Source organism: Perna viridis, chromosome 7 (assembly GCF_037379345.1).
Source record: "Perna viridis isolate PV_CMFRI_1.1 ecotype Kerala chromosome 7, ASM3737934v1, whole genome shotgun sequence".
NCBI lineage: Eukaryota > Metazoa > Mollusca > Bivalvia > Mytilida > Mytilidae > Perna > Perna viridis.
In genome coordinates this window covers 447,490-554,424 of record NC_142451.1, presented here as the reverse complement: position 1 = coordinate 554,424, position 106,935 = coordinate 447,490, and the positions used below count along the sequence as shown (strand labels likewise).

Here is a 106,935-nt window from a genome sequence, read left to right as displayed (position 1 = left end):
AGGTTGAGAGTATGATAAAATAGTTAATGCTGCTAGAGTTTTTGAGAAAGTTGTTGATTACACACATTTATTTAATTCATTATCCTGGAAGTGTCTCACTGTCTATAGTTTTCCAGTACCAAATGTGAAAAAAAATGTAGCAGATTTTCGAAAGTAGACAGAAATAAACATCATAAGGGAAGTTATTAAAAAATGTGATATATCACAGATATTTTCTGCCAACGTATGTTTCTAAATTAAACAATATAAGTTGTCTACCTCGTGTGTTTTTAAATGATGCAGTTTAATGATTTGTTAACTAGTGTACACATCACTCTTACCCTACCGGTAGACCTGGTCCATACTCCCAGTTTTTAGTGGAGTCAAAGTTACTAATTTATTTTTGTTGCTTTATTCGTATTATTTTGGTAATTTTATGTTCTTTGTTGTATGTGTCTGTTTCCATGTCTGGGTTTTGTCCCCGGATAACATTCATTTGATTTCCACTAGAATCTTACTTCCCTTGATTACTCTTGGATTTCCACTAGAACCTTGCTTCCCTTGATTACTCTTTGATTTCCACTAGAAACTTTGTTCCCTTGCTCTATCACAACAACATGACAAATATTTTACACTATATTGATTTGTTACTAAGTGACATTTTGTAGAGCTAGGCAACGACCAACTGTATATAATTCTTTACCTACCATTCAGAAAAGCCATCCATTCTTATCATAGCCTGTGGTTCTGAATAATAGTTAACGATAACATGTGATGTGTAAAAATAATCATAATCTTGTCTACAACTACAATTCAAAACATCCAAAAGAAGATAATAATACACCTACAATTAAAAATGCCTTCAAAACAAGATAATTCTACACCTACCATTCAAAATGCCCAAAACCAGACCTATGACCACTACACCAACCATCGTTGACTCTGTTAACTACCTTTCTGATTTTCCTTACGTGATTGATAAGAAGGCGTTTATCTCAGGTCATTATAACGCAGTAATTCTGACCTAGTGTGTATAGAATACGAAAGTGCACAATTTTGGCCTACGTCAAGAAGATTGTCACATTTAGTACAAAAATACCAAGATGTCTTTTTCGTAATAAAAAATTGAGGTTGGTTGTTGAGGTTATATAAAACTATTGTCAGGCTCTTCAACTCTTAAATATAGATTTGTATGATATGATTAAGATAGATATTATCTCACTTCAATGTTCTACAGCTGACCTCAAATAAAATGAACCATTAAATCAATGCAACAATAAGTTATCATCGAAATCAATCAAACGGCATATGATCACTTATATCAATCAATTGACAAGTGACCATTTGAATAAATCAAACAATAAGTATTTATTGTAACCAATCAATCGATAATCTTTATTGTAACCAATCAATCGATAATCTACTTCAATATCACAGAAAAATTCCGTTTGTTATTTTCTTTACCGAATGGTAGAAGTATGGAGCTATAAAATATAGTTTTATAGTGGAAGTATCCTAAAGAATGCAAGAGATGTTCTTCTAATGATTCACGTGATTAATGCTACTCGATTAAATTATATGTCTTTAATTACAGTGAATTGTGCAAAGATGTGAGTATTAGGGAAAGTACACCAATATCCTGAAATTGCAGTAACTGAAAATGGACAAACTGTGAGAAAGTACATACATACATAAATACATACATAAAGTAGAACATGAAAAAAAGTTATGCTTCTTTTCCCCTCAGTTCTAATGACTGTTTCAAAAAGGAGCTGATAAATTTTACATGTTCCTTAGAGGAGAGATTAAGTAGATTAGATACAGTCATGTTTTCAAATTTCCAATTCAAATCTTTCAGAAGTTTATGTCTTAAGTTTTCATATAAATTACCGTGTATAAGGAAGTGTTCTTCAGTTTCAATTGCAATGCGTACATAGTTGGTTTTCCCAAGGAATTTTTAAAACACCTCCCCTCTCTATTTTAAGATTGTGGTCGCTTAATCGTAATTTTGTAAAGCATTTTCGTATGTAGAAGTCATGAAAAATGAAACAAAATTCTTTATCAAGGCTTAATTATATATTTTTATATAGTGAAAGTTGCTATTTTCATCATAGCTTTTTTAATATATTTTCTATAAGTAATCTATATTTCTCTTCTACAGATCTTTTTATATGGATCTTTACCAGATTGACGTCTTTACGGTTTTTACAGTTTTCAATCTCTTGCAAGATATTATGTTCTTTAAATACGTTTTTTTATATATGTATACCAGAAATAAGTTTCCGAAAAGTCCAGGAATTTTGTCAATAGAAAGGCTTCTTTTAGAAGAGGATTGTTTCAGCGTGGAGTCTTGCCAAATATACAAGAGACTGAGACAGAATAAAATGTTCAATTGGTAGACAACCTAGTTCGGCTCTTGCCGCAATATTTGATACAGACTTTTTTATGCCTAATATAATTTTACAAAAATTTAAATGAACTTTTTCAAATGGGGTTTTATCAATAAATGAAAATAAGTCGACAGGATTTCCATTCTTATTTTTCCTCTATCGATGGCCCTATGTAGGGCTAAGTACCATCCATAAATAAAACGTCTGAATTGTAAGTTAGGGTAGGGCGTACAAGTTTATCAAAGAGATTTTACAATAATTCTATTGGGAAGTTTCCAAGACTAGTTGTTTTAGCTTTTATAGAGAATAAAACTTTTCTTTCATCTCTCGCTAGATCTTCTAGACTGTGAAGTAAATTCCCATTATCCTTTAACAGGGACCCTAAAAATTTATATTCAGTTACATTCTGTAATGTTTTGCCTTTATAACTAATAAAGGACTACAATTTCTTTATGCTGTTATGTTGGATGACCATACTTTTGTTTTCTCTATATTAAGTGTGAGTTTCCATTATCAAAGAAAAGACTAAGTATATTCATACTTTGTTGAAGACCTTCTTTGCTCTCTGATGTTATTATAAGGTCATATGCAAATAACAGGGACCGACATTATAGTCCATTAGTTTGGGAGGTACAGAACTATCGCCTGATGCCACAATTTCTAAATTGTTTATAAAAATATTAAAAAGAGTGGGAAAGTTACTGAATCCCCTTGTTTTACTCCTCTAAACGTTTCAAAGAAAGGAGAGTGACAATCACCATGCTTCAATGCTGTTTCTGTTTTAGTATATTGATTTTGAATAACTGAATAACTTAGATCCAATACCTAATTTTGCTAGTTTATATAATAAGCCATCATAAGTCTACAAAACAGACATACAATTTTTTTTATTTTTATGAATATATTTATTTTTAATTGACTTCATAATGAATAGGTTGTCAGAGGTTCTATGATTTTCTCTGAAACCAAATTGTGTTTTAGAATATTTATCCTTCATCAGAAATTTTTAGTCTCTCATTTAGAATTGAACTAAATATCTTTGAAATGCAACTCATAAGTAATATCCCTCTATAGTTTAAGGGATCATATTTCCTTCCAGATTATGAATTAGAATTAAATGGGATTTATTCCAATCTAGTGGGTAAAAACCAGTTTTCAATATTAGATTAAATATTTTTGCGATATAAGTCATAGTGGCACTATTAATATGTCTAATTATTTCATTTATGATGCCATCAGGCCCAAATGTTTTTCTTTTTTTTAATTTGTTCAAGACTTGTTTAATCTCTTTGATGGAAATTGGTCCATCAGTATCTGCATTATAAGGAAGACTTTGAATCATTTCTTTTAATTTATCATTAATTTCATTTTCAAATTCTATATTTTCATCTGAACACTTCCCTTGATCTTGAATATGTTTAGTCAGATTATTTATATCACTAAGCAACTCCTCAATACCATCATGGTGATCTTCCTCTTTGTCTTCAATAGATCTGAAGACTTTCCAAAACTCTGCAGGATTGTTCTCAATAGAATTTAATAATTTTTCTAAAATTTTTGTTTTATACATTTGATTTTTTTGTTTTTTTTTTGTTTTTTGTTTTCTATATTTTTACACTTTTTCGAAAAGATTTTAGATGAAAAAATTTTATCTATTAAAGATTGCTATTAAAAGGAGCATTCCTTATCTGGCTGCATATCCAATTAATTTTTTTCTTTTGTTCATATATAGAATAATCAGACCATTTTTGTTTTGTTAACTTCTTTATTGGTTTTAACTTATTATTTTTGTACTTTTTTGCAAGACTGATCTGCTATGTCACAAAATATTCCATTTCCAAAAGAAAAACATTTTTTTTGTTTCTATTCCTGCTGATACAGGTGCAAATAATATTGTTGTTTTTCTTTACGTAAATCTTATATTGAATTTCTACCAAAATAATTACGATTTCACCTACATTTTAACTGACTAAATTTTCAGAAGAGATTGATGTCAACAAACACATACTCGTCGCTTTATAAGCTAAGCCTAGTACTGGCTTCCCAAATTTCGCAAATCACCTCATAAATATATATTTATTTCCTCTTCAAGTCGTTGCTCAACAACCAGACTTTTGTTTAACTTACTAGTGCGATCAATAGCATAAAAAATCTTATTAAAAATCAATGGAACAAAGCTTATGAAAATAATGGAGTTAACTATTTTTGAAGTGTTAAAAACTCGCTTGATAATCAAATGGTTGTTGATAAATCGGGATGTGAATGTATTTGTTACATGTATTGTTACAAATCACAATTTATGGCCAGAATAAATAAAGACCCTTCCAAACAACTTTTGGTAGAAAAAAAATTTATAAAACCTTCAGATATTAGGACGAGAATTTGGCTCTTAACAACAACGATGACTTCAATATTTATACTAAAGATATATATATATTCTGCAGAACTCTCTTTGAATAAAGCAAATATTTATAATAAAAAAATGTCCGTTTCTTGATCTTAGTATTCATATCACTAATCTTAATACCAAAATTTACGATAAAAGGGATGATTTTTCATCCTTATAGTGTGTTCATATCACAATTGGTTCAATTTGCTAGTATTTGTAACAATGTTTCGGATTTTAACGAATGAAATCTTTCTAAAACAAAAGAATTTACTACATCAAAGTTTTGCATGTGAGAATCTCGTGAAAATATTCAAAATTTGTTTCAACCAATACAAGGAACGCATTCTCAAATACAGATATACACGTGTACTTGTAAACTACTGACAAATACTCCAAACCTATTATATTTTATTCTTCACAAAGCAGGGAAAGCTCAATACTCATCCAATAAGTTGACTAAACCGGTGAAAAGTTTAAATCGTAAGAGATATAATAGTTATGACATTGTTGTCAAATCGTTGCAGATAGCATTTTTGGGGTATTAACATTGGTTCGCTCATATGGTCTTTACATAGAAACTAACACACAATATTTAAAAGAATCGTTATTGCATGACTTATAATGTACCTTGGTTTTCAACCCCGCATGAGAATTGGGATGGCTATTACATACGCAGAGGACATTTTTGTAGGTTTAAACTGGTCTAGAGCTGGCATGTTAGTATTCGTGAAACAAATTATCAGTTTCTATATTTGTGTTTAAACAAGGGAATCAGACCTTTCGGAACAGATTTTTAGGATTGTTTAATTGTCAAATATTTTCTTCACTCAGTGACTAATTGTACAAGGGGCAGGGTTGTGATCATGTCAAAGTATTTCAACCCCGCCGCATTATTTTGGTCTCAAGTCAGGAATTTCTAGCCTGTGTACGTTTTGTTTCGTTTTCACTTTCAGTTTACTTTTATGTTGCAGGATTATATAAGGGTAACTATTTCGCTGTACCAGTGTATAATGTTGTTTTGTGGCCAGCTGCAGCCTGTCCAGTGGTGTGAGGGTTTCCTCGTCGTTCATTGAAGATCCACGGATGGTCTTGAGCTGAAATTTTCATCCCGATGAGGTTGTTGTCTCTTTGGCGTATTCACCATATCCATTATCCTTACATTTTGTCAGTGTTTTTTTTTCTGTTCACTTTAAAGTTGTTGGGTGTAGATGTGGCATTATGTTTTATAGACTTTGATTCCTTTAGTTTGACCTGTATTGCTTTCTTGGTTTCTGAACACTGTTGTTTCTCCGCTTTCAATTTTTGTCACTGGTTTTCTACCATTGTATTTTCATTTGTGATTGCCTTTAACATCGTGCAATAAGTAAAGAAGGGTGTCTTTGGGTATCTTTACTAATGTGACTCCATGGACTACTCTAGGTACACTTAAGTACCAGTCCATATAAAATTCAGACAGTGCCAATATTTTAGTGATTCATGGTGAAGAAAAAAACACCAAACAATGCTTTTTCAATCTACATATGCTATATTTTTTATGAAAAAGTTGTCTCTTCAATATTCAGATCTGTACTTTTGAGAAAATCATACATTTATCTCCCACTAAAATCAACAAAATGAAACCAAATCAAGAACGATAACTCTTGCATAGTGCTAATTTCATGTACAGTCTATAAATTTGATCTCAAAAACGCAACACCCAAATGAAAAACTAAGACTGTTCATGTGATCAGTAACTAATTATGAATGAGAAATAAAAGTGAAATCGGTGGGGTTTTTTTTCACCTTCTGTGTGATTTTTTTATAAAGACAGCTACCTAAATAGATTCTAGATGACATTAGTCCATTATCATGCTGACTATGAACTTTTCAGGTTTTTGTTTAAACCATTTGCTGTTTTTCTTTCAATACCTAAAGTATATTTCGTATCTCGACTATCCACAGAAAATTTATTTTTTTTTTGTATTTGCTCAAAACTAATGTGTAATGTTTTATAAGCACAATTATTTTGGGACGACTAATTCATATAGTAGGAAGGTCCCTTTGACAAGATTATACACATTCTATGATAATCTGTAACATAGATTAATTGGATCATTAATTTAGAATTTAAAAGAAGTTTTATTTAAACAGTAAAGCACGGTTATATCCTACTTTATAGTAAAGGACGTTGACTAAATGAGTATAATTGACTAATTTACATTGTACTATATCCATTGTTACTGATTGCTCTCAGATTGTCACGTTTGTGTCTTCGGTGATTAATCAGATCAAAGTTTATTGTGCTATAATGTTTCTAACAGTCTAATGCCTGTAATCTGATCCATGGTAAACTACGGTAAACTTTAACAATAGAAACCGCACAAAAAAGCTATCAAACCGATCAGTAAAATAGCTGTAAAATTAAGGACCAATTTAGATGATGATGTTTCTTTAAGAAATGAAATCCTATCTTCTATCAGTATTTCTGTAGTCTGGTGTTTTTCGTTCGATCCAAAAAATAAAGATATAATACGACTACAAGAAGTCTTATTGGTATGTGTTGAAGCTGGTAAAATATCATCCTTCTCCGTCTCGTTTTCTGAAAAAAAATATTTTCTTTCACTTATATCATGTTTTTACTCAAAAGTTCAGTTTTACAAACAACATGAACATGGAAATACTTACACAATCATTTCATTCTTAATTTACATAGACAAAATACATGTAAAACCAATTAGTGTCTTAGTTTAATGACTGAAACACTCTCTAAACTCACAAAAGATAAAATATTGGTTTAAAAGTATTTTCTTTACCGAATTTTATCTTTAAAATTTATATTAGTGATTACCTTCGTCTCTTGTCGGTTCATATCGCGTCCACCAGGTCATCCCCTTCAACTAAAGATTTAGAAAGTAAATACATCTACTTAAGAACAAATACTATAATACCTACAAGTTAAAGGATACATATGTAAAGTACGCCGCATAAATAATAAATACTTATAAAACAATGATCAACATATCAAAGTTCAAATGGTTGAACAGAACAGCAAATGAAGAAGATAATCTTAGAATGTCCGATTTCACAAAGTTATCTTATATCAAAGCTAATTCCTTGAATTTGACAAATTGCCGTTTAAAATCTATTTAATATATGGCACTCTGTATATATTTGGCTATTGAAGGAAATACGTAGAATTAAGAAAACAAGAGGCACCCAGGAGCTTGAATCGCACACTTGGTTAAAAATTAACTTTGAAAGGCAATAAATTTAACAAGGAGTTGTCTCAAGAAGACGTTGGTAGGACTCATCATAAGGATCATTTCAGCAATTGAAAGTACCTTTCTGTCTATCATAGTTTTCAAGATATTGCCTGAAAATTGTTAAATAACCGTCATTTGCCACCTTTCAAAGGCAGTAGATCTTACAAGGAGTCGTCTGACAACTTTGATTCCTGAAGACTTTTGTAGGTCTAATAATAAGGATCATTTTAGCAACTAAAAGAATTTGGCTAAACCTAACGGTTTTGGAGATATATGGGAAAAACTACTGTCTCACCCCAATGTTCTATTTTTAGTATCGGCGGCCATGCTGTTCCACGAATAAAAAATCCCCACCACATCAGTTCTATGCAGGAAACTCCAAGAAATATTCATACCAAGTTTGGTTTCCATTGGTCAAGTAGTGTCAGAAGAGAAGAGTTTTGACAAATTGTTAACGACGACGACGATGACGGACGTCCAGTGATGGCAATTGCTCACATAGCTACCGGCCAGGTGAGCTAAAAAGAATAAGTTTTGTCTCTCTCACCTCCTCTTCAGTTTTCTTTGTAGTAAATAAACTAATTATCATAATTGACAAGCCAGTAATCAGTAGCAACAGTGGGATAAAGTACATATAATGGAGCGTATACAGTAATGCTGGTCTCGTCTCAGGTTCGCCGCAGCCCGGAGCTGGGTATACAAATTCTAATACGAGTCTTGTAACTCCGATCACATGACCTATCAACAGGCCCCAGAAAGCTCCCTGTACAATAGATTTTATAATAAACATATGCTTTGTTTTACAGAATGAGAAAAAATATGTATAGAAATTTAAAGTGTTAAAGGGTCATTTTGAACCGGAAATTCCTCCAATGTATATTATGAAATCTCGGTCTGTTTCCCAACATAAGACTTTTTAAAGTCGTTCATAACAGACAAGAAGCTTTGTATTCATTTTATTTTTCTTACTTGATTAACTAGTACTGTTTTGTTGCTACAAAACAATTCAAAAGAAAGACACAAATGTATATGGTTACGTAAAAACTCGAAAGGCATGGTACCAAAGGCGAAGCGAAGACTAATAGATAACGGCAAACATCAAACATTATGTCATGTCTGTTACTTGTAAATTGCAAATATCATTAACTTTCTGAAAATACGGTATTTAAGTAGCAGTCTTTATAAAAATCAGACAGGGAGTGCTTCATGCATGTCAAAAATCCACTTAAAATAAGACAGGGGGTGATTCATGCATGTCAAAAACCCACCTAAAACAGACAGAAGGTGATTCATGCATGTCAAAAACCTACCTAAAATCAGACAGAGGGTGATTCATGCTTGTCAAAAACCCACCTAAAATCAGACAGGAGGTGATTCATGCATGTCAAAAATCCACCTAAAATCAGACAGGAGTTGATTCATGCATGTCAAAAATCCACCTAAAATCAGACAGGAGTTGATTCATGCATGTCAACAATCCACCGAATTCATTTTTTATTATTTCTTGTTCACAAACAGTTACTGATAATATAACGAGTCTTAGTTTTAATTTGATGGTTGTGCTTTTGAGAAAAAAATCTATATAGATTGTACATGAAATTGGCACCCTGCAAGAGTTATTGTTCTTGATTTTGTTCGATTTGGTTGATTTTAGTGGGAGATAAAGGCATGATTTTCTAAAGAGTACAGAACTGAATACAGAAAGGGCAATTGTTACTTAAAAGTATAGTATATCTAGACCAAAAGAGCAACTTTTTTTCGGTGGCTTTTTTTCTACACCATGAAACACCTCTACATTAGGCCGTGACTGAATTTTATATGTACTGGTACTTAAATTGTAGTAACTACGAGGCGCCAAATGGGACTCTTGTGGTTTTGTACTCAAAATTCAATTTTTTACAGACAAAAGTGAATTTTGTTCAACAAAAATTAATTCTGATTAACAAAATTTAGAACAAACTACAAATTTTCAATTTTGTGTCACAAAAGTCAATAATTCTGTGTCACAAATTTCAATTTTGTGTCACTAAATTGACTTTTGTGAGACAAAATTGAATTTTGAAGTTTAAAAAATTTTTGCTTCGCAAATGCAATATTTTTATTTATATTTAAGCAGCAACCAAACTCAATATTTCTATTTGAAAATCTGTCTAGTTTATTAATGGGGGAGTTTTTTTAATAAATGATAAACTTAAACAATTTTTTCACAAAATTCCAACCCCATACCCCTTTCCTCTCTCAAAATGGTCAATAATTTTATAGCTCTTCGCAATACTGTACACTTTTTTTATCCCTTGGACATCTCTAGCAATATCCATTTCAGTTTTGACCTGTCAGATCAATCTGTACAGATACCGGAAATATTACAGGAATATTTTACACATATCATGTGACGTAAACAAAATGCAGACGACAGCTGCAAATTCCAAACAAGAAAATGATTGCCTTTCCTATCTAAGAAAAGCTATGCTTCGATTTTGATAATACTGTGATATGCAGTAAAATTCTATATGATTCAGCAAAAATTAAAAATAAATAAAATTGCATTTTAGCGTGAGTAAATTGATAATGTCTTGAAATATTTGTAAATTTAGCCGAAAGAAATATTTGACGATAAACTAAATAGGTTTGAATTCTTTGGTGCCTGCTCAATTGTCTTGCTAATAATTTAGGTAAACAACTGACACTTTATGTATTTAATTGCTTTAGGTAGTTTCCATTGTTTAAAGATAAATGAATTAAAACAGTATCAGACATAAAAAGATACAGTAAGTTTGAGTAAACGTAATCATACACAACCAAACATTTCCTACACTACGGCTTATGAATATTCATCTTTGGAAATTAAATGAAATTAAGAGATTTCATAGGTAAATAAAGACAGGTCCGACAGCACTTGATACTGGGTTTTTAAGGGAGCTCAACCCAGCCCTGATATCACTGTGTACGTTTAGGACAATAAAGAGTAAAAACTTGATATCTTTATTTACCAGGTACGTGAACAATTTAAATTCGATACCTTATTTCTAACTTTTATAATTATAATTTTAGAAGTAAAGTTTTAGTTGAAGTTTCATTTAAAGCAACTAAGTAAATAATTAAATTCTTATTTATCAAAATAAATAAACGAAAAAAGTATATTAATCTAATAAATAAAAGTATAAATAGTATTAAGCTTAAATTATTAACAAAATATATTTTGATCACTGTGTACGTTTAGGACAATAAAGAGTAAAAACTTGATATCTTTATTTACCAGGCCAGTCTCGAAAGCATGCAGTGTCCGCTGGGCTACGGACACAAAACCAAACTACATGCACGCCAGTCATAGCAATATCACAAAATTGATTTTTGTGACACAAAATTGATTTTGATTACAAAAAGATCAAGTCTCATTCGGCGCCCCGTAGTAAAATAACTTAACATAAAATTGTCAGATTGTCTTAAGAAATTTACCGTGTGCTAAATGATGAAATACTTAAATTGGATAATTGATTCGAAAACAACGCATGCTAATTTTTTTTTAGTTTGAATGTACGCTTATTCAACATTTTAAAAATTTTTTGCTTTAGATATTTGCTACATTTTGAAACGTCCCAATTTTGTCATTACGTACACTTTCTACTAGTCCACGTAAACAAAATCAAGATGTTTTATACTAGAACAATACTCTTTATCTTTTAAATCTTCATATATCATTATCTCCGCTCAAAACATTGAGATTGATATCATTATCATCCAACAACAACAAAAAAGTGTTGATGTACGTCTGAAAAATATGTTAATGACATGTGAATTTCTTTCGTGACATAAATCAGACACAAGTCGCTAATGTGTTGAATGCGTACATAGTTTTTGAATTTGATTCAATGAAAATGCACTTCCTTCAAAAATTGAGCTCCTTTTTGGTCATAGGTGATCGTTGTAATCGTAAAATGTTTGTCTGAGCAATTTGTCACTTCAGCTCAAACGAGTGACAATAGTGCTTATACGCTGAATAAATGACTCTACAGGGTTCTGATAAATGTGATTGACTTCAAAATCACCCCTTGCAAACCCCAACAAAAAGGCAAGTGTCACAATGGTCACTTTCAATATACATCTACAAAAAGTACCAAAGTCCGGTGATGGTTGGTTTTAATGGAAATAAAAATAAGTTTCACTCTGTTGGGTAATAGCTGTAGAGTTTTTAAACTTTATTCATTATATAGATCGCAGTCATTTATCCAATGGACCCTCTTTAAAAACTAATACAATTCACACTGTGAAATAAATTCGACAATTTCACTCTCGGACACGAATTTTAATTCGCCGATTACAAATTTTAAAATTTATGTTGAAAGTAGCAATAAATTATGGAGAAAAACAATATAATAATTAATTGGTTATCGTGAATAATAACATGAAATATCCGTAAATGTTTTAAAACATATTGAAAAATAAATTCAGATCCGACCTGGAAATGATGACTGCGCCTATAAAAAAAAACACATGGAAACAAAGGCCCTCCTGAAGTATATGAAAACCATACTTTTTCGTCCAGTGTGGTGCGTTTTTCAACAAACGGTCGGCAAGATGTTTGTACTTACCTATTTTTCATTAATTAATTTTCTTGTCCTATACCTATACATATGTTTTCATGTTTTTCATTGCGGTCCTAAATAAATGAAAAACACATGACAAGCACGTTTTTTAATTGTTTCAAACCATATATGAAACATATATATTCCGATTGTCCTGTATATTAATCTATCACATCAATATTCGCTGTCTTAACGGAATTATTAAAGATAAAAGATACATTGTACGTACCGTCTCAGTTGTCCCCTTCCAAAACATGGAGGTTAGAAATAAGATCCCTAACGGTGACCCCAAATATCCTTCTACTACCACCATATATGAAAAAAGTTTTCCTCCCTGTGATGACTTAACAAGTGGTATCCATAGTATACTGACTGTACACATACACAGAATGAACAACCTGTAAGGCGATATTTTACTATGTAAAGGTGGTGATTATTTTGGTTAATGACAATATTTACTGTGGTAGAACTGATTTGGTGCTCGTCGATGAACATTTTGTAGTTAGAATAAGGTAATTAGTTTTGCAACCCTAATGTAACGTAATTTTTGCATCCGCAATCCAACAAACAATTCAACTTGTAATATGAAAAATGTACTGTTGTTTTAAATGTTCTATATGATTTTCAAGATTTTTTACAACGAAAATACAGAGGTGCAAGAATAAACGCAAGGAAGAAGTCCTTCTGAACAAACTTTAACCATTAATTGTACTTGGTGAGAAAAAGGACCTAATTTCATATTCATAGTAAGTATTTTAAAAAATTGCCCTAAACAAACACTCCCTCTTATTGAGAAATTAAAAGAAAACAAATGAAATAAGATATAAAAATAATAATAATAAAAAAAAATATTTCAATTTTAAATAATTTTAGTACAAATAAAACTGCTCCAATTATTACTTTTGACGATATTGACACGTGGGTTAATACTACTATACCTGCCGACGATGAGTAGTTCCTTTTGTGTTGCATTCTTTCGTACCCTTTTCCAAATATCCAGCGTAAATATAGCACTAGAACTGTTAAATATAGAAGTCAGGGAGCTCATAATGGCTGATAACATGGCAGCTATCATAAAACCCCGAATTCCTAGGATTATAAAGAAATTTGAGATACTTTGAAAAAACTATATACAAGTCATACGTTTGAGTTCAGAATTTAATTTCGTTTTCTCAGCTAGCTCGGGTTGCAGATTTGTAAAAAATTAATAATACATTTACCGTATCTCGTAAGCACTTATAACATTTGTTACTACAGTTTTTTTGTAAAATTTGAAAGGAATGAAATAGGCAAAATTCACTTACCCACTGGCATCAACTCCATCACCAACTTAGGATAGGCAATGTTAGAACAGCCAACCGGGTTTTTACAAACTTTATAACACTCCTGTGGATCAACACATGCTATTTCATCTTAAATAAAAAACAATATCCTAAAATGTTTTCTACAGAAACACCATCATTTACAATAATTTGTTCAGAAATAAACGGAAGGAGACAATGTCATTAGGACAACAACCATGGTATGAAACTTTATGACTGAACACGAAGTCAACGTCTACCCATATATACAGTACAGATATTCACAGTTGGCATCACACGAAAAACTGTTTTATATCCCTTGTCGAACCTTTTGAAAATTGTTCGAAATTGAAACTTGAAACAGTCAAATAGTTAACAAATTACGTGGAGTAAATAAATATGAAACAGCTATGAATAACGTACGGTGTCGGCATTAGTCAATTCTCCTAACGAAAAGCGGTACCCAAGAGACAATGAAAAAAAAAAACAAAATCAATAATAATTAAATCGACGATATTTTCTCATATAATCGACATATTGGTGTGTTTTTACCTGGATAAAGAATTCTACTGATCATTCCTGGAAACATCAGCAAAAACAGTGGTAACAACTTCAGAAATCCAGCGACCAGAGACCCACCTTTAGCATGGGACCAACTCCTTGCTGCCAGTGACCTTTGGACTATTACCTTTGGACAAGAAGTCATTCATTTAAATGTCAACTAGTCTAAACTCTTTTAGTTAACACTTTAAGTATTAGTCCGCATCAATTCATACACATACTAAGGTGATTCATAGCGTAGAAAAACCCACGGAACAAACAATGCTTTTATGGTCAACATATGCTAAGTTCTTATGTGACAATAGTCCTTTCTGTATTTAGATATGTACCTTTGAAAAAAAAACACAATTAAACCTTGCACTAAAATCAATCAAATCCAACCAAATCAAAAACAATAACTCTTACAAAGTGCTAATTTCACGCGCAATCTATAGAAATTTTATCTCAAAAGCGCAACAACCAAATGAAGAACTATGATTGGTTATGTGGTTCGCAACTGATATAAGCAATTCCGTTGGTGATTGGTATGCATGAATCACCCCCTGTCTGATTTGTTTTAAAGACTCTATTTAACCCTTAAATTCAAGATATAAAAAAACACGCCTTCACGGCAAAGGGGTTTTCCATCAAAATGAAGCTTATATTGTGCTGATATGTTTCTCACTCAACGTTTACGATTGATTTCTGTCATGTAAGCATGGGTGTATTTTATTTTAACGTATTAAATAGCCTTCGGGCAAATTGCATCTAAATACGACAATTGTATTATACCTTTTATATGTAATGGAATTTTTAAAAAGTAATATTATTGAGAAGCAATATTATGAGTCATTTTACCTGATCACAACACCAATACCACAAACATCCTAGTGATGACTGTAAAACTAGACCTGGCCAGGGATTTTCTGATCCCGAGGCATCTAGAAAGATGTGAAATGCATCTTTCCGTGGCATCCCACACGTAGTGTTTCCCTGCAAGATTGAAGGCTTTGCGTCCATGTATTTTTCTATCATGGCATTGTATCCTCCTATTTTGTTAAAACCTGAACAAGAAATTACTTGTGGCAAAACAACGATATACTAAAATGACAGCATTTATTAAAATCACATACATGTATGTATATTTTAATGTCGTTGTAATAGGGTTAAAGCATATGCACCTTCTCTTAAAGCATACACAAAACCTGTTTCTACATTTTAATAATTAATTTTAAGACCTTCATCAAAAAGCACGATTATTCTCGACTTGCGGACCAACATTTTGTCAACATTTATCTCCCTTTGGAGCAAGTGTCTGTTCGGAACAAGTAAGATTTTCCTTCCGATATCGACGATACTTTAGCAAATCTCGAAAGTCAAAAGGAAATTTCTCGTTCTACTGACCCTGCCATAAATTTTCTTTACCCGGGATACAAATGAAAATCATCCTTATGTATCCTACCAACAAAATGAAACACACTGTACATTTTAGGAACATCATTGTGTTTGTCTGCTGGGGATTCCATTTTCATTCGAGTTACCTCTTTTTTCTGCACTCGAATCCGAACATCGATTAGAGAGACTTCGAAATTACACCTGCTCTTACGGGAGGTAACTCTGCAAAAACAGGATAAAATATGGCTGCATCCCGAGCTCCGCAAGTAGGGAATACAATTGAACAAATAAGTTTAAAGACCTTTACCTAAATGCACGATTATGTAAGATATTTGTGTAACAATGATTCAATTATTTATTTACATTTATTCACTTCATTTCCATATACGTAGTTTCGTACGTGGTATACATCATTTTGATTTGTTAAGTAAGATAATACAGACCTGTTCGCACTAAACTCCCGCATTTATGTTCAAATTGATTTAATAATGAAAGAGTGTAAAAATCTGACAGAGAAACATTGATTATCATGACCGTTACTAATTGTCTTGGTTCTCATGACATTTATCGTCCCTATCGTTATTATAGAAGTCTGTCTGATCTTACTGGTTCTCATGACATTTATCGTCACTATTCTCATTATAGAAGTCTGACAGATCTTACTGATTCTCATGACATTTATCGTCACTATTCTTATTAGATAAATCTGACTGATCTTATTGGTTCTCATGACATTTATCGTCACTATTCTCATTAGAGAAGTCTGATTGATCTTACTGTTTCTCATGACATTTATCGTCACTATTCTCATTATTGAAGTCTGACTGATCTTTCTGGTTCTCATGACATTTATCGTCACTCTTGTCATTATAGAAGTCTGACTGATCTTACTTGTTCTCATGACATTTATCGTCACTATTCTCATTAGAGAAGTCGGACTGGTCTTATCTTATAATAAAATGTAGTTTTCGGTTGCTGCTGGAATATAAATATTTTTTTCTCTTGAATCTATAACAAACATTCTTAGCCGACATCAAATCATAAGCCCACTTGGAATAAAAAAGGTCGGTGCCTTTGTTAATGAAAAACTATAAAAGCGTGAGTTTTTTAATCAATATTACATGTTACATCTGCTTCGGTCATCATCAAAGTTTGAGTAAACTTACTGATTGCCATGACTGCTGAGTTAACTTAATGATTGCTATGACAGTGACCGCCCCTTTGGTCATTATCAAAGTCTGAGTAAACTTACTGATTGCCATGACAGTGACTGCCCCTTCGGTCATTATCAAAGTCTGAGTTAACTTACTGATTGCCATGACTGCTGAGTTAAGTTAATGATTGCAACGACAGTGACCGCCCCTTCGGTCATTATCAAAGTCTGAACTAACACTGATTGCCATGACAGTGACCGCCCATTCGGTCATTATCAAAGTCTGATTTAACTTACTGATTGCCATGACTGCTGAGTTAAGTTAATGATTGCTACGACAGTGACCGCCCCTTCGGTCAAAATCAAAGTCTGAACTAACACTGATTACCATGACAGTGACCGCCCCTTCGGTCATTATCAAAGTATGAGTTAACTTACTGATTGCCATGACAGTAACCGACCCAATAGTCATTATAGAAGTCTGCAACGTATCTGTATACATCACTGCCGTTAGTCCGCCTGGAAATAGAGATTATAAAGGTTAAATAATTGCAGGTCAAGTTCCTTTTTGTTTATATTCATTGTTGAGTAAAATATAGGATTCCTGAGATACCATAAGTTTCTATGACAACAATCACTATATTTTGGCAATGTGAAGTGAGATTTTTGTTTGTAGAAATGGAGGTTATCTCAACAGTTTTCCTTTGATAGACATTATGCTACTCGTTGTATAAATGTTTAGCTCACTGTACACTCAATCCTTTTCATTGACGTATTACTTATTCTGACGTTCCTCACCCAAAATAACTTTGCCAATTTTAAAGATGTAATTATAAATAGGCGATATATATAAAAAGAAGAATCAAATCATCAAAGCATCAGATTTACCTAGAGCTGTGTAAAGACCAGTTATAAACAGCAACACAGCAATGGAAATGTACATATCCCATCCTAAAGCCATTTGAATAAACAGCGATCCAGCAAATATACTGACCTGCAAATAATTGCAGTACTTTGAAATTCAGTGTTCTAGCAATTGTTATAAAATTTTGTTGGATGAGTATAGCTAGTAGTTTAAAATGTATGATTATTTAGTCTTACTAAAGTAAAACTATTGTCGAGTTGTATGCAGTTACGTGTGTTTATGATAAAAGTTTAAATGAGAATGCATTTACTAAGTAAAACAAAAAAATAAGTGCAAGAAATGCAACACTTGCACTTACAGCCTTGTTAGGTCATACAGTATCAAAGACAGTACACTTAAAGCCAGCCTTGTTAGGTCATAAAGTATCAAAGACAGTACACTTACAGCCAGCCTAGTTAGGTCATAAAGTATCAGAGACAGTACACTTACAGCCAGCCTAGTTAGGTTATAAGGTATCAGATACAGTACACTTACAGCCAGCCTTGTTAGGTCATAAAGTATCAGAGACAGTACACTTACAGCCAGCCTTGTTAGGTCATAAAGTATCAGAGACAGTACACTTACAGCAAGCCTTGTTAGGTCATAAAGTATCAGAGACAGTACACTTGCAGTAAGCTTTCTTAGAACGAAGATAGCACACTTACAACAAGCCTTGTTAGGACATATGGCATCTGAGACAGGACAATTACAGCAAGCCTTGTTATGGCCATGTGGCACCAGTGACAGAACACATACAGCACGCTTTCTTAGAACGAAGATAGCACACTTACAGCAATACTTGTTAGGACATATGGCATCAGAGACAGTACACTTACAGCAAGGCTTGTTATAGCCATATGACACCAGTGACAGACCACTTACAGCAAGCTTTCTTAGAACGAAGATAGCACACTTACATTATAGCAAGCCTTGTTAGGACATATGACATCAGAGACAGTACACTTACAGAAAAGGCTCGTTAGAACATATTGCATCAGAGACGGAACACAAACAGCAATCTTTGCGAAGATGTAGACAGTACAAAAACAGAAATCCTTGTTAGGACATGTTGGATCAGAGACGGAACACAAACTGCAAGCTGTGTTAAGCCGAAGACAGTATACTTACAGCCAGCCAGATTAGGACATATGGCATCAGAGACAGAACACAAACAAGATTTATTAAGATGAAGACAGAGTACTTACAGTAAAGCTTGCTGTTAGTGCAAGGCTTGCTGTAAGTACTCTGTCTTCATTTTAATAAATCTTGTTGTTTGTGTTCTATAAATGCCTAAAACATGAGTTTTACTGTGTTGATATGCTGTGAATGAGAATTCTATTTGATACTGAGACAAATTTTCTAGGGGTAGTGGTAATATTTTTAACATTTTTAAAAAAATTCTTTCATGAAAACTAATTTTTCGAGGTTTATATGTAGAAAATTAAATTATATATTGAGTGATACCAAATTTGAGATGTTTTAGTTGAGCAATAACTTGAAGAGTCGAATTTATGTGACTTTTGACCGAAAAATCGAAAATCCCATTTTTCGCATTTTTTGATGAATTCTGACTACGAAAATTCATCAAAAGAACCCCAGAAGTATAAATTGTGATAATACTAAACAGAAAATACCAAATAAGCCATTTTTTACTGAAGCATTAATACTCTAGAGGTGGTGACATTGAAAAATATGTCAATTTAAGCAATTTTTCGGCGGGTTGGGTATATTTTTTTCCTTTTACCGCAAAACACTCAGTGTTACCTCAACTTTCTTGGTATTATTTTGAAGCTGAAACATTGGGCTACATGATGAAGTATACATATATCCGTTTACTTCGTTTTGTCGAAAGAAGAAGTACTTAGAATAAAAAAACCTTAAAAAGTTGATTTTTGCCTCAACGAGGTATTAAAAGTAGCAAAAATACAAAAATGCTTCAGTTTATGTTTTGGTGACAAAAGATTCGTAAATGGGAGGTATAAAGGTACCTAAAAATCACTATTTTGGTTGATGAGTGGGGGAGCACGGTGGGTTATCTCAGCCCACGTATTATGGTATTGACAGAACACTTACAGCGAGCCTTATTAGGACATATGGCATCAGAGACAGAACACTTACAGCAGAGCCTTTTTGGTGCATAAAATCAGAGACAGTATATTTACAGCAAGTCTGGTCATTCACATTTAGTTTTGTTAGGACATATTGTGTCAGAGAAAGTACACTTACAGCAAGCTTTGTTATGTCATGACAAAGACATATACTAACAGCAAGCCTTGTCAGGACATATTATATCAAAGTCAGTACACTAACACTTGTGTCAGAGACAGTACACTCACAGCAAGTTTTGTTAGGACATATTGTATTAGAGACAGTACACTTACGGATATATTGTATCAGAGACAGTACACTTACAGTAAGTTTCATCGGGACATATTGTATTAGAGACAGTAAACTTACGGACATATTGTATTAGAGACAGTAAACTTACGGACATATTGTATTGGAGACAGTATACTTATAGCAAGCTTTGTAAGGACGTAAAGTATCCGAGACAGTACACTTGCACAGCAAGTTTTGTTATGACATAAAGTATCAGAGAAAGTACACTTACAGCAAGTTTTGTTAGGACATAAAGTATCAGAGACAGTATACTTAAATACGTTCTAATTCTACTTCCTCCATGTCTTTTCTGCATGTATTCTGGAAGGGTGTAAACCTGCAACCAAATTCAGATACACCAAACAGGTAATTATACTGAAACTATAAATACTCTCAGCATACAATTAAAGCTCATTAAATGCTACCCGCCACATCCCTATGACATACATAAACATACATACTCTATGGAATTTATATTTCATCCGAAAGTTTTGGTATAAACCTAAAGCTTATTCAAATCAGAAACGTCAAATACGACGCAAAAAGCATCATGTTTTCCATAATCAAAAGGGGAACCTCAGGATACAACGAAAACCTCAAAAGTTTATTTATTTTAAAATGCAAGATGGCAAAACATAAAAATTCATTCCTTAAATAATTCCTAATTAAACCGGTCTATATATAAGACTATTTGACCTGAACTATCATAGACTGGCAGTTTCAGATGTAGTTTACTCGAGAATTCACGTGGATGAATGGAGAAAATCATAAATCACTTTTTAAAACCTTGAATTGAACAAAATGCGGCCCATATAAATTTACGATTTTAATCTGAATGTATGATACAACTGTATGTGGCTGTAAATTTCAAAATAATCTATTTTAATCAAGTACTTATCGTAGTATCATTTTTTCCAAAATATGTCATGTTTCTCTCGTCGTTTTATTCAGATTTAATTTACAAAAAACAAAGCTAGTATTTTATTGAATTGTGGCAGCTCAGTGCATGCGAAATCATGTTTTATGGAACACTTAAAAGAGAAATGGACCATATACCAGGTCGATATCTCTTTTAAGTGCTCCATAAAACATGATATTGCATGCATCAACTGACATAGAGTTGTTTTATAACATTTCTTTGGCCCCGTGCAGGTCCGGGTGTTAAAAGAATAGGCCTGCAGCAGCGCTAAGCTTGTCGTATAAGGCGACTAAATAGTGCTCAGAAACCTAGCCGGGGGCTAGGCGCTCTGCCCACAGAGCAACTGGGATGTGTGCCCCAGGTGGTGGAATGGGGTACCCCTGGCGTGTTACATGCTGGGGTTGTCAGGCTATAATACGGAAAACCTGACCGCAAACCATAGTGGTGCACCGTGTTGGGAAAGATGCCACGTTCCTCGCACGTTAAAGAACCCTGCTGTGGTATTCGATAGGAGTAGGAACCTTTGCGCTCCGCCACAGGAGGCTAAATTGCCCTACCTTACCCATCCCCCCTTTTTCCAGTGGCAATCAAAATTTGTCGACCCTATTATCCTTGTGACCCATCCTTTTTTTTTCATTTCATGTTCATTTTATCATCCATTTCATGTTCATTGTCTGAATATAGCTGAAATATTGCTGCTCGGACGTTAAACCCCAACAAACAAACAAACAAACAAATAACATTTCTTTGTAGAAAATGTTTCCACTGAGTGAGTTTCTCTTCATTGCGATTTAAAAAAAATATTTTGGTATATTACATTTATTGTGGTTGAGTCAAGTATAACTGCATAACCACTATTTGCTTGTATTTGTTTTTTGGAAGTCCTTTTTTTAATGAGTAAATTTAGGCATTTGACCAATTGACATATTTTAATGATAATTTTGCTGTTGAGAATGTAAACAGCTGTGCAATATCACTTGTAATCAAAACGCCAAGCGTGCAATATCACAAATATGGATGTGTCAGAAATACATTGTTTAAATGGAAATGAAAATAGGAAATGTAACAATACATTTTATAATGAAAGTCTCACCCCTGCCGATATGTATACTGGTATGAACAGCCATCCTAACGCTAGAATTAAGAATATAACCTGTAAAGAAGAGGCTGCATGTAACTGCTGAATAAAATGTAACACTGGACATTCAAATAAAAAAAAAAAAAAAAAAAAACAACAACAACAACAACAAAACCAAAACAAACAAAAAAGTCTTACATTAATGTCTCATAACACACATTATTTGTTTTATATTTGCAAACACATTCTAGTTAAGTTTTTAAATTCTTTCCCCTCAAATTGTTCAATCTTTTTTTGTAAGCAGAATGGAAGCCACCCTCGAATCATTACTCAATAGAAATATACGTACAAACCACTCAAACAGAACCAGTGATATCCCGGATGATGCCCCCGCTCCTGCCAACCCAACAAAGTGCTCACTACCAATGTTGCTTGAAAATAGTGATGCTCCTACCTTGAATGATAATATAAACCGTCAATTTAAATCCAACTAGAAAAGAACGAATCTCCGTAAAAAAATAATACTTAATAGTGTTAAACGTTTTAAAGTTTTCAATGAAGTTCTCCTTTAAAAATAAAAACAAGAATCAAGTCAATTATCTCCAAAAACAAAAAAAAAAATAAAACAAAAACGATGCGGCTCTTTAGTTGACATTTAGTTCGAAAACTTGAAAGTATTGCAATGATTTAGATAATATTTTGGTAAAACTGTTTGCGTTTCTCTGAGGTAGAGGAACATTCGAGAATATAATGATATTCATCACCTAGTTTTTGGTTATAATACACAGTGTCTGTTTTCTCTTTCTATACCTTACCATCTACCAGTGTCCTTACTACTTTAAGTACTTCATATATTGCCTTTGTTGCCATGTCTGCTAAACTCTTTTTAGTAACATCAAGTTTTCGTAAAAATACCTCCAAGATAATTGAATTCTTTCACTATTTCAATTACGCTGTCTTTAAAAGTGAATGTAAGGTCACGAGGGAGACTGCCAATGCCAAATACGAACACTTTTGTTTTATCTACATTAACGGTCAGTTTCCATATACCACAGTAGTTTGAGAAGGCAATCGTTTTTGTAAATCTGCAGATTCAGCCATTAATACGGTATCATCTGCGTAGAGTAAAACAAACAGCTTCATGTATATACCTAGAAATGATTCGATTTCTGAAGATACACAGATTAGACCATTTATATTGTGGGACTGTAAAAAGTCTTCTAGATCATTTAAAAACATGGAGAACAGAAAAAGAGATAAATTCTCACCCTGTCTCACACCAGTTTCACAGCTAAAAAAATCGGATGTCATGTTTATGAATGTAATACATGATTTGATATTGGAATACAGATTAAATATCACGTTATGCATTTTCCCATTTATGTGGTTCAAAAGCAGTTTATGAAAAAAGTCCATTACGCCAAACTTTATCAAAGGCCTTTTCAAAATCTATAAAACGCAATAAAGTTTTTTCGCTTAGATTTTAGGATTTGGAACAAAGTATGGATCGCGAAGATATTATCTACCGTGGAATATTTTTGTCCGAAGCCGCATTGATTTTCCTTTAAAGTACGAAACTTTTAAAACTTTTCGGAAAAAGTGTTCAACCTAGCATTTAATATCGCAGTAAACAACTTTTCGAGACAGCTTACAATTGTGATAGGTCTTTTTTTCAATCATTCGGATCTCCTTTGTTTTTATATACTGGTTTAATCATCCCTATTAACCAACTACTAGGCAATATTCCTGTGTCAAAGACAACATTGAAAAGTTGTTCATATATATCAATGAAAATATCTGATATATTTTTGATATACTCATTAATTATCTTATCTTCTCCGCATGCCTTACTATTCTTCAGGTTGTTAATACATTTAATTATCTCGTTTCTTGAAATGTAACCGTTTATATAAGCATTTGAAAATTCTATAGGGACATTTTGGACAGTCGGTACCAAATGTTGGTCATCTTCTTCAGCAGAATTCAACTGTTTAAAAAAAGTCATAAAGTGTATCGATATTTGGTTGATTTGTCTTTTGTTTTTTATCAAGAATTTTCCAAAAATCCCTTGGATCGGTTTTAGAGGCATTTTGAATGTCCTCCGCCAGAGTTTTACAATAATCTCTATACTTATCATCAAGAACTTTTTTATAGAGTCTTTCTGCTTTGGTCATATTTGAAACATTTTCACTCGATTTATTTGATTTATAGTTACGTTTAAATTGTCTAAAATTCTGTCTCAGAAATCTGCAATCTTGATTAAACCACGGTTTTTGATTTTTGATATTACTGTCATTGTTAATTTTATTCCTATCCGTTTTATTTTGGCAAGTTCCAAATGTTTTTGCCGCAGAGTTAACAAGGATGCTACATTATCATTAGCTATGGTTTTAATGTTTTTCTTTGACATCACCTCTACATTAAAAGCAATGTGTAAGGGCGTGTGAACATCTGAGTAGAGCTTACTTGATTCAAGTATGTCAAAATCTTTTAAAAAAATTCAACATTTTTGGACTACTTATGGCATAATCGACGACACTTGCATTTCTACATGTAAATTTACCAAGCTCTCGATCATTGTCAATTCTACCATTTACGATGAACATATCATTACCCTTACAGAATTAAGTAACACATTTCCGTATCTGTTTTTGACCCTGTCCATACTCTTTGTTTTGCAGGGGATTCATATATTTTCCAAATATTGGGTGGAGTTTTCTGTGAACTATTATTATTGTCGGAGTGTCTACTTTCATTAAACTTAATAAAGTCATTTTCGTCAGAAGTTCTTACATTAAAGTCGCCAAGAAAAAACAAATATAATCAGAATTGTTTGAGAATGTAAGAAATTCCTTTTCAAAATCTGAAAAGGTATCTTCAGATGAGAATTTTGTGTACTCTGGAGGAATGTAAACTACTCCATATATTACAAGCTTATCTGTTTTGAACAGTTCCTTGCTACATTTGAATTACATGCTATATTTGCCATTTGCCATTGGTATCTAAAATATCTATATAACTCTCTAATTCATTTTATAACCAAATAATAGTACCACCTGAACGTCTACTTGTAATTTATTTTTCTATTTTACATAGAGAATGTATAACCTTGGAGTTCTATATTATCTAGGTCGTCAGTTTAAGTTTCTACAAAGCAAGTTATGTCATAGTTTTCAATAAGAGTTTGAAATTCTAAATATTTCAATTCTGTTTTAATACCACAACAATTCAAACACATGACTTTCAATTTTAGGCCTTTTTCTTGTAGGCCTTTATCTTTAAAACTTTCAGAGAAAATGGCAACACCGAGTTCTGAAGCATTATTCATAGTTCGTAATATATTTTCTGTATTGCAACAGTAAAAAAAAGCAAAAAAAGCGAAATCGAGAAATCATGAATAATCAGGTTTTCAGCAAAATCCGTTTCTCACAAGTTACACTGTAACAATATAATGTTGAAAAGCATGAATTAACATTTTAATGCATTTTACATGTAACTAGTTACTTACAGCAAACCATGGCATTGATCTACTGGCCAAGAAATAGTTCTTAACACTACCCCTGTTAGGTTTACATAGAGTCTGCAAAAAAAATGGAACATTTACCATAAAGGAAAAGATTTACATTGAGTCTGTAAATAATGAAACATTTACCATAAAGGAAAATGTTTACTTGGAGTCTGTAAATAATGAAACATTTACCATAAAGGGAAAGGTTTACATAGAGTCTGTAAATAATGGAACATTTACCATAAAGGAAAAAGTTTACATAGAGTCTGTAAATGACGTAAAATTTGCTAAAAGGGAACGCTTGATTAAACAAGTATTTATATTGTGTATTTAACAATCCAAATTAAATAATGATCAAGATCCAAACCAATCACTAGCACGACCCAAACGACTCTAAAGCCTGTTTAGATAAAATGTATATTCAAACCATTGATTGTAAATGAAATAGAGAGAAAAGAATTGAATTACAAAATACATTTAAGATTTTATATTATTATATAGAAAAAATAAAGCGATACATTCATGTTTACTTCTCATATAAAGTGTTATATTTAAACTTTTTAAATTTCTATGGTTACAAGATAAGATCTAAGACTTACCCACAATCCCAAACCAAGGACGGACACAAAATACAGAATAACGACCAAAATATCGGCCCAATGATTTAATCCTTTACTGTAAACCATTGTCAGTACTGTATATGACACGGTTAACTTTAGAGTGTGAGCTTGTAATCTACTGAGAGCGATATAATCTTTAAGCAATTTATTTTATATGATAAAAATGGAATTATGTATGCAAATTATATCAAAAATGGTTGGTATACAAGATAACGTAAAAGCGATATTTAACATCCAAATACCTCCGTTATGATTACACTTGTAAGTGTGTTTATCTAGGAAGTATACACCCATTTGTGTTAAATTTCAACTGAGCTTTATATAGAAGCATAAAGTAATAGGGAATATGATAACCATCCCAATAGTTATATTACACTGAATCCCCCCGCGTAATGTCAATGACATAACTCAGATTATTAAAAAAGGCAGTTGATGCTTGTTTTCCGATTAAAATCAGTAAGTACGTGGGCTTAGACAACCATATGCACTCTCTTCAGCAACCGTAATGTGATTTTTAGGTACCCTTATACCACCCATTTACGAATCAATTTGTCGGCAAATAAAACATCGTTGAAGCAAAAATCCAAAACACAGAACGAAATAACTAAAGTATTAACAGGCAGTGTTCCAATGGCATTAATTGCAAGAAATTTGAAGTTACACTTAAGTTTTTTTTAATACAATGCTAAATATGTATCCCTTCTCTACGGAAGAACGCCTACAGTATTTACGTCTCAGCAAAAAAAAGGCTTATCCCATACCTACGTTAGCCCCGGCAAGCCATGGGAGGAATTATAAAAGTAAACTGCAATTCATGCGCATGAGTTTTCAATCTTTTTAACAATTTAAACAAGTTTGGGCATAGAAACGCTTGAAAAAACTTTTTCCCTTATATCTTATCTCTTTTTTGCAATTCGACGATTATTTCAAGCTTAAAAATTCAAACAATTGATATAAGTTGATTCGGTACATTAGTATTTTGATTCTAGTAGGCCAGCACGATTTTTTTTATGTAATTGAGGATATTATGTCGTTTTAGGGTATTATCTATCAATAAACGACTTATTAACATATTTTGTCATATTATGAAAAAAAAAAAAAAACATTTTTCTTTAAAAATATTTTGAAAGTGGAATTTTAAACGTTTGGCTACAATATGTCATGATGAAAACATTGCTAAAAATTATTGGCCAAGTGAGTACACTGTCTATATCATAGACCCTTTGTAGAACTAAATAATATAATTTTTCATTTTTCATATGAGGTCACTAAATGTCGAGTCTCTTAATGGATTTTGCTATGAACCAGTCTACTTCCTGGATCTTGTCGTGGTAACTAATTCAAAGTAGGATAAATATCAATGTATCGTTTGTACACGGAAGTCGGAATAGTAGACGTAAAGACTGTTCAGTCCACAATCAAAATCATTTGAGCTAACTGCATTGTATTATGTGTATTACGGTGGCTTCCTCTTACAATAGTAGATACAACGTTCCATTAACTGTGGTAGTGGAGTACACTTTCAGCTCAGTTGGTCGACTTACTGTTTCAGGGGTCCTTGGTTAAAGTATCTACTTGTACTGTTCTAAACCGTGCTCTGTTGTTACATATATGCTATAACATAGCATTCCGAACAATGAACTCTCTGTGTGAAAAAAATACGCATTCCGGAAACGATAAATTTGACATGCTTAAGAAAAGTGTAGACGGATTTTTTTTGCCGATCATATAGTACTTTACTAGCCTAAGCATACATAACATGCAAAGAGATGAGAAAAGCTTTCAAGAAAAAAAAATATTGTAAGGATTAAAGTCAGATTTTATTTGGGAAAAATACTTTTCTCATAGGAAAATCTGGAGTTGCTATGGGAAAATTACTCATTTCCTAAGGAAAATCTACATTGTCCATGGAAACTTTATAGTTCCCGTGAACTAATTTGGAAACATTCACGCTTCTCATAGGAACTTTTGTTCCCATTGCAAAATCTGATAAGAAATACTAGTCATTTAAATCTCAAGGATCTATTGTTTCCATAATTTCGTCATTACAAAATTACATTTGATTTCTTCAGATAAATTTGTTTTAACCAATTTAGTTGCATTCAGCAAAGGGGAAATAATTTTGATGCATTATTACACATCTTTTTTTTTTAAAAAATAGCTCAGTTTGATTGAATCTTTAATTCTTTAACTGCTTATTTTTTTTCAAAATAAACCTAATTATAAACTTTGAAAAAAATTAATAATTACTATAACATTTCATAACTGAAACTAATAATTATTAAAATGTGTAGTATCTCTTCGAACAGGAGTATTACTGTTTATATTAAATGTGTCTGTCATGTGTACAACAAAGTAATTGAATTGCATGAAATCTGAAATTACAACAACCACCTCACATAAGAGCATTTTCTTTCTCTCATAAAAATGTTAGTGATCAGTTACAACTGCATTCCATTGATGTGCTAGCACACATGAGCAGCAATCCTCACACATTAATCTGTCTCAGATCTTACAAGTCCTCACTCCCATCTTTTATTCTGCGTCCTAGGTGGATAAGTGACTACTAAAGACTTTGATATGTCCTTCGACAGAGCACTTCGAGCACTGCTGGCTAAAATAATGCACAGTCAAAATATAACTGAAGCAAACAAATTTTGTCTACTTAAACGCTCATTTTGCTTTACTTATTCATATTTTGACCATATCAACACTTACAAAATGTGCATTTAAAACGTCAAAGCAAATGTAGTGTTGAGTAGGACACAAAATGTCTAATACTTCATTTTTTTGTGTTGAGGATGACACATTATGTCTACCCCAACACAAAACGTGCAGGCGTAGATCTTTATGTCTAAATCAATCAATCAAAAAAAAAAAAAAAAAAAAAGCGTGGACATAGACATATTTAACCAACTCGACAAAAACACTCGACATAACCAAAAAAATGTCTACCAAAATATTTTTATATTGTTTAGATTGACAAAAAAAAATGACTAATGCAACACTTTTTATCGTTGTGGTAGACACAATGTATTTTTCATAGACAGAAAAGGTGTTGATTGAGACATTTTGTGTCTGCATCAGTCAAAAACGACAGCGGTTGGTCATATCAGTCATTATTTGGCCCAGTAGTGGAGGAGAGCACACTTGCTCGAGATCATTGAGGCGATGCTATATAGATAGATTCGTCTATCGTAATATATATTCACCCCTAGGCAGGTTTCTGTTCAAATTTCTTTCCTGCTAATTATTCACCAAAGATATAATCAATTATCAACTCCCATTTGTGTGGTCCCCAATGACTTATAATTGGAACATCAACATTATGCAAAAATGACCGAAACGGTGTTTAAATTAGTGCACATGGTATCCGCTAGCAAAAAGCCTAAAGATTTTATAAAATGTAAGCATGATACAAGATGTATTTAATGTTGACCACAGAATTTCTGGCATAGACCGACAGACATATGTTTTGAATCAGAATAATAATTTTGTAGGTGTTTGACGGTAAACATAGGTATAAATCGTTTAAATTGACTGGGTAATAGGAGGGTATGTTGACAATGCGTTATTATCCGTGTCGTATAGCAGTTCTATGGAAGCCTGTTTCTGACATCAAGAAAGCAAAAAAAGTCATAATAACACGTGATTTCCCCGATCAATCGTTCTTTGTAATGGTGATAAGAAAAGACGCTATACGGCTTGGTTACAAGAAAAAAAAAGGTATTTTTTGACCTTAGTCTTCTTCCTTTCCAAGCTCCGAAACAGCGTCTTAGGTTGCACTATACAAATGAGATTCAGGTGCACAAAACTGACCTGGTCTAATTTTGTAAAACTTAAAAATAAAAAGCGAAATTGGTGGAATAATTGATTGTGGATAGTAGAGCATTCGTACATGAATAGATGCAATACTTGTGAATGTAAAGAGGTGTAAAATGCATGCATTAAGCTATCCTGAAAGATTCAGGTCCCCACATGATTGGGTTCTCTTCCCTTCACCAACTGGCTGTTTTTCAAAAATGCAAACGAACTTTAAGAATTCAAATCATGAACAAATGAGCAGAAAAAGGTGTACTAGTTATTTGGTTCTTTACAATAACACCATGCCAACTTACTTTTTCTGGCAGTTTTTAAGTGCCTGATATTTTTGAAAACGTTTTTTGACAATTAATTTTGGGAAGGCACCCTCTCAGAAAATGCAAGAATCTTGCAAAGTCGGGAAAAATTGAATGAATGGATTGAATTGAATTACGCCTGTGAATTTCGAAAGGCCTGTCTGCAGCGGTTAACCTGGTACCCTGGATCTGATATATTCCGTAAGATACTTCAAATTTTTACGCAAGGCAACTGTAAGGCCGCCTAGGATATTGACTCTGCTTTCTAGAAAAGGTAATCAAGGGAACCAAGGTTATAGCGGTAATCAAAAGAATGCAATCCAGGGACAAAGACCCGACATGGAAAACAGACATACACAACACAGAACATAAAGTAACTAAAATCATACATACAAAGTAACAAAAGCAAATGAGCAACTCGGACTCCACTAAAAACTGGGAGCATGGACCAGGTGCACCGGTAGGGTAAGCGTTCTCTGCTTTTCTAGAAACACCCGCCGATTTGCTCATAAAAAGTCAAGTCCGGGGTAGACAAACGAGGAAAGGAAAACTATGACCCGTTGAATAAATCAGTTTTCATGATGCAGATGGATACACTATAACGATTCACGAGTTCCTGATGACGACCATAAAACTTCTGTAGTGACGACTTCAATCTTGTAGCAACATAACCCTGTTCCAGAAGCCTGTTTTTTAGAGTTCTAGCGCGATACAATAAGTCTGCGTAGTTTCGGCAAGCTCTGGCATAACGTATGACTTGTGATATGAACACTCCATACGCAGGTGCTGAATGGATGTTGCCACAGATGAAAGAAAAGTTGATAATTCGAAATGAAAAGTCATCATGTTTGTAGATTATGCAGCGGTTATTAAGAGAGGAGACGAATGTCTGCCGCTGTGTGGAGCTTGCTTCCTATCGTCTGCAATGCAATCTGGCACAGAACATCAAAACTTTGCAGGGGTGTCAACATCGTTTTTATTACTTTTGAAGGTGCAATTTTATAACATTTTTTTACGCTTGCAAAATATTACTAGCGTTACTTGGAACGCCATTTTTGTTTTGCCTAACAACTCAGAAGTCACATGATCGGTAAATTAATTCCGGTCCGGATAAGGTAATTCAAAAAGTCACGTATTAATCTTGACTAATTGGGGAAATCTCGATTTTGTCCATAATTTGTACGTCGTCTTGTTAAAACCGCGTGCTCTTTGGAACAAACGGATAGTCCAATCCATGTATAAATTGGCCAGTGGATCCATATATGATATAGGCCGAGAATATGGCTTATATGGCTTAAAGCCTTGCAGATCAATCAAGTTGATAGATGTACTTCAACAATACACTTTTTAAACTAGGCTTTTTCACGCTTACCCTACCGGTGTACCTAGTCCATGTTTAGTGGAGTCCGAGTTTCTCAATTACTTTAAAAGTTTGTTATTTTGTATGTATTATTTTGGTTATTTTATGTTTTTTTTGTGTGTATGTCTGTTTTCCAAGTCCAGGAATCTTGTTTCCCTTGATTACTCCTTCTGTAGTAGCCCTTGTACAAAATTATCTTCATACGAATATAGGAACAGATCGTAATGGTGATGGCCGACTTTTCTGGTTTGATCCCTGGTTTCAACCATGATGACCATTACGGAGCAAGAAATGAGGACTATAACTTGCTCACCTGGTCTCCCCACTATGTAGTTGTATGTGTGCAGTGTACATTATGATTTATTACTTTATTATGTCCTTCATAGTTGCAAGAACTATTATCAGACCCCTTCGTTTTGAAAGCGGGGGAAATAATGTCCGTCCGTCCGTCTGTTTGCATTTTTTTCTTTGAAGTTTTATCTGTAACTTCTAACAATATCTCACGTGTCATAGCCACTTGATTTTTTTTAAAACAAAATCTTCATATAGGTATGCCATATCGTGGTGTTCGATTTCAACTTTTAACCTACCGGTGCCCCTGGTCAATGCTCCCAGTTTTTAGAGGGGTTCGAGTTACTCATTTACTTTTGTTTCTTTGTACGCATTATTTTTGTTATTTTTTTTATCTTTGTTGTGTGTATCTGTTTCCCTGTCTGGTCTTTGTCCCTAGATTACGTATATATTTCACTACATCTGTTCCTTTCAGATACGACGTCTAACAGGGTTGACTATTAATCGAACATTACACCTTCCAGCGACAATTAAGTCACTAGTGAGAATGGCTAAGTCATAGAATTCACAACGGTTCTTTATTACAATTTTTAATAACATCGCTATCCTGAGAATACATTTTTAATTAAGGATAAGATGCCCATTTCTGTAGTGGTAAGATTTATTTTATCCACTACCGGAAGTGGATGCATATGTATCGATTGTTTTTTTTTCTAATCATAGCGCTTTTCAGTATTTAATGACTTTGCTCTTGTATCTATTCCGTGACTTGAATTTTTCATGTTACAATTTATTTTGGGATTTTATTTAAAATATGTCGGTACACGAATATTCTTACGCAGGTCCTCCTAAAAGAAATGTTAATTGTTTTCGAATGAACTCATTTTTTCTACATTTTTTTTTCTTTTAAATCTTCCAGTGAAATTTTGGCCCTGTGTTGTTTAGTACTGCACGATTTATTTTTGTGATATCAAGTTCAAGATAAAATTCAACATTTTCCACGAATAATTTATGAATGAAGCATGTTTTTGGTGATTTTTCGTTGCCTTAATCCAATTTTATCAATATCAGATGTTTTTCCTTATGTCAATGCTGGTTATTTATGTGTCTGCGTGTCTTTGGCTTTTTAATTTATTTTGAAGAAGTGTCATCGTTCTATCCCCGTCGATTTCATTACTTTGTTGTCGGGGCCTTTCAGAGCTTACTCGAAGGTGTTATATTGACCACGTTTTAGTGACTTTTGTAAGTATTTCATAGGGATAATACGATGGGGCATTTGTTACGTTTCACCATACGTGTTCCCATTTCTATTCTTTTGATTTCCCATAAAATCTTGGTTCCCTTGATTACTATTTCTGTTCGACGATTAACAGTTAGAAGCAAGTGGTATCAGTTATTGAGCTGTTTGTGTTTTTTCGTTGTTCTCTGATTTTCAAATTTTCCCGATTCCATTTTTTTAAGTCTGATGCATATACCCTATATAAAATGTATTTCGTACATGCATACATTACAATATAACTTTTTTCAACGAAGACAAACATTTGACCATATAATTACGCAATTCAAATATACCCCTGAGTATTTTTTTTTGGCTGAACAGGATTTTTACTTATTATGCCCCTTTTGATTGAAATTTCTATATAATCTTGCAAAATAGTTATAGTACAACATATAATTGGACTATTATAAGATAATGGTACATGGTATAGTGTTACACAACAATTATCTTGGTACACATCAGATGATGATAGTGTCTATCTACGTACATCTAGTAAACTATTATATTTACCACTTCTTCAACTGTTTTTTTTTTCATAGTAATCCGATCATTCTTTATGGTGACATTTTTGTATGGATAGTTTACTGCTACCGATGTAATGTTGACAATGTGATTTATCATTGTAGATAAGATATTTGTACTTTACTTTGTGCAGATCACAGCAACGTCACCCCAAGAATCTATAAATATGGGGAATTTTGACAAATGGATCAAGCTGTTGGCTGTAATGATATTGTCAGATTATGCTTTGTTCTCGTTACTCTGGTAGTTCTCATTACTACGGTGGATACATCATGCACGATGTCACCATTAGTCAAACAAAAAACTTGTAAGTTTTATATATTTCTAGTAGTTGGCACGAATACATTAATTTGATCTTTTTGTCAGTTTCATCAATTCACACGTTTTTTTTCTTATAAGGGTTAGCCTTGATGTCGATTTTACAAGAAGCAGGATCTATTAATCGGTTCGGAGCTTTATATTTAATAATTCAACTTTATAGATCTATGTTAATTTGCTCAATTTAATATTTAAGCTAGATTGTTAGTAGTGTATTTTAATGTATGTTTCTTTATTATGTTCAGTGAGAGGATATAAAAGTGTGTGTATATATAAAATTGGAAGAAGGAAACTAAAGTTTGAAATTTGGTCTGACTTTACACTTAAATGTAAGCATTGTGTATGTAGTCAGCACAGAATGCAGTGTTGTGGGTAGGTAATTTTATCCTTCCTTATTTATTTAGGAAGCAACCATTTGATTTGATATTTATATCCTGTGTTTTTATCTTCTGCACATTGCGCCTGAATGAAAAGAAAATACAAACTGTAAATTAGTAGGAAGTTAGATATCATACCTTTTTAGATTCCATTACAACCTGTCCTGCCTTTATATTTTAGAATAATTTGGATTCTTTCTTTTACTTCAAATTTCACCCCATAAAAATCAAATAGTAGTTCCTTTAGTGTAAGACTTCATTAAATAAATGAATGTTAATATGCCCAACACGAAGTTTTTTGTATGGAAGCCGAAGTGGCTTCTTCTCAAAGAATCAAAATATAATCTTTTGAATTATATTTCCATGCTTATATTAACTGGGTCCTTATGTATAACTTGAAAAGTCTGTTTGTTTATATTTTTATAATGTGATATCTAGGTTTTATTCACCAAAGGCAGGTATTTCGATGAACACCCCTCCCCCGAAATCGCCGGAAAATATACACTTTGTGTGTGCGTTTTTATCAGTTGTCTTTATCCTTGACTGTCCTTTATTTTCGAAAAACTGATGCTTTGTATTGAGATTTGAAAGACATCTAAACTAATGACAGTTTTCCCCATTATGATTCCATGACTAAATATTTCCACGCCTCTCTGACCAGCGCGAAAATTGCGAAAAATTGATACACTTCGAACAATTTAAAATACGTATACAAGTTATGTTGATAGACATAACTATTTCAAATCAGTTTTAGTATATTAGCTTGACAATAAACGTTCAAGTACAATGTTACACAGTTGACCTACACGGCTGCTTTTGAACTTATTTCCTGACTGTAAGATATAATGGGCAATGACTTACATCGCTGCTTCTGAAATTACTTGATTATTCTGAGCGTAGAGCGAATTTCAGTTAACTTACACAGCTGATTCTGAATTTATTTATCGACTGTAGAATACAATTCATATAAAATAGGAGATATGGTATGATTGCCAATGAGACAGACATCCACCAAAAGTCAAGCAACGAACAATTAAATTTCTAAAGGTCACCACACGATCTTCAATGATGGGAAAAACCCATACCATAAAGCAAGCTGTAAAAGGCCCCAAAATAAATGAAGTGAAACTTCATAAAAGACGAAAATCGATATAATTTACAGAAAACAGAAAAAAAAACGTTCAACGAATAACAATGAACATTAAAAAACCACCACTATGGCACTACAGGTTCATGGCTTGAGACAGGCACATAAAGAATGTTGCGGGCTTAAACACGTTTGTGAGCGCTCAACCTACCCCCCTAACCCCGGACAGTGGTACCCCCTAACCTGGGACAGTGGTTGGAAACAAATACTTTAACAAGTAGGACGAAATACAACAAAGTGTACCTACCTCGAAAGAGTACTCGTTTTTTCTGTAAGCAATTTCAAAATCCAAAGGCAACTGATAAGCACATCTGTTCACTCAAACAATAGTATCAATAAAAAAAAAAAAAAACAAAAAAACGAAAAAAAACCAAAAAAAAACCCTCCAGCAAGATTAGGGAAAATGTCTCAGTAAAACAAGGTCTTCGTGCAAATGCCAAGATAAAAAGCATTGACGTTTAAATGATACATTAACATATTAATTATACGTGGGATTCATTAATCTTTGCTCGAAATTTGTGAAAGAACTATCAAACGCTAGTAGAAAATACAGAATTCGGTTAACTTACGCGGCTGAACTTATTTCTTGGCTGTACCTTATCAACTCGTTTCTTGACTGTAGAATACAGTTCAGTTGACCTACGCGGCTGCTTCTGAACTTATTTCTTGACTGTAGCTTCTCAACTCGTTTCTTGACTATAGAATACAGTTCAGTTGACCTACGCGGCTGCTTCTGAACTTATTTCTTGACTGTAGCTTCACAGTTCAGTTGACCTACGCGGCTGCTTCTGAACTTATTTCTTGGCTGTAGCTTCTCAACTCGTTTATTGACTGTAGAATACAGTTCAGTTGACCTACGCGGCTGCTTCTGAACTTATTTCTTGACTGTAGCTTCACAACTCCTTTCTTGACTGTAGAATACAGTTCAGTTGACTTACGGGGCTGCTTCTGAACTTATTTCTAGAGTGTACAATGTATTTCATTTGATTACACTGCTGATTCTGAAATTATTTCTTGACTTTTGGTCCAGTCCTCAACATACGGTTTATTTTTTTCACATAAAAGTATATAACAAACATAAAAAATGAATAGTTTCACATCATTTATCTTAAGGCCTTTTATAGTTTACTTTATGATATGTGTTTTGCCCATCGTTGAAGACCGTGTGGTGACCTTTGGAAGTTTTATTGCTCGTTGCTGGCATTTGGTGGATGACTTCCCGATGGGCAGTTATACCATATCTCCTATTTTTTATATAAATGTAATGCTTTGTTATTGTGAGCATTAAATTTGATTTAACTAATCCTTTTTAATACTGGAATCTATGCTGGTGCAATAGCAGCGCCCCCTGGTTGTCGCGTGGTGGCTGATGGTTGTGAAACACTGCTTATTAAAGGTTTCAAAAGAAGGAAAAACTGGAAGCGTTGTGGCAGTTTAGAACCAATTAGGATATTAACTAAAAGAACATAAATAATAGAAGACTGACAAAATGTTGCATTCATCAAAAGTTGAATTGATATCTATTAAGTTGATATTTGTGCCGAAAAAGTAACTGTTGTTGTATGGCGTTACTTGAGAAAAAAGTGGTTGTTTTCGTTTTGCTTTAAAAAAAAGCGTTAAAATGAGTACATGGTTAAAATGAGTTATTTTATGCATTTTCTTCTTTATATATATAAAAAAAACCTTACATGTATATAAGAATGTCTTTTAAATGTTGAAAAATCAATTAGCACATATTGCGAAGTTATTCTTTGGACATTAGTAGGCAATTTTCAGGTAGAGAAGGAAGGACAAAAATAATAGAAAAAACATTCAGGAATACAGGAAAAATATTTATTTAGAATTTGTTTGATACAAACATTCACACCACGTGTCATTCAGAAAATAAGAAATAAATTCTTTATTTGATGAATAAATACAAATGAAATGAACAGCTTTGGTTTGATTTAATTTCCCTAGAAGATCTTTAAGTTGCACCACGAGACTGATGTCTGTTTCCGGCAGGAGTAAATTTTAGTTTCGACAAGACTTAGTTCTGTAGTCGCATCTTGGGAATCTGTCGCAGCAGTCAGCGTTGCGTTTACATGGATACCCATACCAGCAGTCAATACAACGCTTTGCACTGACATCACAGATATTATGCTTTCTGCAACAGTCATTGGAAGAGGAACATGACTGTCTAAAACACCATTTATTTGGTAGTTTCAACCATGGCTTGTCTCTATATTGACTGTAACTGTAATGTAGAATTATTATTATATCGCTTTTAAACAGATCGTTAGATTTACAAATATGGCTTAAAATGTCTTTATAATATATTTAAAAAAATTCTTAAAGGTGGCATAACGTATATCTGGAGACTAGAGAGAGCCTGAATCGCTCACCTGGTTAGCCATTTGCTTATTTGAAAAAAACTTTAGTAATGAGACAGGCTAAGTTAAAATCAACTGAATTGTCAAATGCAGGAAATGCTGTTAATAGCATTTTAATGACCTGAACCAAAATTTTGCTATAGGTAACATTTTTAGAATTATTTTCAAAAAACTGTCTTCCGCCCCTATGTTCCATTTTTAGTACAGGCAGCCATACCTATTCACGGATTCAAATCGCTAGTCATTTGAGCACAATACACTAAGAAAGAACTAATATGCTTATTTTCATTAAATGATCTTAAATGGTTTTAGAGAAGAATAATATCAAAATTGTACATGTGAAAAAAAGCCACAAAAACTGTTTCAGGGGCGGCAATTCCTACGTCAGTAGACGGATGGTTTTGATAATTTCGGCATAGGTCTGTCTCATGAAGGCTGAACAATATTACCTCCTGCAAGAATTTCGCTAAAGGCCACGGTTTTTTAGTTATTTGCAAAAAAACTGCCTTCAGACCCCTTTGTTCTTTTGTAAGTAACGGCGACCATATTTCTTCACGGATCACAAGTCTCAATGATCATTTTGTGCAGAACACCCTAAGAAACAATTATGCCAAGTTTAAATCCTGTCGATCTAGTAGTTTCATAGGGAAAGATTTTTGAATATTTGTCCAGTACGACGACGACGACGACGGACGCCAAGTGATGGTCTTATACAAGGTGAGCTAATAATTAAAATGTTACCATACAGGTATATAAAACGTTTACATTCTAATCAAGTACAGGCTATTTTCTCAGTTTTTCGTAAAATTTATTCTGCAGCTGCATAATGTAAATGTACCGTTTATTTAAAAAATAACCCCCCCCCAAAAAAAAAAAAACAAAAAAAAACAAAAAAAAAAACAAACCAAAAAAAAAAAAAAAACAACAAAACAAAACAAAACATAACAAAACAAAAAAACATGAAAATAAAATCCTAATCAAAATAAGTTTCGATGAGTTATTTCAAAAAATCTCTGCAAAAGCAATCGCATGCAAAACTAAATATAGCAGACAGGCTATACTGAGTTAGAAAGTGCCATGCAAGATAGTTACACTGAAGCAATTATTTGTTATAAAACTGTATGTTTGTTTTGATTTGTACATACTTGTTAGAATACTTGTAAATGTACCTATAATGTTTTCTGTATGGCTGGTATCTCCTCCTACTGCCGTATCTACTCTGTGGGCGGAAGCTATACGACAGCATTGCAAACCTAAAATGGTACATTGATATAACCACAAAATACCCGTTTTAGTTTGAGTTACTAATTTAGTATTGTTACTTTGTTTGTATTATTTTGGTTATTTTATATTCTTTGATGTGTTTGTCTGTTTTCCATGTCTTTTCTTTGTCCCTTGATTACATTCTTTTGCAATTTCTGCTAGTATCTTGGTTTCCTTGGTTACTCTTCCTTAAACAATACATTAACTGTAAAATAAAGAGAGGACTGGCAGTCTAAACATTCATTAGAGTTTTGAAATACTTTGTGACTTGGCAAACATCACTTAGAACCCAAAACCACTACACCATTGTAACATTATATGGACCATGTATTTTTTATCTAAACATTCCAAAAGATGAAAAAATGGTTACTTTCCATTTCGTCTCACAGATATGGTGAGTCTAACGAATTTAAAAATAAAAAAAATGTAATGATCGTTGTTTACAAAAGGAGATCAGGAATTGAAATTTCTGTCAGTGGTAGGTAGTAGCAATACCGATTTCTCTTTTGCAAGCATGCACAAAGTGTACAAGTAGTATTTACAGATCCCATTTCAAACTAGAAAACGTATATGTATTAAAAAGCAAATAAAAGAAGATACCATGTAACATTTCTAGCGCATTTCTAGAGCAACAGAAGGCATGTTGCTCCCGTCACACTGTCAGGCGAGAAAAATGATTGTGATTAGGTCGACAACGAATGACAAGTACTATATATTGACCGCAAAAGAGAATGTGAAGGATCGTGAAAAAAGAACCAGTACCATTTGGGAATGGTATGGAATACTGCGTTATTGGTTTTAATTAACCATTTTCCCCCAGAAAATGCAAAAAGCAACACTTCACCCTTAAATGGAAGTTTTTGTAAGAATCAGACATAATACTAGAATAATAATAATAATAATAATAATAATAATAATCAGAAACTTGTATGCCAAAATCCCACCGATCTGGCAATATAGTTTCACTCTAGGATGCCTTCTCTATTTGAAAAAAAGTTTGATCTCTGCGTTACTGGATTTGCTAAAAATGTTAAATAGTATGTTAGAAAATTGAGGTTTTTAACGGGGTTATCTGCCCTTGAAATGCTAATTGTCATTGCATTTAAGTGAAATATAAGTCAATTTGCCAAAGTGATATGTAAAATCTTATTCTTATGAATTCTAAATAGTCAAGTTAAACTTTCAAATTGGTGTTTTTTTTATTCTGTTTCACCCACTGCCTGATTCTTACAGAGACTGACACTTAAGATGTTAGTAGATTCATTTTATCACGATTTCCTTTGTTCTCCATGGTTCAGCCAATTAAAGATTAAAAACTAATTTCATTCTTAACCAACAGAACTGAAATATTGCACTGATTTGTATCGATATATCGCACTACTCCATATCTCTGTACATGATAATCGCTTGATTTGTTTGTTTAAAATTGTAGTTTTGTTGAAGTTGTTGAAACAGTAAAAGACTTTTTCACAAATAAATTGTAATATCGGCTTGTTCACAATCATTTCTTTTGCTTGACTGTGTGCATATACCTCTATTGAAAAAAGAATACTTATCTCATAAAATAAAAATTCACATATCTTATCAAATGATCATTCAAATAGGTGAATATATTTATTCAAATTCGTTGAGAAAATTTGAAGTAACGCAAAACATTAAACTACGATAATTGGACTCCTTTAGATATGCTTTCTGTTAGATAATATTTTCGTACGCTTTGGTGAAACCGTTTATTGTCAAGTTATTGGAATTCCATTGGGGATCAATTGTACACCACTTATTGCGGACCTCTTTCTGTACTATTTCGAATCACAATAAATGGCCAGAATAAATAAAGACCCTTCTAAACACCTTTAGATATTTGGACGATATTTTGAGCCTTAACAACGATGCCTTCTATATTCATACTAAAGATGTATATCCTGTATAACTGTCTTTGAATAGAACTAATATTGATGATATAGAGTTTCTGTTTCTCGATCTTAGTATTCATTTCGATAATGCTAAATATAATACTAAAATTTACGATAAAAGGGATTATTTTTTATGCCCTGTTGTCAGCTATCCGTTTTTAGATGGTGACGCGCCCATCATATGGTGTTTACATATCACAATTGGTTTGATTTGCTCATATTTGTAACAATATTTCTGAGTTTTAACGAAAGGACTCTTTACATAACCGAGAAATTACTACATCAAGGTTTTTGATATCACAAGCTCTTTTTAAAACAAATCCACAAAATTTTTTAACCGATACAAGGAATTCATTCTCAAATACAGATGTACTTGTAAAGTATTAATACGTGTGGATTTCTCTCACCTTTAATTTACGGTAACATTCTACACAAAGCACGGAAAGCTCGATGCTCAACCGTTGAGCTTACATTCGTAGAATATAGTTATGATATTGTTGTCAAATCGTTAAGGATATATTTTTTTATATTAACATTGATTCGCTCATAGGGTCTTTACACAGAAAAAATAAAAAAAGCAGTTTTTGGCATGGTATGGGTTGTGTTCTTATTGTATGACTTATCGAGGTTCCCAACCCTGGGAAGAATTAATATTTATTTTACTTATGACGGGGACATAACTTTTTGTGGATTTAAACTGGTCTGAAGCTGGCCAGTCAGTTAACTGCTAGTAGTCCTTAGTTTGTACATTTGTGTTATTGATATTCAGTTTCTTTATTTCCGTTTTAACAAGGAACTCAGACTTTTTTAATTGATTTTTAGGTGTGTTTAATTGTGCAATATTTTTCAAGAGTGGCCACATTTTAAAGGCGGAGCGTTGTGATCACGCCTCAGTACTTTATCCCCCCCCCCGCTTGTTTCGTTTTTAACTTTAGTTTATGTATTTAGGGACAATTCTTTCGCTGTACCTATGTATAATAATGTTTTGGGGCCAGCTGCAGCCTGATCTGTGGTGTGAGAGTTTACTCGTCGTTCATTGAAGACCAATGGGTTGCCTTGGGCTGATATTTTTGTCCCGGTGGGGTTGTTGTCTCTTATTTGTCATGCATATTCTTGTTAAACACATTCATACGTTGTCGTTCCATTTAAACTATGGGCATAAATAAATATTGCCCTTTAAATACACCAGACGTGAATTATTTGTGGAAGATCGTTCTTTGAAAAAAAGGCTATGTTATTACAATATATAAAAGTTTTCGTATAGCAGTTATGGAGATGGGAAGTAATGGTCTTGAAAGAGTAATCAAGGGAACCAAGGTTATAGCGGTAATCAAAAGAATGCAATCCAGGGACAAAGACCCGACATGGAAAACAGACATAGACAACAAAGAACACAAAGCAACTAAAATCATACATAAAAAGTAACAAAAGTAAATGAGCAACTCGGACTCCACTAAAAACTGGGAGCATGGACCAGGTGCACCGGTAGGGTAAGCGTCCTCTGCTTTTCTAGAAACACCCGTCGAGTTGCTCATAAAAAGTCAAGTCCGGTGTAGACAAACGAGGAAAGGAAAACTATGACCCGTTGAATAAATCAGTTTTCATGGTGCTGATGGATACATCATAACGATCCACGAATTCCTGATGACGACCATAAAACTTCTGTAGTGATGACTTCAATCTTGTAGCAACATAACCCTGTTCCAAAAGCCTATTTGTTAGAGTTCTAGGGCGATATAAAAAGTCTGCGTAGTTTCGACAAGCTCTGGCATAACGTATGAGTTGTGATATGAACACTCCATACGCAGGAGCCGAAGGGATGTTGCCACAGATGAAAGAAAAGTTGACAATTCTGAATGAAAAGTCATCACGTTTGTCGTAAAGTTTGGTCAATAGTTTTCCTTTACCATCGATTTCTAAGTGTAGGTCAAGATATGAGGCTGACTTCACAGTGTCAGTAGTATCCTTTATCTCAAGTTCTTTTGGGTAGATGCGATGTATCAAATCCCCGAAATTAGGATTGTTTAAAGATAATACGTCATCTATACAGCGGAAACTGAGACTGAAGGATTTAGCCAAACGATATTCTTTCTTTCTGATCAAATCATCTATAAAGTCAGCCTCATAAGAGTGACGAAATAGGTCAGCAAGTAAAGGAGCACAATTTGTTCCAAAGGAACACTTTTCAGGAAGATTTAGTTTTAGAAATACAGACATTTGCGAGGTTTACCTGATTCTAGCAGACTTTTGATTAAATATATTATCGTGTCGAGGAGAAAACAAAATTCGTCACCGTTCCGTTAGTAAATGTGTTAAAGCGAGTGTTTCTATTATATCGTTAAAATACTTCTGTACACTTGGAATGTGCTGTTATTTACGTCTGTGCGCGTTAAAAGTAAAACTATGATTAAACTACAGATTAAATTCTGCCATTTTTTCATACATTTCAGTAGATAAACATTATGAGCGAATTATGCTCAAGTCAGACACACACGACAAAGAGCATATTAAAAAGCAAAATAATACGTGCAACGCAACAAAAATAAATGAGCAATTCGAATTCCACTAAAATCTTGTGATATGGACCAGGTGCATCGGTAGTGTAAGCGTCCTCTGCTTACACTCTGCTCATAAAAGTCAAGTCCGGGATAGACCAAAGAGGAAATGGAAACAATGACACGTTGTACAAATCGGTTCTCATGGTGCAGATTGATACTCTGTAACGATCGACGAGTTCATGATGGCGACCCAACAACTTCTTTAGTGATTACTTAAATCTTGTAGCAATATTTCCCTGTTCCAGATTCCTAATGGTATGAAATCTGGCGAGGTACAAACAGTCAGCGTAGTTACGGCAATCTTTAGCATAACGTATGTGATGTGAAAACTTCATAGACGAAACGAAACGAAACGAAACGAAAGTTGACAATACGAAATTAAAAGTCATCGCGTTTGTCGTATAGCTAAGTAATTCTTTTCCATCGACCTCTAAGTGTAGGTCAAGATATAAGGCTGACTTTCACAGTGTCTGTAGTATGTATCCTTTATCTCAAGTTCTTTGAAGGTAGGAACGATGTATAAGATCCCCTAAACATAAAAACTATACCAGTGTTAGAAATAATCGGTCATTTCAATCCCATTGGACTGAATTTGGAGTAGTAACGTTAAGTACTAAATACTCGAGATTTCACACATGCAGTGCGATAATAAAAAAAAACTGACTTTGGATTTACGTAAAAGTGCAATTAGGGATCTAATACATCTATCTGTGAAGACAAGTTTCAAATAATGGACAAAAAATTACAAATCGTATCCTTTATGAATAAATCTGATTTGGGCAGTTGGTAATTCCATCGTATTATATAAGGAGAATGGATATGGTGAATATGTCAAGGAGACAAAAACCCCAACGGGATGAAAAATGTCAGCTCAAAGCCACCCATGGGTCTTCAATGAACGACGAGAAAATCCTCACACCACTGGACAGGCTACAGCTGGCCACAAAACGACATTATACATAGGTACAGCGAAAAAGTTGCCGATGACTTTTCATTCCGTATTGTCACCTTTCATTTTATCTGTGGCAACATCTCTTCAGCACATGCGTATGGAGCGTTCATTTCACAACTCATACGTTATGCCAGAGCGTGACGTAACTACACAGACTTTTTGTATCGCGCTAGACGTCTTACAATTAGGCTTCTGGAACAGGGTAATGTTGCTACAAGTTTAAAGTAATCACTACAGAATTTTACTGTCGTCATCATGAACTCGTGGATCGTTACGGTATCCACCTGCACTATGAAAACTGATTTGTTCAACGTGTCTTAGTTTTCCTTTCCTCTTTTGTTTCAACTGGACCATGCTCCCAGTTTTTAGTGGAGTGCGAGTTGGCCATTTACTTTGTTACTTTGTATGTAGAATCGTGGTTCCCTTGATTATTCTATATATTCCACCAACATTACGTGAATTGAAAACGAAACAAGACATACAGAGGCCAAATATTCATGACTTGGAACAGGCGCGCGCGCAAAACAAAAAAGAAAAAAAAAAGGCGGGGCTAAAGTACTTTTGTGTGATCACAACCTCCTCCCCCTTTTAAACTGACCACTGTAGAAATTCGACATATCGAAAACTCAGTTAAAAAAAACCAAAAAACTGGTAAACAAGAAAAATGTTTAATATAGAACCTTCAAGTGCTATTATACTTTCGCATTAAAGTTTGTAACGGTGAAAAAACTATGTAAATGTTTTTTGAAGACTGCGATAATTTTAGGTAAAAGCTAATCTACGAGGGATCTGATGCGTTCATTCAAATCTGACACTTTATTACAGATACTAGCGGACCGGTTGTGATATGTAAATACCATAGGAGGATGCCTCTAATATCGCTACAGATACTAGCGGACCGGTTGTGATATGTAAATACCACATGAGGATGCCTATAGCCACGTAGAATGGAAAATTTAATCAACAGGAAAATCTCTTTTGTAATAAATTTTAATATGCGAGCTGCTATTTTCTTGTGTAAATTCTGTAAACAGAAATGGTGTCCGTGTACTATAGTGCTAGAATTAGTCAACTAAGCGTAAGTATCCTTAACATTGTTAAAAGTATCATTAGTTTCATGCAACCAATCATGTTGTGAAGGATTTTTTTAGAGTAAAACACCCATGCACTGTTAATTGTAACAGTAGAGAAACAAATCGGCCATGAGAGAAGTATATATATATTTAAGTCTAAAGGATTTTACAACGATACCGATAAAGATGTTAACACACTTTATAAAGTATATAATGGGCAAAATATTCTGTCAACAAATGACCTTCTTCTATATATATATATATATATATATATATATATATATATATATATATATATATATATATATATATATATATATATATATATATATATATACAGGGTAAAAAAGTCAGAACTACCAACCGAATCTTACGAGTGTAGACTTGTTTCTTGAATCCCTTATTCGTACCAGAAATGTAAAAATACCGCTATTAGGGGACTCGAGGCAGTAATAATGAACTAGACAGAAATAATTCTCGTGCCGTTGAAGATAATAAAAAGGCATGTATCGAGATAGCAGCCTGTTTCCCTTGTGGTTTTTAGTGTATGGCTATGGATAGTAAAATGCAAAAATCGTAAAAATAGCATTTTAGTAGAATTATTGACAGTTTTATGGATCAAGCTCATGAAGTCAAGCCCCGGTGGTATCATCCGCATGTAATCAGATTTTGCCATGTATTATTATCTATATAAATAATTCCGTTAACAGTTTTGATTACCGCGTGATAGTAATTGATCACACTGATGATACAGAATCCTGCTGAGAAGCTTTTCATCGTTTTATAGACATAAGTGGTCAGTGATGAATGACAATGTCGAACCACAATTTTTATCGTCTGATATGACATTGTCATATACTGACAGAAAATATTTCATTCTTCTGATTCTTGTCTCGATCAAACATCTTAGTGAAAAGAAATTTTATAGATACTTTTTGAAACATTTATTTCTGCAATATCTATACCAAAAACATATTCCTATTTGTGTAGATTTTCACGATGAATTGACCATAATCAGATCGTTGACAAAGTCTAGACAGACCTATTAAATACGTCTCGAACGAAAAGGTCAGCTGGTGTAAGTTGATATATGCAGTGAATTTTTGGAAATGCCTACGTTGATTATAAACGTATCAATATGATTTACTATAATTTATAATATTCTAGTAAACAAAGATAATACACCAGTATTAACGCAAAATTCTACAAACTATTATGTTAGTAGGTATAAACTATACCTTGATAGTTATATACAATATGAATTGAAATGGTATGCATACATCAGTAGTGCAAATAAGAATATAATGTGAAGACCATATCAATACGTTCACCAATTTATGTGATGTGATTTGTTTATTAAGCTGGTGTCTTGGAAAAACACTTATTTCGAACAAGCTTAAGGAAGATCATACCAAATAATTTTAGTATACACATTTATTTTCCTAGTTTTTCTGCAAGATCAGCATTGTTTAGAATTTTAATGTGAAAACATAGGTCACCAAACTTGATTTTGAGATAATTGAGCATTAATAAAGGCAATTTATATATATTTTTTTGTGGGTGAATTTCACTATTTTGAATACTTTTAAAATTTGTAGATAGAATTTCGTCTGAATTTATATAACAAACACTTAACAGACATACTTTCAAAAATGGGGACCACCAAAATATTTTTTTTTTGTAATACAAAAACTAAAATTTCCATTACATAACATTGACTATTATCACCCCTTAAAAGGAGGCTTTACCATACAATCTTTTTATGTCAGTATTTCTTTAAAAGTATTCTAAGCATAGTTAGGTTTTTTAAAGTATATATGTCTGTATGATTTTGTAAGATGACAGAAAAGAATGCTCAGTGTAATAGGTATGATCTACGTTAAACAATCATGTATAAAAGTCCATCGATCTATATTTTAACAATTAAGAGAATCTTCTTTTCCAAAGATTGTTCACTATTTGATTTCTAGAACCATAGAAAAAAGATAAAAATACGTGAGAGTAGCAAAACCAGTTTTGTCCCAAATATATTTTTAATTGCCTTTTAAGAAAAAAACGTTTTCATTTTTCATTCTAACTCATTTGGTTTTCTGACCTCCTTTAGAAAAAATATCATTGCATTTTTTTTATTAAAATTGCGACATAAATGGCCATCCCGTGGTAGAACAATGATAAATTTGAGTTTCCGTCAATTCTAACAGGAGTAGTTTCTTTATTGGTTTGAGAAGAAGCGGCGAACGTCATAGATGAACAGGCGATCGTTTCGGAACAAACTTTTTCGTGATGTCGGTAAAGTTGGATAACATATGACCAATGCCACACGTCTATGGCATTGGTCATATGTTAATCACCGTTTTACTACGGCTGTGGTCTACAGACATTTGAGGCATGACATATTAGAATATACACGCTTAAAAGATAATATCAAATAACGGAGAAGTCAAGAAAGTTATGTGATGGGAGCATTAAAAGATACTCCACATGCTGATATATATGTAAACATTTTAATCGTTAGACCTATTGAACTAGAGTTATAAAATAAGACTATTTAAAGCCTGTTGTATATTGCAATACAAATCACAACCTGTTCTTTTGATAGGTTTTATCTTTAGCTAGGTAGGTTTGGTGCATCTTCGTGCAATTAATAACAAAAAAGAGTGAATCAAGTGCCACATAGAAATAGTTTACCTTTTATTTGTTGGGAGATTTTCTGTTAAAGTTTCATCAGGATAGAACGAGTCATAACTGTTTTGGTAGGCTGAAACATAATTAATACTTCTCGTCACTATTCAAATACTAAATGTACTAGATATAATGTTTATATCACGTTAAACAAACATACTTTGATACATTAGGCAATATTCATTGACAATCCATTTTTATCTGACAGGTGAAAAAAATCCAAACTATGTGCTTCAACAAAGTATAACAAACAAATACATAAATAAAGATATTGGAAGATGACCATGTGAAGAGAATTTGAAGATTTAAAAGAACATTAATAATTGGTTTTACAATTTTAATCATTATTGTAATGCCAAAAAGTAAACTCCGCTACATGCAATGATGTTTTCTCATAAACTCTGTCGTATGTGCATAGTGTTTCATATTTCCTTTTAGAAAACCAGTGACATTAATTGTTTGTCTTATTTAACAACTTTATTTTTCATTCAAAGAGACCAAAATAAAAAAAAACTAAGAAAAAAATCGCGTTGACCAATGAAAAACTAAGAATTCTCTAGACGTTGACAAATGAGAAGTATATGTAGAATTATCACTAACATAGACAATAAAAAAATGTAAAACAAATTGACTTATATTACCTTATTGTAACTCTGAAAAAAGTTAAGATTGTCTTCATTTCAAAGACAAAATAATCAAAAGGTAAAATTTAATATATTCTAACTTCATACGATTGCGAATGTGCTACAGTAACTTCAGAAACTTAAGAGTAAATACCACACACCGGTAAGCCTGTAGAGTAAATACCACACACCGGTAAGCCTGTAGAGTAAACACCACACACCGGTAAGCCTGTTCATTCTTACCTGTTACTATATCGTTGACCAGAACCAAAATAATCCCAATCAAACCACAAATATAAGAGACAGTACACTTCTTCATCAATGGTAGTTTCATACTCGTCTGAAATAGATAAGACAACTAACGACAGTCTTATAGAAGGCTGATATTACCCACCAACACAAATCACTATTTATGGAACGTTGTAATGTAAATCATATTTCAGCCAATATCAGCTTCGTTCTTTAAAACCAAAAAAGCTACACATTATAGAGTAAAGACGTAATAAATGATCACAAGATCTGATATATCATCATCTGTAAAGTCCCAGAGTAAATATGTTATGGATTTCTGATGGAAAACCCTGTTATAATATTCTCCCAAGTGGGCTATATACACTTCTCACAACCTTTGCTCCTTCTAATTCGAAAATTATTGCACTACAGGATGTTGGAAAGTCTGGTACATATTGAATAGAATTTTAAAACAACTCATGATTAAATATCAATACCTACCAGATAGATTTTTGCGTATCAGAACGTCAGTTTTGTTAAAATTGCGATGCAAAACCTTTTAAGCACAAATTCCCATATTAATATCTTTTTGACATTTAGCAATCAATGTAACAAGATTTAGATATCATCGTTCGTTGAAAAAAAAAATCAAACAATTAAAATGTTCACATGAGAGAATGACGCCAATTTTACACATATTCGAATTGAACGAATAGCAATAATGTCTGTGGTTCAAAATTGCTGGCTTATTACAGATCTTTTGTAATAAAAAAAATGTCTGCTATAAATTAGGTAAGTAAAGGATAAATGGAAGTTTAAAATGAAACAAATCTAAAAAGCACTCTACAATATCATGCCGTTCAGTTCGCTTAACGCATTACCATTATAGTCAATTGTCTTTCTTTTTATGACATTGAATTACTCCTACAACTGTGACGTGGAAAGATCAATGTACCGGGTAAAATAATCAATAATTAATTATTTCAATTAACTTAATGCAATTTGTATTTTTTTTCTTTGGAAAAGACCAAGTTGAAAAGATTGCTTTATAAAATTAGAATCAAGAGTCTTTTCTCACTGAAGTTGATTCATTATAAAGGATCGTCGTAACATTCAGTTACTTATTGGCTTTAGTGAAAATCGTTAATTACTTTTCATATGCAGGTTAAAAGTTTGACGTAGTAAAACAAAACAAACAGAAATTTATTTTGGACCAAAATATTATTTTCCCAAGTACATTGCATCATGTTTCCATTACAAGATCACTTATTAATACAAGCCATTTTTTTAAACCGGTGGCTAAATAAATTAAATAAATATTTTGTCAATTATGATGCCACAAATTTACGAAAAAATTAATGTTGCCAATATTTGTTCAATACTTATTTTCCATAAATATTACCGTAATTAAATTAATGTAATATAATAGGATTTTGGCTAAATTATTAAATTAGAGGTTTGTTCATTTTCTCTTATTTTTGATAATTTTCAGAACAGAAAACGAACGATCTGATCAATTATTCATTTTACCAAAGAGTTATTAACAAAAATAACATTGAAGTGAAAAATTAGCTTTGTTGCTGATAGAGATGTCTTGCGTGTTGATAGTCAATTCCATCTAATATTACAGTACTGCAGATGAATCTAAAATCTAGACCTGACGTTAGACTAGCTACTGTTTTACATTATATGTAGGCTTAGATCGACAGTGTACCTTTCTTAGGGAAATCAAAGGAACCAAGACACTAGCAGACATCAAAGACAAATCAGGGGAACTAAGACACTAGCAGACATCAAAGAGAAATCAGGGGAACCAAGACACTAGCGGACATCAAAGGGAAATCAGGGGAACCAAGACACTAGCGGACATCAAAAGAATGCAATCCAGGAGCAGGTCGAAGGAGATTTTATTTATGCAGCGCATAAAGTTGTTTTTAAAAAATTGTATAATACTTGTCATACAGCCAATAGTCCTTTTTCATATTCCCGACTTTAGCTTCGTTTTTTTTTAGATTTAAGCAAAAGGGAGTAACTTTCTACATATTTATCATCAGACAGACTGGTTTATTGTCAAAATGGAGCAATAAACAGTAGTAGAGAGTAATCAATGGAACCAAGGTTATAGCGGTAATCAAAAGAATACAATCCAGGGACAAAGACCAGACATGGAAAACAGACACACACAACAAATAACACAAAGTAACTAAAATCATACACACAAAGCAACAAAAGCAAATGAGCAACTCGGACTCCCCTAAAAACTGGGAGCATGGACCAGGTAAATTTATTTCAAAAAATTCAGGTACTTACGGAAATGAAAATAGTTTAAGTCTCCAAGAAAAACGTTACTATTTTCTCTTTCTTAATGAGACCCGACATGACGTTGTCAAGTGTTGGTGGGTTATGTTCCGTTGAAAAAACTTGCTAAAATGTATTCCGTAAATATGAAAAAGGACTATTATCACAGAACGGAGTGCTTTTACTGACCGTGATAATTGTAGATTATGAAACATATTTGCTTTGACGTATCTTTTTCTTATTTGAGTAAACATTGAGTTGAATTTTAGGTATATCTGGATCCAATAAATTTTTGTTAAAGTTTTCATTGGATTTCATTTAAACAACAAAAATATTCCACCAATATGCAAAAAACGTATACCTCACTCTAGCAAAAAAATCAATGTCGATCTGTAAACTTTAATCATTTTGTGGATGTTACCAGTTGACGTTTTAAAACAAATATTTGCTTTTTCATGATAGTTTTATGTAGCGTTGTTGCAGGTATCGATCATTGTCTCTTTAAAATAAATTGCATTTCAACAATATGGCTTTAAAATAAAAGAGAAATAAAATTGCTTCAATTCTCAAACAGAAGGCTGATAATTATATAGCAGAGTGGGAGAATGTTTCCATACTTCTTGTGATTTATTGACTTAGTGGCAAGTGGCGATGACATAACACAGTTTGTATCGCTTAATGCACTTTACATTCCACAGAGACAATAGATGGTTAAAGCTTTCATGCATGTGTTGTAAAATCTCACAATGCTTTTTAAATTGCCTTAATATAAGAAAATGGATACGTTTTGTTTTTGGTAAGCATAAGTGCCTGAGATTGATTTTTTTAAAATAATGATAAAAAGTAGTCGTCAGGCTTGTAAATGAAGCAACATTGCATTATTTTATGAACAATGAACAATAGCTATTGTCATTTTCTACCTCCCTCCGTGCAATAAATACATGTGTATATGAAATGTAAAATAAAATACAACAAATGAAATAAATGAGGAGAGTGATTATTTACAACTATGTCATTAAAAAGGAATATTTTCTAAAAAAAATGGTACATGTATTTAGTATTTTATGTCCTATATTATTCATCAACTTTTTAAACTTGAAATTGTTACAAATGCAGAACACATCGTTTTAGCGGTACTCTCTTTGATGGTCACGTACAGAGAAAAAAAGAATGTCATTATGACCAAGAAATGCGTTTGTCACGTTGGAAACAGAAATTAATATCGTTCTATCAGGTCATGGTAATAGAGTTAGGTTTAAGTTTTTATCTCTCATTGCCCTTGGTATCTGCTCCTGTCATGTCGTGACTTTATATTGACACAATATTGCGAAAAAATGGTCAAAGCATTGAACCCAATTCTTGTAGTTACACTACACAAGTTCATATTTCTATAATAAGAACGAGAAAATGATTATATATATATAAACGTCTCAGAATGTGACGACTCTATTCATTACACTGATCCGACGGAATCGTTGGGAATTTCTCAGACCTTTCTATACGTTTACATATCTTCTCTGTACCAATTTGATCTGATGGAGCAGTGTATTGAATAGAGTCGTCACATTCTGAGACGTTTGTATAACATTGATTTGTTGTGACATGCATCATTAATTTGATCCTCTACCCTACATAATAACATCTAAATGAACTGTCCCATACTACCATACATCGTGTACTTAGTTACAGCCCTAAATAAAACCGACGAGGAGGAATGACCTGGACAGCGAAAGCTGTATTTTTATATAGCCTACCTGGTCGAGTGGTCTAGGGCGCTGGACTTTGTGCAGGCGGTATTGCCATAGATGTCACAGCGGTACGAGTTCGAGTCCCGCGGAGGGAACGACAAAAAATTTGCATCGCAAATTTGACAGTTCTAACATAGTTGGGAATTTTTCAGACCCTTCTATGTATATATATATATATATATATTGTCGATGCTTTTGTCTGTGATAATCGCTTTTTTTTCAATAGAGGTTAAGATTTGATTAAAGATGTAGTAAGTCTAGCCTTTGACTTATCCATTGTCTTTTGTAATACCATTGTGACATGTTGAATTAGTGACCATCGTTCTGCCTAGCGCATTTCAATGGAATTCTCAGATAAAGATTAAAGACAACAGTTCTGGGATTATGGGAAAATTTACACACATGTCAACTCTACTATCATCTCATTCTTTACTAACACAATCAATAAGCCGTCATATATGGACATAACGGTTGGCGGTCTCCGGTGAAAATAGACAGTCAGTCTCTTGTTATCAGTCTCATTTTTTGTTTGTATTTTCAGATTAATTATTATATACAAAAAATACTTATCAAAAAAGAAAAAAATACAAACAAACAAACATACAAACAAAAAGCAAATACAAGCAAAAACAAAACAAAACAAAACAAAACAAAAACAAAAGAAAAAAAGACCCAAACAAAAACAAAACAAAACAGAGCAAAAAAAAAAAAAAAAAAAAAAACAGGCAAGCAAATGAAAAAGAAGCGATGTAAATAAAAGGTTATGTTCATCGACCCTGTCAGGATGTTATTGAAATTTCATTAATAATAAATCAATTTAATTCATTCCGCTTGCATTATAGCAACAACTAAACTTAAAAAAAGATATATCATATGATCTTAGTAAGTCTCGAAGCTATCACAGTTATCACTGTGTAATGTTGTTTTTGGGGCCAGCTACAGTCTGCCTAGTGGTGTGAGGGTTTCCTCGTTGTTCAATGAAGACCCATGGATGGTCTTTAGCTGACATTTTCATCCCAGTGTGGTTGTTGCCTCTTTGACTTATTCATCATTTCCATTCTCCTTATACATTTTAATAAAAAATCATCTCTTAGAAAAAAGGATATTTTTAGACAACACATGTTACTTTTGGTCTTCCGTAAAGCATTTGATAAAGTAATATTATGAATAATTTTTAAATTATGCATTACATCATTTACGAAAATATATCTTTAACTTAATTACTTCATTGATTTGATGGTATTAAACCAACAATCATGCTTGCTGTTGGAGGCTTTAAAACCTCTGATTTACACCAATTCTTGCACTAATTTAAACGACAGACCCAAATGATGAGCTTCAATCGAAAGTTAAGTTGAGTATAACAAAAAAAATTCCAACATTTGCATTTGTCTGTATACACTATTACATCACCATTTCAGTGAGTCAAGCGTGGACTTCATGTCGATAAAGTTGTGAAAGGCCCATCCTAATATCTTCGAAAGGAAATGATTATTTTCGTATGAAAACATCTTTTAATAGTTTTCTTTAGAAATTTACAATACTTTATAGGAATCTTTGAAACGAACATCACTGGGGTTAGTAATTATGAGGATTTTTCTCACTTCGATTAAAAAGTCAAAAGGCAATTAGTTTTTCACATGAAATTACAAATCAATGAAACATTCTAATTATTCATGTTTGAAACTGTAATTTCCCTTCTCTAAAGCAAACATTCATTTAGTCGGAAGTCATGCTTTGGGACTTGCATGTTCAAAATGACAAATGCGATATTGATTATCTTGAAGATCAAGTGATTGCCCTTCATCTAAACTATTATATTTGTGTTGAAGGTAATTATGGACTTCAAAGCCCAAGATAACTGCAATAGTGTTGTTTTAAAATTCTTTACCATCATGTAAAACATGCTAAAATTTGAAGTAAAGATATGTGTCCAAAGATGTAAGGAATTCAACATCATAAGGGTTACGATTGTCATGAAGTTTAATTGACTGACCATCGGAAAGCTTATAATTGTCATGAAGGTTAATTCATCATCATAAGGCTTATGCTTGTGATTAAGATTACTTAAAAATCGTAAAGCTTACGATAGTCATTAAGATGACTTAAAAATCGTAAAGCTTACGATAGTCATTAAGATTACTTAAACATCGTAAAGCTTACGATTGTCATGAAGATTACTTGACCTTCATAAAGCTTACGATTGTCATGGAGTTTAATTAACCATCATAGAACTTACGATTGTCATAGAGTTAAATTCATCATCATAAGGCGTATGATTGTTATTAAGACTACTTAAAAATCGTAAAGCTTACAATAATCATTCAGATTACTTACAAATTGTAAAGCTTACGATTGTCATGAAGGTTACTTGACCTTAATAAAGCTTATGATTATCATGGAATATAATTTACCAGCATAAAACTTACGATTGTCATGGAGTTAAGTTCACCATCATAAGGCTTACAATTGTCATGAAGATTAATTAACCATCATGAAGAGTAATCAAGGGAACCAAGGTTATAGCGGTAATCAAAGAGTAATGAAGGGAACCAAGGTTATAGCGGTAATCAAAAGAATGTAATCCAGGGACAAAGACCAGACATGGAAAACAGACACACACAACAAAGAACATAAAGTAACTAAAATCATACATACAAAGTAACAAAAATAAATGAGCAACACGGACTCAACTAAAAACTGGGAGCATGGACCCATCATTGTCAGGGAATTTAATTGACCAGCATGGAACTTACGATTGTCATGTCTAATTGACATTTACTAAAACCTTTAACTTTCTCTTTAAAAAAAAACTGACATTTACTACAACCTTTAATTTTTCCTTTCAAATAACTGACATTTACTAAAACATTTATTTTTTTCCTTTCAAATAACTGACACTTATTACAACCTTTAACTTTTCTTTTCACTAACTGACATTTACTAAAACCTTTAACTTTCCCTTTTCAATAACTGACAGTTTCTAAAATCTTTAACTTTCTCTTTCCACCAACCGACATTTACTAAAACCTTTAACTTTCCCTTTCAAATAACTGACATTTACTAAAACATTTAACTTTAACTTTCAAATAACTGACATTTACTTAAAACTTCAAGTTTTCTTTTTCCAATAGCCGACATTTACTTAAACCTTTAACTTTAATTTTCAAATAGCTGACATTTACTAAAACTTTGACTTTCCCTTTCAAATAACTGACATTTACTACAACCTTCAACTTTCCCTTTCCAATAAACGACATTTCCTAAAACATTCAACATTTGACATTTTTTTACATCCAATTTATTGTTATTTCTATATGAAAGGTCTATGCATGTAAAGATAGTCATAATGTATATCATAGTTATTGAAAAGCACTTCAATGGAGCTTGGAATTTGTTGAAATATGTATTAATTGGGCTCATTTGAATGCTAAGACACATTATAAAGATACTGAACCACACAAAATTTATTTAAAGTACGGTATTAAAAAAAGTAAAAATAGCGGGTGATATAGAAGAAATTCACAAATTGCCCTTTTTAATTTTATTGTAATTATAATCTCAAAAGTACCTTAATTGATCAGATTATCTTGCTTATGAATGCCTGAAATACGAGTTTTACAGTGTCGGTTTGCTTTGAATCAGAATTCTGTTTTATACATAGAACAGTTTCTAGGGGTATAGGTTATATCTTAAAGATTTTTTTGAAAATTTGCTCTTGGAAGTTAATTTTTCGTAATATAATATATGTAATACTCATATAGAAAATAAGATTATCTATAGAATGATACCAAATTTGAGACGTTCTAGTTGAGCAAAACTTGTAGGGTCAGAGTTATGCGAAATTTTACGGGAAAATCGAAAATCGATTTTTTTTTCATTTTTTGATAAAGTCTGTATACGAAAATTGCCACGTCACCGAAAGATCCCCAGAAGTATTAATGATGATAAAAGTAAACAGAAAATACCAAGCAAGCCATTTTTACTGAATCAAAAATACTCTAAAGGGGTTTTGACATTGAAAATATGTCAATATAAGTGATTTTCCGTTGGGGTAGCAGTACATTTTTTTTCGTTTTACTCCAAAACCCTGTGTTGCCACAACTTTCTTGATACCATTGTAAAGCTTAGACGTTGTGATACATGTTGATATCTATATATATGTCAATTTACTTCGTTTTGTAGAAAGCCAAAGTTCGAAGAATAGAAAAAAAAACGTAGAAATAGATTTTTTACTCAAGGAGGTATAAAAAGTTGCCCCCCCCAAAAAAAAAAACAAAACAAAAAACAAAAAAAAAAACATAAAAAAAACATAAAAATGCTTCGGTTTATTGTTTGGCGACAAAAAGATTTGTAAATGGAAGATATGAGGGTATATAAAAGGCATATTTTGGTTAATGATTGAAGGAGGGGTGCACGGCGAGATATCTCAGCCCACTTTTTATTTACTACCTATAAGAGGAAGCCACCACTTCACTTACTATAATAAGTTTTTCATTCATTTCTCCTACCTCTTCCCTATTTCGAGTATGATAAACAGTTGTGTATAGAAATGCAAAATATTTTTACTGATGGCATCCTCTATATTGTACTAGTTTTAAATTTGTCTATAGTTTATGTCATTTACTGTATGTACAAATATTTCAACATGGTCAATTTTGTTCGGATTTATTTAAAGAAGTATTCAAGGACCGATTGAAGTAAGGCATGGAATAGTTGTTTATAGTTTCTTTTCTGTAACTCGTCATTGTAAATGCATTTAATTGATGTTGTTAAAGGATTTTATCGATGAATCAAATTTATAATGTTATCTTTTTAAGAGCCGTGATTTGTGATTAATTACTAAATGACTTTAAACTCTTTGCTGGATTACTCCATACGATGTCAGTTTCCATTATTGTATTCCTAAGCTTGATCAATATAGTTAAGTATGTATAGTCCTCCTCCTATTTTAACAATACATGCAGCAAATACAGAGGATATTAAATCACTCAGAACGAGCATGAATGGCGATATAACAGTCAAGGGGGATGTCAATAGTTAAATAGCATGTTTAATATCAGAGGAAGATCTATTTAAGGTAGATCATATCTATTTAAGGTAGATCTTATCTATTTAAGGTAGATCATATCTATTTAAGGTAGATCATATCTATTTAAGGTAGATCTTATCTATTTAAGGTAGATCATATCTATTTAAGGTAGATCATATCTATTTAAGGCAGATCATATCTATTTAAGGTAGATTATATCTATTTAAGGTAGATCATATCTATTTAAGGTAGATCATATCTATTTAAGGTAGATTATATCTATTACACTTTCTTTTCTGTCATATTACACTAATATACAGACATGTATGTTTTCAATGCTGTTTAAGTATGTTTACATTTTAAAAAGATTTTTTGACATACAAATTTATATGGTAAAATTACAAATCATTAATTGTATAAAGCCTCCTTTAGGGGGATATAATTGGCAGGAAAATGTTCCGTAGAAATGTAATGGGAACATTACAAGAAAAAAAGTTAGGTGGTCCCCAATTATCATGTATGAGTATGTCAGTTAAGTGTTCTTTACATAAATTTAGAAGATATTCTCTCTAACCGGTTTTTTGATAGTTTGCAAAATAGTAGATATACACAGGAAATGTCAAAATTCAAAAATCTATAAATAAATGTTGTGCTGGAATGCGTGCAAAGACTGATAAAGCTTTGGGATATATACAGGAGGTGACGATGTTAGAACAATATTTTATGATATATGTATTGTAGATGATATGGTTCTAAAGTGTATGCAGATGATGACAATACTTTGGGATATCCTGTATACATATAATATGGGAAAGAAATGGCAGATACATACAAGAGAGGACATGGTTCTAGAATATGCAAAAGATACGAAAATGCTTCGAGATACATACGGGATTCGTCATGAATCTAAAATATGTGAAGGAGATGACAATGGTCTTAGATGTGACCAGAAGATGAGAATTATTTGGGCTGTGTTGGCATTTTTCAATGTTGTATGCAGAGGTTGAAAATGTACAGTGATAAATTCAGAGAATGCTAAGAGTTCGTACAGAGGATAAAAAAATGTGAACAAGGAAGTTTCCAGGTATACACAGGAAATGCTCAGTGATCAGATGATGGCAATGTTCAGGTATGATTTTTGGGATATGGCAGTGAAATGTATATAGTTGTCGTGAAAATGCTATGAGATTTATATAGGAGTAGTGCCAATGTCCAATGTCCTGAGGTGTATATTTGAGTGGTGACAATCACCACTAATATATTGATAAATTACGGATGTTAATATTCTGAGATGTATACAAGAGGTGTCAATATTCTGATACGTACATAGGAGTAGTGACAATATTTTTAGATGTATATAGGAATGGTGACAATATTTGAGATGTATATAGGAGTGGTGACAATATTCTGAGATGTATATAGGAGTGTTGACAATATTCTTAGATTTATATAGGAGTAGGGACAATATTCTGAGATGTATACAAGACGTGACAGTATTCGGAGAAGCATGTAGGAGTTGTGACAATATAACATGTAAACATGAGGTGACAATATTCCTTTGTGACCAGGTTTTTAAGTGTGCACAAAAGAAAAAAGAGTTCTAAGGTGTATACATAAAATAATAATGTACAAAGTTGTAAGCAAAGATTGACGATACACAGAGGTGAATAAAGAAGAAGACTGCTCAGACAATTTTTTTTTATAAAATAAAAGTCCGACAGTATCGATTGATAAGGTAATTGGATTTTCTGTGAAAATGAATGGATAGAGTTAATGCATCTTAACGGTAGACTATAACAATAGGCGTTAACGATATTACGATTGTAAAAGGATAACCTTAATGTTGTTTTATAGAATAACGTAAGGGTGATTAACTTTCATACTTTGAATTTCAACCTAACCACCATTACTTTACATGTGGGTGGAAATTACAATGTATCATTAACATTTATAGTTTTAAATGGTTGGATATTTCCTTGTATGTTTTGTACGGATTCTATTTCAGAGGACCGTTGTATTTTCTTATGTTTTCCACAAGGCCAACTATACTGATGGTTCATTTTTTAAGTATTAATAAATGATAAATATTGCTTCTAAATTCTATTATCTTCCGAATTTAAGAATTTTTTACTTGTGAATTTTGTTTCTTACTTTTGTTTTCTTTTTTTTACATGTTTTGTTTAAAGATTATTACCATATATCGATCAGACTGAAAGAGTAATCAAGAATACCAAGATTATAGCGGAAATCAAAAGAATGTAATCCACGGACAAAGACCAGACATGGAAAACAGACAAACACAACAAAGTACATAAAGTAACGAAAATGATACATAGTAAATGAGCAACTCGGACTCCACTAAAACTAAAACTGAATTATAGTGTGACCATTTACCTATCACACTGACTTACAGTGTGAATAGTACATACATTTACATAGTTTTGGAATCCTTCTATTGTAGTTCATTTGTTCAATTTTGTTTAGTGCAGTAATAAATCGAAATTTTTATACTGTATTTTTCAGTGCCTATTTTACCTCAACGGCCGGATTTGTTACCATTTAATGAAAATATCTTTACATTATCTTTTCCCTAAAAAATGAACTCTTTTTTTCTGTATTTACGGGTCAAAACTGGACAATATTTGCGCCATGAATTGGAATGTTTAAACAATTACTGAAATTCTTATATTAATTTAAAATGTTGAATACATGATATTTAACATAACAATGATTATTAGATAGAAACTCTACAGTTAAATTAATGCCGCATGCATGTGACTTGTCCTCAGTGTTGTGTGTTTCATTCATGGTGTCGTACGCTGGTGGCAGTTGCTTCTTTTTTTTCTAATTTTCTTATTAAATGGACCTTAAGTTCATTTATGACTACTGCATCCTTTGATGTTTGTAATTTAGTTCAGGACATGAATCGAGAAAATGTGTTCTAGTGGATAACAACGCAATGAAACCTCGGACGATCGATGTTGGAATATCCATTTAAAGTTTATAGCAATAGAGTTTTTTCTATTAATTCAGAAAAAAATGGAATACGCGTGCAAATACACTTTGAAATCCGATGCATCTTCATATTTCATACGATGAGAAAAAGTGGAATTTGTAACAACAACCAAAAACAATTGTAGATACCTTATAGGTTTTTTCCCCTACATTTGGAAAATGAAATAAAAAAGATTATAAAGACTCCTTAAATACATTAATTACACATCTTAATTAACTGTTATCCTTATTTTCTGATGGAAATAAGGTTTTACGTTATCTTTACAGAAAACAAAATTGCTACTTAGAAGCCTGAAAATTAAAACATATTATTTTATCAGGACAATAATAGATTTTAATGGTTTATAATTTGTACGGAAAAGAAAATATATATTTGCAATAAATACTATACATAAATTGCATTATTTCTTCTGCAGGTTAGAAATTGAACAGAAATCCATATGTCTTACCTTTAGTAAAAAAGTAAAAAAAAATCAAAAACTAGAAAATGATTGTAGACTACAACATACCTGCTCCGTGTTACAATCCAGTTTTCATTGATTGATCTTCTAATATGTTAAAATTATCATCCACATAGCACAAATCTATTGGATAATTCAACAGCCTTATAATTGTCATTTGTCAAACTGATTAAGTGCAGTCATCACTTTGTTAATTTAAAACAGTTGCTGCTTTGCTGTATGGGGGTTATAAAATCGATGCTTAATGCAAGTCAAAGGAGTGTTCCCTTATTATAAGTACAAATATTCAAGTACAAAAATATAATTAATGCTTCATTTTCCCACTCTGTATGTGTGTATACACAATGAAGTGTAATAAGTGTAGTCAAAAGGAATAGTTAAAAAAGACGTCCGTTTAATTAACAAATTGCAACATTAGGGTATAAACCGGAAAGTTTGGAACCAACTCAATGGGCGTGCCTTGTTACAGGCATTTACAAAATGAAAAGTGGGTTACACCAGGTTTTACAGGGTGCTTAAACTCTCGCTTGCATTACGGTTCATTATTTCTTGAATATTTCAGCACAAATGGGCTGCATAAAATTACCATCAGTCAAAATCGGTAAAATCAGTAGTAAAAATGTGCCGAAGATATGAACAATGAATAAGTGAAATTAAGATGGTCGTGTCTTAAGAAGTCAGCAAAATCGCTACTAGCTCTGAATTCCCTATACAACTGAGAAATATAAACAAAATATGCAGGGAAGAGGGTTAATTACTGCAAAAGAAAGGGAAATCTATAATTTAAAAACTAAAATCGTCTCGTTTGTCAAATATATTTTTGTACTGATATGACTTCTGTCGTCAAATTTGAGGTAAGGGGCTTAAAATGACACAGAGAAGACGGTATTAGTTTCTCTTTCATTTCCAATTCTGGGTGATAAATAAACAGAAGCAAATCTCCAATATATGATTATTTATGGACAGAACATCGTTAATATATCGGTATGTGAAATGAAGGGTTCAAACCCCTTAAACATTTTTATTTTTGTTTAAAAGGGAGTCGATTCATAAGAATAAAGGAACAATCAACTTTGATGCCCATTGATGCACAATTGGTGCCCATTGAAATGCCAATACGTTGTTAAAAAATTGTCCCTGAAAAAGTGACCAATATGTTGCCGTATAACATACATAATTAACATACTTATTTAGGAAGATATGCCTAAGTTTCCGACATTCTGTGCAATGTAGATTTTTGCATCCAGTTTTAGGTTGTCATAACCCATTTTTCCTTAATATTCTGATCAATTTTAAGTAAACCAATCATAGTAGTTTTTTTTCTCAGAACGCATCGCCTAGAGGAAGAATATATGAAACATAGTAATAGAGTAGGAAGAGACTAATTGATTTGTAGGTGTGAAGAAGATTTATGAGTAATACCTGAATAGCAATAATAGGCAAAAGACCAGGGACGTTTTATTGTAAATACAATAGTTTTAACCAATAGTTTTCTGAAAACATAAAATCTGTTTTTTAAACACATCTCTCCTCATCTATTTTTTTAAAAAAAAGATCTGTGGTGTTTTGTTAGAAATGATTGCATTATCAGCGAGTGTTTTGCCAGATCTAAGTAATGGAACGCTAGTATTTTCTAGCTTATTACTGGTATTCAAACGAACCAAGAACACATGAACCATAAAATGAAAATCATCAGACCAAACCAAACCATATTGAACCAATCTGATTAACATTCCTTTTGTTGATTCTACTGAAGTAGTAGGAATCATCTATCACCGAGGTTAATAGGTAAAATATGAATCACTGGCGAAATCAATAAACATAGGACAGTATTTCAAACTTGAATACAAAAGAGGACAGGAACAGAAAGATAGAGGACGTCATAGTGTTTTTTAGTTCAGTTCGTCAATTTTTCGAGTTTAACTTTAAAACAGACTATTTTGTAGCATTTATATTCTTACTTTTTCTCTGACTGCATTTTTTATTTTAAACATTTGGCATACCGTGTTGCCTGATGAAGCATCTGTTAACTTATTCTTACCGTGTTGCCTAATGTAACTCCTGTTAACTTATATTTGCCGTGTTGCCTAATGTAACACCTGTTAACTTATTTTTACCGCGTTGCCTAATGTAACATCTGTTAACTTATTATACCGTGTTGCCTGATGTAGCTTATGTTTGCTTCTTATAACTTTTCAATCAGAACTATTTTTTTTTACATTATTTACGTCGCACATCACATCTTGAAAACCAAATTTTTAAAAACATTTTTACCACTCTTATTAGTGGGAGCTGTAGAAAATTATATCATCTTTTGTCTAATAGACGGACTTGCTATTACTTTTATTCCTTTATACGTATTAGTTTGGATTTTTTTTATGTTCTTTTTTGTGTTTGTCCCTGTCCTTACCTTTGTCCTTAGAATACATTCGTTTTTATTTCCGCTAGAATCTTGGTTCCCTTGATTACTCTTTTATGCAATTAAGTTGTCATGAAAGTAGTCTTCTTCTTTCGTCTATCCCAGACGTGGCATTTTATAGGTGTTTCTAGAAAAGTAGAGGACGCTTACTCTACCACTGTATCTGGTCCGTGCTCCCATTTTCAGTAGAGTTCGGGTTGCTGATTTACTTTTATTTATTTGAACGTGTTATTTTGTTTATTTCGTGTTCTTAATTGTGTGTGTCTGTTTCCGTGTCTTGACTTTATCACTGGAAAATATTCTTTTGAATTTCTCTTGAATCTTGATTCCCTTGATTAATCTTTCAATACATTTAATAATTTATAAGGAGTAAAAACTGCAACGATTAAGAACATTAGTTTTATAAATTGGTAATATGTAAGTCAGAAAGAGTAATCAACGGAACCAATGTTATAGAGGTAATCAAACAGACACACACAACAAAGAACACAGACTGACAAATATGATCCGCCGAATGATTTTTTTTTAAATTCCTTCATTTCAACATAACAATGTACGTTAAAGTTCAGATAGATGAGTTAATTATAAACATTAAGGTCTGAAAATTCCCAACGATGTAAGAACTGTCAAATTTGCGATGCACATTTTTTGTCGTTTCCTCCGGGGGACTCGAACACGTACCGCTGTGACATCTGTGGCAACACCGCCTGCACTAAGTCCAGCACCCTAGACCACCCGGCCAGCTAGCCTATATAAAGATATAGCTTCCGCTGGCCGGGTCATTCCTCCTCGTAGGATTAATCTAGGGCTGTAACTTAGTACACGGTGTATGGTAGTACGGGACAGTTCATTTAGGTGTTATTATGTAGAATAGAGGATCAAATTAATGATGCGTGTCACAACAAATCAATATTATACAAACGTCTCAAATACATCGTGTAGAGTCCTAGTTTAATCCTACGAGGAGGAATGACCCGGCCAGCGAAAGCTATATTTTTATATAACCCAGCTGGCCGAGTGGTCCATGGTGCTGGACTTTGTGCAGGCTGTGTTGCCATAGATGTCACAGCGGTACGTGTTAGATATATATATATATATATATATATATATATATTCTGAATATGACTCTGATAGATACTTGATCAGTAGTGACGTAGGAGGACATATAATAAAACTTTAGAGTATTATCCTATACTTTTAAATGACGGTTGCGTTTATCAATTCAATCTATGACAAACGGCTTCAGTTGAGGTATAAATTCAAAGAATGGTTGGTACAAACGAGAATCTTGCATGCTATACGAACTGAAAATTAGATATTCTGAAATTCAATATATATGAATGAATAGGAAAATCAATTGGGATCCATGAAATGTAATACCGGACAAAGTTAAGAGAACTTTTAAGATAGAAACGTCTTTTACATGTGCTTTACAACTTCGTGGTTATCTGTTTCTTGCCCATCCTCAACTATTTTCTATAAGACAATTTAATTGAATATTTTGCGATCCTAATGAAAAAATTAAAAGAAAATAACACTCTAATGGAACAAAAGCACCTTAAAAATTTAATTAAAATTTCATTTAAAAAATGTAATTAAATTTAATCGAGAAAGAATGTCCAGTTTTTGATATTACTATGAGTATTTCATTTTTGATGTTGTTTGATATCGGAAATGTGATATAGTACAGTGTAGGAGTAAATTGATTGACAATGTTGTAATTTATGACAATTTCATAAGCTTTTGAAATTCAAATTATGTTCAATTCGTAGGGTTTGTTTGTACTTCATGCAAGTAGCGGCATATACAAATAAAGATTACAGCGCTAAAATTGAACGATAAGATCTTAATATTCTATTGCCAACCGACCATAACGAGAGATATAGGAATTTGTTATATTATTTTGATTTATATAGGTTCCATTGTTTGTACAATCTTCATCTTGTCCTTCATTCAAAGATGAAACACTAATGTTATATCATGCAATAGTTAATATCTCAGGATTGGGATTGGTTTTCTAACTCACAAGTATTTGGGTAAAAATAGAAAATTGTTTGAACATAATTTATGAAATATTTTGATAACGTCCAAAACCTTGAATGAAAATCAGACAATAGGAACAATCACAAAGTCGTTAATTTAGACGAAACATTCATAAACCGTTTATTTAAGGTAGTATGAGAGATAACAGGACGAATAAGAGAAAATGCCACAACTAATAATATGATTTTATCAGTATTTTTGACAGATTGTGGATGTACATGTGGTAAAACGTTTAGGTTAATTTTGTGCTTGTGAAGTCACCATCGCTTTATTACTCAATTGTTTTAAATGTTATGTAACGTCTTTACTTATTTTTATAAAAATTGGTGCTTCTATTTTGTACACTTCTAGTTTGTTCGTCTTTTGTAGTATCTCAGAAGTTTTATTTTGATATAAATAAATAAACAGCCCATGTGTACCATAAGACACAGATAGTAGCCAGATATGAGCATGTCTGTAGTCTGTAAAGGAAGATTAAGATTAATAAAGGGAACCAAAGTTAGAGATGTAATCAAAAAGAATGTAATCCAGGGACAAAGACCAGACATGGAAAACAGACATACATAACAAAGAACATAAAGTAACTAAAATCATACATACAAAGTAACAAAAGCAAATGAGTAATTCGGACTAAAAATCGAGAGCATGGACTAGGTCACCAGTAGGTATAAGCGTCCTCTGCTTTTCTAAAAACACATTAATCAAGGGAACCAATATTCTAGGGGAATAAAAAAATGTTATCCAGGGATAAAGACCAGGCATGGAAAACAGACGCAAAACAACAAAAAACATAAAATAGCCAAAATAATACGTACAAAACAACAAAAATAAATCAGCAACAACGAATTCACTAAAAACTAGCATTATGGATCAGATACACCGGAGTGGTAAGTGTCCTCTGCTTCTCTAGAAAGATCCGTCAATTGTTCATAAAAAGTCAGGTCCGGGGTAGACGAAAGAGTAAAGAAAAACTATGACACGTTGATCAAATTGGTTCTCATTGTGCAAATGGATACACCGTAACGATCCACGAGTTTATGATGACGACAATAAAACTTCTGTAGTGATGTTTTCAATCTTGTAGGAACATAAACCTGTTCCAGAACCCTAATTATAAGCAATCAAAGCAGAACTGAGTGTTTAAAAATGTAAGGAAAAATAATTTTACACATAAGCTTAATACCTATTGCAATCAGTATAATAAATATTAGGCGTTCTATCAAGTGTCTGTGATTATTGAACAGCAGTAGATAGTGACTATTAAGTAGGCGGCTAGACCATGAGACAGAAAGCCTAATTGATGAGTGAGAAAATTATATCAAGATAACAAATTGGGTTGTGATAAATGCAGTATGTGACTGACAGTGTAGATTTGAAATTTTATGTAAGTGTTTTATGAAAAAGTGTAGATAAAGTCAGAAGGCCGATAATTTACAACATCTTAACTGGTTCGCTTATTTGTAGAATGAAGTAATTCCTTTCTTACTGTGTGCTTTACAATATGATGATAAGAATTTGTACATGTTAACAAGTTAAGATATAAGATCAGTCGAGTTCCAAACGTGGTCTTTCATAAATTTACCCTGATATCCACATGAAGTTCATTGGATTTCGTCCTATGCGATATTCCCCTTTTCACTGAATAATTAAAAAAATAAGTTAAAAATTAAAACTGTTTAAAACCATATTTTCATTTAAAAAATCTTTATTAGTTGCTGTGTCAGTATTTACACAAAGTCAACCTCATGAATTCATACAATCAGATTCGTACGTTTTCTAGGCGGTGCTACAAAGGCAAACACTTTAAGTAAATAGATATTTCAAATTCTGTCTGATAATATATCTTAGTAGAAATGGTTTACCTGTCTGATATAACCAATAATTAATCTTTTACAATGCTTCTGGAGCATCACGACATCTCTGTTTACTTGTCCTAAGCAGATTAATAGGAACATAAATTGATAATATATATATATATATATATATATATATATATATATATACAAGGTCTGAAAAATTCCCAACGATGTTAGAACTGTCGAATTTGCAAAGCAAATTTTTGGTCGTTCCCTCCGCGGGACTCCAACTCATACCGCTGTGACATCTATGGCAACACCACCTGCACTAAGTCCAGCGCCCTAGACCACTCGACCAGCTAGGCTATATAAAAATATAGCTTTCGCTGGCCGGGTCATTCCTCCTCGTAGGATTAATCTAGGGCTGTAACTTAGTACACGATGTATGGTAGTACGGGACAGCGAAAGCTATATATTTATATAGCCTAGCTGGTCGAGTGGTCTAGGGCGCTGGACCTTGTGCAGGCGGTCTATAAAAAGATATGAATGTTTACAAATCAAGTTTCTAATTTTCAGCAATATTTATACTAGTTTGATTCAATTCAGTTCATTATTTAAATAAGGACAAATCTAAATGACTAGTCTTAAGAATTATAAAGAGATTTATTATAGTAGCATGATGATAATATAATCCAAAACTTTTAAACTAAAGAATGTTTTCATTACTAAATGAAAGGAGAACCAATCCTGATAAAGCTATCAGTTCCCAAAGATAAATCTCTTCAACTTGTCAATAATGCATTACTGAGTATCATATTTGTGGAAAAAGATACATTCACAGAAACAATGTCATGAATAAAATACAAAGTATTGTCATATTACCATTGTAAATTCCAGTGACGTGTTTATGACGGCCTTCAAATATAAAATTCCATACGTTCGCATTCAAGCAGAAAAACAAATCTTTGAAGTTACTGCAACGCTTTAACTCGAATAAAAAAAGATAAAAAGTCGTTGCGTAGCTATTAAGTAAAACATGAATTTTGAAAAATACTACTAAAAATAGTTTACTAATAGAAGCACGACATATTTAGTGTAACTTCCATCAAATGGAAGACTCTAAGCGATATTAGTCATATAGCTTAAAACACCATTTAAGCAGCAGTCTCTATGCAAATCAGATCGGGAGTGATTCATGTACGTCAAAATCCCACCAAACCAAATTCACTTTTATTTCTTTTTTTCAAAAACAGTTACAGACAACATAATGCACCGACCAATTTACTAGGAAGGTAAAATAAAAATTTTAAAAAATCTAGTGTTTGCGCGAAAAAAGAAGTTCGTATCTGACATTAAAGCCAATGAAAAAAATGGTCGATGCCTAACCACTTAGAGTGTCATTCGGTTTTTGCAATTTTGTGATAAATATTTATAGATTGTAAATGAACTTGGCACTTTGCAATAGTTATCGTTCTTGATTTTGTGGATTTAAGTGTAATATGAATGTATTATTATCTAAAACAATACAGATCTATATGCAGGAAGTACTATAGTTCTTAAAAATATGGCGAATGTACATCGAAAATCATCGTTTGTTCGGTGTTATTTTCACCTTGAATCATCGCTACGATTTACAGCTTCTGAACATTTTGAATTGGTACTTCAATCTGGAAAACCTCTTTTGGGATTCTGTTGATACCAGAAATAAACAAGCTAAAACTAAGCACTCATCAAAAATATGAAAATGATAAACATCCCGACTAGTTTCTCTCAGTAGAACTTACAATGAAGTTACAAATAGAACAACAGACAAAATAGTATGATTTATTTCTAATTATCACAGAACAGCTTCAAACAATATAAATGCATTTAAAGGATAATCATAAATATATGTGCCAAAACAGCAATGCATTAGTATCACAGTCATCGTATTGGCATAACATACATTGCAACCAAAATTGACCATTACAAATAAATTATTCGAGTATCTACAGTAGCCCACGATTTGGTATATTTTGAATAGTGTAAATTTTGGTGCATGCAATGATAAACGCATATTAAATACAGGATGCTGAATGTCGAGTGTGTGAGCATACAAACCCTTATTATAAAACAATAAACAAAGTATGCGCCATTTTAGAAAACAAAATTCAAATATTCATAAAACATTAAAATGTAATAGTTGAATGCTTTAAATTGAGCCATAAATAATTATACTGCAATGGTACTTCATATGATACTTGTTTGGTGGAAATTACATTTTAATTTAATAAAGATTTTCAAAAGTGAAAGTATAAATGTCATATCAAAATAGTAATGTATTCCTCCAAGGGAATTGAAATTTCTTTCTTTGCAGACCTTAAAATAAATGAGAAAATGCATTAGATATATTTGATGTTTTCCTAATGTAAAAATTCTGTTTTTATCATGCATATACCATTACAGAAAATAATAAAATATTAAACATTGAAAGTATTTCTATTGTTGATAACAATATATATATATATTGTCAAATGATATGATTCTATTTCAAGTAATAAAAAATTCTCAGAAAAAGTTTCTGAAAATTTATCAAAGTTCAGAAATTGGACAGTTTTCTGTTGCTGTCCAATCGTTTTTATGACTAAGTGCCAGTGATTGTGAGATAATATTTGCACTCTAACAAATTCTCATGGTGACTGTTATAGATATAAAAAACACCATTTATATTAGTTTTATCCATCTATAGACTTTCACTATGATTGGAGTGGATTAATTTGATACTCAAAAGTCCAATACATTATCTAAATGGCAATAGTCTGCTCATTTTATCCCATTCTACAATTTTGCTAATTTGTTTATTTTGTATATAAAACGACATTTATTTCCCTTTGGATAATAGGAAAAGTATGAAATAATGAATATGACAATGCTAAAACATTTCGCCCACCAAAAAAAATATCTTAAATCAGTTTCAACCGAGCAAAGTAGAATATCAAACAATGAAGATAAAGGAAAAGAGTTTATTGTTTTGATCAAAACATGTTTAACGGAATGACTACTCATTCGTTAACAATGCATTACAATATTTTCTTACAGAATGTGTCCGCATGAATTCTGCTTAAACCATTAAAACCAGTTTGAAATATTACAAATAATTCCGTTAACCTGAATCAGATTAAATTCAAAATCGATAGAAGACCAATCCAATTCCATTATTGATATTGCAACTTGTCATTCCGTAGCATAAAACATTGATATCAGACCAATAAAATTTATATCACGTTCATAAGCCAGATTAAATTGTGCTCCACTTAGATTAAAATGTTCAATTACTTTGTTTAAAGGCAAATTTGCAATTTAAATGCATTGGATTCATTTGGTTTTTCACATACTTCTGAGATATAACTTTGAATAGTACAATCTAGTTTTCAGCAGTATTACCAAGGTATATGATTTTGTACCATCTTAAAATGAAATAAATTGAAGTATTGCCATTGTAATGATAATGCAGACCACTCTCACTCAATATTTACAAAATAAATCCAAAACATATTCGTAAAGAATGTAATGGACAGTTATTAAACATTTACTTATCAAGGATCAAAATTGCAGCTTTCCACAACCAAAAGACTTGTTATCCAAACATGAATTCCAGGTTAAAACGGGTAACTAAGTTTTCTATGATTGCTTTTGATTGATTTCAGTTGTGTCCTCTTTAGATATCCTATCAAGTTCTTCTTGTAATTCCTGTTTAAAACCTGCATGGTCACCTCCATCTTCAGTCATCTCTAGATCCTTTCTATCACTTTCTTGATCCATGAATTTCATATCATCCATCTTTAATTTATTCTCTGGAATAGTTGATGTTGGTGACTCATTAGCCCCCAATGATGGTGTGACACCAGCTGAATCCATGTTTGATGTAGAGTCAGGGTCAGGGGTCATACCATCTCCATCTGAAGTTTGGACAGAAAAAAGAGCATCCCTTGTGTTAATTGTATGTGCTTGCGTTTCACTACCAGTCTCATTTTCCTCAGTACCTGGTCGTTCTATTATCTCTGACATCTTACTATTGGCAGTGGAACGATCTTCTCCAGCTGCCGGAATGTCTATATTTATGAACGTATCTGTTGTCCTGTGTGGTGTTTGTTTTGTGTTTTCTGTAGATGGCTGACCAAGCGGTGGAACCTCAACGACTAATGTCCGCACATGAGTATCTTCATGTTCTTCGTCCTTCTCTTCAACAATTTGAGCCATAGAGGACTCCCTAGAAATCAATTCTCGCCGACGCCCAGAAGTATTTTCACGTTTCCTGTCACGTGATTCAGGCGAGGGGGGTGGTGGGCCTGGTGATTCTACTTTGCCAGAGGCATTCCTACTTGACACAGATGTGCCACTACTAATTTCTGATCTGGCTGTAGTGTTAGCCGTGGTAGTGTAGTTCCTAGAACTGGCATCAGCCAGGGCCATTCTGGAGTCCATATTTACACTGGATGTATTCTGAGGTGTACTCTCGTGAAGCCCCTGATTAGTAGCTGATGGTGTCATGTCATAATCAGCCTCATTAACTGATGGCCAAGGTTCTGGAGTGGATACTAAAGATGGATCTTTAACTCTTGAAGGACGGGATGGTTCCTGGTCATTTTTATCACTGTCTATTGATTCAATGGTAGACTTGTTAGATCTCATCGTGGTTGATGATGCAGGTTTTGGTGTTTCAGGTTGATCCATTGGTGTCGTCATACTAGATCTAGGGCATTCAATTTCTCTGTCAGGTGATGACGGTGGAGCAGGAACTTCAGGTACTTCTTGGGAGAACCTGACACTTCTCTCTCCTCGTGATAGTGGCTGAGTAGACTCATTACAACTCTCATGTTGGGCTTCTTTTATTGTATCAAGACCACCTGAAAAATCAATATATAAATCAATGACCAATAACTTAAGAATAGAACACATTGAAATCAAAGTTTTAAACTTCTTTTTACTACTGACACAAGTAATGATTTAACAAACAGTGTGTATGAGATACACCTCATTGATTAATAACTTTTCGAACTTACCTGTGGATTTATGTAACAGTCTTGATATAATGTGTAAGTGATGACACAGTAACTTTAAACTAACCTGAATGTTTCCATGACAGTTTTGATGTACTGTGTAAGTGATGACATGGTAACTTTAAACTAACCTGAATGTTTCCATGACAGTTTTGATGTACTATGTAAGTGATGACAAGGCAACTTTAAACTAACCTGAATGTTGGAATGACAGTTTTGATATACTGTGTAAGTGATGACAAGGTAACTTTAAACTAACCTGAATGTTTCTATGACAGTCTTGGTGATCTGTGTAAGAGATGACAAGGTAACTTTAAACTAATCTGAATGTTTCCATGACAGGTTTGATCTACTGTGTAAGTAACGACACAGTAACTTTAAACTAACCTGAATGTTTTGTTGACAGACTTAATGTACTATGTAATAGATAACAAGGTAACTTTAAACTAACCTGAATGTTTTGGTGATAGTTTGATGTACTGTGTAAGTGATGCCAAGGTAACTTTAAACTAACCTGAATGTTTGGATGAAAGTTTTGATGTTCTGTGTAAGTGATGACAAGGTAACTTTAAACTAATTTGAATGTTTCCATGACAGTCTTGATGATCTGTGTAAGTGATGACACGGTAACTTTAAACTAACCTGAATGTTTCCATGACAGTTTTGATGTACTGTGTAAGTAATGATAAGGTAACTTTAAACTAACCTGAATGATTCAGTGACAGTTTTAATGTACTGTGCAAGTGATGACATGGTAAATTAAACTAACCTGAATGTTTCCATAACAGTTTTGATGTACTGTGTAAGTGATGACACGGTAACTTTAAACTAACCTGAATGTTTCCAAGACAGTTTTGATGTACTGTATAAGTGATGACAAGGGAACTTAAGAATCTAAGGGTTTAAAAGAGATGGGAACCAAGATTCGAGCAGAAATCAACAGAATATAATCCACGGATAAAGACCAGAAAAGGAACGACAAACAACATTCAAACTTTCCTTTCCAATTTTGATGTACTTTGTAAGTGGTGCTATTTGCATTTTAGACTTACAATGTATACCTGTGAGTTTACAGGTCAGTATCTGTTAATTGCAGTTACAATGATATCGTGTTTAAGGTAGATTATCCTGTCATGACAACATACTCAAGTTATACCAACCTGTGGGTTCTGGTGACAATCTTGGTGAATTGGTAGGAGCCCTGATATTCTGTGTTGGTGATGATAACTCTCGTGACATCTCTCGGTCCTGAGTAGTTCTAGGTTGACCTTGTGACCTCAGTGTTGTATCTCTACTTAAACCAGTAGGAGTAGCATGAGTAGCTGGTGTAGTAGCTGGAGCAAGAGGAACCTTAGTGGATAAAGTAGGTGATATTCTGTGCATTGGGGCACCTTCTCGTCCTGATCTTGAAGACTAAATAAAACATTAACAAATTTAAGTTAATTGTTTAGGATTCTTAAAGATATTCCAATATCCATGTAAGCACCCATTTTAAAACATGTAAGACTATAAAAAGTAACAAAAGCTTCCGAGACAATTGATTTTATGTGATCCAGTAATAAAAACTTAACCTAGCATTCTTTATAGGACATTGGACATTATCCTTAACTTTATAGGACTAATAACATTTGACCAGAATATATCTTCAATGAACATTTGGTTTCTATTTACATATCCTACTGGAGCATATTCAAACATATTATTTATTTTTTTTAATTGTAACACCTTTGTTGACTTCCTCCTTTATTTTGAATGTGATAATGTATCAGATTAGTGTTCATTAATTTTGTTGTTACCCTTATTTATAAATGTCAAGGTTTTCAAAGGCACCTTTACCTACAATGAATCATCTTAAACTTGTGTTAACTACATGAAAAATTAGATAAAGTAAAAACAAATTTACTAGAATGTAATATATTCTTTTTTTGTAATATGCAGAACAAAAAAGGGTGATTTAACTTGAAGGGTATAAAAGCTGAACCCTCGTTCAGAAAAAAAAACATTGATTTATACTGAGCGTTATTTTAACCATCTAATCTGTTTTGACACTAAGGACTTTGTCAGTATAAAATTTTATGGCAGTATATAATTTTAAAACATAAGGTGTGTTTAATTTCTTTAGCTGAAACAATCATAAAACTGTTGATTATAAGTCATCCCTCGAGACCAGTGGCAGATCAAATATTCTGCAGAATAGGCTTATTTTTTTCACTTGATGATGTCAATATTCTCCTTGCCTTTCCTTTGTAATATAATTAAATGCAAAGTTTTAAAACCAGACTCAATCCCTAGTGATCCTATAATTATGTCATTTACCTATTAACAATTACATTATAAAAGATGTCTATAATCCTTAACTTTATTAGGGCACACTGTTCCTATACAGGGTTTATATATTTGAGATGAGCAAAATCTCCAAAAAGATCTGACACAAATTGGTAAAATAATTACAAATATATGTGCAACAACTTGTCTCTGTATCAAGAAAGAGATAAGATAAAAACTGTTAACTTTAGCTGGCATCAAGATTGAAGAATATACTTGACCATAGCTAGGTACATTTGTATATTGCTGTCAAAGATGCACATGTTATAAGTTTGAGATAAAAACATATTTCCTTTATTTCCTATTAAAAAGACCTGTGTAATACTGAGGATACTAGATACTAATTAATCTCTCAGAGGAAGAACCTGTATTCAAACTAAAATAGCCTACAGTTGGTCCTTCTAGATACTAATTAATCTCTCAGAGGGAGAACCTGTATCCAAACTAATATAGCCTAGAGTTGGTCCCTCTAGATACTAATTAATCTTTCAGAGGGAGAACCTGTATCCAAACTAATATAGCCTACAGTGGTCCTTCTAGATACTAATTAATCTTTCAGAGGGAGAACCTGTATCCAAACTAATATAGCCTACAGTTGGTCCTTCTAGATACTAATTAATCTTTTAGAGGGAGAACCTGTATCCAAACTAATATAGCCTACAGTTGGTCCTTCTAGATACTAATTAATCTCTCAGAGATATATACATATTGTCTTTATAACTTGTCTACATTAGACTATAATGAAATAAATAGCTTCTATTCACCCTTCCCTCCTACTTTGAAAAGCTTTGTGGTCACTCTATGGTTTGACCATTGAGCTGTGACTTACAACATTAGAATACACTGCAGACATATCTAATATTAATATGATCTTAGGCTGTAAAGTAATGATAAAATAAGTAATATCAAACTTCTGATTAACATAGATCTTCAATTACAGAGACAAATCTAAAGGAACAAAAAATGTATTTAAATTTTAGCTAAAAGGACTCAAAATACTCAAAATGCACTACTATGCCAATTCACAAAATCCTGTGCAACTTAGTAGTTTGTCTTTCCCTTCCCTATGACAATGAAGTTATAAATTATGAAAAAAATATAATAAATAGAAATTAAACCTGTATTAGAAATAATACTTTTAATTAAGGCTGAGTCTACTTAACAATGTTATTTCAAGAAACACAATTTATCAACATAAATGTTACATAATAGGATAAGAAAATCGTGTTTTAAAATAGACCACACTCTCATGCTATTAGGTTTTGACACGAAAGCAATTTAACTGAAGGGCATGGCATGCAAATATTTATAAAGCTACCTTTCTTTTGCTTAAAACGGTTGTTATCTATAATAATATTGGAAAAACAACAGGGAATGTGAATCAACAGAAATTAAACTGAAAAGCTTTATCAATAAAAATTTGTTTGAATGCAACAAAATAATAAATTCAAAGGGTACAAAAATGTTAAATACTAAGCAACAAAATGCTTCACATGACACAGCTTGATACGACCACACCCTGCCACACAAAAAAAAAAAACATTCAAGCATGATATAGCTCTTAAATTTGGAATTTGATCAAATGTTTCACACAAAAAAAAAATTGAATAGAATTAAAGTGGTCTAAGAACTTTGCAATTTGAAATTAGACATAAAAGTAAGTATAAAAGAACCAAGGTTATAGTCCTAATCAAAAGAATGTAATCCAGGGACAATGATAAGGCATGGAAACATACGCAATAATGAAAATAAAGTAGAAATGCTTATTTGTGGTCTCTACTTCCTTAATTGGGTAAGGGTCATAGCCATATATACTAATCAATATCTTCCTTTTGAGATAGAAAAAATTTGATCCATTCAATTTTTTATTAAGCTATAGTTTGGAAACCAGGAAAATGTTGAACCAATCATGGATCACAGCCTGACCTTTGTTTAATGTCATGAAGATATATACACTTATACTTCAGCCAAATACCTTGTAGTTCTGACTAAAAAAATGCTCGTTTCTGACTTTTTTTATTCCCAAATCCTGAATGGTTGGGGTTATAGCCCCTTAAATTAATACCAATTTTCCTTTTGTGGTATAAATTCCTGATAACTTTTTTTCAAGATCCACTTACTTATATACTAAAGCCATCACTTTAATACTGTGTACATGGATGAAGACACTGATGACAAACTACAACAATATGATTTATAAACCAGTAAATACCAGCCACATTTGAAAGGTAAAAGTGGAAAATACAAATAAAACCTTATATAAAGAACTAGAGGCTATAGGGTGTTTCTAGAAAAGCAGAGGCCGCTTACCCTACCGGTGCACCTGGTCCATGCTCTCAGTTTTTAGTGGAGTCCTAGTTGCTCATTTGCTTTTGTTACTTTGTACGTATGATTTTAGTTACTGTATGTTCTTTGTCGTGTATGTCTGTTTACCATGTCTGGTCTTTGTCCCTGGATTACATTCTTTTAATTATCGCTATAACCTTGGTTCCCTTGATTACTCTCTAAAGAGCCAAAATCTCTCACCTCATTTGATAAGCAACATTCTATATTTGTAAAAGTGACCATGTTTTTTCTTTGATTAAAATTTCTAACTGCTTGGGCGAAAAAACCCCAACAATCAAACAATCACATAACCCACACGTCCCCATGTTGGATACTCAAGTAAATTTGTTTGTAAGAGAAATACATGTAGAAGGACCGTGATAAAAAAGGAATTAATGTGTTTTATCCCGACTTAAAAACATTATACATTGTTGTTTTTCCAAAAAAGATGGTACACCTAGATACAAATATATAGTTCTTGATAGAGATTCCTCATACTTTGTAAGAAATAATTCCAAATCATCTTCCACATATACAGAGGAAGATGTTTACAAAATGCTGGAATTTTTAATCGGCAACTATTTGTCCAGTGTGATGGACGTGTTTTTCAACAAAAGGTCAGCCTCATATCTTGACCTACACTTAGAAATCGATGGTAAAGGAAAACTACTGACCAAACTTTACGACAAACGAGATGACTTTTCATTCAGAATTGTCATCTTTCCTTTCATCTGTGGCAACATCCCTTCAGCACCTGCGTATGGAGTGTTCATATCACAACTCATATGTATGCCAGAGCTTGCCGAAACTATGCAGACTTTTTGCATTGCACTAGAACTCTAACAAATGGGCTTCTGGAACAGGGTTATGTTGCTACAAGATTGAAGTCATCACTACTGAAGTTTTATGGTCGTCATCGTGAACTCGTGAATCGTTATGGTGTATCCATCTGCACCATGAAAACTGATTTATTCAACAGGTCATGGTTTTCCTTTCCTCGTCTGTCCACCCAGGACTTAACTTTTTATGAGCAACTTTTCTAGACAAGCAGAGGACACTTAACCTACCGGTGGACTTGGTCCATGCTCCCAGTTTTTAGTGGAGTCCAAGTTGCTCATTTGCTTTTGTTACTTTATATGTATGATGTTAGTTACTTTATGTTCTTTGTTGTGTATGTCTGTTTTCCATGTCTGGTCTCTGTCTCTGGATTACATTCTTTTGATTACCACTATAACCTTGGTTCCCTTAATTACTCTTTCAGGCATTAGAAAAGATTGCAACAAAATAAAATTTAAAGAAGATTTTTGAAAATGATTTTTTCAGGCATTAGAATAAATTGTGACAAAATAAAATTTAAAAAAGATTTTTGAAAAAGTTATTAATGACAACAGAGGACTACAACAGACACATAGTAACGGCAAAAGCTCACACTGACCTTCGTCCCAGGTGAGCTTAAAATGAAACATGTACCCAGCCAAAACCAAAGTACCTTCATATCCTTATCTTTATTTGAATGGCAGTATGGTGTTAATATGGCACAAGTGTCACTCTTGTGTCACAATGAATGTCTTTGTCTATGTATATGTGATCCATAAAGGAGCCAGAAATATATGTTGATGATCCAATAACCTGAGAGTAATTCTTTTCACACAGTGTTTTTACTAATAAATTTTTTGGTTCTTTTAAAATGTTGACAGAGAAAAAAAAGTAAAAAAAAATGGTTATTTCTGTGAAGTTAGTTAAGTTCAAGGCCCATAATTTCTGTAAAATTCATTGGAGCAGAACCAAACACTAACTTGTCCTGTAACTGATCGTGGAGAATTTATATACTAAAAATCACGTCAATATCTGCAAGCCTTTAGAAAAAAAATCCGGAAAACAGTTATTTCCATGAGATTTTGCTAAGTTCAAGGTCCATAATTTCGGTAAAAATCATTTAGTAATACAACATTTAAACTTGACCTGTAACTTATTATGATGAACGTATATTCCAAAAGTCATATCAATATTTTCAAGTGTTACAGAGAGAAATCCTGAAAACTGTTATTTCTGTGACATTTTGCTAAGTTCAAGGCCTGTAAATTTCGGTAAAAATTATCAGAGCAGAACAAACGTTGAACTTGACCTGTGACTTATCATGGTGAAGTTATAAACCAAACATCATGTCAATATCTGCAAGTGTTTAAAAAAAAGTTTGGAAAACGGAAGACGGACTGGTGGATGGGTCAAAAACATTATACCCTCAGCAACTTTGTTGTGTAGGGTATAATAACAATATGCTTTTCGAGGATAAAAAATTTCCCACATCAGGTTTGTGTTTAAGGAACATCCATACCTAATTTGATTCAAATTGGTCCTGTCATTGTAGAGGAGAAAAGTTTTGAAAAATTATTAATGACCATGGACAACAACGATTGCCAAGTGAGCTAAAAAAAGGGGAGGCCTTTAGTAACAACAGCATGGATGACCACAACACTGATATACCATTATACACCTGCAAAATTGTTCATGTTGTATAATAGCTTAAAGACTTTAATAGAAAACATTCTTTACCAAAATCAAAATACATGAATATGAGATAATTATAAATCAAAATAGGAGAAAATCTTATTAAAAAAAATGCTCTCCATTTGAGGAAAATACTATTTGGAAGATAAACATGTACTTATAACTCAAGTTACTAAGATTACAAATTCTCAATGGAATGCATATGACAGGAGGGAATTGTAAGAAAATGGAGAAAAAAATATTTATATGAATGAAACTTAGAAATAAGGCATTTTATATAAAAGATAATAAAAATAAAACTTACATGTGGTGTATCTGTTGATCCCATATCTTCATGTAGAGATTCTCCTTTATTAGATAGACCTGATGGAATATTGACTCTCATAGTTGTTCCATGATCAGAACCATGACTCTCTGTATCCCTAACACTGGTAGGTGGTGTGGGGACAGGGGCTATAAACAGAAAAAAGGTTTGAACCATAGGCAATAAATACCTAGCATAAATCTCTAAGTACTATATACCATACAATATGAAGATCACTTATAGTATATGTATTAACATAATGTCTCACCATTGTATGTTTGCCAGGCTATAATTAATTCATATGGATATGGTTTAATACTAACATGTATTTGGTTTAGATGCTTCATTTCTTAAAGTAATTTTCTGGTCTTGTTTAAAACATAGAATATAGACCTTAGGGATTATGTATAGAAAATACCCTTTCTTCATATATAATCTTGAACAATGAAAAGTGTAGATAATCAGTAAAAAAACCCTAGAGAGCTAAGTCAGGCAGCTACTAGACCTGTTTAACAAATAGTGATTCAGGTCAGTCCAGAAATGTCAGAGTAAAACAAACTACTTAACCCTAACCCTTCCAAACTTCATAAAGACAACCTTTGCTCGAGTAATGCCTTCCACATTTTAAAACCTACCTAACGTTAATTGTTGGACAGTGCCTTCCTCTTTTTTTAAATCTACTCAACCTTAGTTGAAGGTAGTGCCTTCCTCAGTTTTTAAATCTAACAGACCTTAGCTGAAGGTAGTTCCTCCTTCAGTTTTAAATCTACCCAACCTTAGCTGAAGGTAGTGTCTTCCTCAGTTTTAAATCTGCCTGACCTTAGCTGAAGGTAGTTCCTCCCTCAGTTTTAAATCTACCCAACCTTAGCTGAAGGTAGTACCTCCCTTAGTTTTAAGTCTACCCAATCTAAGCTGAAGGTAGTGCCTTCTTCAGTTTTCTCTCTGAACTGGTGACTGTACACTGCCTAGATGTTTTATAACATTAACTGTAGTACCTACCAATTGTCAAATCCACATTTCTGTAATTAGCTTTGTTATAATTAAATGTTCTTGTGTGTCGTACACCTGTAGGTAACTCAGGTAATCCCAGGGAAATAGAGGCAAGTTTGGTCTTCTGAGATTTACCTAAATTGTATACAACAAGAGATATATCAGTGGAAGTCTGATTGACAGTGTCTTTTTTAACATAAAATTAAGACAAAACTGTTAGAGAATTGATAAACTGATGAAATTACATGTAGATAATACATAATACATCTGAAATGGAACACTTACAGATAGCGCATTCTTCCTCATGTTTTTACAAAGTTTCCTTTTTTATTAGACAAATGTTTCATAAAAGATTTTGTTTAAGTCAGCCTCACTGAATATTGAATGCTAAAATACTAAAATCAAAACCTACAGCACTTATAACATCAAACATAAACAAAAAACTGCCATCACCAAATATCTAGCAATAATAAAACAGACAATGAAAACTTCCAGGACAACTATCTTAATCTTAGTACTCCATTTCTACTATGGTATTCAATGAGGACTAAAAAAAGTTCTAAGTGAAAGAGAATAAGCATGTTGTCATGGTGACCAAAATAACCCACATAGCAGGTTTCTTCAAGTGTAAAACCTTAGAAATATTTACTGACAAAATATAAAAAATCTTAAGCATAGGCACAAGACACATCTGTCCATCACCTCTATATATGACAGATCTGTCCATCACCTCTATAGAAGACAGATCTGTCCATCACCTCTATATATGACAGATCTGTCCATCACCTCTATAGTGTAAATATATTATAACAATGAGGCAATCTTCATTATTCATTAAAACATTTAAAACAATGTATGGTTGCTAATGGTAATAAGTATATAAATTTCAACATAGTTTTATGATTAAGTAAATAGCCAATAACAAAGACCCTCTGAGTTACAAAACTTGGGATATAGACATTGTGATCCACCTGAGATTGCAAGGGACAAAAACATGTAAGTGCAAACTGTCCATAATCGAACCCAACTATTCACACATTAAAACATAAACAAACAAATTAATACCTCTCCTTCTCTTTCTATAGATCAACTGACTTTCACCTATCATAATGAAATCTATTCAAACCTTTTCAACATGACTACAAGTTTCTAATTTAGCAGTAAAAGTTATGTAATTTACAAAACTTATGAAGTATGATTTTGTCAATTGTTATACATGTATAATATGATTAAAGATAAAACAAGAAGAAATGTGAAAAGTCTTCCATTTTGTCCTTATTCTGGATTAGATTATTTTGTGGAATTGAAACAAGATTAAAATCTTTATAATTTTTTTTTAACATAATACATATATATACCTATGGGTGGTAATGGTTTTTTCTGATTATACTCTCTCCTTCTGTGTATATAAAGATCTCTAATTGATTCAACATATTCACTATCTAATGGATGCTGACTACGTTCACTGAGAGCATCAACAATATGTCTAGGTTGCTCTACACCATCCTCATCCAGATGGAATACAGGTTTTGTCTCAATTAAATGTCCTGTTTTAATATTTCTGGCTTTCCCTTCATGAATATTCATTTTTTTCTGTTGAAGAAGTTCCACACTCCCTGAGCTCAGATTTGTAACTCCTCTGCTAAAACTTGGGTAGACCCTTTCAATTAAAGCATGCATTGTCTCTCTTGATGTAAAATCACTGCAATAAATTATGTAAGTTATAATAAAGTTATTCTACAATAATACAGCTGTATACTTGAAAAGTTGCTATATATCTTTAATGAAAGTTTTGAGCATCAAGTTCTTAAATTAAGTTCTATAATGATACTTAAAATCCTGACCTACAAAAACTTCATTTCACAAGGGACTTTATTATGTAAGTCTTACATTAAATGATTTACTGTGTTCTTTTTTCACAATATATTCTGCTCATTTGTATGCATGTCCAATACTTCCTAGTAAAACTGATTGACAGCAAAGTTAGTGTTATTTTGTGGATAGGTTTAGTAAATGGAATTATCTAACCTTGACACATTATATTCCAAAGACAACATAGGTCTCACTAACCACTTCTAATGTTTCCATTACTCTACATGTTAAAAAAGTAATTTTCAAAGTTTCACTGTGAATTCTCAGGACAAATGACATCTTAAAGTTGCATACCGTTGCAAAGCTTGGAAAATAAGACTTCCAAAATCATTATGCTAATGGTACGATGATTGTAGAAATTCTTCACAAAACTTAATTGAATAAATAATACTAAAAATCCTCATTTTACCTGTTCTGCTAACTGACAGCAATATTCATACACTTTTGTAGTTAATTACATATATGATTTTAAAGTACACATTCTCAGCTTCATTTTGACTACTTTTAATCATAATACACACAAATAATGCACTTACAATGCATATGTCTAGGTTCAGTGTGTTTTTGGTACTACAAAGGGGGTGGCCATTTGACCTGGAAGTGGTTAGTGAGACCATACCTTGGTTCTGCATTATCTAACCTTGACACATGATATTCCAGAGACAACATACCTTGGTTCTGCATTATCTAACCTTGACACATGATATTCCAGAGACAACATACCTTGGTTTTGCATTATCTAACCTTGACACATGATATTCCAGAGACAACATACCTTGGTTTTGCATTATCTAATACTTCAACAAGAACCTCTCTAGGCAACTCCAATAACTCATCCAAACTGTAAGTACATTAGAAATAAACTTAAGTTTTGATCAAATCTCTACATTTACAGTCCCTAAACCAATCCATGCAATCAAACTGTTCATCGATCAACGATCAGCTTCCAATCAGTCAATGATCCATTGAACTGATCCATTAAACTGGTGATTGGTTCTATTTTACATCATATGACCGACGATCAGTTAATATATTTTATGGATTGTTTGATTTTCATTTTTACACAAATTTACTATATGAATTATAAATTCAGACTTTTATTCATTTACTTTTCTTTTAAATTTACTTTTTTAATGAAAAAGAAATGGATAATTTATTATTGTATGCTCTCAGTATATTTAACACGACACTTTATTTGATTCGTTCCAATGATAATTCTGAAATTTACATGTACGGATCATCCATTAGTTTACATAACAAAACTGTGATCAGATCAGTCACCAGTCTTCAATCAGTCAGTGATAATTCAATAATTCAATTATCGGTCATTGATCCAACAAATATTTGTGCAGATCAGTTCAAAGACTGAAACACTCTTAATGTTTTAATAAAAAATGTTATTAAACAGTTATGTATCATTATGAATGTGTTTTTTATGGAAAATTATTCCAGCTTTAAGTTGATGAGAGACCTAACATGCATGAAAGGAATATTTCACAACTGATGATAAAGTATACTACAAGTGTATAAGCTGCTAGTCTTTTCTCCAGAAATGTCAAGTACTTTGTTGTCATAAATTTAAGAAATTTAAACATTTGAAACAAAAGAGAAGAAAAAACCAAAAGAAAAGATGTATGTAATTCTTTATATGCACTCCAAACTACAACTGTAACATCATCTTCAAACAACAAGCTGACTAAATGTAGCAATATAAAAAGCAAGTATTTCTTTGTAATACAGTTCTGTTAGTTCTTATTAAGTTCTATACACTAATGTTAGACATATGTTAGACCACACAATTCCTGTTTGGTCAGTAAGACACATTCTATATTAGTACAAATTAAAAATTTGTGATCAAGGTATCAAAACATGTGATATATTTACATTAAAATTTCCCTAAATAGGATGAATATAAAAGGAAGAATTGGTTCTACAATGTGGACATAAATTTACATGTAACATTCAATGGCAAATTATTTAAAGACAGAACAATTATTTGGTGGGTATAAGAAATATATACAGCTAGCTATCTAGAGCTGAACAACTCACTCGGCATATACTGGTTGTCTGAAAAAACAGTCACTAAGATTATTACTTCATTACTATCACTTTAAAAATTATCATTTTAACCTACCAAGGGACATTACTCTGGGATGGTTAGGTAACCCTGTTATTAAATTTATTTTTGTTAAAAGAATGACTTTGGATTTTCTTTTAAATTGTGAAATATAACTAAACACTTTCTGGTGTCAGTGATATATGGATTCTCCAAACATCACTGCCTTAATATGTATGTACTACAAAATGGCCAAAATATTTTGAAATAAAAAAAATATAAAGATTTGGTCTTCTGATGTCAGTTTTCATTATTTTTCTCTATGACCCAAAACATTTCATGCACTTACCCTGCCATATCAAATATAAATTGTGGCCTCCTTCCTTGTGATGTCATTCCCCTGCTGTAGGGGGTCCTACGACTGGATGGGAGTGGGGAATGCCTCCTCTACAATCAAATGATTAATTCAATGAAAATGATATTCCAATACTATGAATTTCTAATTCTTGTTTACATGTATTTGTAATGAATACAACCTCTTCACCAGATTCTTTGAAGATTACATTTTTCATTCAAGAAAGAACCAATTCAAGTAGACGATGTTTTTATTCAGCTACTGGTGAGATGTATATAGATGATGTTCACTGATGACTTTGTCAAGTTCATAGATTTAATGAACTTAGTAATTCAATCTGACATAATGTACCAACATGAGCATCATTTATACCTTAAAACAAAGGAAACTGTAGTCCCATAAATTATATATACACTATGGACTAGTATACAAAAAGACTGAAAAACATTCTTTGAGCAAACCAAATATTGATTGACTGTTCCTGCTCAATTAAAAGATGAATTAATTCCTGATTACTTATATTAGAATGATGCACATTGTAAATATCAAAATAAAATACATGTACTAAAAATATCAAACTTATATTCTGTATAAATACACTGCACACTCACAAAGCTAAAAAAGGAAAAATAAAAAAGCTTGTTTTATAATGCAGCAAGTTATGACTACCGCTTCTTGGGTAGCAGTAATAAATCAATAACTAAAGCATACAGAAGAGGCTCCAAGGAGCCTAAATCGCTCACCTGCTCAAAGTTTGTATTTCAAGGACAATAAATTTAACAAGGAGGTATCCAACAATTTTGACTCAAGAAGACTTTGGCAGGACTATCATAAGTATCATATCAGTGATTGAAAGTTTCTTCCTATCTATTGTAGTTTTCAAGATATTGACTGTAAACTGTAAAAAAAAAAAAAAAAAAAAAAAAAAAACTCTTACAAGGAGTCGCCTGACAACTTTGATCCCCGAAGACTTTCAAAGGCCTGATAATAAGGGTCATTTCAGCAATTGACATGATTTTGCTAAACCTAATGGTTTTGGGAGATACATGCGAAAAACTATTGTCTGACCCCTATGTTCTATTTTTAGTAAAGGGTGGGCATTTATTTTGACGGTCAAAAATCTCCACATGAGTTCTATGTAGGATACCCAAAGGAACTTTTATACCAAGTTTGGTTCCATTTGGTCAAGGATTGTCAGAGGAGAAGAGTTTTGAAAAATTATAGACAACAATTGATGCCAAGTGATGGCAATAGCTCACCTGGCCTTTGGCCAGGTGAGCTAATAATGGACATTATTGACAGATATAATGTTGGATCAGTCATGGTTCAACAATACACTCACCATCTATGATGATGTAAAGCTGTCCTCTATGGTACAATTACAAAAGGACCCTAATATATCATCTATCTAAAATGACTTCATTTTAACAAAGACCTGTGTTTCCATTACAATGCAGGAAAATAGCTCAAGAAAAATTGTGGCTTAATTATTGATGAAATGTTCTCAGGTACTTTCAAAGCATTATTTTTTGGTGCTTTTAATTCATGATTTTATTTATTTTTTTTTTAAAAGCTGGCCAGAATAAAAGAATTAAAAGAAACACCTATTCTAAGTAAGATAACCTGTCTACATTAAAAGAAAAAGGAGAGATAAGAAAAAGAGCATAAAAAAACAGAAATAAATATTTATACAGAAAGAGTTCTGCAAATTTGGCAAAAAGTAATTTAGAATAGGGATTCTTGTCACCAGTGTATAAAAGTCATTAAAATGAGTGTTATATGTATATAGAACAACAATAGGGACACTGTTTTCACCATTACTATATAAAAAACTATATATAAGACACATCAAATTAGAAATCAATCAATCCATATGGAACCATGCTTTCTGGGGTGAAAATTTTCTCAAATCATGATAATAAAAAATAGCAAAGTACAACGAAACAGGAAACTGATATTAGACAGCATCTAAAATAGCTAACAAGATATATTCCATCTATATAAAACCAAACACCAAATTTGAAATCAATCCATCAATTTGGAACCAAGAATTTCGTGATGAATATTTTCTCTATTACTCAAGTCCCTCGAAACAGGAAGTTAATATCAGACAGTGTCCAAAACGACTTAAAAATATGTCCCATCTATATAAAGCCACACACAAAATTTGACATTCATTTCATCATCCATTAGGAGATGAGATAATTGTGATGAAATTCCAGGAATTCAGAAGGACTGACAGATTGATAGACAGACAGACAAGGTTATTCCAATATACTGTCCACTCATTGAATGGGGATATAACAACAACGAGGACATTTTCCGTGCTATATATATAGAACAGCATAAACACTTTATCCACAAATTATTGTGCTACATACAGAACAACAACATAGGCATTTTATCCACCAACTATTGTGCTAAATATACAACAACAAGGACACTTCATCCACCAACTATTGTGCTCTATATAGAACAGCAACATGGACACTGTTGAAGTTTCTATGTGAATTATGTAGAAGAAGAAGAAATGTTATCCATCAAAATTTTGTGCTATGCATAGAACAACGGCAAGGACATTGTATCCACCAAGTTTTATATAGAACATGGACAAATGTGTGATTTCTTACATTTCCAACAAAACTGTATAGATGTACCATCTAAGTTGGAAATAAAGAAAGATAAAGGCTAGAGTATACTAAACATTCAGATTTCATTGGTCTCATCAAACTTGAGTACTTAGTAGTTTTTCTCCTATGACCAACAATTGATCTACTGTTGGATTGTTTACAATTTGTAGAGTATCAATATTGTGAGGTTTACCAGTCCAGTTCCAGTTCATTGGAAATTTTATTGTTTCTCTTTACATGTTACATTCCAATATAGATCCCATCCATTCCAATATTCACATGCTTGTGAAGTTATTGTAGATTATTGATAGCTAGATACCCATGGACTACAAAGAACCGAAACAATAAAGAAAAATATGATTTAAAAATAATTAAAAAAACAAGTTGTGTGTTGACCAGTGAAATCTGAAAAGGATGAATTATGTAGATCTATAATACTGTAATGCCGTCACTACCTTCAGAGCAGGCCATACAGGCCAGTTAGTTATCTAAAATATAACACAGTACAATTTACAGAAAATCTGACACATACAATTTACAGTACTATTCACAAATATTAAAATTTGATGCATAAATATTTACAGTATAAGAATCACATACTTTATATGTTTTTTTAAATTGTTTTTTTTTTTTGAGGGGGAGGAGGAGGTACAGGGTATAAGTACATTCCATTAAATCTGCGTCAACAATTATTAGGTTAGCATCTATTCAATAATTCATTCTCTAAAATAAGTCACACAGAAAAATTGCTTATAAAAAATTATGCAAATATTAGCTAAACCTTACATCTCGTGGGTCATAAACAACATATCTCTCCTGTAAGTGTATCAATTCAAACTTCTAATTCAGCAATTACTTTGCTTAATGAAAATTCAATTTATAACTTCTACTAATTTTTTTAAAATACAGTCAAAAGGATTGTGTCATATAATATGTATGTAAGCATATTTTCTACTACAACTTGTCAAATCGGTGAGACTGAAAAATATTTGTTTGAAAATCAAAATGATTTAATGATTACAAACTACATAGATGGAATTAAAGAGGGATTGATTCGACAGAATATGACTAAAATGGTACATAATGATTATCATAATCCTGAACTACCAAGAAAGTTACAAAGCATGACTCTCTGATAAAAGATAATTCAAAGCTCTGTACTCTAATGTCATGTATATTACAGTAAATGTTTTAAAATTTTTATAGCATTGTTTAGAAAAAAATCCAACATTAAATAGTTCATGCGCAATGTCATAAATTTATATGGAGATTGCATCAACTTGTTACTTCACAAGCTATTTTGGATCATTTTGCATTTTCCACTTTTGAAGGAAATGCCATTTATCATTCCATCAATGAAATTAAATAACAGCAACAAATTTCACTTTCTGAATGCAATATCACCTATTAATGTCAGGTGTATAATGGGTAAAAAGACAGGAAAGAAAGGTAATGGTTTATATATAGTGGTGTTTCCATGGCCATATCACCTATAAAAAATAATATCAGGTATATATTGAGTAAAAAGAGTTAGAGGAAAAAAAGACCATTGTTTATATACAGTCAACAGTGGTGTTTTCAGGGCCATATAACCTATAGAATTAATGTCAGGTATATATTGGGTCAAGAGAGATAGAGGAAAAAAAGGTCACTGTTTGTATACAGTGGTGTATCTAGGGCAATATCACCTATAAAAATTAATGTCATGTATATAATGGGTGAAAAAAGTTAGAGGGAAAAAAATGTCATTTTTTTACAGTGGTGTTTCCCGGGCCATATCACCTATAAAAATTAATATCAGGTATATATTGGGTCAAGAGAAATAGAGGAAAAAAAAGGTCATTTTTTATATAAAAAGGTCCCATAGGGTGCAATACAAATGTGATGCTTTTATTTTCAGATGCAAGATGCTTTATTGAAATTCAGGGGTTATCAGGATCCTATCTGTAAATCTTAAGGAGAACACTGATTTAACCAGAAAATATTTACTCCTGGTAGAAATACAGAACTGATTGGTGTCTGATATATCTTTTCATGTCAAAATATTGTTGTCATTACATACTGGGTATGTAATCATTACTAGAAGGAAAATTTATACATGTTAATTCCTAAACATTGAAGATAATACTGTTTAAATAATCTTCATACTTATTTAAAACTACTAGGCAAAAACAAATATAAATATGGTACTAAGTTTGTAAAATTTCAGATGAAATACACCATATCTTAGGTGTTTCCTCTACAAACTGAAAAAATCTAAAAAATGATTTGTGGTGTATTTTTAAATATTGTAGAGAACATGCTATAATTTTATTGTATCCTTCAGAAAACCCTGATGACTTACCCTTGTAAAAGACATCTGATCATAATCTAATTCAGATGGTAACAAATCTCCTGTCAAGTTCTTTAGTAATATCTTTGGTTTGGGTCCTTGAGAAAGCTGGTTGATTGAAGCCCTTCAAAATATGAATTATACAAACATCAATAAAATGTAGAAATACAAAGAGAAAACCCCTCTCCAGCTTGGAACATTAGCATTAAAGTATGTAAATTCTTAATGGATAAAAAGAGGAAGAACACACATGAGGGAGTGAACACTATTACAATATAAACTGGCTGGCTTACATTATATAACGGCACATATCATATGGTATTTTTAGTTAAAAAAGAACTAAGTATCTTACAAAATCATAAGAAGAAAATGTTTCTATGTTAAAACTCCTACTAAATCAGCTGAGGGCTTCAAGCCACTTGACAATAAAGTTTGTCTGATTGCCTGATACCTGAGTAAAAAATGATCGGACAAGTAAAATTCAAATGAAGCTTGCCCGTTTGGACAAGTAAAATTATTTTTGTACAAAAAGATTAAATCCATCTGAAATGTCAACAGTGGCAATCAAGCTAACACAATACTGTATAGAACTGAAATAATTAATTTGTCATTTACAACTTGTAACTGATCATTCAAAACTGGATCTTTGTCAAATTCTCTTGCATTATGTAAAGCACCTATAAAAACAGTGTTTTGATTCAAGTAAATTCTACAATAGTTTATGATAGGTTAAGTTGCTATCTACTTACATTTCATCTTTTGTCACCTTGCGTTTATAGTTAGGATTAGGAACCCAAACCATACACTGTTTAGGTAAAAAGGTTTTATCCCAGGTATTATTGAGATCATCCACGTCAAAAAATTCTTGTACTTCTACAATTTTTGTTGGTTTCTTTGGAGCTCCATTTACCATTTCTTTGGTATCAATTGACCTTGGTGTTCCTGCTGGGGCCTTCAGCTTAAATCCACTACAAGAATTATATAACAATCATATACACATGACAAAGATTAGATAGAATTGGAACATTAAGTACACACATCTATTCAGTATCATTATCAGGAACAATCAGGGAATCAAATATCCTAACTTAATAAGAATCATATATTATGGTTTTCAAGATATGAGCTAAAACCTACATATATATCATATAAAAATCTCTGTGAGAGCAATTACTCTTTTAATTCATATTACAAATTTGACCTAGTGGAAATTTTTGCTGGTCATTATGATAATCTCATTGATTGAAAGTGTCTTCTATTTACAAGGTCTCTAGTATAGACTTTACATTGTCATCCTTAGGGCAAAATCTCATTCATTTTACACCAATAACCCAGTTTGGATATTTAAAGGACGTCAGTTGAAATTTTTTTGTTTATATACAGTAGGTAGTACGCAAATACAACAACAAAAAAAAACAACATATAATTTCACTGTTTAAGAGCAATAACTCCTTGAAGGAGTTAATGAACAAGTTACAAATGTACATGTAAATTTAATGTGATGTTAACCATTTGTTAACACATGACCCTTACTGTGCCTATTGTACTACGTTTACTTGGTCACATATTCTTAACGATCATTCCAATTATATCTATTTTCTTAATCATTTATTATCCCATGTCAAAAGATAAAATAATAAAACAAATTCAAAACTTTTAAAAGAGTATTTACATGTAGGTTTGTATATATGACTTCTTTGGATGGACTCATTTCACCAATAACACTAAGCATTAATCCATTTGTCTCAGTGGATGATGAAATTAAATCAACCCATAAATATTTATATTACATGTAATTGTATTTATAAGCATATACACACACATGGTGTAAATTAACATACATATATATGGTATTTGTATTTATATGCAGTACTTGCACACACTTGTATATTTACACACATGTGTAAAAACACATACATGTATGTACATAAAATTGTGCATATAAATGGGGCTGTAGAAAATCTATAAAATAAATAATACACTAATTTTTTCATAGTGAAATATAATTAGTTGTGCCAATATTTCCCTAAAGCACAGAACAAGTTCCACATACTCATTAAATCTTGGTGTTCTATGGCAATCATGATGTATTTTGGTTATTCACTCATTCAAATTGTGTTGTCCTATTATCAATAACTTAAAATAAGTGATTTTACTCCTGTATTCTTTGGAAAAAAATGATGGTCATTGTTGTAGCTCAATCAGTATAATCTACACAACTGTTAAAGCAAATGCATTATTGGCCAAATTTGAAATTAATCTGTTCTGTTTATAGTTCTAATATTATCACTTTATCACTTTGAAATGACTATGGGGAAAAAGAAGAACACACAAATTATAACCCAGTTCCCTTCTTAACAGTATTACCTAGTACTTTTGGTCATATCTTCTTTCATCATAGTTATAGAGGATTTTCTATTATGTGCTGCTTTTCCATGATATTTAGATGGATACAAATCTCTGTTGTCATCACCATAATCTCCTAACATGTCATAAACCTTCAGTGTCGGCAGATCTACAATTACAAACAAATATGTCAAAATCACTTAAAGTGACATAACCTTTAGTCATCAAAGATATAAGCTCCTAACACATTGTTTGCCTTTCAGTGAGGACTGATCTATAAAAACTTGTAAACAAAACTATCATACATATTAAGAATAAGTTTTAATTACACATAAGAAACCTAAATTGATGATTTCTTTTCATTTTTCTTAAGTTGATCGAAAATTAAATGATGTCTAATCAGAGTAAACACTGCCAACACTGTGCAGGGGAAAGTGAGTAGAATGGCTTTGTACCAGTTTCAATACTGTCTGGGGAAGGTATTCTTGGAGCCGCATGGGGAATTCCCTTCACTTTTCTGTTATTTGAGCTCCAACATGCTGGGTGTTGACACAGTGGCCCACAGGCTGTCTCATCTTCTATCAAATTCCTTGTTTCCCACATATTACTAATGATCAACACGTGTCTGAAATTGTATAAATCACATATGTATATTGTAATTAATATAGTAATCATAAAAATGTCAAGTCAAAGTTTGAAATTTAATTGATTAATCAGTTAACTTTTAAATATTCTGTTTCAAATAAACCCATGTTCAGTTTACAAAACCACTTATCTTTTGCTCTTAGGGTAGCTATAAATGGTAGAGAAATCCCAAAATAGTAAAATGATAATTAAGGATCTTTTTTACTATGGGCTTCAAAAGAATTCTTGGCAAAATAAAGGGGTTTCCAGAAGGTAATGTTCTCTAGCTTCAATAATGATTAGGCCTCGCTGAATTGGAAGACTGTCATGACAGTTTTTGTGAAACTATTTTAATAGCAAATATGTGGCATGGTCTGTACCATGAACAGTCCAAACATCAACTATTTCTGACATTTTTGTTTCTTCTGAAGCATTTCAGGTCTCATACTTGCAATACATTCTGTTTAAGAGGTTCGATAACTAGCATAGGTTAAAAAACATGCACAGCATACATGTATGTCAATTGTAGACATCGTGTGTCCTCTTTTTCTTGCATATGAATGGCTCAAAATCATTCTGTCGGAAGTGATGTATTTAGAAAATGACTTAAGTAGTTAGGAAGTTTTTTACTTTTCATACAGGTTATAAGTAGTTATCGCTTATTCCACATACATGTGATAAAGTGGTTGCTTCAAAACAGACAATTTGTCATTCTGGTTTGAAAACTGGAGGTTTTTTATCGTTTTTTTTTTTTTTTTGGGTGGTGTAACATGTAAATTATGTGTGAAATTTATGGACAACCTAATGTATTAAGTTTATTTTTTCCTTGAAAAACTATGCTGAACATTCTAGAATTGGAATCTCCATCTTTTTTCTGTTTTGAAAATCAAAGGTTCACTCATTCATATGCTTAACCAAAGGTTCACTCATTCATATGCTTAACCTTCAAGGATTAGATTTCTTCATGTCCTCATATTAAATATACCTAACAAGTTATCAACTGATCAGTGGATGAATTTATAACAACTGGAATAACTACACATAAATATGGTTTACAAGGCAAAACTGATACATGGATACATAGCTTCCTATCTAGTTGTCCTTGAAGGTGTAACATCTGGCTATGTTGACATTCAGTCAGGAGTACCAACACCATACCCCAAGGTTCTGTACTGGGATTCAGTCTTTTTTTTTATATATTAATGATATGCCAATATGCCTAAATTCCACAATATATTTATTTGCCTATGACACCATCACCTATCTAGCAGTTCAATCAAACTGTGACCACAAATCACTACAAACTGACCTAGATAAACTAGGAGAATGGGAGCAAAAGTGGCACATGGCATTCCACCCTAACAAATGTAATATCCTTTCAATTTCTCGTAACAAAAACCCTACTACATATTCCTACGTTACAGGCAACACACTAAAACATGTCGATAAAGCTAAATACCTTGGCATTACGACCCAATCTGACCTTAAATTGCACAGTCAGGTGAACGACAAATGCAATAAAGCCACCAATACATTGAGCTTCCTAAAAAGTCATTTAAACATGAGTTCCACCAAGTTAAAGGAGCAGGCACATAAATTGTTAGTCAGGCCATCACTGGAGTATGCCTGCTCTATTTGGAATCCATACACTGTAGATGACATAAACTAAATAGAAATGATACAAAGTCGTGCAGCTAGGTTTGTAGGTTTGTGACAAACAAGTACCACAATAGATTTCATGTCAATTCATCCCCTAGAGGATCTGTCCTTTTCTATACGCCTTTTCTTAAATTGTACAATATTAATGAATAGATTATAGTTCATAAAATATTATTAGCATTAGACCTAATTGAGTACAGTTGAATATAGTTATTACATTACATTGTTTTTTTGTTCTTTTTTTTTTTTATCATTAAAGGGTTATTGTTCTTCATGTGCTTGTTTTTAATCAAGATGTTTACAAGTTCAATGCAGCATTCAAGCCTACCCCAAGCTTGAATTTAAGAAATAATGAACATCAAACAGTTACTCAGTGAGGCCAAAATAATATGCGTGTTTACTGTCACATGCTGAAAAAAATAGGGTCAATAGGTCAATTTTTTGTTCTTTTTGGGGGCAGGGGGGAGTTCAATTGTAGTTTCTTGACTAATAAGCTACATAGAAAGAAACACAGAAGACACTGTAATGATGCACATGCTTGTCTATCAGCTAGTTTTCTTTTTTAAATTGCTGGCAGTGCTGGCACTGGAGGCCACCATTGTTGTTTACTACGATAAATACCGGTACCAGTGACGGAAAAGGCAGGATTTCCGGAATTTCAGAAAATTGGCAATAAAGAAGTTAGGGTCATGGCCATAAAATGAGGATTTGACCGTAAACACACACATTTTTTTCGGCCTAAGGAAAATTCCGCTTCTTTTTAAATAAAAGATAACGGAAAACTTTTCCCCATTTCAAATATTGCAGTGACGTATCCAAGACTGTAGTAATAAATAAAATTGTCTGAAAATAACAAGTTTTGGTATAAGATACTAAATTTTATACACATTAATTTATACAATTTAATTATTCGAGGGGATGAATCAACTTGGGGATGGAAAAACCTGGGGCCGGATCAACTGGGGACGGATCGACTTGGGGCTGGATAAACTTTGGGACTGAAAAGTATGCGGACAAATAAACCGGCTACCCCACAATACATTTAGTGTCTCCAACATGATACAACATCTAAACTGGAGAAGCCTAGCTCATAGAAGATCAGACATATGTTATATGTTATATAATATCAATTATTCCCTAGTTGCCATCACTAAAACAGAGCGGATAATTCCACCTCTCAGACAGTCCCGAACATACACTCATTATGCTTCCAAATTCCTCAGAGTCGGTTACAAGTCAGAAAACAATCTTTCTTTCCATGAACCATCAAATTATGGAACAGTTTTTCAAGAACCATGAACAGTTTTCTGTTTGTGTTATATGCTAGTTTGACTGCATATTAGATCATGGTAGCAAGCTCCTGTACTTGAAAATGGATGGGTTTTCTGTTGGTCAAATACAGAACAAGTCACTGAAATTATGATGATTGGTGCCAAATTAGTGTATATTCTTTACGAGATGTTTAAAAAAAAATAAAATCTTGGCTGAAAATATAAATATCCTGCATGTCAAAAAACGCATGGAATGTTCTTAAAATTTTAGTTTCTAGAAAGAAGGACCAGTGTGAATGGATGTGTTTCACATCTGCTGTCTTGAATGGCAGCATTATGATTTAATACGTGCCAGACTGAATCATATATACTTGTACCAAAACATAATCCTTCTCGATGTGCAAACTTTGTTTAAAATAGTCTTTCAAGTTTATTAAACGTGTATTTTGTAAAAACTCTGAATGAATTTTAATCGTTATTTGAAAGATCAGTAACAATTTAAATTGTATTTGTAATATCTTATATATATTTGCATGAAACAAATTTCTCACAATTTCCACATTACTAATGTAAATGAACCATTTTGTTCATGTGTGGATGATTAGCCTGTAGAGGCTCCCCGTCCACCAAAGTGTGGACAAGCAGCTACTGCCATCAAATTAGGGAACAGTATAGTACTATACCAGTAAACATTGTTCTGAGTGACTCAGTGGAGTCATTCAAAACAGCCATTCCAAATTACACTTACAGTCATTAAACATCTACTTATTTACTGTTTTAAACTCAATCCTATTGTTAATTTTAAAATCTTCTAGTTTAATGTTGTTTGGAAATTGATAAATAGCATGTGCAGAGAAAAGTGACAGTATCTCCAGTGTGTTGAAGTGGTCAGAAGATTATAGAAGTAGAAAAAGTAGAACGTTTGAATTCGGAAATTACCAGGCATTCAAAAGATGCTTTTTTTTTCAGAATACGGAGTTTCATATGTAACATTTACACCTGAACATACCTAGATAAAGGACATCAGGTTGTCATTACTCCAGAAAAGGGATTACAATTTTCAAATAAGAGGGTTTAACCGATGATCATCGGAAATAAACAGCGACAGGGCGCCATTTTGAAACACTTTCTTAGCAACTTAAGTCCGCAGTAAATTTTAAACAAAAACCCAATAATAATTTTCCTGTGCAGCAAAACAAAACAGTAAAGGACGATTTTATAAAATTACGTGTTAAAGCTAAGATCTAAAAATATATATAATATGGGGTAGGCTTTGCCTAAATCAGCGAGCACCGTGAGCTTTACTATACATGTACCGTCTATGCGAGACTCGTAAAAATAATGAAAGAGGGGGGTCCCGGAAAAACTGTTCTTCGCAAGTGCAGTATTTTTATCTACATGTATATATAAGCAGCAAGGAAAATCAATATTTCTATTTGAAAATCTGTTTTAATTAATGGGGGAGTTTTTTTTCTCAATAAACGAATAACTTGAACATTTTTCCCCCAAATTTCCAAACCAATGTGCATACCCCTTTCCCCTCGCCCTCAAAATTGTCAATAACTTTATAGGACTTCGCAATACTTTACAGTTTTTATCCCTTAAGAGCATCTCTAGCAACGTCCATTTCAGTTTTGGCTTGTCAGATCAATTTGTACAGATACCGGAAATATTACAGTTCTCCACGGATGCACCTGGTCCATGCTCCCAGTTTTTAGTGGAGTCCGAGTTGCTCATTTACTTCTGTTACTTTGTATGCATGGTTTTAGTTACTTTATGTTCTTTGTTGTGCGTGTCTGTTTTCCATATAGGTTACAGACCACCAATTCAACCAATGAGCATTTGGAACGTAGGCAAAAATAGTCCTACGCAGAAATTACCCCTGTTCCTCATAGTGCTGTGAAAAAAGTACTCATCTCATTTAAAAAATTTAAACAGTTTCTGAAAGGAAAAACATTTCTGTACATTTTATAGGTGCATTTTGCTTCTTGTGATGTGAAGCCTAATCTCCATAATGATTTCTAAATATACCCCTATCTTGTGAAAACACTGGGATTTCCCATGCTATTTATAGACACTTCACTTCCGGTGACCAGTACTGCACTGCAAGTCTGCTAACCCCACATGCCATTCTGAGGATTGTGAGCTGACATATGTAGAATCATGCTGATATATAGTCCTCTCAGGTTAAAGTTAAGGTAAAGTCCAGAGAAGCCATTGAATATTGTGAAATTAGCATAGAAGCCTATGGGAAGTGGAATTAGTGGTTTTTAGCCTATATTCTTTTGATTACCGCTATAACCTTGGTTCCCTTGATTACTCTTTTACACATATCATGTGACGTAAACAAAATTCAGACGAAGGCTGAATTCCAAACTCGAAAATGATGGCCTTCCCTATCTTAGAAAAGCTATGCTTCGTTTTTGATAATGTAATTGGAGTTATATTTTTTTTCCGAGGCGGCTTAGGTTCTTGATATCCTAGTTCCCGGGACTACGTTCCAGTATATCAACTCGGCGGGTGTTTCTAGAAAAGCATAGGACGCTTACCCTACCGGTGCACCTGGTCCATGCTCCCAGTTTTTAGTGGAGTCCGAGTTGCTCATTTACTTTTGTTACTATGTATGATTATAGTTACTTTATGTTCTTTGTTGTGTATGTCTGTTTTCCATGTCTGGTCTTTGTCCCTGGATTACATTCTTTTGATTACCGCTATAACCTTGGTTCCCTTGATTACTCTTCCAGGTATTAGCTACTAGCAATACACTCTCACGAGTTATATTTGTATATGTGTAACATACTGAACATTGCGATCGGGAACCAGTCTAGGTTTTTGACAAGGTGTAAAACCACTACAAAAAGTCCCATTATTTTCTATGTTGAATTAAGCAATTTTCAAGGTCCCAATCTTTTTTAAAGTTTGTTAAAATGAACTTTAACAGATTTTATCATAGAGGGGACCCTTTAAAGACTCTCTCATAAAATTTGCAGCATACCTTTAATGGCTTCTTAGAAAGAACGGTGAAGTTAAAGTAGACAGGTACTAAAAATACTACTTTCCTTTTGGAAATTTGACAAATCAATGGGCTTAAGATCTAGACTCTGAGAAATTAGTCTCTACATCAGAGTTCAAAACTGTTGTATTCAGTGTGTACCTGACATGATGAGATTTCAGATGATACCAAGTTTGCATATACTGGCTAAATCACAAAAAAATATACAATGCATCCTAAGAACTACTTTGTTTTTTACGGACTACTTTCTTGTATGTGCAGGCGACTGGTTCCCCGTAATAGTGGTATTATACCACAACAGCAACAGTGGAACAGCGGAGATACACGTAGGTAAATCCACGTGTTTCCCGACGTTTTTATAAACATAGTCACTTATTTAAATAAGTAAAACAAATTAGAAAAAGACTTGGAAACTATCAGAAAAGATAAAATTAATTTTTACAGAAACACAATCTTAACCTATATTTTTTTATGTGCTTGACTGAAGGAAATGATGATTTTTTTATTTACGGAGAAATAAAAATGAATGTAAAGATAATTTAATACATTGACAAGAAAATTTTGAAAAATGAGTATATTTATAGACAAGATTTTTTTTTCAAATTATATAATGAAAAGTTAATAGATTGTATGAGTAATCAATGGAACCAAAGTTATAGCGGTAATCAAAATAATGTAATCCAGGGACAAAGACCAGACATGGAAAACAGGCATACACAACAAAGAACATAAAGTAACTAAAATCATACATACAAAGTAACAAAAGCCAATGAGCAACTAGGGCTCCCCTAAAATCTGGAAGCATGGACCAGGTGCACCGGTAGGGTAAGCGTCCTCTGCTTTTCTAGAAACACCCACCGAGTTGCTCATAAAAAGTCAAGTCCGGGGTAGACAAACGAGGAAAGGAAAACTATGACCCGTTCAATAAATCAGTTTTCATGGTGCAGATGGATACACCATAACGATCCACGAGTTCATGATGACGACCATAAAACTTCTGTAGTGATTTCAATCTTGTAGCAACATAACCCTGTTCCAGAAGCCCATTTCCCAGACAGCATGCCTCCGTTGTGCCAACGTTGGCTGATGGTTGGATCGTTGGCTTTTAGTTGGCGTTGGCAAGACAACGTTGGCCCAATGTAGTAGTCCATAGTTATGGAAATATTTCTTCTTGATTTATTTTTTTTAACCAAAATGGTTTTTACTTGACAACCAAATGATTGAACACGACATTTTGAAATTTTAAATACTTCCATATCATAAAAAGCTTCTACGTTGGCCAAACGTTGGTCCAACGTTGGCCCTACTATATTTGAACAACCATTACATTTTATGTTTCCCTTTAAAACTTGTTTTAGAAGCGAATTTTGCGTGAGAGTATTGTTAAATTTTGATTTTTAAATCAAACCCATGATTACATGATTTGCATTATTCTACATTTGTCCAACCCAGAGCCAACACTGAACCAACATTTAACCAACGTTGACACGACTTTGGTAACAAACATGTTAAAAAGACTTAATATTATTCTTGATGGAAAAATGTATGTCGGTCTCAAGAAAGTAAAACAAGAAAGCAAATCCGGATGTATGAAAGCAAATATTGTGTTGCATCTAAACTGCGATACTAAGTTGGGCCAACGTTGAAACACCAAAATATATATATTTATTAATATAATTTTACTTCTTTCAAAAAAAGTATTGTTGGCTCTTTTCTCAAATTCTGTTTACTGCATGTTTAATATTCATACAACAAGTATTCGCGTTTAATATTTAGAACTTAATAACACCCCCCCCCAAAAAAAAAAAAAAAAATATAATGAATATCCAAATTTAATTTACGATAAGAATAATGTACATGATTATCTCCCCCATATGCAGCTTTGTAACTGAGAAAATAATACACCTTTTACAAAACAAAAGTTGACTTTCATTTTGAACAAATGTACACATATTTTCAATGTAAATTCATTCTAAACACAAAACAGTAACAGGTATTATCATATGTCTATTCAATGTAAACAAAATCGCAAATTTTCAATATTTAGTAAATCAATGCTCGTAGTATCTGCTAATGTTATCACAGATTTTCTTGTTTTAATCTTTTAAACCACAATGAGCTTGTCATTGGTATATTCTTACTGTAAAGAATTTATATGATAAACTGAAGGGAAATGTGAGTGCTTCCTCTGAAGGAGTGCACAGCATCAGCACTCGTCGACATGGCCAGGAAATACATGATAAAATTATGTTCTAATATCTTAAAGATTAAAATCTTCTGACCATATGGTTGGGTTAACGTTGGATTTATGTTGGGCCAACATTGGGGATCCGTTGGGTCAATGTTGGCATTACGTCGGGCCAACATTGGGTACCCTGCGTTGGCCCAACGTAAATGACTCCGTTGAACCAATGTTGGCCCAACGTAGGAATGCTGTCTGTGCTGTTAAAGTTCTAGCGCGATACAAAAAGTCTGCGTTGTTTCGGCAAGCTCTGGCATAATGTATCAGTTGTGATATGAACACTCCATACGCAGGTGCTGAAGGGAAGTTGCCACATATGAAAGGAAAGTTGATAATTTTGAATGAAACGTCATCACGTTTGTCGTAAAGTTTGGTCAATAGTTTTCCTTTACCATCGATTTCTAAGTGTAGGTAAAGATATGAGGCTGACTTCACAGTGTCTGTAGTATCCTTTATCTCAAGTTCTTTGGGGGTAGATGCGATGTATCAATGATTTTTAATATTATTTTTTTCAAATATTATAATGATAATAGTGTAACGTAATAAAAAAGTGTGTTTTGGCGACGACAAGCCTCTTATGAGTTTGACTGAACTAACGGTTATTACCTAAACATGTATATTGACGACACATACAAGTGACACTGACCAAATTAGCAGACAGACAGACAGACAGACGCCAAGTGATACTCTTTCAAGAAATTCCAGCCGAACTAAAAGGTAGCTCTGGAAATTCAAGGTTACAAAAATAGGAATGCACAGTCTGTGTTCCCAGAAAATTGGATCCTCAGAGAAGTCTCAATAGATTTAAATGAAATAAGACAAGAAGTCGTACATCAAATCAACTTTATATTAAAGTTACTGTTAAAGTAACAGTTAACAATTTATAAAATGTACATAAGACTTCCACTCACTCTAAGTACTTACACTCTTAGGTTCACCTGTATGTACTCGTTCATAATGTTCTTCTTGTCTTCCTTCCCCTCTTTCACTCTCACTCCCCCTTTTATATCCCATAATATTGCCCTATGACAACATAGTTTAAAAATAGTAACAATATGGTAATGAATCTGATGCAATACACAATATCTGTTATCAGGGCACTAGGGCACCATTAGTAGGGCTCAACAGGGCACCAGATCTTAGATAATGGCTCTTTATTGATAATTAGTGTTCAATATGGGCTAATTAATCTTATCATGATTTCTGATGAAATGTTTGGAAATACAATAGACCTATTATAATTGTCCTATGTAAAGTGCTATCAAAATATGTCCTAGTAGTAGTAAATAAAATAGTAACAAAAATATACATGATTATTTATCAAAAATCATTACACAGCCCCCTCTTAACATTGAACCTTTAACATTGAACCTCCAATGTTCAATAAAAAAATATATATGAAGCATCAACTAACAACTATTATGCCCTAAACTGATTAAAATAAAAATGCATATAAAAAGTACAAAACATTACAATAGTCCTGGAATATCAATAGAAAAACGTAACAATAAAATCATACATTTTCCCTGAGTTTGCTGTGTTATATTACATACGAGACATAATAACACTTCATTTTCTCTCATGCCACTCTCAAACAAAACATGAACGCAAATCTTCATAAAAACTAGAATGCACTTGAAAATAAGTGATGTAGAACAAAACAAATGTCAAATAACCATATGTACATACATTTGTACTTTGATACATGTATTTTTTTATTAACAAAAAAAAACCTCTAACTTTCATACTAGCACTATCTTCTTGCCCCCCCAAAAAACACATTTTTTTAAAATCTGTATATATTTAAAAGAAAACTAAACTACTTTAAGAAGACACACATATTCACATGTATTTTCAGTAATACACTTATAAGGGTTATGAAACACCATAAACAAAGGGTTTATACCACCAAATTCAGAAATTTATCATTTTTTTTTATTCTAAACACCAACTTTAAAAGGGTTCAGAAAAAGAAAATTATAATAAAATGCATGTAGAAAAAAAACAAAAAAAAAACATTTAGATAATTCATAACATGATATATTTAAATGTCCAGTTTATACATATAGTAAGTACCTACAAGGAGTCATATATAGTCATTAGTTCATCTTCATCAATTATCACTGCATTAACTTCTCTGCAGTGTTGTTTTCTGGCATGTCTCCCAATTTCTTCTTGAATACCTCTAAAAAAAATTACTCCAGTCTAAACTTCTTGGATCAAAGTGTATAGAAGATTCGAATTGGTGGTTCCTCCTTTCAGAAATTAAATTTTGTCCGCGGAAGAGTCTTGTAGTTACTAGGGTTACGCTTATTGTTTCCACAGTTTCTATATATTCTTCTTCGTGTTCGTTTTCGTTCGACACACTGTTGTTACTTTCTTGATCACTTATGTATATTTCGTCCACTTCTACTGAATTACAGTCCTCAATTTAGTTTTTATCGACTCCGGAGGTAGACGGTTTTTCTTCATCTGGTATCACAGTTTTACTTTGTACATCTTTATAGTCAGACATTACCTTTAGACCCTCCAAAAGTTCTTCATACGACTCCTCATAGTCTATTTCCATAATGTTTCTTTGGAAGGAATTGAGATCAGTGTTTTTACTTGTCCACTTCTTCATCTCGTAAGTCTTGTTTTAATCCTGTTTCTAATTTCACGTGTTTAGAGTTTTCTTTTGTATCTCCTGGCGATTCTTTGTGGATACATCTTAAATGAAGATTTAAATATTCTCTGCGAAAGAAATAGCATTGTTTACGATTGTGTTGCGCAACTTTCCCGCGCATTCCAGATGGATTACATAATTGTCCCGGACTCCGGGTAGGATCCGCACTCCGGTTATCGTTATCATCTATCGGGCACTGACCCGGTTGATGCAGATCGGCATCTGTTTGTTCATTATCAATTATTATTTTTGGAGAATGATTAAAGTTATTTAATTCTAGATCCTCTGTTTCTTTATCATTTTTGTTTCTTTCATCTTCTTTTCTACTATTATCTAAATCTAAATCTAACGGGACTTGTTCTTCATTTCTTGAAAACTGCGTAATATCTGGTAATTGAACAGGTATTTGTTTTTGTTGTTGTTTTTTTAAACCACTTTGCCTTTTTTGTTCCTTTATAAATTTTTAAATTTTTACCACCATGGATTACAACCGGAGTTGAGTTCTTTGAATGTTGAATTTTGTATATCACATCACTCAGTTTTTCAATTATCACCCAAGGTCCAGTCCAATGACGGGCAATTTTTAATTTAAGTCCAGGTACATTTTTCTTTTGGTTCCTCCATACAATATCTCCAACTTCATATTGCATGGATTTTACATTGGGATTGTACAGTTTTCTTTGTCTTTCAGCTGAAACTTTTAAATTATTACGGGCAAATTCATGTATATTTCTTAATTTATCTTCTAGTTCTTTCACATATTCCGATGTATATTTCTTTTCTTCATTTGGATCTTCAAGTGGTTCTGTTATAATCTCCAGTTGAAAGCTCATTTCCCTGCCATACACCATTTTATGTGGACTGACTCCCGTGCTTTCATGTGGTATTGAATTATATGCAATTACTAAAAAATCTAGATACTGGTCCCAATCTCTTTGATGTGATTTTATGTATTTGGAAAGCATTTCATTTATACTACGATTCATTTGCTCAACCATACCATCTGAACGTGGGTGAAACCGTGTGGTTCTTGTCTTATTTATGTTAAGTAAATCACATATGTCTGCAAAAATTATGCTTTCGTACTGCCGTCCTTGGTCTGAGTGTATGTGAAGTGGGCATTCAAACCTCTTTATCCATGATCTAACCAGTACATTAGCTATTGTTGTAGATTGTATATCTGGAATAGCATATGCCTCACTCAGTTTTGAAAAATAATCTCCTATAACTAAAATATATTTATTTTTGTCTTCAGTAATGGGAAAGGGGTCTGCTATGTCTGTGGTTATTATTTCGAAAGGTGTACCAACAACAAAAGTCTGTAATTTGTGTTTTTTCTTCCTTGTGGGATCCTTGCGTTCATCACAGATTTCCCATTCCTCTACATGTTTTCGGACAATCGGCTGCATATTCTTCCAGTAGAATGGAGACATCTTAGCTCTTTCAAATGTTTTATTCTTATTCCCACATGTCCGGCTATTTTATTATCATGTAAATACCAAAGAACATCTCTAGCTTCATTTTCTGGTAAGCAAATTTTCCATCTAGTCTCTTTAGAATCATGTCACTCTATGCAAAGAATTCCATTTTTTAGTTGTAATATTTCCCACCTAGCGATCCAGAACTTCTAATCAACACTTTCTCAGCTAACATCTTCCCACTGTGGTTTATCTGCATTATTTTTCAATTCTACAATTTTCTTTACTGTAAAGACCATTAATTGTAATCGTCTTATTGAATCCAAACCAAATTGAAGAGATGGTACTGATTTCTGCTTTGCTTTGTTTGGTCTGTTTAGCTTCCTCCCTCTCTTCAAAGTAAGAGTTTCTCCTGAAATTGCAATACCTTGCCCGTACAAATCTCTTTCTCGATTGGCGGTGACAGAATGTTGGTTTGGCACTACTGCATCGGGATATTCTTCATCAGACTCATCTTTACCAGTTACTTTATTTATTAAGGTTTCTTTCACTCTTTCACCTTCTTTCATATATTTTATTTCTGTCCTCATCGGCCCATAGTAAGCGTAATTCCATGGCATGGAACATTGCTTACATCTGCGATTTTCAGTCTTTAATCTTGACAAAGTATCGGCATTTCCATTCTGTTTT

General features: G+C 32.7%; 3 protein-coding genes and 1 long non-coding RNA gene across 16 annotated transcripts; 1 reads left to right on the top strand and 3 right to left on the bottom strand.

The window, feature by feature from the left end:
* Positions 1 to 6,925: 6,925 nt before the first annotated feature.
* Positions 6,926 to 26,521, bottom strand: LOC148610857 (sodium/glucose cotransporter 4-like). 2 transcript variants are annotated; one of them, XM_088590676.1, is made up of 16 exons: positions 26,360 to 26,398; positions 25,761 to 25,832; positions 23,068 to 23,367; positions 22,602 to 22,706; positions 22,268 to 22,327; positions 20,488 to 20,592; positions 17,861 to 17,966; positions 17,411 to 17,491; positions 15,283 to 15,488; positions 14,437 to 14,572; positions 13,888 to 13,995; positions 13,522 to 13,672; positions 12,813 to 12,981; positions 8,548 to 8,763; positions 7,586 to 7,634; positions 6,926 to 7,336 (listed from the first exon to the last, which is right to left on the bottom strand). In XM_088590676.1, the coding sequence occupies exons 3-16, from the start codon at positions 23,068 to 23,070 to the stop codon at positions 7,101 to 7,103; spliced, it is 1,731 nt and encodes a 576-aa protein (XP_088446802.1). In that variant the 5' UTR covers positions 23,071 to 23,367; positions 25,761 to 25,832; positions 26,360 to 26,398; the 3' UTR covers positions 6,926 to 7,100. The 2 variants fall into 2 exon arrangements, with proteins under 2 accessions (XP_088446802.1, XP_088446801.1); XM_088590675.1 differs by lacking the exon at positions 23,068 to 23,367 and having other exon boundaries at positions 26,360 to 26,521.
* A 7,392-nt stretch (positions 26,522 to 33,913) lies between these two features.
* LOC148610856 (uncharacterized) lies at positions 33,914 to 45,930 on the top strand. Its single transcript, XR_015924004.1, has 3 exons — positions 33,914 to 34,257; positions 34,514 to 34,640; positions 45,676 to 45,930. It is a non-coding gene; the product is annotated as an uncharacterized LOC148610856 (long non-coding RNA).
* LOC148610855 (uncharacterized) lies at positions 37,604 to 62,173 on the bottom strand. 5 transcript variants are annotated; one of them, XM_088590669.1, is made up of 5 exons: positions 62,062 to 62,173; positions 49,472 to 49,568; positions 48,612 to 48,681; positions 39,310 to 39,417; positions 37,604 to 38,028 (listed from the first exon to the last, which is right to left on the bottom strand). In XM_088590669.1, the coding sequence occupies exons 2-5, from the start codon at positions 49,560 to 49,562 to the stop codon at positions 37,806 to 37,808; spliced, it is 492 nt and encodes a 163-aa protein (XP_088446795.1). In that variant the 5' UTR covers positions 49,563 to 49,568; positions 62,062 to 62,173; the 3' UTR covers positions 37,604 to 37,805. The 5 variants fall into 5 exon arrangements, with proteins under 5 accessions (XP_088446795.1, XP_088446800.1, XP_088446796.1 ...); XM_088590674.1 differs by having other exon boundaries at positions 39,334 to 39,417; XM_088590670.1 differs by lacking the exon at positions 62,062 to 62,173 and adding an exon at positions 51,770 to 51,950.
* Positions 62,174 to 70,081: 7,908 nt separating this feature from the next.
* Positions 70,082 to 98,050, bottom strand: LOC148610854 (uncharacterized). 8 transcript variants are annotated; one of them, XM_088590661.1, is made up of 16 exons: positions 97,917 to 98,050; positions 93,809 to 93,978; positions 93,375 to 93,522; positions 91,757 to 91,975; positions 91,020 to 91,131; positions 89,462 to 89,491; positions 86,040 to 86,137; positions 85,684 to 85,701; positions 84,410 to 84,475; positions 83,121 to 83,464; positions 82,828 to 82,863; positions 81,772 to 81,897; positions 80,773 to 80,921; positions 76,954 to 76,980; positions 74,471 to 74,723; positions 70,082 to 73,157 (listed from the first exon to the last, which is right to left on the bottom strand). In XM_088590661.1, exons 2-16 carry the CDS (start codon positions 93,954 to 93,956, stop codon positions 71,932 to 71,934), a joined length of 3,000 nt encoding a protein of 999 aa, XP_088446787.1. In that variant the 5' UTR covers positions 93,957 to 93,978; positions 97,917 to 98,050; the 3' UTR covers positions 70,082 to 71,931. The 8 variants fall into 8 exon arrangements, with proteins under 8 accessions (XP_088446787.1, XP_088446786.1, XP_088446790.1 ...); XM_088590660.1 differs by lacking the exon at positions 89,462 to 89,491 and adding an exon at positions 89,131 to 89,163; XM_088590664.1 differs by lacking the exons at positions 76,954 to 76,980; positions 89,462 to 89,491 and adding an exon at positions 89,131 to 89,163.
* Positions 98,051 to 106,935: the final 8,885 nt, after the last annotated feature.

Coding starts and splice junctions, on each gene's coding strand:
- LOC148610857 (XM_088590675.1), bottom strand. CDS start 26,446: ATGGTTTACAGTAAAGGATTAAATCATTGGGCCGATATTTTGGTCGTT. Junction 22,328..22,601: donor TGGTTCTGTTTGAGTGGTTT/GTACGTATATTT, acceptor TCTTCTTTACAG/GTTATATTCTTAATTCTAGC. Junction 14,573..15,282: donor GGTATTGGTGTTGTGATCAG/GTAAAATGACTC, acceptor TCTTGTCCAAAG/GTAATAGTCCAAAGGTCACT.
- LOC148610855 (XM_088590669.1), bottom strand. CDS start 49,562: ATGAAACTACCATTGATGAAGAAGTGTACTGTCTCTTATATTTGTGGT. Junction 48,682..49,471: donor GGTCAACGATATAGTAACAG/GTAAGAATGAAC, acceptor ATTATGTTTCAG/CCTACCAAAACAGTTATGAC. Junction 38,029..39,309: donor ATTTACAAGTATTCTAACAA/GTATGTACAAAT, acceptor TCTACATTACAG/TTACAGTCAATATAGAGACA.
- LOC148610854 (XM_088590660.1), bottom strand. CDS start 93,956: ATGTGGGAAACAAGGAATTTGATAGAAGATGAGACAGCCTGTGGGCCA. Junction 89,164..91,019: donor ATCAGATGTCTTTTACAAGG/GTAAGTCATCAG, acceptor GTTATATTTTAG/ATAACTAACTGGCCTGTATG. Junction 86,138..89,130: donor CTGTATGGCCTGCTCTGAAG/GTAGTGACGGCA, acceptor ATTTGATTGTAG/AGGAGGCATTCCCCACTCCC.